Below are 144,179 nucleotides of genomic sequence, written 5' to 3' on the forward strand. Positions count from 1 at the left end.
ACAGTAGTTGATCTGACGAGTGGGAACAGCCATAAATTAATCTAAATTCAGCCGATCCCTGCTGAACCTGCCGAATTTTGATCCATCTGTGGCCACTTAAAGACTTCTAATTGGGGCACCTGTTTTGGTGATAACTGTTAAAGTTGGAATTTCCCTCATTTGGAAAGATCTCCTCTTACTACCAGGATATGAAATAAAGGGAAATTTCCCAAGCGGACAAACATGGCAAACATAGGCTGACAGGGCTTTTACCTATTCCCCACTCTATACAGAAAAGGTTTTGGTTTTAAATATACAGTAAAGCTTCTTTGGGACTGATTCCAGTTTAGCAGGTGGCAGAGGCACTCTCATTAGTCACAAGGAAAACAACACCACCTATTTATTTCCTAAAATTATATCATTTGTTTTTCATCAGTCTTTATATATTGGCGGTACATGGAAAGAAAAGGGTTCTGATGAAAGCTTCTTGATAATCTAGAATCTGTAAACACACCCTGATTTTAAATTCCATTCTAGTTATTCTCTCAGCAGGTTTCTTCAAAGTTGTTCTTCAGCTTCCCTTGCCAATGGTTTCACAGCATGGAAACAGCTGCCTGCTTTTAGCTCCATGTTCACGTGTTTAGCCCTGAAAGTGGACCTTTATTCTCCCACCCACTTTCTTACATTCTATCCCTACCCCCTTCTTTATCACTACCTGATTTTTTAAATTTTTACTTCTTTTGGAGAACACATCCCTGCACTTCGATGTATTCAGCTTCCCATAGCCTCCTAGGATAATTAAGCCATGCATCCCAGAAGATCTTTGGGTACCCCACAATCCATGAACCGTGTTGCATCATCTGGAGGTTGACTGTCTCTTCCTGACTTTTGCAAACAGCCCATTGATGGTGTGCCACTGTGCTTGCTTGTCATCAGGGGGCTGGCCAGAAGAGACAGCCAACTCTCAATGTTGTCAGAGAGCAAGATGGCAGCAGTTGGCAGAGTGAGCAGCACAGGAGCAGTGGATTCCTACAGAACACAGTTGGAATAGATGCACATGTGAGTGTTTTTTGTGAATAACCCATCAAAAAAGCTAAAAGTCAACAGGCATGCAGGACAGGAGTGCAAACCTTTTTATTTCTAACAAAAAAAACAGGAGTACATGCTTGTTCCAGATCAGTGACTTACTAAGAAATAAATAGAGGATCAATATGACAGCCCTTGTGCCACAACTTTGAAAACCAAGTCAGCAATGGCATCCTTAAAATTTCTTCCTATAAAACCTTTTACTTTAAAGAGATCAGCTTGATGTAAATAAACTAATCAATATGTACTCATGTTTTAATAACCTTGTTTCCATATACAGTTTGTAATTATATACGACTTGCAGCGCTACACAATAGTTGCGCTTTATTACTCATTCTTACCAGCCAAGTACATTAGTCGGCCATCCAATTGAAAGCAATGCACTCCCTGTGACTGATATCTAAAACAGGGAGGTTAAATCACACAGACCTTTCTCTAATGGTAATTTAAAAAAAATCTATATTTAATACAATAACAAAAATATGGAAAAAAAGGAATTCAAAGGAAAACTTTAATGAATATGTCCTTTAACCTTTTCTCTTCAGGCTGTCTGCTTTCTTGTAGAAGTTATTCAAGCCCTCCTGGGACCATTATGGCAGGTGCCAGGACTGAGTGCGGTGGTAGATGAGTGAACATTTATTCGCCGATCTTCCCTGACAAGAATTACCATGGAAACAATTAGCTCTGATCACTCCAGAATTCATAGCTGTTAATCTCTGGTCTCCCAGATCCGTAAAGAAAGTTGATTGAGTACGATCTGTGCTAAGTCATCTTCAAAAGATTGCAGAGGTGGTCTATATAGGGGTCTATTGTCTCCTTAAAGAGAACTTGTCATCTGCACTATGCTATCATTTAGGAAGTTTATTGTGATAGCAATAAAGTTCAGTAGGTATAAAAAAGAAAAAAAGTGGAAAAAAATGTTTAATAAAATACAAAAAAAAAAATTAAAGCCCCCATGTACAGGCACATACAAATGAAAACATGCACGTTGAGGTCACACAAAAACAGCAATTGCGCTACACTTACTGGATATGGGTGTAAGAAAAATTTTTAGGACCATTATTTATTAAAAGCTGATGACCTGTTAAGGCCTATAAAGTGTAATTTATGGACGATTTTGGGTACTGTAATGTTTGCCATTTCACGGGTGCACTCAAATTTTAGGCTTGACATTTTGACAAAAGTTTGGTTTATGTTTACTGAACGCAACCATGTCTTTTATATTTTACAAAAAATGGATTTTATATTGTGTCTGTGTGCACTAAAATGAATGTGTATTTTTTTTTTTTTACTGAAAGTATGGTTTTTTGAACGCAGTAGTAAACCATTATGCAAGACAATGGCATATAGTGCTAATATGCATAGCATACTAGCATATTATGAAATGCCTATCTTAGAATGAAGCCCTCCAGCGGCACTGACAGGGCTTCCATCTAAACCCGTACATGTAAACAAAGATAAGAAATCCACCGCAGCGTTACCTAGACTATGAGTGAATTAGGGGTAACCAGTACATAGAACACCCCTTGACAGCTATATTCATCATCACCCCATGCAATCACATGCAAATACACGTGCACAGTGTTAATTTGAAGAGATCAAAATTGCATTTGGGGGGGGGGGGGCTACAATTTATTTTATGCATGTACGTGTGTATGCGCAAATACATGCAAAATAAACATAACATAGATCTATACTCAGATAAAAAAGTTAACGAAAAAAAAAAAAGGGGAGACTCGATGGACTACTACTTTTATTGTCATCACTTTTCTATGTTTCTATGAACGTAAGAAATTTCTGCCAGGAATACTGATGTTCAAACATCAGTCCTGTGTGCAAGTACTCTTAAAGTAATTATCATAATATAACGATAGTCTGCATAAATCACACCAATATGATGTAACGGTTCTTTATTTTAGAGTATAATATAGAATGGACATCAAAGATACAATGACATATATCAACATTCACAGCTAATGTATAAATGCTTAGAGAAAATACAGGGAAGAGTCATAAGGAAACAGAAATTCATAAATAAATATAATAAACAGACTAAATCCACATTGAAAAGACCATCTTCACTTATGTTATGAAGGCGCTTTTAGTGCTGTGGCAGACAAATTTGGGAGCATTGTATTTAATTCATGTATTGCTATTTTTGGTACAGGGTAATCCATCACCACTATGACTTTGCCAACTGGTTACATAACTCTCAATAAAGACACCAACACTTAGCCAATACACCTCATAATTTTAATGAGATCAAATGGCAGAGGCCAAATACAAAAAGCAGAGTCAATAATAAATATCACCAACATTTTGGGGTACAAAGGACCCCTTTCTTAAGGTGGCAGAGACACACTTCCTTGCTAGTCCGCCCATAAATTCAGCTATAGGAGGAGTCTGACTGGCTGCTTGAACCATTGCTTTATTACATCTTTTGTGGGCTTGAGTGTTGATCTCTTTATATACCATACTTGTACTCCCTGTATCCTTAACACTAACCCTCAAACTAGCATTCCCTGTAACCCAACTCTTTATTATGAGAGTAAACCTTTGTTGGCATATTCATCTCCTCTGTGCTGAAGTTGTAGCACAGGAATCTACCGCTTTAAAATGTTTCACTTTGAAGTACTTGGTTAAAATGTGTGCAGTGGAACCTTACAAAAATGACTCCATTACACTTGATTGGATGACTTAAAAGAATACAGCTTCAATGAGTTAAACAGAGGATGTAACCCTTTAGTAAATCAAAAAAATGTTTAAAGAAAAAGAGCCTATTTATTTGGATGAGCTCCACATTGCTTTCATCTTTCAACAATACCTTTCTTTCATTGACCATTATCTCCTTTACACCTTCATGTATTCAATCTATTTAGTCTACCTTTTGCAACTTTCTAACGATTTCACCTACCAAACACTGATCAATTTAATTGACTGGTATTGACAAATATATTGGGACTCTTGTATGAAAACTGCAGGAAATTCAGCCTTGTTGGGGATACGTAGGATGTGTGAGATTGAGAGACCAAGAATAGTTTAAAAAAATGATGTGGCTGTACCAAAAGTCAAAAGTGGGCATAATGTTTGTATTAACTTACATAGGTCATTCAAATTTCACATGTTGGTGGAGTAACTCTTCTTCTATAGTAAATCTTCTTCTTTTTCTTTTTCATTGCAGGTAAATAATGGATTCCAAGCAGAAGCAACGTGCTATCATTGAGTTCTTGACCAAGGAGGGGGTGCAGGCTGTCCTAAACTGATGGTCTCCCACTGCAAGGTTTGTCTTCAGTGCTGAGTAAACTTCTTCATCCATCTGCACATTGCTCCTGTCAATGTGTCATCTCCATAAACATTCTGTAACCTTCTGTGGATGTCAGACAGCCTGCACCCTTCCTTTGTCAAGACCTCAATGATGGCACATTGCTTCTGATTGGAATCCATCATTTATAGTCAGCGAAAAAGAAGAAGAGTTATTATAGAGGAACGGTTACTCTATCAACATGTGAAATTTAAACAACCCGTGCAAGTTAATAAAAAAAAAATGATCTTCACATTACTTTTATTATGTTAAATTTACATTTGCCTTACTTTCGGTACAGCCCTCATAATAAAATTCTGGTAACATTGGTGGCTCAGATCTTCTTCAAGCCTCAGACTAGAATGGGGAGGATAATTCTGCAGCCAGGGCAGTGAAAGTTCCTATTTATCTAATTAATCGAATAGCTAGTTGTAGCTAGCTACATTCAACTAGTCTTGGTTGTAATGTCAACAAAGATAACTGAGTTACCTGTGTGGATATAATTTCTGGGGAATATTCCTGACTCTCATTAGAGCTGAAGGAACTGCTTAGATATGCTACAAAACTTCTTCAACATTATAGAAAAAGTCCATTTGAATGTAACTATCTGCTTTAGATGGGGTTTTAGGATTTGGCACCAGGATAGAAAAATTAACTTGAGCTAATTTATGAAAAATGGATCAAAGAAACATGCTGCAGAAGTGGAACAGATGTTTATATCAACCAATAAAATTCCATCTTTAAAAGAAAAAGATGTTTGGTTGGTTGAGCAGTAGCCCCCTGTCCAGCTTTCATAATGTTTTTTTTAAACTGGTCCTTGGAGCCCAGTAATAGATTAGGTTTTCTGGGCTTCCATGTAGGACCAAGAGTTCTTCTCTTTTTTTTTTTTTTGTTTTCATGCTACTAAGGGTATGTTTAAAAATTGTTAACTGGGGAAAGTTAAGTACTGAATGGACGTTTCCATGTTCTTATCTGTCCTATCAGCAGGAAATGAAGAAATACAGGTACTTCATACTTAAAATCAATTTTTGTTCTTTGAACAGTGCAGCCATAGACAGTGCTTACATATTTATGATCAAATATTGTTTTTTCTTTCTGCACTGTTTTAATCTGTATCATTCAAAAAGAAGAACCAAATTGAATCTGTGATTCTATTAAGAGAGCTTGAAAAGATTCTCATGGGGTTTTTTAGGACCAGAGTTTGAAAATATGATTTTAACAAATTCTATACTCTTATAATATTTAGTTTAACATCTGTCCGTTAATCATATGCTCTCTTTATATAAGCTTAATGTATATTGGATAAAAATATGAACCTTGCCATTACTTTATTCATGTATTTTTTTGCTGGTTGCTGTGTATATTTAGTTGCTGGCTCTAATAATTGCTGCTTCTAATAATTCAATACTATTTGGACGAAGCAGTATATCAGAACAATGCACAACGGAAAATGTAACTCAAATAAATATTTTGAAGTTACAAATTTGTAGGTGTTTCTTCATTACATGCATTGCATGATACATTTAAAGCAATTGTATGCAAATGCTAAGTAGAAAAGTACTGGAAATAAGGGAAATCATGTAGAAAAATTACCACATATGATTTGAATCAAAACAAAATATAAATAAGCAGAAAATAACAAAAACAACTTCACAAGTATAACAATGTAACTACACTATGTGAGTCATTTGTAATACATTAAAATATCACAAAGTAATTGTAACACAGGGAGACTTTAAAGCCAAATTTAAGTTTATATAAAATAAAAATTGCATCAATAGCTTCTAGATAAGCAAAATGGTTATGTGTGTGCTATCTTGTTTATTACTGAGGCAGCCACAACCAGAATTCGAAAAAGTCGCTCCCCTCTAATATATTGCAGAAATGGGCATCTGTATGTAAGCAGTAGTCTGATGCGCACTCGGCTCAGTCAGAACTCTCCAATGAACAGGGGGCATGATATGTGCCTGTTATGACTGGCAAGCTCCAGCTCTAACACAGCCAAGGATTTCAGACCACTATAGAGAGACAATTGCTTCAATACAGATAACAGATGTCTTGCTCTGTGGTATATTGGCAGGGCACAGGATTTTATACTCTGGTATGTATAGTTTGATACACTAAATTCTGAAATTACTATAATGGGGATTTAACCAAAATATGATTTAAAAAATTGATCTTAAAGGATAATTCACCTTAAGTTGACATGTCAGATGCTAAAGATGCTGCCTAGGTAAAATATGTAAAATACAACAATAGGAGCGGAAACACTGCGAGGAGAATGGTACACCTAGAGCTAAAAGCACACTTAACTGGTAGGCACACTTGATGATTAGATTTTCTGAGAAACAAAATAAACCAGGGTGACTTCACCTCTTGTACTGCACCTAATTTTAATTAAATTGTTTTTGATGGAGTGCTTCAAAAGGAAATCTGTCTTTTGCCTATTTAGGACCCTATCTGCTGGTACTGGTACTGTTGGTTCCATTGCTCCTTTGTCACCTTTTTCGCTCTTCAAATTTGGTCTAAGTCCTTGGTTGGATGAGTTTCAGATAACATGGGGATATTGGCTCTACGCGGGGCTTTTGGCCCTCTATTCACCTCACACACAACATAAAGGCCTGGCCATTAGCTACTCAAGTGCTATTTGCTGTGGGGGGAATAGGAGATAGTCATGTTCCCCTCTACCAGTGGGTACATACTTTTTGAGGGTCTTCAAATGGTGATCAGAGTGGGTGGAGAGCAGAAGAAAGGTAATTTCCTGCAGTGGGGAGCTTCTGCTATGCAGCATATTTGTTACCTTGCCATGGATAAGTAAAGTACAGGTTGACTTTAAGGCTAAATTGTATTTAATGAGTTTTCCTTTTTGTGCACTTAGTATACTCCTCTATGTCAAAATTACATCACAAAAAACAAGAAAAGAAAATATAATGTAACATATTCCATTCATTCATACCTCCAATGTCAAAAACTATAATGCCTAAACAATGTTTAAACAAAAATAACACTCCCATTGAATATGTTGGAGTATTTACAGTAGCAGACTCTAGGCTGTATATAAATAAATATTAATAAACACCACCTTCTTCGAAGTATTGATAAATTAATTGCCTGTATATGTATGCTATATTAATTGAACTATACTTAAGTTACTTTTCGTAGTCATGAATAACAAAATTTATTTTCCAGCCTATGACAAATATACTAGCAGTGACATGTACTAAGCTCCCTAATGTCCCTGGGGTGTTATCTTCAGATAAAAAGAGCCTAGCACTAGGTTCACATTTTTTCAGGAAAGTACAGTAAAAGGTAACCCTTGCAGGGAAACAAACTAGGTATTGATGTATGCTTGGCCAAATTAGCATTTTTGTTTTTCTTGAACATCTATTGAATTTATGCTGGCAGTAATATACAGTAGAGATTTTCTACACTCTTGTTTTTTCCCTCTGTACATTTACGATACATATTGGCACATGTAAACTGGGTATAATCGTCTGCTTGAGATGTGAAGCTTGTTATGCCTCAGATTTCAAGTTTTCATGTCTTCACAGTTTTTGGGGGATCTCAGAAATTCTGGAGTTTACCACTCTTCCATTGACCATGTCTTGGACTATAGTCTTGACCTTTCGATATGTATCTGAAAGAAGAGAAGTTTAAATTATTTAGTAGCTCAGTTACATGTGCTAAATGCATTAAAAATTATTTCCAAGGGTCAAGTCATTAAAAAGTTATAAGTAGACTGTGACAAAGTGGGACACCAACTGTTATCTTATATTTCTGGGGGACTACAGTAGTGATATTTTGCCACTATGAGTGCCTTTGGGTTTTACCATTTATTCAATTGTTATTATACAATTTGAGACTGACACTGTATCTCCTCCCCTGGACCTTTTGGTGTCCAGTCAAAATTGCATTACCCTTGAAATGACTAAGGCCATTGACAGGAAAATTAGGAGTCTATGACTATTTTTTTTATTGATTTCATAACTGAACTTGTTCAAGTGTCAAAACTACAATTTCTATTCATTAACATTCTGCTACGATTTCACATCATAGACTGGTTTAATGTGTGCTGCATAGCAGTACTAAACCATGTAATAAAAAAATAAATCATTAACCTGTACAAACTGTATTTTATAATTATTAAACATAACTCTTTGATAGTTCTCATGTCTTACTTAACAAATCCATCAATCACAGCATTAGGCATAAAATTCATTATTCAATAAAACAGTAAATTGCATTACCTTTTGAGTCGGTAGATGTTTCACTGAAAAAACAAAAAACAAATATATGTCAAAAACAATAAAAACCAAAAAGTTTAACCAGATAAAATTGGATCTTTTAGCCAGCTTATAGATATTCAAGTATATGTACATTCTTAACAAGTAGTAAATGAGCTTTTCAACAAGTCATTGCTGATTTCTGTAGCTACAGGCACTGTGGAGTAAGGCATGCTCACAGTTTACAGTAGAAGCTCAAAAGTTGTTCAAGTTCTTCCCTCTGCAGCGCAGCTCAGCTCACTCTGCTACATCTCCCAGAGCTCTTGCTCTGTGTTTGCATTAGAAATTAGAAGTTGAAAGACTGCTATGTCACAGCTGGGATGTGGGAGCAGGGTGAGCTGAGCTGCTGAATCTCTGCTGCAAGGGGGAGCAGGGGGAGCTAAGCTGCTGAGAGAATTGCTTAAAAGACTAGAATTTTGCTGTGAAATGAGAGGATGAATTGTTCTAAATGGCACAAAGCACAATATCTCCTGCGCTTGGGAGTGGGCTCAGAAGTATCTTTATACTATAATTCCATCCTGGTTTTCATGGATAAGTCTCACCTTGCTGCCCTCATAAGACCGAGGGATTCTGGAACCACTGAAAATACAAAACAAAACAGAGGGCACATGACCTAGTGCATTATCCTAAAAACATAACTTTATTATTATAAAAGGTGATAAGTATTATTCTCACAAAATTACAGTTGTATTAAATCTCCTCACAAAGAACAGCAACATTCAGCCAGACTGATGGGGTTAGCCCTCAAAATGCATTAGCCGATTAGATCTTCAACTATCCTGCCACACGCTATGATGCACATTGGACCTCATGGTGCTGTTCTTTGTGATGAGCTTTGATACAACTGTAATTTTGTGAGTATAATACTTACCACCTTTTATAATAATAAAGCTATGGTTTTTAGTATGTTTTTAGTATAGCTCACTAGGTCGGTTCACTCTCTTTTTTGTTTTGTGGTTTTCGATGAATTGTTCTACAATGCCCACAGCTACAATGATCAGAGATTTTTTTTTTAAATATGCACATACTGTAATGTCCAAAGCTTGACACTTCCTGTGTGGTAAGGACAACACCCCCACTTTCAAACTATAAATCCCCCAAAAAAAGAACAGTTTGTAGGTGGTAGAGCAGGTCCCCTTTAAGGTGCCTCCTCCCCCTGGTAGAAGGTGCAGAGTTTAGGCCAGACAAGGAGGGAGGCAGGAGAGACTGGAGAGGAAGAAGAAGAGGCAATGTTTAGCAGCTGTGCACCTGTTCTTTCCCCTCCAAAGGAAAGGCAATGTACCCTGGGGGTTCCCACTATAGCCTTGAGAGAGAAGGAAAGCTTCAGAGGGTCAGTTCAGGTCCAGAGGAAGACCTTGGGATTGGTCTACCATTTGGTCCTCCCCTTCTAGCCCAAGCAAAGAGGATTAGAAGAGCTACAGGGAGTGAGTGCCCTTTTGCAGAAGATGCAAGCAGCCTCTGGCAGGGCCTAATATCAACTATTCCCAACATTGTACTTATAGAACTGTGTTGGGGTCTTCAACCCAGGAGGAGCAATGTATTGAGTGAGGCTTTTCAGTAAAAGAACAATACCTTCATTCAACCTTCTGATGGCTTTATTTGGTTGTCACGCTGCTCAGAAGAGAGTGGGAGAATGCTGCTGGTGTCCCCTGGCTGTCAGGCCAGGAAAATGTAGGCCAGTGACTGCAAAACCCTAGGAGTGAAGTGCCCACACATTGGTAAAAGTCATGGGCAAAGGTATCATATTGCCATGAAATTCACTTTACATTAGGGATCAGCTTGGCTGCTTGCTATAGCCACGCACAAGGAATTCCGCCACCTGCTAACAAGCTTTCTGCACCATTTGAACAGTTTCTATTAAAGGGCATCTTCCATAGGGACAAATAGAGGAACATATGAAACATGCCCAATATGCATCAAAAAATGCATGGCACTTCTCACAGAAAGGTTTGAATGAAACATCAGTATTATGGGAGTACCACACATGTCATTATACCTGCTGTTGTTTCCATCAATCAATCTTCTGTAGGTGGCGATTTCATTCTCTAGACGACTCTTGATGTCCAGAAGGATCTTATACTCATTGCTCTGTCGTGATAGATCATTCCTAACTCTGCTTAACTCGGCCTCCATCTGACAGATCAGTTCCTGGATCTTCTGAAGCTGTGTGGCAGCGTTACACTGGGTCTCATCCAATGTGTTCTCCAGTCCCTGTTTCTAAAAGAGGAAAACAGATTCTTGTCAATACCATGTGGTTTCCTAAACCCTTGGTGTGAGATATAAATTCATTTCCTTTCACATCTGTGGTCTTTAAATTCAAGAATATGTTACAGTTGCTAAAGCCTATTTGGCTGAAAAAGTTTGAATTTCAGTAAACAGAAGAACTTAAAATAGTTTTATTTCTAGCTTTAACCCAAATCCAGGTTTAATGGAAATGGAATTCTGTTATTTCCTTAATGGAGCTACTTGGTAGAGGCTCATTTCCACTGTTTAGAGTAAGCACTCCAATAGCCTTGTTCCTCAGTGGCCTTTCCCTTTTAAGTCCAAAGAGGTGTGCTTGGGGCCTTTTCTTTTTTTACTTCAAACACTTTTTTATGGAACTATTCACAAATACAAAAAAAAGCTCACAGTGTGATGCATAGATATAAGACTTAGCAATAGATTGACATACTATGCTTCATAGGCTGGCTGGGGCCTTTTCTTTAAAATAATATACTAATATAACTTTACGGAATTTGCCCAGGTAGCTCTTACACCGATGGCAGCTCTGGATGGCCCAGAATCCTTATTTCTACCAGGTTGCAGTTTGATGGGCTGGAAATACAACGTTTCCATTTGGGCACAGAGCAAAACAGAGTGAGGCAATACTAGGAAGCCATACTGACTAGGTTCTGGTATGGGTAATACCACTGGATTAGCAGAGATTCTGCCGAGAACTTTTTAAAAATACTGCTAGAGCCTGGGATATGCTGAAAGGGAATATCTTATCCTGGAGAGTATTGCTGTGTATAGATAATAATAATTCTATTAGGTTGCCATTGATTGATGCCCATTGTTGGGCACTGTACTTACCTACTGCTTCACTAGAGACATTACTGAAAAAAGGAAACATGTACTGAGAGAATAGGTGTCTTCAATTGTGATTCAAATCATGGAGTCTATTTATAAAAAATTGCTTTATGAATGTCAATGTATTCATATAGCCATTGCAAATAAGCCCCGTCACGTGTCTAATATTATTTTATATAGTCGTCAGCTCCATCGACTGGCCATAATGTGGTTTTATCATGAAATACCTCGTTCAGGAAAATATCACATTATGGTCAATAGATGGAGCTGCCGATCATAGAAAATAATATTAGACTCATTACAGGGAATATCCACAGTGCAAATGCTTTTATAAGTAGACCGCTAAGTTGTCTCTGATCTGAGAACAATCAAGCGGTAAGTGCAGACAAAGTAAAGCTTGAGTCCGGGGTCTGCACACCTGCTGTGTCTATAGGATGTGTGTAAAAACATAGTCAATATCAGTTCTTGTGTATGCTGCCAGCTTGTTTAATATATATTGTGTGTCAAATAAAATCACACCTAATAAATAAACAGTTCTTACCCTGCTGAGTTCAGCTTGCATTTCAATCTCCAGATTTTGCAATGTGCGTTTCAACTCTCTGATCTGGGTTTTGCTGCTTTGCAGAGCTTCTGTGTTTGTGCTAACCTCCTGCTGTACTGTTGTAGCCTGCAAGATACAAAATGTGGCGTTTAATATATTAAAACTCTACACAGATAATCAGAAATTTTAAAAAAAACCTTTTATTTGTAATTTGAAATGCAATTCATGTTGGACTACCATCCCTTAGCTTATGGGGTGTTTTGTGACTCAGTAAGTATGTCTATGTTCTTAAAGAGAGAGATACCTGTGCTAAGATTTGTAGCTTCAATTTATGTTACTTCTTATTTGTCAACCATTTGTATACTATTATACATATGATAAAAGGAACTTATTTAGCCCTGGTTCACAAGAGCAGAAGGGGAGGTAAAGGAAGGTAGCTGATCCATGTTTAGAGGGTAAGACATAATGGAGAGAGAAGGAAGCCCTATACATTTTAGCATTGATCAGAGGCATTGCTAGCATTGGGCTCCCAGAGCACGCCTCTGCATCTCTTGCAGGATGCCCTCGGTCCCCAACGCCATGATCTGGCCCTACCACCGCTGCAGTAAGCATAATCTTCACCCCACCAGCTGCAGCTACCTGACCCAAAGCCGTGGGAAGCTCCCCTAGGTTCCTCCTCAGCTCTGACATGCCATATGACACACACAAGGAGGACCCTGGGTGAAAGGAAATCTCCCATGCTGTGCTGTAACTGGTCTGATTTCGGGGGAGGTCTGACTTATGGGGGAGATGATTTGTGCTAGGATAAGGAATTTAGTGGTAGAGGGAAGGATTTTGCGCTAGGAGGCAGGATTTGCACTAGGAGGGTGATGGGGGAGGATTTGGGCTAAGAGGAGGAATTTGAGGGAGAGGATTTGTGCTGGAAGAGTGAAATTGGGGGTGTAGATCTGTGCTTAGTGGGGGGGATTTGGGGGTGGGATAAGGAGAATCAGTGCTAGGAGGGGGATAGGGGGGAGGTGAGAGGATTTGTGTTTGCAGGTTTATGCTGGGAGGAGGTGGGTGGAACAGGATTAGTGCTAGGAGGTGGACTGGGGGGCAGGATGTGCTGGGGAGGCAGCAGTTATGCAGCCCCAGACCATGACACTCCAATCACTATGGTTGACTGTAGGCAAGACACACTTGTCTTTGTACTCCTCACCTGGTTGCCGCCACACACACTTATTTATCTTGGTCTCATCAGACCACAGGATATTGTTCTAGTAATCCATGTCCTTAGTCTGCTTGTCTTCAGCAAACTGTTTGCGAGCTTTCTTATGCATCCTCTTTAGAAGAGGCTTCCTTCTGGGATGACAGCCATGCAGACCAACTTGATGCAGCGTGCGGCATATGGTCTGAGCACTGACAGGCTGACTCCCCCACCCTTTCAACCTCTGTAGCAATGTTGGAAGCACTCATACGTCTATTTCGCAAAGACAATCTCTGGATAAGGTGCTGTGCACGTGCTCTCAACTTCTTTGGTCAACCATGGAGAGGCCTGTCTGAGTGGAACCTGTCCTGTTAAACCACTGTATGGTCTTGGCCACCGTGCTGCAGCTCAGTTTCAGGGTCTTGGCAATCTTCTTATAGCCTAGGCCATCTTTATGTAGAGCAAAAATTATTTTTTTACGATCCTCAGAGAGTTCTTTGCCATGAGGTGCCATGTTGAACTTCCAGTGACCAGTATAAGAGAGTAAGAGTGATAACACCAAATTTAACACATCTGCTCCCCATTCACACCTGAGACCTTGTAACATTAACGAGTCACATGACACCAGGGAGGGAATATGGCTAATTGTGTCCAATTTGGACTTTTTTACTTAGGGGTGTACTCACTTTGTTTAAAACTAACAAACTTGTTATACTTACCTGCTCTGTGTAGTGGTTTTGCACAGAGCAGCCCAGATCCTCCTCTTCTCGGGTCCCTTGCTGGCGCTCCTGGCCCCTCCCTTCTGCCAAAGCCCCCCCATCAATAAGCAGCTTGTTATGGGAGCCGAGCTGCTTCTCTGTGTGCCTATTCAGACAGCCAGGCCCTGCCTTCTCTTTCTCCTGATTGGTTTGCTGACTTTTATTGCCAATGAATAGAGAGAGTCCTGTCCTGTCCTCTTGTGCAACATTGCTGGATAGAGAGGGGGCTCAGGTAAATATTAGGGGGGCTGCTGCACACAGAATGATTTTTTATCTTAATGCATAGGATGCATTAAATAAAAAAAATCTTCTGCCTTTAGAACCACTTTTATGTCTGACTGGAATTTAGATTTAAATACACAAATGATGCAGCTCTGTAATTATTAAAAAAATCATAAAATTTATTTTATAATACAAGCACTGTAAGCACCTAACTTTGACCTGGTATCAGACTATTGCGGTCTCTGTACAGCAAGGCTGCAGCATAAGAGGAAGAAGCAGTGCAAGGAGCCAGTCAGTTCATGGCAAGGAGCATGTTGATAGGAGGAGAGGGCAGAGTGACAGAGCGATGAGCTCATCCATGTACTGCTTCTCTTTTCACTGTTCCATTACAGGATGGGGTGGGTCCAAGATGTCCTGGGTTTAGAGTAAGTGGTTTGAATAATGCTGAGGACATCCAGTGGCAAAGAAAAGTACTGCATAGGAAATCTCATTGAAAAATATTGCAGGAAAAGCTGGTTTTGCCTATTTAATCTTTTAATGGACAATTCATTTTAATCTTGTTATGGCAAATGTTCTGCTTTAATTGACCAAAAGGGAGCAATTAAAAGGTAATTGTTAGGCTGGCCATCCAAGGTTCAAAAGTCAGCCGGTTCAGCAGGAATTCAAACCGCTAATGGGCAGGCTGAATGTACCAAGTTGATTGATCAATCAACTTGGGTACAACCAGCCTGCCAGATTCGCTTGAAATTAGCAGCCGCTAGCGATAATCACTGTCTTCTCCCAGAGGGGGCAGGGAAGCCGCCTTGTCTGTCTGTGTTGATGGGGGAAATAGCAAATTCCCTCCGTGTATGGCCGGCCTAAGGGTTTACATACACATTAAGCAATACAGCCTGTCCCCAGCTTACAGATAGCAGCAGCTCATGATAAGTTACCCTTCAATTCACTGTCTACTCCAATAACAATATCCCTTACCAGCTCATATGCACTGTAATGCATTTGACTGGCCCCTAGAGGTGCCCTTCCCTCTTACAATCTAAAAGCCATTATATAGGGAATTGATTATAAGAGGCTAATACCAAATCATTCTAGACACTTACACTAGTTACATTTTTTAAATAAATACAAATCCACTTACATTTCAGTTTAAAGTTCGGCTTAAAGGCATGCTAAAACGCCATAAAATAATTCCACCTTAGCATGCTTTGAGTGCACTTGTTTGCAGATATTTTTAATGCCTTGAGTGCAGTTTTAGAACAATGGGCATGGTATTTTCCCATTAATAATCTACTGTGCAGTCTTATATTTATTTTTGCTTTGCGGAATTTTCTGCTTTAGTGCCTTAATGTCTGAGAAAAACACATTTAATTGCATTAATTATACTCATAACAGCCCATCAGTCATTTGCAGGAAATGAGGGGCATGGTTGTATATGTAATGTGATAGAGGTTGTCTGTCAATGCATGTTTTTCCTTTTCTTTACAATTACACCTTTAATGTTTGTATTGGGCCTGAGGTTAATTTATCACAAATGAAGCGATTCCAGTTTGACCACCAGCCAAAATTAACGCAAGCCAAAATAAAATTGGATTAACATAAATTGTTGAACAAATGAAACATTTTTTCCATTTAGTCTAATCTAAAGGGACATGTGTTGGCATGAGGCATGTGCCAGGGTTAAGCAGTCTACATTGGTACACATGCACATTAGCTAAGAGAGTAACGTGTGTTCAATGAGCAAGTCTTGGCTTGTTCTTAGACAACATTCAAGAGCTGTTCTTGGCTTTAAAACCCAACTCGAACCCAAACATTTTTTTTTCCATTTTGGATAGTGTAGAAGGTAGAGACTCAACTTTTTGTTCTGCTTCCTAATTTGGGAGATTTTTCCTATTTTTATTCTATTTCTATTCTATTCCTATGCTGTGGACTGTTTTGGGGGTCCATAGATATCTTCTGGCTGTGCTGCTTTTGAACTATCCAGGTGTATGCACTTATTGGCACTACAGAAAAGCTCTTCGGCTGTCTAAAAGTGTCCAGTACAAGGATAGAAACATACCAGACAAATAAATATCAAGGCTTATAATCCATATTGGCGACCCATACGGTAACAGCTAAATGGATCTATTGGGCATGTTCACTCTGTCTCTGGAATCCTTTGTCTGATGATCGAAAGGGCAATGGTGTATTAACCTCTCTCTGTCCTCCTGAGGAAGTTTTACTGTGAAATGCATTGAGGAAAAAACTACTCCACTCTCTTTATTATATGAATGTGATATTGGAGCAATGGACAGGCAAACTGTATGCCTAATACATAAATGTAACATATCATAAGGGGTTTAGTTATATGGAGAAGTTTGACGTATGCAGTGTCCTTAAAACCGTATGTATGTTGAAAAAAGCATGTCCTTCATTATATAAAAGGATTTTATGTTATTCATGCTATTTCGTTTTTTGAATATAAAAATTGCATTTTTACTACTATGTTAAAGTGACTGTAAAGGAAACCCAAAAAAAAAACCAAACAAAAAAAAAAAAACAAACATGTTATATATACCTGCTCAGTGGAATTACACAAAAAAGCCCCAAACCTTCTCTTCTTGGTTCCCCCATTGGCGCTCTGGGCTCCTCCTCCTCTCGTTGTTCCACCTATGGGCTTGATCCCTGTGTTTATAGACATCAAAAGATTTGACTGGCAGCAGCAAGAGCCAATCGCTCTCGTTGCCTCAGTAAAGCCTTTTAGAGTGGATAGAGAAGACAGAGCCACTGCAGATGGGCACATTGCTGAATCAAGTGAGGACTAAGGTAAGTATAGGGGGGGGGGGGGAGGGGACGATATTGATACCTACACATTTTTTTTACCTTATTGAAAGGAATGCATTAAGGTAAAAAATTGTTAGGCTTTAGAACCACTTTAAGTTGACTCTTTGGCACCTCAAAAATCCCTGATATTGTAATACAACCCAAGTAACTTTTCTGGAAACTATCCCTGCTGCCTGTTTATTTGATAAGAGTCAGATCATTTTAGTCTTGAGATTATGCACGTGATCACAGACAGTAGTGCAATACCTTAAAACAGTCATGTGGCAGGTAGTCATATAATTTTTTTCCTAATTGTTTGAATGAATGTTTGTGTATTCATTAAACATTCAGCCTAAATATTGCAAACATTTACATAACTAGCTTTCAGATTTGAAGTTAATAATTTGCTTTCCACTTTGTACATACACACTTTGTACAAACACTGTAAACTCTCTCTCTCTCTCTCTCTCTCTATATATATATATATATATATTTTTTTTTTTTTTTTTAGCAGATCTTGGAGTGAACAACACATAAATAAGGATCCAGAGACATTAAAAAAGCTGAACTCCAAGGGAAGAAAAAAATGATCCCTTGCAGTGGGACTGCCCTTGCTCTGATAGGTCTAGGGCAGTGTTTCTCAGCTTAACAGGCCAGGTTTGCAAGAAAACTGAAATACATCACAGGTGATATAATTTGCTGCTCAGTGATTGCAGTATTCTAGTCTACATCTCCCCAAGGTAATACTTAAAATCTGGCCTGTTAGTGTGCCCTGAGGACCAGAGTTGAGAAACACTGGTCTAGGGGACCGCAAGAAAACAAGTTTACTTCCCTGATCCTCTGTCCAGGGAAGCTCCCTTTAGATCAGAGGTCTCCAAATTACAACCCATAGGTCACATTTTCTTTTTTTTTTGTGGCCAGCAACTAGGGTCAGTGGCATATCCTCAGACTCAGTGCACAGACTGCGAATTTAGATCAGTTGGTCCGCACTTCTGATGGGGTCCCTGAAGCAAGAGGGACTCTGATGGGGACTCTGATATGAAAGAGGGGCTCTAATTGAGACCCTGAAGTAAGGGGGGATCATTATATGAAAAGGGAGCTCTGAAGGGATAGAGGGGCTTCTGATGTAAAAGGGGAATTCTGATGTGATGGGGCAATGATGTGAAGGAGGGACTTCTAATGTAGTGTTAGTTCTTGGAGCAGGTTTATTCATTCATTTTTGTAAAATATATGTGGGGCCCTTGGATTAAAAAGTTTTGAGAGGTTGTGACTAAGTAAGTTTGCTCAGATGGTTCTGAGGCCCATGTAGCTGGGGACATACTTTCCTGCTTCCATGACTTTTACAGAAATATGTATACTTCCACTCTTGCCTACACTAGCCAAGAAATTGATAATTACCTATCAGACCTGTTGTTTCCCACTCTGACCCAGGAGCAGAGAGGGACTGGAGGCAGACATAATGGAGGAGGAGGCCAGGGAGGCGATAGCATCTATGGGTAAAGGGAAGGCACCTGGTCCAGATGGTTTGCCTCTGGAGATATATTGTAGGTATTTGGATATTATTGCCCCTATCCTGGCACAGATATACTCTATTGCTTTCGGGGAGGGGAGGCTGCCTTCATTGATGTACTCTACCACAGTGGTTCTCGTGCCTAAACCGGATAGGGACCTAACGGATTGTGCTTTGTATCACCTAATCTCCCTATTAAACTTAGACTATAAAATTTTAGCAAAAATCCTGGCCAAGCGACTTAATCAAGTGATTCTCACTATTATTCATCCAGACCAAACCGGCTTTATGCCAGGTAAGTCCACCTCTATTAATATCTGGAGGACACAAATGATTTTACAACTTAAAGAGTTTTTCCCGGAGTCCTGCGCCCTGGCTTCCTTGGATACTGCCAAGGAAGGAATGGCCGTTTCTTATGGCCGCACTACTTTCTTTTGGCTTTGGGACTAAATTTCAAAAACGTGTTTCTATCGTTTATAAAGACCCCACTTCCCACATCTTGGTCAATGGTTTACTGTCCCAATCTATACAACTCCATAGGGGTACTAGACGAGGGTGTCCTATATCCCCATTATTATTTGCGGTGGCTATTGAGACCCTGGCACTGAGATTTCAGCAGTCTCCTCTCCTAAAAAGCATTACCATGGATGACAGAACTGATATTATCAGTCTTTATGCAGATGATCTTATTCTGTTTTTGCAGGACACCTCCACTTCACTACAGGCAGCGATGCAAATAATTGATGGTTTTGGCACCTACTCTGGTCTGAAAATTAATTGGCAGATGTCAACACTGATGCCTTTTGATCCACGGTCCCTGATCTCGGGGGACCCCCCAAGCCCTCTCTGTATAGTGTCCTTATTTAAATACCTGGGGATCATTATTACCCTGTCCTCGTCTGATGCTCTATAGACAAATTTAGACCCATTGATACAGATGATCAAGCACAAGGTTGGAGTGTGGACTAGACTCCCTCCGTTAGTGGCAGGCAAGATCAATCTTATTAAGATGATTCTACTACCTAAGTGTCTATATGTGACCTCCCATGTCCCTATATCAGTTCCTAAATTGTTTTTTAAATCCCTGGATCCCTCATTGTCTCTTTTGCTTGGACCAATACTAGACATAAACTTAAGCTTTCAATTTTACAGTGCCCCAAAGTGGAGGCAGGTATGACACTGCCCAATTTGTACTACTATTATTTAGTGGGACAGTTGCGCCACCTGATGGACTGGTTGCTTTCGACCACCCCATCTGGGGTTAAGTCATACCTTACACAGGTGCTCGGGCTGGGGAACTTGCTGGTGGCTTTAGAGGCCCCGGCCAGGACTCTGGGGGGGGCGCCTCATTCTGATGCTTACCATGGCTAGAGCGGTGTGGTGGGAGGCTAAGAAGATTGCTGACTTTGGTGACATTGACTCAGCTCTGCCTCTTTGGCATAACCCAATGTTTCCTGGTCTTCAATCGTTTGTGGATTTTTGGTTCTGGGAAAGTAAGGGAGTTATTACCTTGGGGGATGTATACGAGGGGCATGTTTTAATCTCCTTTCAAGTGCTGCAGGGTAAGTGTGATCTTCTCCGCACTGCCTTCTATAGATACCTCCAGCTTCGCCATGCACTTCACTCCCAGTTTAGGGCTAATGACGTTGGCCTCACTGATTACCCACTGATAGGAATTTTGCAGGCCCAGGAGGCTTATCTCCACAATTTACCTGCACTTGATATCCACTATAATTAATAAAACCCTACTGACAGTCTGCACTAAATGGCAGCAAGTTATCCCTGATTTGTCTAATGAGGATTGGGAGGAGGCATGCTCCTCTCATCTTTCAGTGTCTCCAGTGGTTAACAATAAATTGATCCATCTATATATACTGCATCAATCCTATTTGACCCCGGTCAGGCTGCACGCCATGCATCGATTGCCAGCTCATACATGTATTAGATGTACTTGCCCGCGAGCAGACTTCGCCCATGTCACGTGGCTGTGTTCGGTCATAGCTAGATTTTGAAAACGGGTGACTGATGTGCTGTCTGAGGTCTTGTCTGTCCCAGTCCCATGCACCCCACTGATTTGTTTGTTGGGGGTATTGGATGAGGAACAGTGGCCGCGACAAACTAGAACTATGCTAATGGAGACATTATTCTTGGCCCGCAAGGCAGTTGCTCTTAAATGGATTCAACCCACTCCTCCCTCGGTGCGTATGTGATTGCAGTTGGTGAATCAGGTGTTACCATATGAAAAACTTGTATTTGAACATAGAGGATGCCCAGCTAAATTTGATAAAGTGCAGGGCGCTTGGTGCTCTTCTGCTCTCACTATCTCCTGCTTAAGGTTATCGTTGAGAGTGCTGGTCATCTTACTGTGGAGTGTTTTGAACTTGACGGTTTCCTTTGTTTTTTTTTTTTTATTTTGGGGCTGCTGGCTTCGACACTCTCTGATTATAGTACTGTTTTTTCTTGTTACTTGACATGCTTTGGGACCTTATGTGATGGAATGCTGCATACTGGATGTTTTGAAATTCACTGTAATATGCTGTACCGAACTATGTTTTTGGTGCTCCTGCTGAGTGCCTTTTTTATTGCACCACATGTTTTATAAAGAAAAAAACAGTCTTGGACTCTAAAGCCAAGAATGTGGTGCTTGTCTTTTCCAAACTCCTCGTTATTGCTCAAGGCACTTTTAGGGACACTTTCATGTTTAAGAGCCTCCTAACAAGAACAATTGGGCTATACAATATTTGTTCTAGTCTTCACTGTGCAATGGAACTATCTGTGGATTCAATGAAGTCCATCTATACCTAGAATGAAGGTACCACTGCCCACTGTCCCATCACCAACGCAAATCTGGATCAAATGTAGGCCACAGCTATTCAGGCTTCATGTGAAATAAAAAACCTGAATATTTACTTTGGCCAACTCAATTACTTTTTGTTCTAGTTTACTGAGCTCCAGTTGTATTAAACCAGTCCCTTCATGATTTATGCACATACACTGTTTATGTATATATACACCCACTTACTTTATTTCATAGTCATCAGATTACAAATAGTTTTTTGTTACACCAGGAGCCTAAGGATATCTGCTACACCAGTGCTTTAATGTGTAAGTTGACTCCAAAGTTTATTACCTTTCTATGGGAAAGTATAACCCGACAAGTTATATTTCACACACTGCACTGATTATGGCTAACAAGCCTGAAATGCTGTATACAGTTTGTAATAAATGGTTTTGTAATATTAGACTGTATCTGTGACATACATTATCAATTCTGGTTTCACAGTTAGCCAATGGGTATAAAAGAAACATTTGCATGTCTCTGCTTGAAGGACAAACTAGGGGCTAGGTTGTTTAGCCTGTTCTTGGTCCAGGAACCTAAACTACAGGTTTGCAATGATAGAGTGGAGAGACCCATCTACATCACATACAGGTTTCAGCACATCTCTGGCCAATAGACCTAATCAGGAGTACACTTTACATGAGAGGTTGTAAGGCCATGCTGTGTGGTCCATGAGGACTGCATGACGGTAGCCCAGATATACCTGTGGGACCTATCTGGCCACTCTGACAGGCCCACCATCAGCAGAATATCATCCACTCTGGACTTGAACTGGCTGCTACAACAGTACCAGGTGCAGCTTGTGACCTCTACCCTCCTGAGACCTTCTCCAGCAACCACACGTTTGTGACATGATAATGAGGCATTGGGGTTGATTTTACTAAAACTGGTGCAGTGCAAAATCTGGTGCAGCAGTGCATGTGAGCCAATCAGCTTCTAACTTCAGCTTGTTCAATTAAGCTTTGACAAAAAAAAAAAAAATGGAAGCTGATTGGTTTCTATGCAGACATATTTTGCAATTTCCAGTTTTAGTAATTCTCCCCCATTGTCTTTTTTAACTTCTTTACTGAAAATTATTCAAATATTGGTAAGATAGAAGTCCGTATCACTTGAATCCACATCATTGGTGTATGTACATAAACAGTTTAAGCATCAACAATAGTAATTTCCAATCTTCACATTGCAGTCCTTCTGCTACACAAGCTATAAAGGAGAGGGTTTCTGCAATGCTACATACTGTTGTCCCAAATGCATGACACTCATCCCTAATCAGCTGCAGTGTCTGATCCAGGGTTTCCCAACCATGGTTTCAATGGAACCTTAGGGTTCCTCCAGAGATTGCTAGGGGTTCCTTGGGAAGTGAGCAATTTCTGCCTCTCACATAAGTTCCCACTGACACCATTGATCTTTTTTAGCTATCTGTAAGGAGATAATTCTTCCCAATGACCACAGGTGTAAGGAGCATTCTTCCCCCTGACCATTACACTAATGTATTATGAGTTGTAGAGATTTTTAGCAGTAATTCCCTGAGACTGGAAAATTATTTCAAAGGTTCCTCTCTGTTGAATAAGTTGAGAAAGCTGGCCTGATCTATCATTGTTATCCAGATTTCTAGTCCAGTTACCTGTTACAGAGAGCCAACAAAGAGGAAACTACATCCTCTCTTCCATCCCAAATATACAATCTGAACCCTCCTGCACAAGAGAAGTGCAAATCAACCCAAATCACTGGGAACATGGCAGGGGTTATTACAAACAAGCCCAGCAAGGAGTGTTGTCTCCAAGGGTTAGAGAGGCTGGATTCATCCTTTTTTATGGATAGTGTAGGACCCACTGACAATGGGGTTCTTTGACGAAGTGGTGGGCTTGAGCACGATATGGCCATATGGTGGGACCAAATCCCCATTTTTATTTATGGATTGTTTTCATATTTGATAGTCATTTCTTTTGCATGTGTGCGCTATTCTTTTTTAAAAGGCTATACAAAATGACTATAAAGGAGATGTGATAGAAGGAAACATGTAAATACCTTCTGTTTTGCTAAGGCTCTAACGTACTCAGCTTTCTTTTATGAGCTTTAGATAAATTCGCTTTTTAGTTGAAAAATAAGGAAGATTCCATCAAATACTATATTACCATTCTCTAAATATGTATAGACTTTTCTTACCTGTTGTCTGTACAATTCTTCAGCGTCTTTTCTGTTCTTCTCTATAATGGCTTCATACTCCTTTCTCACTTCAGCAATATATTTGGCTAAATCTGCACCTTTGGGGGCATCAACTTCCACGTTGACAGTTGAACCTTGCTTCTGTGCTTGAGCAAGCTTCATGTCCTGTATGAGTAAGTAAGATATTTAGATAATCATTGCATCCCAAGGTTAAAATATATTTTTAGTATTAGTTTTGTAAAAAGTTTACAAGAAACTTCAGCTCAAAATTTCTGTGCTAGTTTTGGATAGTACAGGGAAGGCTTTGAATCTGCCAATAGTCAAAATTTGGATTTCCATTACTTTTGATAGACTGCCTTTACTCCTAGTCATGTCTCTGGCACAGGTAATGAGGGGTATTCTCCTCAACAGAGACACAGACAAAAAAAAAAAAAAAAAAACAACTCACAGAGGTTCTTATCTTTCCCCATGCTCTATTATGTTCTGGGTCAGTGACTCAAGATATTGAAGTGTGAGGGTCAGCATGACAACCAGGCAGCTGGCATTTGCAGAAGAATTGGTCATCAACGTCTTTATGTTTATCCCATGACAGATTTCCTTTTAAAGGTCAGGCCACCTGCAAGTATACCCATTTTTGGTACATTCAGGTACCCTCTGACAATTTCACATGGCTCTGTCAGAGAGTTCCTGGACCTGCACACCTGTTGTGCCCATTACGAGGGCTCCCACTTTCCACACTGTTTTTTTTTAATTTGTTTTATGTTATCGAGAATAGTGGACAGGAAAAAGAGTTGGAAATGATTGCAGGGGGATTCCATATAATGAGTATTTAAGACATATAAGAGTCCAATGGTTGACTTAGCCCACCAAGGTCATTCCTTTACGTTTATGTGGCCTTACTCTTTAAAGCATTCACACTTTGTGTCACTAGTCATTGGGGAGTGCTTATCAGGTATGCACAGTGAGTTTATATGTGATACTTCTATGTTGTACAACATAGTTGTACAGAGGTGAATAGACTATACAGAGAAAAATAAAGTGAAGTACCGGTACTGTATGTATGTACAAACCAACAATTACCATTATAACATCTACAATATTGTAACAATGTCTAGTTCAAGGTTATTATCAGTGGCCTTTTAATATGGCTAAGTTACTGATACACACTCGTTCTTTCTGTATTCACATGTCCATTATTCTCGTTGACAGTACTGTGAAAGGTACGTTTTGTTATTTGGGTGTGGATATTTGCTTATACCTTCATTGTTCTTCAAAACAGACATTGTTATCTATACATTTGTCAAAGCTCGTTGTTTCGATTCCTTTTTTTTCTGGGTCAAATGACTGTTAGTATCCCTGAGTTATCTAGACTTATGATGCAGATTGAATTTCTAGTTTCCCAGAATAAGGCAGGATATCCACAGGGCAAATTTTTTCCCTGAAACCACGGGTTGTGTTGACAGGGGGATCCCTGACGAGGGAAGCCGCCCCCGCCTTAAAGAGGAGTTCCACCCTGGGAACGTTTTTTTTAATAAAAATACCCCCGGGACAGTCAGGGCTAGTACATTCCACAATGGCTAGCCTCTGATCTGTCCTGGGTTGCACTTACCTTTTAGAAGAAATACTTACCTTGAAAATGTCTTGTCCAGCGCTGCCATCTCTGGTGTGGGCAGCTTGAAGCCAGCGCGATCCTCTTCTGTGTCCTCTTCCGTCTTCTTCGGTCCCACGATGCACTGCGCCGGCCCCGCCGTCACTTCCGGTGCCGCAGCGTCATCCCTGCACAGCTTCTAGGCATGCCCAGAAGCTGTTTAGCAAGGTATGACGGCGCCTGCACCGGAACTGACGTCGGGGCCGGTGCAGGCGCATTGATTCCTGGGAGCGATGATGTTCAGCTCCCAGGAATCATTGCAGGCCAGGAAGTGACGAATCGCCGTGGCCGCCAAGGGGAGGAAGAGGAAATAAGGTAAGTATATTTTCTTCTAGACGAAGAAAGTAAAAAAAAAAAAAATTGCGATTATCCGTTTGTTTTTCAGGTGACCCGGAGCAAGAAGATGGAGGTAAGTATAATTTTAGGGTGGAACTCCACTCTAAGATAGCAAAACAGTGATTATTGTTAGCAGGTATAGCCGCTAGCAATAATTGTATGTAAAATCCAGCAGGCTGGTTGTACCCAAGTTGGTCGATCGAACTTGGGTACATTCAGCCTGCCCATACATGGTTCGAATCTCAACCGGTTCCGGCTGAGATTCGAACTGTCTATGGCCAGGTTAAGCATAATAGAACTATAGATAATTCATTTAGATCCGTATGCAGGAATTTAATCAACGAATCCTTTTTATAATAAGCCAATACATGGCTAACTATTCAAGTGATGACCAGCAACCTATAAATATGCATGAGGCCACTTTTGTTCAATAGAAAAATGAATAATCCCTGAACCATACATGTCACATTCAGACTGGGACCAAATGGGAATTTAATGTCCACATGAAGAAAAAGGGGAAGATCACTACAAGATAAATCAACATGGTTGAGTTGACCTGTTTTCTGTTATACTTTATGCTTTGTTAAGGAGTGCTCTTTGACAAAGCTTTAGGTACAGTTACACATGCGTGTTGCTGATTTTGAATAAAGGACAAAGGAATCCCCCTCCCCCCCTTTTTTTTACTAGGATGTTGTCAAGGCTAGGATTAAATTTGGATATGAACCACAAGTTCTGCTAGGCTGGCTATATATGAACCAATCCTGAGAAGATCCTATATCATACACATATCGTTGAGGAATGAAATTGTTGACATGTTCATTGGGTTCAGCCATCTACTGGGCAGATCTCGATGGCAAGTATGTCTGTGTGCAGACCAAACTCCAGTCAAAACATTTTTTGTTTTATAGTTAAATTGAAAAGGGTTAGTACATCTGTCAGGTTTTAAAGCTAAATTTCAGGTATGTTTTTTCTTAAACAGTTCTATTGGTCGTTCTCTGATTGGACAAGGTAGAGATCTTGACCTCACCCCCCCATCTCTCCACCTCATCTAATCAAAGAAAGCTTTGCATTAATTGAGAAAAATGCAAGGTGTTTTCTGAATGGTGCCCATGCCAAGCAAGCGCCCCTCCCCCCCTGGTTACTATGCAACAGGGCAGCCGCTTGATATGGGACCCAGAAGACAGTGTTGATCACTGTAGTAGCAACAGCTGCTATGGTGATTCTTTGCATTATTGGGCATCAGCCAGGTATGGAAAATGCTTGGACCTATGTAACGATGCAAAAAAAAAAAAATATATATATTATTGCCTGAAATTCATCTTTAAATGTTTCATATGTCCTATACAGGAGCAATGAAAACTGTACAACATGTACCATAAAATGTGTTTATTTTTGTTGCCTGTGTCACTGTTATATTTGACCTTATTTCCTGATCTAACCCAAATGAAAAACTGTATAAAGGAGTGGGGAGATTTTTCTTCATTACCTGTAAAGTCAAGGACAGAATGTACACTCCCTAATGGGTACATACAGTACACAGCAATAAAAGCTCACAGGCGTTCCAATATTTTCACACATTATCTAAAACTGGAAAAAACATTTTAAAAGGATTTGGAGTTGATGATAAGCACAGACTTTAGATGATGCTCAACCACTAAGAAATATTTTGATTGCCAAATCCTTTCCTTTGACATCTACCTAAAAATGTTCCTCAATTTATACAATCTTAACACTAACTACAACTGTTTCATCTTAGTAGTTTTGATGAAAAAAATAAACTTTCAAAATTGTTCCTCCTACCTAAGGAACTTACAAAGAGTATGGTCATGTGTAACTCTGGTTGACAGATTATTATCTTACTCACCCAAGATTTCAGGTGCCTGATGACTAGTTGGCATTTTAATCCAGTTACACAATTGAAGTATTTGAAGTATTTGAACTCCCATCTTACTAGAATGGAACTGTAGAGAGCCTTAGAACTGGACTTCAGGGGATCATAGAACTGGACTGCAGAGAATCATACAACTAAACTGCAGGGGGCCATACAACTGAACTGCAGAGAACCATGCAACTGAACTGCAGGGAACCATGCAACTGAACTGCAGGGGACCATACAACTGAACTGCAGAGAACCATGCAACTGAACTGCAGGGAACCATACAACTGAACTGCAGAGAACCATGTAACTGAACTGCAGGGGACCATACAACTGAACTGCAGAGAACCATGCAACTGAACTGCAGGGAACCATACAACTGAACTGCAGAGAACCATGCAACTGAACTGCAGGGGGCCATACAACTGAACTGCAGAGAACCATGCAACTGAACTGCAGGGGGCCATACAACTGAACTGCAGAGAACCATGCAACTGAACGGCAGGGAACCATGCAACTGAACTGCAGGGGACCATACAACTGAACTGCAGAGAACCATGCAACTGAACTGCAGGGAACCCTACAACCGAACTGCAGGGAACCCTACAACCGAACTGCAGGGAACCATACGATTGGGCTGCATGAAACTGAACTGCCGAAGATCACAGAACAGAACTGCAGGGGACCATGGAACTGGACTGCAGAGGGACATTAAAATGTATGACAGAGGAACATAGAACTGGTTTCATGTAAAAATGCAGCCACTGATTCAACCACCTTATTCACACATTACCCAAGTAAAAGTAATAATCGCCTATGTAGCACCTAATTATTGTCTTATCTTGTAATTAGGTCTATAATCTGCCCAACAACCAGACCAGGTATTGGCATCTAGGTGCATATTATGCCAGGCAATTTACTGTGAGATACAGAAGCATGACCAGTGCTTTAAGTGGGCCGGTATGCACTGGTACTCAGTACCGCCACTTCCAAATATGGCTCTTGAGCATACCGCCAACTCTCCGTGCGCCTTAGCGTACCAGTACGCTCATTTTGGACATCTGCACCCTCAATTGCCCCCCACAAGAATATTTCCCACTCCAGAGTCAGACCAGTCACCACCAGTGAGTCCCCCTGCCCTGGAGTCCCAGCCCAGGCCAGGGGGCGGGCTCTGTGGGGACCCTGATGTGGGGTGGGGGGGGGGGGAATTTATAGGCTATAATATAGTACCGACACATCTTTTGGGCCACTTAAAGCACTGAGCGTGACCAAGTAGTGATGCATGTGTGTCATGGATCCTGGGGGCAAAATCATAGGGTCCCCAGGTTTGGTAAACTCTACCTTAAAACCAACATTTGTATTAATATCTGAACAATTCTATAACAATAACAACAATTCAGCACAGTTACTGCTTTCCTAGAAAAACGAAGTCCTGAAACCTTCCAGCCTTAGTCCTCTCAGTTAACCAATATAAAATATAATTTTGTCTCTACATTTTCTTGTATATTCCATTTACTTTATCTACAGTGATGTGGTTATGGTTTATGCCCTGACAGATCCCTATACATTCCAAAGCACTAGTTTTCTGGGTCACAAAGGCATCACATGATCTGGTATGGCTCTTTGTATGAAGGCTTGGTTCCCTTGCTCATATTTTAAGAAACCACTTCATTCTTTTTCGGTATCATTGTGTCTGCGATGTACAATTAATCTATTGTTAGTTGGTATGCCTGGTTCTCTGCCCATATCCAGTTAAACATGACAGCTAGTAAAACCAGACATATTGTATGCAGAACAATTATTTTAGTATATGGCTTAATAGTCTAAGTTATTCTTCAGACTAGGGAACCAAACTGATACATTGTTTGTTCTGTCCTGTTTTGTATAATTGAGAAGTCCCTACTGGTACAATGCTAGACTGGGAGCTGTTCATGTCTTCTGGATAGTACAAAGCTTATGCAGTGAATAGACATAACAGTACCTCCTCATGGCTCTTCCTCATGTAGATCAACTGTTTCCTGATTCCTTCTACCTCCATCTCCAGGTCTGTCCGGACAATAGTGAGGTTATCCATCACTTTGCGCAGGCCCTCCACATCCGTCTCCAATGCTGCACGAAACGCTTTCTCTGTGTCATATCTGAAACCACAAGACAACTATTTTTCAACTGCACAACAGGGTCATTTTAAACTTGCATATGGCGGAAATACTCAATAAAAAAAGAATAAGAAACTCATGAAGGTGAGAAAACAAATAATAACATTAAAGAAAACACTTTTTTCTGCTGTCTGTGACCCCATTGAAGAGCTTTCCCATTACTTCCAGTTCCAGTGGCACAACAATTGAGAGGAAATCTTTTCAAAGTGAGAGTGCATCCAGTTGTCAGCAGAATGGGTGTCCCCATTGGAAAACTTCCTCTGATCTTTTTTTCTGATGACATCTGTCAAATTTTGGGTTTCTTGTGACTTTCTGGTGGTCACCAGGAGAACCAAAGAGGTTGAATCTCTCTAGCAGGGACACAGACAGTGGCGGCCCGTGCATAGGGGCGCCAGGGCGCCACCCCCCCCCCCTAAAAAAAAGGAAAAAAAAAATGACAAAAAGAACAATAAAGTTATGAAAAAAAAGGTCGGTTTGCCGGCCTATGTGGTGGCTAAAGGGGGGGTGGGGTTTACGACCCAGAAGAGGCGCCGATTGGCTGCCTTCTGGGGGCGTAACCTGGGCGCAGGAAAGAGCGCTTGGCCACCCCCACCTTCGTGATATCCTGTCTGTGATTGCTCCAGTCTCCAGCCTGGACCAATCATCATCCATGACATCCGATCGCTGACGTCGCAATGGGGGCGGTGCCGGTGCGTGCGTCAGTCACGCACCGTCACCGCTTCCCGCCGCCCGGACCGATCGGAAGACAGAAGATTGAAGATGACGAGACGAGCAGCGCCGTGGACGGTTCCCAGAATCCCGCCATCCCGCCGCCGTCAGAAGGTAAGTGATTGAAGCTGACCTGTGCCATCACCCGTGCCATCACCTGTGCCATGCCTATACCATCACATGTGCCATGCCTATGCTATCACCTGTGCCATGCCTATGCAATCACCTGTGCCATGCCTATACCATCACCTGTGCCATGCCTATACCATCACCTGTGCCATCACCTGTGCCATGCCTGTACCATCACCTGTGCCATGCCTATACCATCACCTGTGCCATGCCTATACCATCACCTGTGCCATGCCTGTACCATCACCTGTGCCATGCCTGTACCATCACCTGTGCCATGCCTATACCATCACCTGTGCCATGCCTGTGCCATGCCTGTACCATCACTTGTGCCATGCCTATACCATCACCTGTGCCATCACCTGTGCCATGCCTGTACCATGCCTGTACCATCACCTGTGCCATGCCTGTACCATCACCTGTGCCATGCCTATACCATCACCTGTGCCATGCCTATACCATTACCTGTGCCATGCCTGTGCCATGCCTATACCATCACCTGTGCCATGCCTGTACCATCACCTGTGCCATGCCTATACCATCACCTGTGCCATGCCTGTGCCATGCCTATACCATCACCTGTGCCATGCCTATACCATCACCTGTGCCATGCCTGTACCATGACCTCAAAGTCACGCAATTTTTTTACTGCGTTTTTTGCCGCAAAGCAATACCTATTACATTTTTCTTTTTGCGCCCCCCCCCCCCCCAAAAAAATTTTGAGCACCAGCCGCCACTGGACACAGACACCAATAACAGGGATATCCAGGCAGCTCTGTTAGTGTAAAAAACAAAAGGTCCCAGAGCTGAACTTTGTGGCGCCCACACTGTGTATTGTCACAAACCAATCCGGTGTGGCCATCAAAAGCAGTGCAAAATGTCCATCCAACAGGCAACCAGGAGAAACAGCGCTATCCGGATGTTGGTACAATCATGGCAGTTCTCAGGTAATGAACAAACCGGTGGATATGATAAACAGTTTATTGACAACCAGGAAAGACAGAAGTGGATAAACATCAATTAAATTGCTGATACAGTACCAGGCTGTCCTAGTGCAATGGGGATCAGGGGATGGCTGCTGGGTCCACTGGATGGAGCAGGGAGGGCTACTGATGGATGGTGTTGCTGCTCAGAAAAGCTGTGGACAGACAGGAGCCAAACCGGGCCCGCCAGCGCTCCTGCGTGACATCACGAGACTCGGAACCACAGGTTGGAAGTTTCGTACCCGGAAGCAGGAAGGGCCAGCCTGAAATGCATGGGGGAAGCGTTGCCATGACGACGCGTTTCGCATGCATGTGCTTTATTAAGTCACAGAAGAGAAGGCAACGGTGTAGTTTAAAGACCAGAAATGAGGTGGGTGTGGAGTGCGCAGAGCTAATGAGTGTCCCCAGCAGACGTTACCCATCACTACCTACTTGGCCAGATATAACAACAATAAACTCATCATGTAGAATATTATATAAACGTGATACAAATTAGTAATTAATTTAAGTAAATAGCAACTTCATTCGTTAAAATATTAGATTAAGACACATGTGTATACTTAAAACCAGATATTAATATGAATATTAAGTGTTAAAATATTTGTCACGGCAACGCACCCCCATGAGTTCCAGGCTGGCCCTTCCTGCGTCCGGGTACGACACTTCCGCCCTGTTGTTCCGAGTTGCGGTGACGTCACACAGGAGCACCAGCGGGTCCGGCTTGGCTCTCGTCTGTCTGTGGCTTTTCTGAGCAGCAACACCATCTGTCAGTGGCCCTCCCTGCTCCATCCAGTGGACACAGCAGCCATCCACTGATCCCCATCGGACTAGGCCAGCCTGGTACTGTATCAGCAATTTTAATTGACGTTTATCCACTTCTAACTTTCCAGATTGTCAATAAACTGTTTATCGTATCCACCAGCTTGTTCATTACCTGAGAACTGCCATGATAGTACCAACATCTGGATAGCGCTGTTTCTCCTGGTTGTGTGTTAGTGTTAATGTATACTTTTAACTTTTACTTTTAGTATATAGTATAAAAAAAACATGTATTTCTGCAACTGCTAGGCATAGGTGCAGTGTAAAGCCCGCTGAAAGCAGCCCTATCAAGATCAATGACTGGCTGAATCACACGGCAACTATCATTAGGAACAGCATACAAAGTTCAGACATCCTATATTTCACACTGTCATTTATTTTGGCAGGACTGATGGCACCTGTGCCTCCCGGGTGCTGGAATATGCCCAGTTTTTATGCTCTATGGGAAAAATGCCTGAGCATGAGTCCTTTTAAGGGCTGGAACACCACTAAAGAAACAAAATCCAGTCTGTCTTTTGATTTATCTCTAAAAGCAGGGCCAGAGTGTAGAAAAAAATTAAAAATGGTATGCCTATGTGCACACAACTAAAAATTGTTAAATAAGAGCTGGTGCCACTAACTGACCAATGCAACAAAAAAATGTGATGCAAAGAAATGTTGTCACCTACTTCTGTGTCAAATTATAGGACCTGAAAAACCCATACCAATATTTCTGCATCAGAATAAAATGATCCACCACAGATGCCTATCATTATTATTTTGTTAACAACATGCTTTATTGGGTTTTAAGAAAGAACAGTACAAGTAATATAGTCATTGCATATACATGCAGATTAGTAAATCTTGATCTGTACAAGTTAAGATAAAGGATTCCATATTTTACAGCTCATCTATGCTCGATATTTCATGGGGGGGCACATAAAGGTAGGGAAGTAAGGAGAAGAGAAGGAGGAGAAAAATTTGCAGGGTGACATCTCTGTTCGAGAGGTTGAATATAGAAAGGGAGGGAAAGAAGCTGACAGTATATAATTTGTAGAGAGAAATAGCCGCACTCCAACTTGAAGGTGAAAAATATAAAATCTGTTTTATTCGTATCCAAAAGATAAAGTCAATTCAAAGTCCATAATATCCATAATATAGTCAGAGACAAGAGATGAACGCATAGTAGTTGACGCGTTTCACGGATAAACGTCTGCTTAGTCGTAACCAGTATATAATTTGACCCAGGCTGTTGCAACGGCAAAGTGAGGCCCTTGTGTCCGTCGCCCCCCTCCAGAGGAGGAGAAAGCACAAGAGTCAACGTCCTAAATATTAGCTAATATTCATAATCATTTTTAACCACTGACTCCACTGAAGGATCTCGAAAGAAGCACACCAACCAAAAACTCAACCTTTTGAGAAAACAGTCAAGGAGTCATCTATCGGCAGCTTTGTCCTTGTCTGAGATAGTGTTGCAGTAATTTACTATGAATGTCTTCTATTCGGCTTCTATTCATGTCATTCCACTCACTACAATTAATTGTTGGGGAAAAACAAAAAGTCTTATTCATCTCTGTACTTTATTAATCATGTAATTAAAGTGTTATTTCCATTGCCAACACTTTTATTAATTATTTGTCATTTCTCTACCATATTTTCTACTTATTACTAGTATGTTTAGGCCCCCATTCACACTTGTACATGCAATTTTGGGAGGTTTTCATGTATTTTCATTTTTGTTTTAGTCAATGGAAAGCTAGTTATTAAGTGGAAGAGAGAAAAGAATTTGTGCGAAAAACAAGAAAAACAAGTATGTGACAAGTATGTGAATTTACAAGTACTTCCATTGACATCTACAGGGGCCAAAAAAGTGAGACTCTGCCCCAAAGAAGCTCATGTCTTTTAAGCTTTGAGCATCAAGATTCAAGGAACACAATGCTTAGGTGTGAATGGATAGCACTCAATATAATGAGAATCTTGATGTTGAGCGTTGAAGCGCTTTGGGAAACACAATTCAAATCACTTTGTAAAATGCCATCAAGTAGAATAGAAACCCCTTAAAATGGGCACAGCAAGAGGGCCAAGCCAGGAACCCAGCCCAGATACCTCACCAATAGGGTCCCCAAGAAATGGAACACACTCTCAGGTGTTTCAACTCTCCAGCAGCAACTCAAAAATGGAAAATTGTATCAAATACTTACCGTAATTTTCCATCCCTGAGGCCAATCTATGGCAAAATACATGTGATATTGCTCCGTCCTTATGTCCACACACAGAACCTGTTTAAATCATAAAAGGAATGCTAGTGCAGCCTTCCCCATTCTCCATAAAAACAACAAGATCAAAAAAGGGAGGGTTCATATGTTGCTATGGATTGGAGTCAGGAAAAAAAAATTATGATAAGTATTTGATAGAATTTTCTGTTTTCCTGATGCCAACATAGTAGCATACATATGATAAATAACTAGCTAAACAGGGAGGATTAAAATGTATAATCAAACATTATTACAATGTACATAGAAGCCTGGACTGTCATTATGTCGAAGTCCAATGACATACGAGCCCCTGGATCTTACCAGCTTGCTGCTTTGCAGATGTCTCCATAGACAGTTTGCATGTGTGGCTACAAACGAAGAAGTAAAAATGGACCTATTAGCCTCTATCACTGGTAAAGCCACAGGTGAAAGGAAAAAAACTGCAGACAAAAGAAAAAAAAAAACGAATTGCTCACACAAAGGAAAAATAACGAAGCCTAATGAAGGTAGAGGCAAGTGAGGAAAAACAAAAAGGGATAGCGCAAACCTGTGGGAGAAAAGAAAAGGCAGCACTAACTCCAGCACCAGGATTCAGCTGTGCAGGTGTGCAGAGAAACAAATGCAGCATGGGCTCCAGCAACCAAACACCAGCTCAGGTGTGCAGAGAAACACATGCAGCATGGGCTCCAGCAACCAAACACCAGCTCAGGTGTGCAGAGAAACACATGCAGCATGGGCTCCAGCAACCAAACACCAGCTCAGGTGTGCAGAGAAACACATGCAGCATGGGCTCCAGCAACCAAACACCAGCTCAGGTGTGCAGAGAAACACATGCAGCATGGGCTCCAGCAACCAAACACCAGCGCAGGTGTGCAGAGAAACACATGCAGCATGGGCTCCAGCAACCAAACACCAGCTCAGGTGTGCAGAGAAACACATGCAGCATGGGCTCCAGCAACCAAACACCAGCTCAGGTGTGCAGAGAAACACATGCAGCATGGGCTCCAGCAACCAAACACCAGCTCAGGTGTGCAGAGAAACACATGCAGCATGGGCTCCAGCAACCAAACACCAGCTGTGCAGGTGTGCAGAGAAACACATGCAGCATGGGCTCCAGCAACCAAACACCAGCTCAGGTGTGCAGAGAAACACATGCCGCATGGGCTCCAGCAACCAAACACCAGCTCAGGTGCGCCACATGAGGTTCTGACATCTCTACCACCAGAAGGGGCTCTCTACCTTTTGTTGGTGCATTTAGCAATCTAAGATGTGGGACTGCACCTGGGAGAGGCTGAACCCAGACGGACTCGGACTCATTCGGTAGGTAGGGACTTATCGCAACATCACGGTCTTGCGGGTGTAGATCTTGAAGCCAAAAGATGAGAACGGGGGAGGTTGCTCTAACTTTCCTTTCATAGATTTAAACAGGTCATGTGGGTCGATATAGGGGCAGAGCTATATCACATGTATGCTGCCATGTTGCCATCAGGAAACTGGAATATCAGTTCTGGGTGCACAGACCCTTTAAGAAAACACATGATGCCACTAGATGGTGAGAAGTATAATAGGATTATAATTTTTTTATGATACTTAGCGCAATGTAGTGGCCAAATGTAGCATTTTCCGCTTTACCGTACAGAAAATAGCCTAATAAAATTAGTTTTTTGCCTCATTTGCAAAGAATGAATGTTTGTGTACTTTCACTGGCTGTAGAATCGGCCTTGCTGCATTCTAATTCAGAAAATTCTAGCTGGCTGTCATGCTGATCTTCATGCTTCAGTACTTCAAGTCACTAACCCAGAACAAAAAATGCAGACTTATTCTATATGACTATATTAATTAGACTTTTTATTTATCATCGTGTATACTATAATACACTGTTCAAAAAAAAATTAAGGAAACATCATGATTGATATCTATACTGATATGGACTGTGTAATGTGTTAGGAATGAAAGGATGCCATATCGTTTGATGGAAATGAAAATGATCAACCTACAGAAGGCTGAATTCAAAAACACCCTGAAAAATCGAAGTGAAAAAATTATGCAGTAGGCTAGAAAATGGTACTCAGTAGTTTGTATGGCCCCCACGTGCTTGTATGCATGCCTGACGATGTCAGGGCATGCTCCTAATGAGATGACATATGATGTCTGGGGTTTTTGCTCCTAGATCCGGACCAGGGGATTACTGAGCTCCTGAACAGACTGGTAGTGTCGGATCGTCCGAAACATAATGTCCCAGAGGTGTTCTATTGGATTTAGGTCAGGCGAGTGTGGGGGCCATTCAATGGTATCAATTCCTTCATCCTCCAGGAACTGGCTGCATACTCTCGCCACATGAGGCCAGGCATTGTCGTGCTCCAGGAGGAACCCAGTACTCACTGCACCAGTGTAGGGTCTGACAATGGGTCCAAGGATTTCATCCCGATACCTAATGGCAGTCAGGATGCCATTTTCTAGCCCGGTAGGGGTCTGTATGTCCCTTCATGGATGTGCCTCCCCAGACCATCACTGACTCACCACCAAATCCGTCATGCTGAACGATGTTACAAGCAGCATAACCTTCTCCATGGCTTCTCCAGTCCCTTTCACGCGTGTCACATGTGCTTAGGGTGAGGATGTCTTCAGGCCACGCCCCATGAAGTCTGTTTCTGATCGTTTGGTCAGAGACATTCACACCAGTGGTCTGCTGGAGGTCATTTTGTAGGATTCTAGCAGTGTGTTAATCCTGTTCCTCCTTGCACAAAGGAGAAGATACCAATCCTACTGATGGGTTAAGGACCTTCTACAGGTCTTTCCAGCTCTCCTAGAGTAACTGCCTGTCTCCTGGAATCTCCTCCATGCTCTTGAGACTGTGCTGGGAGACACAGAAAACCTTCTGGCAATGACACGTATTGATGTGCCATCTTGGAGGAGCTGGACTACCTGTGCAACCTCTATAGGGTCCAGGTATCGCCTCATGCTACTAGTGGTGACACTGACCCTATGCAAAACTAGTGAAAAACAGTCAGAAAAGATAAGCAGGGGAAAAATGTGAGTGGCTTCCACCTGTAAAACCATTCCTGTTTTGGAGGTTGTCTCATTGTTGCCCATCTAGTGCACCTGTTGTTAATTTCATTAACACCAAAAGCAGCTGAAACTGATTAACAGCCCCCTCTGCTACTTAACTGACCATATCAATATCCCAGGATTTAAGGATATGTTCACATCTAGGCACAGCGTTTTTGTGCAGAACGCTCAGATCTGAACAGGGGCCATTGAAATGAATGAGAATTGTCTTGTTGAGCATTTTTAGAGCTAAGGCTTAGAGCAGAAAATCACCCAAATACGCCTAGATGTGAACAGAGCCTAATTGACTTGATGCCATACTCTGATTAAAAAGTGTTCCTTTAATTTTTTAAACAGTTTAATGTGTAGTGAGGATATTTTCTGCTTCTTTTTCTGCTTCTTCTTTTTCTTCTTCTGCTTCTTCAAGAATCCACAGCTTGCCTCCTGAAGCTGCTATGAGCTACACTTTCTATAATGCCCCATACACACGTGCAGATTATCTGAAGACTTTTGTCTGCAGACTTACCTTTTCTATGTAGTGCAAGGGCCTGCCGGATTGCATACAAATTGAAAGTGTTTAGGTTTGACCTCATATTATATGGTTTTGGTAAGTCTGCAGACAAAAGTCTGCAGATAATCTGCACGTGTGTATGGGGCATAAGTGTTACAGGATGCTTCCAAGAAGCCATTTTGTTTTGTACATGTAGCAGGATTCCCAGCCGTTTTGCTGGATATTGGTCCGCCTGGGTTATCGCTAGCAACAACAGCACATTTGTGCATGTTCTCCACGTGTGAGCACTGAGACAATGACCAGTCCACTATCTTTGGGTTTTTGTATTTATTGAGAATTTGGATGGGAGAAAAGAATGAGTAGGATATTTCTTTGGCTCAACTATGCACAAATTGCTAGGGACAACTGAGAAATGCTGATTGGCGCTGACTTGACGCTGGCTAAATGCCGGTCAACGCCGGTTGACGCTGGTTAACGCAGGCTTGCTGCCTGTTAACTCCAAACTGACTTTGGACTGCTTTCTTGCATAAAGAAGTCCCCTTTGAGCTCCCTTAAAGTGGAGTTCCACCCATTTTTAATAAGTTGGATTACATAGATGTATGTAATTCCCTTTAAAACAACTTTTACCAATGGAAACTTTTTTTTTCTTTTTGCTAGTAAATACCTTATTTTCTGTTTTATTCATCCTCTCCTCACTTCCGGGTCCGGTCGGCGATTACGACATTCGGCGATTCGCAGGGTGTGCTGGGATGTATCTCAGGGCAGGAAATCTCACATTATTACACAGGGGATGAGCTGTACTGCGTGCTCTGCCCCGCCTCCGCCCTGCCTCCTCTCAGTGAGCTGTACTGTATGTATTGTATTGAGGCCGTGCTCCGCCCCGCCTCCGCCCCGCCTCCTCTCAGTGAGCGAGGACTGAAAGCATTATATCCTCACTGAGCTCACTGAGAGGAGGCAGGGCGGAGGCGGAGCAGAGCACGGAGTACAGCTCTTCTCCTGTGTAATAATGCAAGATTTCATGCCCTGAGATACATCCCAGCACACCCTGCGAATCGCCGAATGACGTAATCGCCGACCAGACCCGGAAGTGTGGAGAGGATGAATAAAGCAGAAAATAAGGTATTTACTAGCAAAAAAAAAAAAAAAAAAGTTTCCATTGGTAAAAGTCGTTTTAAAGGGGATTACATACATCTAAAGTTACTAAAATGGGTGGAACTCCACTTTAAGCACTCCTTGCTGAGGTAGCTACTTGTATGACTGCTGCGCTGCTGAACACTTCAGGGTCCACACCGGCGCTCCTTTTTACTCACTTATCTTAGGGGCTTAGACACTGGCACCCTCTTTCTAAGCCTTCTCTACTGGTTAGCTGGCTCCCGGATCCCTCTGACCTTCTGGAGTGGTCCCCTCTTCCAGGCAGACCCCTGGGCAGTTTCGAGTACAATACTTTTTTCTGGAAACTTCTGCCTCGCAGCTCCACTCGGTCCACAGCACTTTGGATCCCTCTCTGCAGCTCAGCTCAACCTTCGTCCTCTAGGCCGACTGCCCAGGACACCCTCACTAGCGCTGACAGGAGGAGAGACAGCCCTCACCCTCCTCCTGGGACTCTGCTTCCTGCCAAAGACACTCTGTCACATGCTCCCCTCAGACTTATAACTCATCCCAGGGTGCATTGCTGCAAACTCTGCCCACTGAGATAGGCATTAGCCCTGGTGTGCTATTGGCCAGGTTTCCTCCACTGTCCAATAAGAGCCCTCATTGGAAACAGTGGGTAGACTCCCTAGGCACAACAGGTCACACCTGAAACATGTGACAGCCTAACTCAATGATCAGCCCCCCCCCCGATATGCAGACAGGGCCACCTATATGCTTTTTCACAGCACCTACCTAGGAGGGTGCTACATACACATTGTAGTCTTTAATACACAAATCTACTATGGTAACCAGTAAAATAAATACTGTATGGGTGGGTCTAGAAGGACATAGGAAGGAGAAGCAGCATGAAATAAATAACAGGCTATGACTCTTATATATCCACACAATAACATATCATTTCCAGGAATTGGTGTCCCCTCTAAAAATGAGATCATTTATGAGAACTGTGCTACATTCGTTATGGAAGTGCAACATTCCTTATTGTGGAACTGGGCTGGAGACGAGGATTCCCCAAGGTTCCACATTCTAAGCTTATTAATTTAGAAAATCTGTGTCCCTTTTTTTTACCTCCTTAAATGCACATGGCCGTAGTTAATTTATTGATGTCATCTTTGCAGGACCCGGCTGGATTTTGCATTAAAAACCCATCTTATGGTCAGTAAATGCTTCCATTTACCATGTTTAATCATCACCGAAATTCTTCTTAAATTCACTGAAGATCAAATTCAAATTGAGGCACACACGCATGTATGCGTGTACATGCATTTGTAAGTGTTTAGATGCCTACAAGCGTAAATCACTGATGAAGATGTTTCTATTTTGATTCTTTGGATCCTTATGCAGCACAACTTATTCATGGAATGCAACTGTGTGAATGAGCCCATAGCAATTAATACTGCTGCGTTCAGGTCTATAAAAAACTATAGTGAAAATAGAAATCCTGAGTCGGCTAACCCGGTCGGAGCTAGTGGTTTGAAAGGCATGACAACCCATAGGAGGGGACTGAGCTCTGGTGAATGTGGGACCGTAAGGGGAGCACGGATTTTGGAGCACCACCATTGTCACAGATTTTCACTCAAAGCACCTTCACTTAATATTCAATTTATTTTTAGAGGATCTTCAGAGGACTCTCTCTTTTTTGCATAGGATATTGTTTACATTTTGATACGGACTCTTGGAGTTCTATGGAGCATTTTAAATATAGCACTTGTCACTTTTATTTTTATATTTCTATTTGTATATGGTACTGCTTGCCATATAGTCACAGTTTCGCTTTTTGGAGTTTATGCACTTTTACCAGCACCTGTCACTTAACCACTTTACCACTGATCACTGTGCTGCTACTGCAGCAAGGTGGCTCGTTAAGGTCTGGCGACGTAGACCTTCGTCACCAGACTCTCCCCTCTCTCGGCGGCGCGCACGCAGCGGGAGTTGGGCCAGGGGAGGAGATGCCGCTCTTCCCCGATCATCAGGGATCGAGTGAGGAAATCCGCCCGCTTGTGTAAACAAAGCGGGCGGATCTCCTATGTGACAGGCAGGGACAGATCACAGGATTCAGCATAGCTGAACCTGCGATCTGTGTCTGTGTCACACAATCCCCTCCCCCCACACACATCAGTAAGCATGAGGCATACATTTAACCCCTTGATCACCAATAAAGTTAACCCCTTCCCTGCCAGTGTCATTACAGTAACAGTGCATATTTATAACACTGATTACTGTAGTAATGTCACTGGTACCCCCAAAAGTGTAAAAAATGTCAGTTAGGGGTCCGATCTGTCCGCCGCAATGTCGCAGTCCCGCTAAAAATCGCAGATTGCCGCCATTACTAGTAAAAAAAAAAATAAACAATAAAAATGACAAATCTTTCCTGTAGTTAGTAAACGCAATAACTTTTGCGCAAACCAATCAAAATACGCTTATTGTGATTTTTTTTACGAAAAATATGTAGCAGAAAACATATTGGCCTAAAATATTATAAATCAATTTTTTTTGGGAATGTTATATAGCAGAATGTAAAAAATATATTTTTTTTTTTTTAAAATTGTCGCTCTTTTTTTCAAAAAATAAAAATCGCAGAGGTGATCAAATACCACCAATACCAGCCAATACTTCAGTTACAAATGAACACAGTGAGTGATCCATACTGATCACTCAGGAAAGGAAAGGGTTGGTAAATATGACATATTTTCGGGACCCTTTCCCCACTCTCAATCTTGAAGGATCCTATTGCGTTCTTGCAGCTTCTGGCGGGAAGTAGAGGATGGAAGCCATGAGCACTGCGGAGGTGGGGGGGGGGGTCACTCAGGGGGGCCTGGGCAGCAGGGGGAAACGTATGGTGCACAGGGAGGATGATCAGTGGAGGGGCAAAACTGGAACAGATCCTTTTTATGGCTCTCTCTGCAGCAGCTGAAAGCCAATAGGAGGGAGAGGTGAAATAGCCAGCTTTCAGCTGCTGCAGAGACAGCATTACAGGGGATTTGTTCCATTATTTGCCCCCCTGCCGCACAGATCACCCTCCCTGCCCACATCTGATTCACCCTGCTGCCTGGGCCCCCCTGCTGGCCCAGGTCCCCTACAACAGGACAAGTGCTACCCCATTATCTACGGCCCTGGGGATGCATCTTCAAACACTGCATAGAATACAATGTACAGAGGTGAAAATGCAGCCTCAAGCTTGTCTTCCAGGATTTCTGAGTATATCATTATTTCAATGCATTCTGATTAATAATTATGATTAGAATTATTTTATTTAAAGTGTTACTAAACCCAGGCCCCTGTATTCAATATATGTGGTCTCCCACAGTACACAGAACATGGAAATCAAATTATTTTAGTTAATATAAACTGCTACATGCCTTTTCTCATCAGCAGTATATAGCAGTCTTGTGACTTCTATTAGTGTCTGGTTGAAGCTTGTAGGAGGAGTTTTATTTCTCCTCTGACTGTCCTATGAGACTGCATGACCCCTGACTTTCTGTGTGGACAGTGTGGAATGGCCCTGTGCTGATCACACGCACCCTCCCAAAATAAATAAATAAATAAAACTTTTTAGCAATACACACCAAACTGAGCATGTGCAGAGTGCCTCCTAGGGCTTTGTGCTATTAGCAGATGGATTAGGAACAGTAAAAGAAGAGGAGGATCAGAGAAGACAGGATCAAACAGCCTTTTTTATGCAATGCAGAGGATTAACCCCTTAGGTTCCACAGTGAGTATAACAAGCATGCTTTACTGCATATACAGACTGATTTTAAAAAGCTATGTTTTAGAAAGGTAGCCCAGAAGGCAACTAAAGGTAAGAGATGGACATACTTGCGTTTGAAGTCATCTAAGGCCAGCTTGGCATTTTCCATCTGAAGTGTTAGCTTAGCATCGTTTGCATGTCCATTGAGAAGCTGTAAACAGAGAGAGAAAGCAAGAATTAATTCAATCTAATAAAAAAAATAATAATAAATAAATAAATCCAAAATAACAAGAGATAGCAGTCAATAAGTTACTGCAATCTAGACAGTTTTTAACCACTTAAGCCCCGGAAGATTTTACCCCCTTCCTGACCAGGTCCTATTTTGCGATTCGGCACTGCGTGACTTTAACGGACAATTGCGCAGTCGTGCGATGCTGTACCTAAACTAATTTGACATCCTTTTTTTCCCACAAACAGAGCTTTCTTTTGGTGGTATTTGATCACCTGTGCGATTTTTTGATCATGCGCTATAAACAAAAAAAGAGCAACAATTTTGCCAAAATAACAATATTTTTCACATTTTTTTATATGAAATTCCCCCCCCAAAAAAATGTAAAAATCAAAAATTTTTAACATTTTCGGTCAACTTGTTTTATGCTACATATGCTTGGTAAAAAAAAATCACAAAAAGCGTATTTGGATTGGTTTGCGCAAAAGTTATTGCGTTTACTAACAAAGGGAAAGATTTTTGTCATTTTTGTTGTTTTTTTTGTTTAACGCGTAATGGCGGCGATCTGCGATGTTTTTTGCGGTACTGCGACATTTCGGCGGACAGATCGGACCCTTGACTGACATTTTTGACACTTTTGGGGTTACCAGTGACATTTCTACAGTAATCAGTGCTATACATATGCACTGTTACTGTAAAATTACACTGGCAGTGAAGGGGTTAACTTTCTTTGAGAGGGAGAGGCTATGTGTGTCCCTAGGGGGCGTGATTCTAACTGTGATTGGCTGTGGCTTGAGGTGTAGGAACAGTGATCAACGGTTCTACATAGTAGAACCGTATAATCACCATTCATACACAGGGGAGAATGACAGGCGGCTTGTTTACATTAGCCGCCTGCCTTTCTCCCTCTCCACCGACGATCGCGAGTGACAAAATCAATGGGCTCAAATCACACTGCAAAAGATCGCATTAGAGTTGAACAGGAATGTGGTGCGATTTCTGTCTGAATTGCATGAGATTTCCCGCACCGCTCCTGTGTGGTTACCTTAGGCTGAAATCACTAGGCATGTGCGGTTCGTTCCATTCCGAATAAATATTTTATGTCCGAATATCCGAATTACTGTATAATTCAAGTTTACCGAATGCTCCGAATAGCGAAACGAAGTTCGTCCAAATTTCCGACATGCGGAATGAAATTAGAATTTAATTTTACATCGAATTCCATTTGAATTTGGATTGTAAACATATTTCTGAAATCAGTGTTATTAAAGTACTATTTAGAAAAAATGCTGTTTTTGTAAAGCCAAAGAGTCATTATAATCATTTGATGAAGATTTTTCTTTTGTTTGTTCACTTTGCCACATTCGAATCGCAAAAAATAAATAAAACATTTTCGAATTCTAAATTTATCAATTCGACCGTTTCTAATAAAAAAAAAAACGGTAAATTCAATGAAAATTCAAAAAGATAAAAAAAATTCTGAATACGAATCCTAGCTGAATTTAACAAAACAAAATAACCTAGATTAACGAATAGAACCAAAGCAAACCCAATTTTTTCGTCATGCACATGACTTGGAAATCACTATGACAAGCCTGGGTTCACACAGGAGACAGAATGCGATTCAGATAGGAATCATACAACATTCCTGTTCAAATTGCATGCGATTCTTTTGCAGTGCAATTCAAGCTTTCCATTAATTTTATATGGGCTCAAATCACACTACAAATGTATTGGTTTTGGTTATCGGAGCATTTTCACAAGAACTCATGAATATACTCGGTATCGGTATTGGTGCAACCCTAATAAAAACCCTTTTTGCTTATGATCTTTACCTTGATACAGCAGTTAAATCTATCAAATCTATCTATTAAAGGATTTGTATTTCTGTCTAATCAGTCCTGAGATTCAGTGCCAGTTCACACAAATGTGATGCGGGAATCCTGCGAATCCACTGCGGGTTCACGCATCGCACTTGACTCGCAGACCAGTTCACACTGCCATATGCAAATCGCTGGGGGTATCAATACAAGTTAACAACACCCCCAGATCAGTTCGCATATCGCAGTGTGAAATCTCTATTTGGACATGAATCCGATCGCATAGGTGTGAAGGTGTGAACACCCATGCGATCCGATTCTGGTACGGACCAAAAAAGGGGTCCTGTGCGACTTTGGTCCGAATGCCAAGCGTATTTAGCCATACATTCTGTATGGCTGAATTCACAACTCAGACATTGCATGTGATTTGCAGAGCAGTGCGCTCCGAGTCACATGCGATGTCTGACATCGCATATGTGTGAACCGGCACTTACACAGCTCTTGCAACCAGCACAGCCAGCAATTTCTCTGTTTCAGCTAAAGAATACAACCCCTAGCCTGCTGAATGGATGGTTGGAGAGCAGAAGATGACTTATTAGGTAATCTCTCTGCTCATTGCTCTTTCCTCTTATCAATGTGTTCCCTGGCATCTTAAAAAAAAAAAAAGCTGTGCCTTTATAGAAACCCTCACTGCATCATGCAGAATGACAGCAGAACATACATGAAGTAAAACAGGAGTTATTTCTTTCTAGGTTCAGACCTGTTCGGTTGTTGTTTACTGAAAAGAAAGTGTGGCCACACACACAGGGCCGGATTAAGAGCATCATGGGCCTGGTGCTGAGGATTTTGGTGGGCCTTTTTATGAAAAAAAATAAAATGAAAACGCAAACATTTTTTTGTCAAAATAAATTAAAGAGAGTGAGAGATGCAGGGCCATCTTACCGAATGGGCACGCTGGGCAGTTGCCCAGGGGCCCCACTTGCCCGGGGGGCCCCACCTGCCCAGCGACCCAGCCCCAGCCAAGCATTAGTCCTGATTCCCACGTGCATCTCGCCGCCAAACTTAGCAGGTGGCAAGCGCCTTTCGGCCCTGCGCTGCTGTCAGGCCACTTGGGCCATGGAGGGGGAGCCCACAACTGCAGGAATGTCTGTCCACCTCCACGGGAACAGGCGCACACAGTCGAGTCCGATTCTCATCCTAGCTGTTATTAGCCTGGCACTGCTGTACCAATAAATATTGCCTTATCGATAATTTGCATTTTTATTCTCGTGGGCAATTGTGTAGGCAGGGCCCCAGTGTACTGCATTGCCCGGGGGCCTACAATGCTCTTAAGATGGCACTGGAGAGATGGGTTGAGAGAGAGAGAGAGAGGGGGCTGAAAGCGAGGGGATGAGAGAGAGAGAGGGGTGAAAGTGAGAGCGAGAGAAAGAAAGAGAGAAAGAGGTGGTGAGAAAAATGGGGATAGAGAGAGGGTGAGAGAGAGAGTGGGTGGTAGGAAAGAGGGGGTGAGAGAGAGAGTGGTAAGAGAGAGGGTGGGAGGAGAGAGGGGGTTAAGGGGGCGAGAGAGAAAGGGTAGAGGGGAGGTGAATCTGTGGGGGGGGCACAGTATAGTACAATACATGGGGGTAATAGCAAAGTACATTACATGGTGGGCACAGCACACTAAATGGTGGATACATGGATACAGCACATTACATGGTGGGCACAACACATGACATAGTGGGCACTGCACAGCACATTACATGGTGGGCACAACACAGCACATGGTGGGCACATCACCTTATATGGTGGGCACAGCACATGACATACTGGCACAGCTGAGCACATTACATGTTGGGCACTGCACATCATATGGTGGGCACAGTACAATATATGGTGGGTACTGCACATGGCATGGTGGGCACTGGACAGCAGATTACCTGGGGCACTCCACTGCACCACATTACATTGTGGGTGCAGCACATTTCATGGTGAGCACTGCACATGACATGGTGGGCACTGCACAACACAGCACATGACATGGTGGGCACTGCACAACACAGCACATTACATGGTGGGCAAAGCACATGACATGGTGAGCACTGCACGCCACAGCATATTTTATAGTGGGTACTGCACGGCACACGACATGGTGGGCAATACACAGCACATTACATAGTGGGTGCAGCACATTACATGGTAGGCATTGCATGGTGCAGCACATGACAAGATAGGCATAACACAGCACATGACATCGTGGGCACTGAACAGCAATTGACATGGGAGGCCTTCATGGCATAGCACATTACAAGGTGGGCAATACACATGACATGGTGGGCAGTGCACAGCACATTACATGGTGGGAACTGTATATGACATGGTAGGCACTGCTGCATAGCACATTACAGGGTGGGTACAACGCATTACATGTTGGGCACAGCACATTACATGGTGGGCACTGCATGTGACATGGTGGGCACTGCACAGCACACGACATGGTGGGCACTGCTGCATAGCACATTACACAGTGGGCAAAACACATTGCATGCTGGGCACAGCACATGACATGGTGGGCACTGCACGGCACAGCACATGTCATGGTGGGAACTGCACATGACATGGTGGCCACTGCATGGCACAGCAAATTACATGGTGGACACTGCATGGTACATCATATGGCATAGTGGGCACTGCTCATAACATAGAGGACACTGCATGGCACAGTACATTACATGGTGGGCACTGCATATTACACTGCAAGCACTGCATGGCACAGCATTTGACATGGTGGGCACTGTATGGCATAACACATTACATTGTGGGCAATAGGGAACACATTACATGGGGGAAAGCAGCAGTCTCTCCAACAATCATCACAGCCCCCAGGAGAGTTTTTGCACAATCCTCTCTCCCTATTTACTAACCTCATTTCAGCAGCATGAAATATTTCCTTTCTCCCGGGCTTCTGCTGATTAGGATGACATCAGCACCCCTCCCCCAGACAGCTATCTGCATCTCCTTTACACTGAGGATCTGTGTGAGTGTAACAGATCCTGTGATAGGACCCAAGCATCGGCAGGAACAGGACTCAGCTGCAGCAGCTGAGACTTCTCTCCTTCACGTTTGCAGGGACTTCTTCTTCAAGACAGCACACATAGCTATCGATAAGCCACTGGCATAGGCCTATATTCAGGGAGGGGCCTGGAGCTGCAGCTCCAATAGCCCCTATGTTAATCCGGCCCTGCACACACAGAAGCTAAAATTCAAAGCTTTGCATGCGTAGGTCGCAGTTACAGGTACACGGACACCATAAAACACAAGAATTTTAGGATTTCTGAAAGGAAAACATGGTAATGCTACGTGTCCATTCTACAAATGGATAGGCGTTCTTTCATCTTAGCCTTTGTTTTTCTCCTCTCAGGTTTCAGTAGTATTTCCTGCAGGAGTAGCCCAATATTGTGCTGGTTTGTGTCAGTGACAAGGCGTGGGCTTCATGTTTGAAGTTCCAGCAATAACTTGCTAATGTAAATGTGTTAATCCATGTGTGGAATATTAGAACAAGGGTGGGACCCATGCAAGCCTGCCATGTGAACAGCCGTCAAACAAAACATCTATTTCAATTATTACAAATGATAAAAGTAGTCTGACCTCAATAATGACTAAACCCTAACAGATACCCAATCGCTTGAGTATAAAGGATACAAAGTACACAAACCGCGTCATTCTATAGGTGGGAGGGAAGAGAAGCTTTCCCACAGCAGCCAATCCAATTCCATGGGTCATCTTTGTAGAGTAGGATTAACCACTTAAGCCCCAGCCCTATTTCAGACACTTTTTGTTCACGCGTTAAAACCAGTATTTTTTCCTAGAAAACTACTTAGAACCCCCAAACATCATATATATATTTTTTAGCAAAGACTCTGGAGAATAAAATGTCGGTCATTGCAATATTTTTTGTCACGCGGTATTTGCGCAGCGGTCTTTAAAGCGCCATTTTTTTGGAAAAATTTTGAAAAATCACATTTCACTGCATTTAAAAAAATACTAAACAGTAAAGTTAGCCCATTTTTTTTGTATAATGTGAAAGAACATGTCAGGCCGAGTAAATAGATACCCAACATGTTACGGTTTAAAATTGCGCCCCCCCCCCGCCCTGTGGGATGGCGACAACCTACGGTCAATAGAGATCTCAATCTGCGACGCTTTAAATTTATTTAACTGTTACCAGTTTAGAGTTAGAGTGTAGCTCTTTTTTTTAAATTATTGCTCACGCTCTGGCGATCGCGGCGATACCTCACAGGTGTGGTTTGAACAGCGATTTCATTTGCGGCTCGACTTCCGTATATGTTTTTTTTTTTTTTGCGCGAGCTAACGGTGACGGGGGCGGCTAAATTTATTTTTTTTCCCATTTATTTTATTTATTTTTTTAACTTTATTAAAGTTTTTTTTTTAAAAACAAAAATCTGATCACTTTTATTGCTGTCACAAGCAACATCCCTTGTGACACCAATATGTAGTGACAGGTACACTTTATGGAGGGATCGAGGGTCTAAAAGACCCTAGACCCCTCTACTACACTTCCATGTATGCAAAACGCCGAAAACGGCATTTTTGCATACAGCCGTTTTTCAAATTTGCCGCCTTTTGCAGCACAGTAACCCGGAAGTGACATCATGGACGCCGCCTCCGGGTTACGTCATCGGAGACCCGATCGAAGCCATTTCCGGCATTCATCGGGACTCCATCCAGCCGGCGGTAACAGCCATGGAAGGCGGCGGGAGGGGGGGTACCGATCGAGCGGCTCCCGAGCCGCATCGGTTGGTACCGACGGAAAGCCAACCGTCGGCTCTAAACCACGGTACCGGGATGGTGCCTCTAGCTAGAGGCATCATCCCGGTATAACACCGCAAAGTTTACCGACGTAAGTCTACGTCAGTATGCGGTAAGTGGTTAAAGAATGTAAGGAAGATTCTAATTGGTTGGCATGTAAGATGAATTTAGTTTTCTGCATCTGAACTTTAAAAGTATACTAAGGCTCCTTTCACACAGTAAGTCCGTCAAACGGACTCCGCTTTTCTCAGCGGGGGATCGATCCGCCGATCCCCCGCTGAGCAGGAGAATGACAGCTGTTCTCCGCACTGTGTGCGGAGACACAGCTGTCACAGCCCCATAGATCTCTATGGGGGAATTGGATGAGAACGGACCGTCGGTCCGTTCTCATCCGATCCCATCCGATCCGATCCGCTGGACGGATGGAAAATAAGGTTTCCATCCGTCCAGATTTGACGGATCGGATCGGGTGTCAGCAGACATGTCTCCGCTGTCATCCGATGCCCCATAGAGATGCATGGGGGGACCGTTCAGATCCGCCAAGAAATAAGGACAGGCGGATCTGAACGGTCCACCTGTGTGAAAGGGGCCTTAACCACTTCTGGGCCGGACGGATTTGCCCCCTTAATGACCAGGCCATTTTTTTGTGATTCGGCACTGCGTTAGTTTAACGAAAAATTGCGCGTTCGTGCGACGCTGTACCAAAATAAAATTGGTGTCCTTTTTTCCCCACAAATACTGTAGAGCTTTCTTTGATCACCTGTGGGATTTTTATTTTTTGCGCTATATACAAAAATGAGCGACAATTCTGAAAAGAAAAACAATATTTTTCACATTCTGCTATATAACACCCCCCCCTCCCCCCCCCAAATTTAAAAATCCAAATTTCTCATAATTTTTTCCCACAAATGGAGCTTTCTATTTGGTGGTATTTGATCACCTGTGTGATTTTTATTTATTGCACTATAAACAAAAAAGAGCGACAATTCTGAAAAAAAATATATATTTTTCACATTCTGCTATATTACACCCCCCCCCCCCCCCAAAAAAAAAATAAAAATCTAATTTTTTCATCCTTTTAGGCCAATTTGTAGTCTGCTACATGTTTTTGTTAAAAAAAATTCCCAATAAGCGTATTTTCATTGGTTTGCACAAAAGTTATTGCGTCTACAAACTAGGGGAAAGATTTATGTCATTTTTATTTATTTATTTATTTATTTTACTAGTAATGGCGGCGATCTGCAATTTGTAGCGGGACTGCGACATTGCGGCGGACAGATCAAACACCTAACTGACATTTTTGACACTTTTGGGGGGACCAATGACATTTGTACAGTAATCAGTGCTAAAGATATGCACTGTTACTGTAATAATGACACTGGCAGGGAAGGGGTTAACATAGGGGCGATCAAAGGGTTAGGTGTGAGCTTTGGGGAGTGATTTCTAGCTGTATGGGGGAGGGACTTGTGAAACGAACACAGAGACCTTGGATCCTAAATAGGAGGAACGCAGGCTCTCTGTGTTCATTTCAGAGATAGCAACAGTCTGCCTATTATAGTGGTAAGGGATGTTTACATTCCTTGTGACAGCGATAAAAGTGATCAGATTTTATTTTTTTTTAAACAGTGCCAAAAATTAAAAATTAAATAAAATAAATAGGATAAAAATAAATAAATAAATTAAAGCAGCCCCTTCGCCCCGTCCAGGCTCAAGGTACAAAAAGGAAAATCGGTAGTAAACAAGCACGCTGCGTCCGTGTGAAACGCGTCTACATTTTCCTTTTTGTACCTTGAGCTGGACATGTGCCAATAAGTAAGAATTTACTTTATTCAAGCTCCGTTGTAGTGTGCGGCCGTTCTTCTCTTCTTGTCTGGAGTTCCACTGTCAAACAATAGGGATTGTTTTCTGTTTTTTTACAAATTTCCATTTTTTATACTTTACTTGCAAATTTTTTTTATTTTCAAATTAGGAACAGAAAAACAATCAAGAACAGGTAACACATTCCAAACAAAATGATATAGTAATAAACTCCAAGCACCCCCTTCCAGAGATGTATAGTAACTAAGTAGAACTACTTCACTACTGTACTTAAGTACCGAAAGGCGGTATCTGTACTTTCCTGGAGTAGATTTTTTTCTCCTACTTCCACTTTTACTTCACTAAATTTTTTTGATGATTTCAATACTTCTACTCCGATATTTTTTTTTGTGCTGCATAGTTACTCGTTACAATTATAAAAATTACCACTGCCAGAACAGTAGATGGCAGGTTTCATGAAGCTCAAAACATGTGTATTATCAGCGCATACGAAAATAAATGCTACTGTATGTATAAATAAAAGCTGCATTTGAAATAATAAAAAACAATATGATGTTCAAACTTTTGACTTCTTTCTTTAATAACTACATAACACAGTACTTGTACTTTTACTATCAGTACTTGAGTAGCAAAATTTTTTAAAAAACTACTTGCAATACTTAAGTACAAAAAATGTTGAATACCTTAGTACTTCTACTCAAGTCACTTTTTAATCGAGCACTTGTACTTTTACTCAAGTATGGGTTTTGAGTACTTTATACAACTCTGCCCCCTTCCGAAAAGAAAACAAAATGGGCACACAGACGTTACAGAAAAAGAAATATGTCTCAATGAAGAATAAACCTAGAAAGCCTAACAACAACAGTGAGTGAAAAATCTTCATTGCCCGCTGTAATTACATAAGGGTAGCAACCCGCCCTCCAACACTAACTGGTTGGATCGGGCGCCATAGGACTGGGCATAGGTGATACCTGTGAGATAGAAGAATAACACGCATTTTTTATACTTAATACTTTATTTAAATGTTTAATTTTGTTTAATTTCAACATGTCCAACGTGTCCAATGCCCAACAATCTCTGAAACAGGATAAATGGTCACAAATCTGACATGAAAGCCAAACGCTGGTCCAGACCCAGCCATTTTTACACCTGTCCTCACTATTTTTTAAAGACTTTTTTTTTCTCATAAGGTTGTCCCTGCCCTGGTCAAGCACACATGGGCAGGGGCAACAAGGCAGTAACTAAAATGCTTACAAGAAATCTTATCTAGAGACTACTGGGTGTCAATGTACCACTGGTTGAAGGTTGCCAGAGCCGGTGCTAGACTATTTTGCACCCTAGGCAAGACCAGCTCCTTGCACCCCCCCAAAAAAAAAAACTGTACACGTTGCCCCCCTTCCTGTACATAATGCCCCCCTTTTAACCCCACTCTCCCCTTCCTGTATACACTGCCCCCTTTGATCCTACACACCCCCCTTCCTGCGCACACTGCCCTTCTTTAATGCTACACCCCCCCCTTCCTGCACACACTACCCCCCTTTAACCCTACACCCCCTTCATATACACACTGCCCCCCTTTAACCCTACACCCCCTTCATTTACACACTTCCCCCCCTTTTAACCCTACACCCCCTTCATATAAACACTGCCCTCCTTTAACCCTACACATCCCTTCATATACAAAGTGCCCCCCCTTTACCCTACACACCCCTTCTTGTCCACACTGCCCCTTCCCCCTTCCTTCACACACTGCCCTTCTTTAATGCTTCACCCCCTTCCTATACACACTGCCCCCCTTTAACCCTGCACACCCCTTCATATACAAAGTGCCCCCCTCTCTAGAGGTGACCTTCCCTGGGGATGAGGAGGTGACAGGAGAGGAATGGGGCACAGGCCATGGCTGCGCCCTAGGGGTGGCAGTGCGCCCTAGGCGGCCGCCTAGTTTGCCTAGTGGTAGCACCGGCCCTGAAGGTTGCCCAATATGTATTATATTAGACCCTAGTACACCTCTCATGTCAGAGAGGGACTTCAATGCAGGGTAAATTTGTGACAAAGAAGCTGACTTTAAAAAACCTGGGGTGTGGTTATTAGTGCCTGTTGGGTACTAACAATCACCCCAAGCTAGTTCTAATCTAAAAAAAATTGTCCAGCAATGGAGGAGTTTAAAGAGGGAGAATTGTCTGAAATGTGCTAGCGGCAAAGAGTACAGGCAGGTGATTTTCAATAGGAATGAGACCACAGAATTCACACCAGTGTAAAATTAGCCAGCACCTGGACAATTTAAAAATTGCAAGGCTGGGCCCAAAATACTAGAGTGAAATAGCACAGGCTGGGGCTTTACTACAAGGACTAAGATACTGCAGAGGATACAGCAGTGCAAAAGTGGCTAATAACTGGACAGTTTTAATTAGGTATACGAACCTATATTATATTGCTGGTTAGCAGGAGGAAAAGAAGGCCAGTCTGTGATCAATGGGAGAAAGAAATGAGTGGTCAAAGGAAGAAAAAATTGTCCTACGAGGATGGCTAGGGGGGAGGAAAATTGTCTGACATCAGTGGTAAGGAAAAAATGTTCAGTGTTGGTGGTCAGGAGGAAAAAAATATCCTAGTAATGGAAATTATTTGTTATGTGAATAAAGCCGGCACACGGAAAGTCTTCTTCCAATTAAAATACTTTATTCCAACATGGATAGAGGTGACAACATGACAAATGCTGACGCCTTTCGGCTTTACGCCTTCCTCATAGCATTGCATAGCATTGCTATGAGGAAGGCATAAAGCCGAAACGCGTCAGCATTTGTCATGTTGTCACCGCTATCCATGTTGGAATAAAGTTTTTTTCTTGGAAGAAGACTTTTCGTGTGCCGGCTTTATTCACATAACATTTGGTTTGGACGTTCAGCCTGAGCACCGACACTTAGCTCTTTATCTTCCCACAGTGCAGTGGAGCTAGGGTGAGTTACTGTTAATGGAAATTATTGGGAGGTATTAATGCCTAAAGTCGGTGGTCAGTGGGAGGAAAAAAAAATTGGTGTCGGTGGTCACCAGGAAAAAAAAATCCCTAGCTCAGGGTGGGGACTGGTACTCAGTGGGGAAAAGGGGACATTGGTGCTCCATGGGACGAGAGGAGTGATATTGGTGCTCTTTGGGGGGATGGGGGGGACCTGGTACTCAGTGGGGAAAAGGGGACATTGGTGCTCAGTGGGAGGAGAGGGGCGATATTGGTGCTCTTTGGGGGGATGGGGGGGACCTGGTACTCAGTGGGGAAAAGGGGACATTGGTGCTCCATGGGACGAGAGGGGTGATATTGGTGCTCTTTGGGGGGATGGGGGGGACCTGGTACTCAGTGGGGAAAAGGGGACATTGGTGCTCAGTGGGAGGAGAGGGGTGACATATGTGCTCTTTTGGGGGAAGAGGAGACCTAGTACTCTCTGCAAATCATTTCCTACAAGCCCCACCCAAACCAGTCCCTGTACACGTTTTTAATACCGCTTGCTATTCTTTCCCTATCACAGCTAAGCACATTGTCAATATGGCTGCTGGGAAATCAACCTTTTATAGCCCCACTATTGGCTCTCCTAAGCCGCCAGGCCTAACTTCAGATGCCACTAAGTGGGTTACAGCATATGTAGTTGGTTACTATGGAGGTGAACACGATCAAATTAAGGACAGGACTCCGTGCAGGCCAATCAAGTTCCTTCCACCCCAAACGCTCTCATCGTCTTTAGGGAACTTGCTTTGTGCACTGGTACAAATCATTTGGTGGGGGGGGTGGGATCATTTGGAGGATTACGGTGTAGGGTTGTTTTTCAGGGGTTGGGCTTGGTCCCTTAGTTCCTGTGAAGGGAACATAAGGTGTCAGCATACCAAGACATTTTGGACAATTTCAAACTCACAACTTTGTGGGAACAGTTTGGGGATGGCCCCTTCCTGTTCCAACATGACTGCACATCAGTGCACAAAGCAAGAGCCATAAAGACATGAATGAGCTAGTTTTGGGGTGGAGGAACTTGACTGGCCTGTACAGAGTCCTGACTTCCACCTGATAGAACACCTTTGGGATGAATTAGAGCGCAGACTGCGAGCCAGGCCTTCTCGCGCCTGAACCTTACAAATGCACTTCTGGAAGAATAGACAAGCATTCCCATAGACACACTCCTAAACCTTGTGGACAGCCTTTCCGGAAGAGTTGAAGCTGTTATAGCTGCAAAGGGTTGGCCAACTCAATATTGAACCCTACGGACTAAGACTGGGATGCCATTAAAGTTAATGTGCGTGTAAAGGCAGATGTCCCAATAATTTTGACAATATAGTTTAGTTTTGGCTTTAAATATTCTTTTAGGGTGGCCTTTTTTTTTTTTCATCTGATTTGTAGCTCCAATTTTACATATCATTTTTAAAGCCTTTTAGTATGTGCATGATAATAAGTTTATCATATGCAAGATTCAGTAGTGGCTCATATTATGTTGAAGGTGATATTATGGTTGAGTAAGCTGGAAATTGGATATTAGGACATTTACTAGATGTAAACATTGAAGCCAACAATAAGGATGTCAGGAATCACAGTATGCGCCTAAATTGTCTCCAAGTCAAGTCTTAGTAATCCACTATGCAGTTTATTGGGTCTAGACGCTTAGCATTTGTCTTCCTTGTTGAGAAAGAGGTGCACAATATTAATCCTTCTGATGTAACAAGTATAACACCGTTGACAGCAAGGTTAATCTCATCTTAATGTTAAAAATAACAGTTTCAAGGTAAGCAAAAAAATATGCTGAGTGGCAACCCAGTGTGCATAAAAAAGGGTGAGTTCCATTTCTTATCTTAGCCATTAAAAAACTTCACTGGTAGATTATGAAGGCCAGACGTCCTACATTCAGAATCTGAAAACAGCTCAGCTCTTCGTCTCTCTCTAACAGTCTACCCAGAAAGACTAAAAACAATAGAATTTCCATTTGTACAATTATTTTTTTCTCAGCAGCTGTTCTGCTGCATCACCTGTAAGAGGGGCTCTGTGATGGTCTAGAATTGGTGCCAAGTGCTCAAGTCCCTACCCCTGCTCCTGTCCCGCTAGAACACTGTCCTTCTTGCTGAGGCCTAACCCTCCACCATAGTGTGCCCCAATCCATGTCAGAGACCTTCACATGACCATCCTAGCCATTGACCATTATATACAGTATCAAGGAACGAATGTCCTCATATAAATATAGTTTGCTACACTTTACTGATGATATTCAGAAAATGGCATAGCAGTCACATCACATCGACATACAGTCCGGAGATACTTGACATTGCACAGTAAATCACATTTAGTGGATGGTCCCCAGTAGTCACACGTGAAAGCATTTGCAGCACTTTCGGCAGCCATCTCCCCCTAACAGTCTCTCCTCCACCATTAGCACTCACAGGACTGGACTCTCTGTAGTCATCTCCTCCTTGGGTACACCTCTACAGGGACCCTACAAGGAAGCAGCCTCATTCAGGAAACTCTTAGCCTGGCCTAAAACAAGGTCTTTTGCAACACACCCTAGCCCCTTCTAGGGGGGTCACATAGTAAATAGGAAGTGCCGTTGATCTGCTTTCCTCAGTTCGTGCCTGACAGGCACGAGTAGAGGAGAGACGATTTGCGGCTCTCCTGACGGGGGGGGGGGGGGGTCTGCACTGGTAATCAGAGCATTGATTACCAGTGCAGACCCTTGGGGGGGTGACACTAGAACCACTAGGGATGCCCACCCATGACCCCAGGGATGCCCACCATGGCCACCAGGGATGGCAATCAGGCCTCAGGGAGCCCACCAGTGCCCTCCCCATCAGTGCTGCCCACCATAGCCCTCCCCAACAGTGCTGCCCACCAGTGCCCATCATTGCCATCTATCAGTGCTGCCCACCAGTGCTCATTATTGCCCACCAGTGCCACCTACCAGTGCCCATCAGTGCCGCATATAATTGCCATCTATCAGTGCCCATCAATGCCGCCTATCAGTGCCCAGCAGTGCCGCCTATCAGTGCCCACCAATGCTGCATATCAGTGCTACCTATCAGTGCCACATATCAGTGCCCATCAGTGCTGCCTATCAGTGCTGCATATTAGTGCCACCCCATCAGTGCCTCCCCATCAGTGCCTGTCAGTGCGGCCTCATCAGTGCTCATCAGTGCAGAAAAAAAACGTATCTATTTACAAAATTAACATAAACAAAAAAACTTTTTTTTTCGAACTTTTCGGTCTTTTTTTATTTGTTTAGCAAAAAATAAAAAACCTTGCGGTGATCAAATACCCCCAAAAGAAAGCTCTATTTGTGGGAAAAAAAATGACATAAATTTGGTTTAGGTACAGTGTTGCATGACCGCGCAATAGTCATTCAAAATGCAACAGCGCTAAAAGCTAAAAATTGGCCTGGGCGGGAAGGGGGAAAAGTGCCCAGTATTGAAGTGGTTAAGTAACATTTTGATTGGTAAAGCCAGATTGAAACATAGATGTATTTATTTTACAAACATGTAGGTAGAAAGACATGTATGGAGAGCAATACAGTAACATAAGTGTTGGTTTCAAAACAATTGCTCTAACTGGCTAAGGATTTGTAATACAATTTATATGTTTTACAAAGGGTGGGACCTATCGATCTAAAGTTTCTTTGAAGTCAAACCTTGATTGAAATGCAGAATAGTTGTTCACATATTCTTGTAGTTGTTTAGCTGAACAGGTCTTCAAAGGCCAAGATAGCAATAGTGCAAATGAAGAGGTGGGAAATGAATGTTCTCATTTTGACCATCTGCTTCATTACCAATACATTTTTATATTAAAAATATTTGGAAGGATTGGGAAACAGAGATTTCGGGCACAGGAGTTTTGTTAAAAAGATTTCTTTTATTTAACACAGAACTAAATATTTTAAAATCATAGAAAAATACAGGCAAATAATTGTGTATTAAGGACACAGTGAGACCACACAACAATGGTCTATGTTGTACAATATCTCAGTGCATAGAACTTATAACAGTCAGTTTACATACAGTTCAAAGTACAAGATCATTAGTAGTCATATAATCCTTGGAAACGTATTGCTTGTTATCAGAAGAACCGCCGACGGACACCCAAGCAGTATGGTGCCGGTCAGCAGGGTCGACTGAAAATATAAGTTAACATTCACCATGTAATATATGACCTTTGCTCGACATGTTTCGCTTTCTTAGACAAAAAAGCTTCATCTGGAGCATATCATTTCTTTTGTCTGTGTGAGAAATAACAGTATTTAGATAGATTACATATATGTGTTACCTTATTTTCAGTATGTTATAATTACAATTGCATATCATTTATCTTTCCTTTTAATTACATATAATCGTCTTACACATCTCAGATAAGTCCTTCTATTTTTGCAATATCAACACAATATAACATTGGGTCTTAAGTTGCATTCAGACACTAGAGGAGTTTAGGGGAAAGAACGGAGATTGCCAATAGTGAGTATATGTGGGGATCCATGCTGTAATTATAGTATAAGCATATATATCCTATTTATATACCTGGAAAATGGACAGAAAAATGTATACATACCTGTACATATAGTAATCAGGCACATATCTCAATTTCCATAGAGAATTCTTTAACGAGGAGGACTGTGCGTTTTGGGAAACTCAAAAAGGCAATGTATAGTGACATAGTAGTGAGGGTAGTCACTCCATGTCTCATATCTGGGTGGATGAAAGCAGAAAAACAATGTTTCTCAGAGTAGTAAGCGTTTTAATACTATGATATCACTTTAAGGGAAAGCCCATAGGAATGCCAAACCATAAGCTCAAGTGTTCTAAAGTGGTAAAGTCTGTATGCCTCATACTTGTTATAAGAGTGTGTAAGTACCTATAGAGCCCATAGAACATCTGCCCTAAAAGGGGGGGGGGGGGGAGGGGACAACAGAAAAGACACATAGTCATTCTGGACCGTAAGAGAAGACAGGTGCCATGCGTTCATAAACGATTATACACCAACATACAGAGTTTACCCATTCGTATATGGGCTACCCCTATAGTAAAATATATATCATATATACTGATTTGCTTTCACACACATATGTGTATAATATATTAAAAATATATTTTATTTATAACTAAAATGGCTGTTCCCTCTTCCCCTTCAGTTTCACAGTTTTCAAACGATCTTAAAGCGGAGTTCCGGACTCAAAATCGATAAAATCAATTTTGGGCCATCCGCTTGCTGAGGGCAACCTGAAAAAGAAATGGATACTGGCGATTTCTTTTTTTTTTTGGTCACTTACCTTATTATAGAAGAAAATATACTCACCTTCCTTCCACTTCCTCCCTCTGCGGCCGCGGCCCGCGCCGTCACTTCCGGTTTGCGATGATTCCTGGGAGCTGAACCTCATCGCTCCCAGGAATTCACTGCTAAACAGCTTCTGGGAAGCTGTGCAGGGATGCCGCGCCTGCACCGGAAGTGACGAGCTGGGCCGGTGCAGTGCATTGTGGGACTCCGAGGACACGAAGAGGGATGCTGCGGCGTCAGCTGCCCACACCTGAGATGGCAGCTCTGGAGAAGAAATTTTCAAGGTAAGTATTTCTTCTTACAGGTAAGTGCGACCCAGGACAGTTCAGAGGCTATCCATTATGGAATGTACTAGCCCTGACTGTCCCGAGGGTATTTTTAGCTCAAATTGACCCCCGAGGCCGTAACTCTGCAATAAGGTTGCATAGAAAAGGCAGCAGCCCAATCCCCAAGAGGGCCTATCGCTACCATCCATCACTGGGCACTATCCACCAGAAGGTATTCCTTCCTTTTTGCTCACACGAATAACCACTCAGGACCAGTGACCAATCCAGTCATTCCTGCACGGTCTCCAACATAAGCTATCCACATGGTTGATGGACTTAATAAATCTGAAAAGGTCTAGGAGAACTGTGACTGCCAATAGCTATTAGAAATGCACAATAGGCAAGGTACCAAGGGCACTCTTTAGGTGGAGTTTGTAGTATTTTCCCTTTGTCCACAAACAAGGACTGTATAGGCAAAAGTTTGTGAATACCAGACCATCACACCTACAGTATATGAGCTTGTTGGGCATCCTATTCAAAAACCATTGAAAAAACATGGAGTTGGTCCCCCTTTGCAGCTAAAACAGCCTCCACTTTTAATGGAAGGCTTTCCACACAATCATTTGAAGGGTATTTGTGGGAATTTGTGTCCATTTAACCAAAACCCATTTGTAGGGTCAAGTACCCCTGTGCTTCACTAAGCATTACTAATATTTTTGTGATAGTGAAAATTCTTCCTCATTTTGTGGGCTTATTATTGAGATCCTGTAGCTATACCCAATGTGGGGCTGCTTTCTGGATAAACAGGATGCAAGCTCTGATGTAAAAACATTTAAATTCCAGGTGGTAGGATGTACTGACCCCCATTAAAATACATGTATTGAATTTTAGACCTTACTTTATGATAGTATGTTTGGGGTAGTACACTCCCAATCCACACTCCACAAAACAAAAGAGCAGCTGCATTAATAGAAGTAATATATCTTTTTACAATTGACCCTACATTCTGTTGTGCATGTCATAGCTTTGCTTAATCCATGTGAGTGTATATACAATTAAACCACACATTTCACACACTCGTAAAAATATCATTACGACTAATCTTCTCTTTGGGCCTGTTCGAAGCGGATACAATTATCGTAATTACAAGGTACGGTCACCCTCTATATATATATGCGGTAATAGCACAAAAAATGCTGAATGTTTAACAGTGTTTAACAACATTGGGTGCTGGGCTGGATCATACCATTCATATCACTCATACACTCAGTCTGCTATTAGAATGAATAGAATGCCTAATTACTTAATTAGATAAGTTTAAGCATTCATCCAAGAAATGCTAACTCAGCTATTGCAACCTACCCTACATCAACCAGCATTAACCAGTTAAGCCCTGGAAGATTTTACCCCCTTCCTGACCAGGGTTTTTTTTTCAATTTTCTACTGCGTGACTTTAACGGACAATTGCGGGGTCGTGCGACACTGTACCTAAATGAATTTGACATCCTTTTCCCCCCCCACAAACAGAGCTTTCTTTTGGTGGTATTTGATCACCTGTGCGATTTTTTGATCATGCGCTATAAACCAAAAAAGAGTGTAAATTTTGCAATAATAGCAATATTTTTTTATATGAAATTCCCCCCAAAAAAATGTACAAATCAAATTTTTTTTAACATTTTCGGCCAATTTGTTTTATGCTACATAAAAGATTTTTGTCATTTTTGGTGGGTTTTTTTAACGAGTAATGGCGGGGATCTGCGATTTTTTTTGCGGGACTGCGACATTGTGGCGGAAGGGGTTAACTGTATTGGAGAGGGAGGGGCTAAGTGTGTCCTAGGGGCTTGTTTCTAACTGTGAATGGACATGGCTACTACTGTAAAAACAGAGATCAACGGTCCTACATAGTAGAACCGTCTGATCTCCATTTTTACACAGGGGAGAATGACAGGCGGCTTGTTTACATTAGCCGCCTGCCTTTCTCCCTTCCCGGCGAACGATCGCGAGTGACCGGCGGACATCGGGTCCGCCGGTCACACGCACTGACTTGTTAGGGAACGAGCCGGGGCGCTCGCTCGCTATTGGCTCACAAGCCAGTGACAGGCTAGTGACGTACCTGTACGTCACTTTGCCTGGCCGGGGCTGACAGTATATGTACTTGCGGCGGTCGGCAAGTGGTTAAAGATTAGTAAAGAATATATTGCATTTCAATGATATCCCAAAAGAAGTAGAGCAAAGTTCAAACTCACAGCAGTCGGGGGCCATTAGGTAGAGAGCAACAAGAGGCAGTGATGTTCGAGCAGCTGAAGCTCACTGTGAAGTGGGCTCCAGCGATAAAGAGGGGTGTATGATGGTGTGACAGACCATTTGTGCCACCAATGGTAGGACATTTCTGAGAAGGGGGCCGAAAAAAATCAAGAAAGGAATTTGTCCACAAGCAAAGGCTTGAAACTCTTAAAAATGTATCCTATACCTACCGAGCCATCTATAATAGTATCCTTCCCATTGCAGGAGTTTCTTCCAGAGCCACTGGAATGAAAGAAAAAAAAAAAAGGGCCCCAAATCATTTCCATGACCTGGTTCTCCATGCCAACTTGGAAAAATTGCTTGCTTTGCAGCTGCTTGTATTCTATCTTGTGGAATCCTTCCCCTTCTGATAGTATATGGCCTGTTCTACACAATAGTCACGGTGACTCAGAGGCAGCTTTTGGAGCACTAGTGGGCACAGCCATGTAGCACTGCCTTTACAAGTACGGGTCACTGCTATACTCAGTGCTGGTCCTGCTGTGTGGGACTTTCTATTATATATCTGCTGCTGACAGTTCCATTCTGGTCTGCAGCCTCTGTTTGCTATAGTAAGGTAAAAGTGAGAGCCATTTAGTACAAATGCATGAGGAAACACATGACCCTGCGCCACAGAGCTTGGTGAGGGCAGAACCACAAGGAGACAATTCAGCAAGAAATAGACTCCCACTCCTCCTCATCATTCCTCACTTTTCGCATCGCCTCCCCTCCACAATATTCTTCTGCTGCATCCACCATAACACCTTAGTGATAAGGATGGAAGTCTCACAAGGGGTTTCAGAGGCTTGGAGTACACCACATCAGATGGGGAAGAGGGTCTTGGAACTACGCTGTGGAGGGTCAAGGAAAGGCTTGAACCTCTGCAAAATTTTCCTACACCTGCCCTACTGTCCCCAGTAATCTCCTTCCCTAGGCAGGAGTCTCTTCCACATCTGCTGGAATGGAAAAAAGGGCCCAAACCCCATGGTCTTTTCCATGGTCCTAATACCAATTTAGTACAAAGAAAGCCACCAATATTTTGCGCAGAAGGCCATTCCTGGTTTCTACCAGCATTTGGAATGTAATGTGCCTGGGATTTTTTATTTAGCTCATCATTTAGGATGCCCACATCATTTTGACCCATTTGAAAGGCGACTAAAATGGTAAACTGAGATGAGACAGAAATTAGTAACACTTTCTTGTTGTGTTTTATCTAGAGCACACAATGTGTGGCCTAATAGATGGCATCACAAAAGGTAAAAACATTCAGTGCAACTCTTTCAATTTTTCCACAAAATTCCTACCCTGGGTTGTCCCCAATATTAACATATTCTCCACCTCATTTTTTTTTTTTTCAATATGTACATCTTTTTTTTAATTTCAGTTATTTTATTTCAATATGTATTTAATTTACCATGTAAGGCCCTCCCTACCCAGGGCAAGCAAGTACGGGCAGGGCCAGCAATTTAAAGATTCAATAAATATGTGTTTTGTTTGCGAGAGGTTGCAAATGCCCTCTGGCACAACATGCTAGGATAAGCAAAGGGAAGTGATCCTTGATAAAGCAGTGCGCATGCCCGGTTAGGGTGTTCGTGCATGCCCCCCGAAACACATAGTGAAGCCCTTCCACCCTTCTTCCGCTCCTAACGTCAGGCGCTGCCAGCCTCCGCCTTGCGGTCTCCACATCCCGCCCGCCCTGAAGACAACAGAGCCAGGCTCTCTCCCTTGTCTCCTATGACATCCCGGGCACAGCTGATCGCTATATTACCACAACTGAGCTACTGACATTCCAGGAAAATGCATTCCTTCTAACCTCGATGTGAGTTACTACATTTTAATTGCTGTATTAAAATTTCCATTGCACTCAGAGGAGCTCTCTCTTTCTCTTTTATTCACACAATGCAGAGTTGACTTCACTGTTCCGGAAAGCCTGCCCTGGGTAGCAACCATCTGCCCCTGGAACTATCTTGGACCCCACTGTTGGACTCTCAGACAGTTCCTTTATGCCCTCCATCCCCTGCGATATGCACACGGACTCTTAATCCCCCCTGTGCTTGGAATCTCCCCCGGTCCCTTTTACCATTATCATTATTTTTCTGTTGGTGTATATATATATATATATATATATATATATTACTTGCTGCTGTAGTATTATTGTCCTCACAGCCTCAAAGTGCCAACACCCCAATGTGTTTACCAAGTCAAGCAAACAGGGCAGGGGTGGCAACAAAATCTGGTAAAAATATTGGCAGCTGAGAAGGGGAACCCACTGCCTTTTTTAGGGTGGCCACATTTGGTAGGGGACTCATTTTATTCCCATTTTGTCCTTGTTAGCCTTTTTCTGTGAGTCTCAAGGGACAAAAGTGGAAGAGCAGGCAGCAGCGGCAAAGATTTAGCATACAATCTTAAGGCCGCCCTACCCTTCCCCAGAGTGAACCTTTGAAACTCGAAGAGGAACCCACAGTGCCACCTCTAGTAACTAGCTTCTCCATGCCAGATATTTGTTGGAACAGAAGAAAAGAATATCCCCAAACCCCCCCCCCCCCCACATACCCAGCATCTGTATGCCAGCTCAGCACTTTAATTGCTTCTATGCCAGCTTTTAAAAACACACCCCTTTTTCTAGTACATATTGTGGGCAGTCCCACATTAACATTCTGGGTTTATAGTGGAAGTAAACCCTCCTATCTATATTTTCAGCAAAGGAAGCTACCATCTTGGCATCTGGTTAATCTTCAACTGCCATGATGCATCATATGTGTTCAGTTTTGCCATCAGCCATTGGATGGTTTGACAGTTTGGTTGAGAGCACAACCAATCTGACAGTTAGCATTCCCAGCATGCTGCGAATGTAACTGTTTTTGAAACTGGTAAATTTATGGGTTTACTTCTACTTTAACACACAAACAGGGCACAAAAATGCACTGCAATTCAAAGAACTCAACCATAGTTTGGTAAAGTAGATATAAGCTCAGTCCCGAAAATCTCCTATATGCTTTAACATGATTTTATCAGTAGGAAAGCCTACTTTTATTTGAATTACTAGCTTTTATTAGCATTGTGATCGCAATACAAATGTTACTTTTTGACTATCCAGTGTAAGCTTACTTGAAAAATCTCCTTTCGTCTTCTGATCTGCTGGCCATCTACTTTCCACAACCTACTAGATTCCATGCATGCTTTATGGCTTCTCTTCTGTTCATTTCTTTGCTTTACTTCTAAGGACTACATATCCTATAGTACACTTCTGCCTGCAATCTGAGATTCCTGTATTGACTCTACCTCCAGAAACTCCTCTTCTCAGCACATCTGTGGTTCAGACAGGCTCTCTTAAATGTGTGTCACAGCAGTCCATATTCTGAAGGAATAATGAATTCATGAAACTGCATTCTAGGAAATAAATGTGTAAGTTTTCAAACTTCAAGGAGAAGGCTAAAAATAGTTAATTCAATTGTTAAAAAAAATAAATAAATAAATAAATAAGAAATAAATAAGAAAATAATTCAAAGTGGAAATTAATATATCATGCACTTTAAGATGTAGCAAAGGATTAAAAAGGTAAAAAAAAAAAAAAAACCTTTAAAGATGTGATGGATATACAGTATTCAGACTCATCATTGAACTAGGAATAGAAAGCAAATCTACAGGTGACATCTATATCTATCTTAGAAGGGATTTCCTGTTACTTGGACGAAAATTCCTCACATTTTCTTACTTTAAACAAATGGGATGCAGAAAATGCAGAAAAAAAATAAATAAAAAAATGAACAGGGTTTTTCAAATTCCCTACTACAGTAAAATTAGAACTAAAAAGCACACTCTAGATATACTTTAACCCACTTTCCAAGCAGCCACCGCAGATATACAGGAGCGATCCTGGGGGCGCGCGCACGCATGCCCATTCGCCAGCGGTGAAGCTGATCCACGGGGTCTGCGGCCGCGATCGCTCCCCGTAAAGAGAGAACACCGGTCTGCTGTTGTAAACACAGCAGACCGTCGTACTCTCAGCAATCAACACAGAGCTCCTGTGTTCCTCCTATTTAGGAACACAAGTCTCTGTGTTGATTTCATAAGCCCATCCTTCTCACAGTTAGAAAACACCCTCTAGGCTCACATTTAACCCTTTGATTGCCCCTGGGTTAACCCCTTCCCTGCCAGTGTCATTAGCACAGTAACAGTGCATATTTTCAGCACTGATTACTGTAGTAATATCACTGGTCCCCCCAAAGGTGTCAAAAATGCCAGTTATGTGTCCGTTCTGTCCGCCGCAATCCAGCTAAAAAAATCGCTGATCGCCGCCATTACAAAAAAAAAAAAAAAAAATGACATAAATCGTTCCCCTAGTTTGTAGACACAATTACTTTTGCACAAACCAATCAAAATACGCTTATTGGGATTTTTCTTTAACCAAAACTATGTAGCAGAATGACTAAAATTATGAAAATTTTTTATTTTATTTATTTATTTATTTTTTATTAGGAATGTTATATAGCAGAAAGTGAAAAATATATATATTTTTTCAGAATTGTCGCTCTTTTTTTGTTTATAGCGCAAAAAATAAAAATCGCAGAGGTGACCAAAAGAAAGCTCTATTTGTGGGAAAAAAAGGACATCAATTTTATTAGGGTACAGTGTTGCACAATTGTCAGTTAAAGTAACGCAGTGCCGAATCACAAACAAATGGCCTGGTCATTTAGGGGGAAAACCTTCCGGTCCAGAAGTGGTTAATGGGTCAGTATTAAATTTCATACAACTTTCAGCCACAATTCATACCTTTTCTAATTGATTTCAATTGGAAAAATATGTGAATCTTGTGTAAGGTCAGGTAAATTTTGGGGTAAAACATTCAGTAACAGACCCCTTGATGTCACCTGCACCCAAAAGGTGCCTACTGTCTTTATATATAGCACCTTTACTGCTTGAAGATTTTTTTGTAAGAATGATAAATGCTAAGGTAGGTACAAATTAACAAACCCATTCCAGCCCCCAAATGTTCTGTATATAGAAATGTATCCATAGTTCCCTCAATTCCTGGAACGTTTTATATTATTGACAGTGAAATGATGAACATAGGTAAGTAGTGTCAATTAAATACAAACTTTAGGGCCAGGCAGGGACTAAAATGTAGCCACGGCTTATAAAGCAAACCAGCCCCATTTTTATTATTGGCGTGCCAGTACATTTATTTTTGGCACTGAGAAACTGGCTGGTTCAGTAGTAAGCTTAGCACTTTCATTGCTGAAAGCAAATAAAAACAAATCATTCAGATTTACCAATTATATAACACACAAGATAATGCAAAAAAAAATGGCAGATACTGTAAAATTACATAGTTGGCTGTTTTCCTAATCTGCTTTATGATATTAAAAGAGAAGTGCAGGGTTAAAAAAAATATTCATAAATACTCTCCTAGGTGGATGCCTGAATACCGGATTCTCCCCCTCTCCCTCCCGACGACTTTCAGCTCCTAGAGGGAGACACAGTGCACTGTTCTGTAATTGTCCTCCCCCTCGGGCTGCCCACATCTGATTCCCCACTGTGTGCCCAGGCCCCCCTTGTTCCCCTCGCAGCGCCACCGGCTTCCCTCACCCGCCGTCTGCGGAGGCAGCTAGAGAGTGGGTGAAGGGGCCAATCCCCCCACAACAATATAACAAGAAAATAGTAAAATAAAATCATTAAAACATGGAAAAAATATTTAAAATATTTTTTTTTTTAAATTGTAAAAAAACTTTTTTTTTTTAATTAGAAAGATTATTTGAAAAAATTGTTGTTTTTGTAATTTAATGGGGGGGGGGGGGGGGTTAGGTGCTGTCAGGTAGGCTGTAAAGGGGGCCCCGTGATTTTTAACAGCAGCCCTGGGTGAGAAAAAGGCCATCTATGTAAAACTGAAACAACCATCCCTGATCAGGGGACCTTCACCACCTTCTGTCTTCTACATATAATGACATTTTTACCGTCTTTACCCAGTCGTTTTAAATGAAGGAAAACCAAATAAATAACATCTATGCAGACTTCATAACACGAATGATGTTATTATGTATCTAGGAAATGGTAGTTCAATAAATTTTAGACCTGCAATCCTGTTCTTGGAAAGTCAGTATCAACATGGGGTATCTTCCTGACATTCATTAGAACTGAAAAAGTGCATTGGAGAAGCTACGAAAAGTCCTTAACATTTCAGAACAAAACCAGTTGAATGTGACTAAATACTACTAACTATACCATACCTGGACAAATGAGAACCTTCAAAGACATACAGGTCAGCAATGAAAGGAATGATGATAGTCCAATAGGGGTCCATTATACGTAAGTAGTGGCTGCCAAAAGAATCTCAGAGGTGCCTGCGCAGTTAGCAGTTCTTCCCCTATGATGGAGTGCCATATATCTTCCTGAACCTTAGGTGCCTCCATAGGTCATCTAATGAATAACCTGTCCTGTCCTTCTAGTGGCAGGTAGTAGTAGCATCCATCTTTTGGGCAAAAAAGACTCCTATTCCTTTTTTACTTACTCAGGTTAACTTATTAACTGCAGGAAGGGGAGACCACAAAGCAGTACCACAGGGATCATGGGTGGAAACTTCTGTGTATAGTGAATACAACAGTATATGGCCCAAGAATTCAGGTTTAAAGTGCATGTATAGCCAAAACAATTTTCAGTTTGATTTACATAGGGGAGTTAAAACCCTTATCGGGCTATTTTTTTTTTTTTTTTTTTTGCTGTCTGTGTCTCACCTGAGATATTCCTTCACTTTCTGTCCAGGAGATGCCACAGGAAATGATAATCTCACCAAAGTGAAGGGAATTCCCATCTTAGAAAGTAATCACGGAAACATTTGGAAGATTTCCCCTCATCTCCTACTCTGGTGTCAACTTTAAAATGCGGCGGTTTTACTTACTTTCTGTCTCAGTGACAATGGTCACCAGGAAAAATAGAAGGGTGGACAAGGACAACCCTTCCCTACTCCATCCAAAGCAACCCCATGTTTTGCCTTTTCAACTCTTTAAGTATAGTATTAGAGATTTCCCTATTGGGTATGTAGTAGGTTTATTGTTATGAGCTCGTACTATTGATTATATCATTTTATTAACACAAATGTTTTTTTTTTGTGTTTATGGAGATAATTATTGTAATGATATGTTATTGTTTCTTGTGTTACCTTTGCCATGATGACTTCCTGGTCATGTCGTACTTTCAGTTGTGTACTTTGTAAGTGTTGGAATGAAATACGGTGTGGTGAAGTAGGAATCTACAGTGTGAAGGTGTCTACAACCACATATTCCTTCTATACCAGGCCACAGTGGAAGATTGGTCCAGTTAGGACAATGCAGATTTTTTTGTAATTTCTGAGCATACAAAGCTCTCAACTGTGTCATCAAGAAAGGCTGTTTCCGTGTCCCACTTTCCTCCTCATCTGTCCTCTTTTTGGTATATACATCTATAAAAATGTACTATTCAACTATCACTATGTGTTATAGTACACTAACTCCTTAATTCAACCTGTAAAGTATTACATAAGTTACTTTCAAAAGCCAGCATAAAAGTAAAAATAGTGGTGAACAAAGGCACTTCTAGGTTTAACCTATAATTTTTTTGCATATTAATTCTTCATGGTCTGTAAAATTGGGTGTGGAGAAGGAGTGTGTTCTTTGCCTACCTAGTTTGTGATAAAATGTGTCTCTCTTTCTCATCTCAATAAATTGGGAGGTATAAACACATACAAAAATGTGGAAATGTTTTTTTGGTTAGAAATATGGCTGCGTAGTTACCACTTAAGCTCTGGAAGATTTCCCCTCCTTCATAACCAGGACATTTTTTTGCGATACCGCACTGCTTTACTTTGACTTACAATTGCACCATGTGACACTGTACCCAAATAAAATGTTTGTCTTTTTTTCCCACAAGCTTTCTTTTGGTGGTATTTGATCAATTTTGAGAAGGGGTTTAAAAGGCGATGAGAAAACAAACAGTATATTACCACATCACCCCTTGTCTAGTATAGCCCAAAGCAAAAAATAAAAATAAAATAAAAATAAAGCATAGGGCTAGCATGACTGGGTAGACAGGGTAATCAGGGAGAGATAGGATTAACTAAGTTGTTTTTTGGTCTCTCACCCAATTAGTGTTTTTTTTTTTAGCAGGGAGGAGGGGCTGCAAAGGGGTCTTCAAGAAATTTTCAGATCTTCCCAGCATCCATTAAAACACGTGGGGGAAGATCGTTCCCGCCCGCCCCTACATTGGATTTTTTCATCTGAAAGTGGTCTTCACAATTCGGGGGTTGGGGTCTTTGGAGACGTTTAAAAAAACTTGCTGTGCTTATCAGTTTAGGGACCCATCTGAGGTATGGAGTCACCTGTGGAATGCCAGTTAATGGTGGGTTAACTGATATGTTAAAAATTGGTATCTGCAGAATCTTGAGGACGTCCCCGAGCTGGTGTGGTGCAGCTGGGGACCGTCTAAGTAGTTATGTAGAGACAAAGTGGATAATTGATACTTGGTGCCTCCAAAGATCAGCAACCTCATGTTTCTTGTTATTGCATTATTATTTTGGTTCCTGTTTTAAGGAATGTTTGTTATATTTTGTTAATGGTTTAATAAATGGCCGTTATGGCCAATTTTACTCCAACAATTGTGTTTTGGTAATTTTTCTGCAGGTAGTTGGGGTAAAAGGGGTTGGGTTGGCTAGAGGTTATGACGAGGTTGAGGATTACATCTGGGGTTTAGTCAAGCCCCTACAAGCCTGTACCACCAAGCCACAACCGTGTGCATTGTGATTAACTTGAACGGGCCATGTTCAGTGGGTTATACTGCCCACCAAATGCTTCAGGGGGGTCAATTTTGCTGTGGCATGAGGTTTGTGGAGCAGCAAAAATATAGCTCAACCACCTATTTTCACTACCCCCCCAACTGCAAGTGTAAACTGAGCCTTAGGATGAGAGCGCAAGAAACTTTGAGTAACAGTTAAAGTAACAGTTAAAGTGGTTGTAAAGCCTCAAGGCTTTTCACTTCTCTTTTTCTTACCTAAGCCTGATCCGATCCAGCGATGTACACAAGCACAGCCACTGTCTCTCTCCTTATTGGGCAGATTGATAGGAGCAAGAGGCATTGGCTCCCACTGCTGTCAATCAAATCCAGTGACACAAGTCCCGCTTTCTGTGTCAAACAACCCAGCAGCGGGACTCGGGAGCGAGCCCACATGGATGCCCCAGGGAAAGCGGCTTTCCATGGGGGCACCTGATGAAGAGAAGTGCCTAGAGTGCCAGCCAGGGGTCCCAGAATCAGAGGATCAGGGCTGCTCTGTGCAAAATCATTGCACAGAGCAGGTAAGTATAGGCATGTTTGTTATTTAAGAAAACATTTAAAAAAAAATAAAGAGTTTACAAACACTTTAAATCATTGGGTTGTGTTCTATTTTAGTTATTATCCTTTCAAGCAACATACTTACCTTCTTTACATACCTGACTCTTCCATTCAGTGAACAAATTAAAAAACAAAGCTGTACTTCATGATATGGGGAGTTTATGGGGATCCCTTTCTCCAATGTGACAGCAATGGTGTTTGGTGATTGGCCACTCGGGTACTTGGTAGTCTGAAGTGGGGGCAGCCAAGGGATTTTAGCCCTGTGTTGGTTTTTGTACACAGGGCTTCCTGTCTTTGCATCTGGTGCCTGAACAGCAAATGAGGTCCATGGCAGGATGGTTGACCATGAGATATGGACACGATTCAAGTCCTGTTGGGGGGTTACATTTTCAAACCAGTACTAGATAACCTCTAAACTTACAAACAGCCGTATAATGACACACTTCTTTTTTTCTGCATATTACTGTAAATTATTAGCATGGCAATAGCCTGTAGATCCTGTTTATCTGCTTTCTGCAGTCCTTTTTCCCTTGATAAACTCTGCCTGGCTCCCTGCCTGAAGCAGAAGTTATTGTCTATTTATGAAAATCAAGAAAGTCAATATGACACTTTGGTTTTAGAAGATTATATTTCTTGTGAGTATCTTTTTTTTGTATTTGCAACTGAAATTTCATCTTCTTTTTTAATATAGACTTACACAAAGGACCACAGGTTTATTTTCAAGCCTGGTTTTGGGAAGCACGTTTCACTGTAGACAGGGAACTGATGCTTATTCAGATAAACATATACTGTATACTGTATGTGTTGCAAGTTTTAGGTTAATTTGATTGGCACTGAACTTGGTTATTTTTTTTTTTTTTTTTGATGCTCAACCATAAACTCAAACAGGAGTGAAATTTGGAGCAAACAAATGTGCCTGATGATGATGGGCTAGCCCTTACCTTTGGTGGGAAAAGGGTTATCTAGTTGTTTGGCTTGGTAGGCACCAGAACCTAGGGAATGAATAATTTCTGTTCCAGTCACTGATGCACTACTACTGTGAACATTTACTCACCAGAGACTACAGGTCCACTTAGGTCCATTGCCCCGACATGCATAGCTCTTCCGCTCTTGACATAGGGCACATTGGATGCCTTCAGCTGCCATTGTCCAGTCATACATGCCCTTAATTTATCCACTGATATATACTATATTTCCAAAGGTATCGGGACGCCTGCCTTTATACACACGTGAACATCAATGGCATCCCAATCTTAGTCTGTAGGGTGGTTCAATATTGAGTTGGCCCACTATTTGCAGCTTTAACAGCTTCAACTCTTCGAGGAAGGTTGTCCACATGGTTTAGTAGTGTGTCTATGGGAATGTTTGACCATTCTTCCAGAAGTGCATCTGTGAGGTCAGGCACTGATGTTGGGCAAGAAGGCCTGGCTCGCAGTCTCCACTCCATTTCATCCCAAAAGTGTTCTGTCGGGTTGAGGTCAGGACTGGAAAAGGAAGGAGCCACCCCCAAACTGTTCTCACAAAGTTGGGAGCATGAAATTGTCCAAAATGTCTTGGAATACTGACACCTTAAGAGTTCCCTTCACTGGAACTAAGGGGCGCCCAACCCCTGAAAAACAACCCTACACCGTAATCCACCAAATGATTTGGACCAGTGAACAAAGCAAGGTCCATAAAGACATGGATGAGCGAGTTTGGGGTGGAGAAACTTGACTGGCTCGCGCAGAGTCCTGCCCTCAACCTGATAGGGTACTTTTGGGATGAGTTAAAGTAGAGACTGCGAACCAGGGCTTCTCGTCCAACATCAGTGTCTGACCTCACAAATGCGCTTCTGGAAGAATTGTCAAACATTCCTATAGACACACTCCTAAACCTTGTGGACAGCCTTCCCAAAATAGTTGAAGCTGTTATAGCTGCAAAGGTTGGGCCAACTCAATATTGAACCCTACGGACTGGGATGCCATTGAAATTCATGTGCATGTAAAGGCAGGTGTCCCAATACTTTTGGTAATATTGTGTAATTTTTTTTTTTTTTTTAAAGACCCAGAGGAGCTGTGGGTGAAGGGGTGTTCAAACATATCTGGAGTTCTTCCCTAGACGCTAATGTCAACCAAGGTCCTGCAAGCTGTAGAAACTAAAAGCTTCTCTGTGTACAACAGAGTTGAAGCTCTTATAATTGCAATGGGTGGGCCAACTCAAAATTGAATCCTACAGACTAAGACTGGGATTCTATTAAAGTTCATGTGCTTGTAAAAGCAGGCATCCCAATACTTATAAATTGTATGCATTTTCCAATATGGAGACTCTCAAATATAAGATCTGGGATCGCAGAGAGGCATTGACAAGGCAGTGTTGCATCCACATAAATTTTCAAATGTTGTGCAACTAAATGTACTTATTTTGCTGCCTAGCTGGTAAGTGTGCTGGTCAGAATGATGATCAGAATGATCAGAAAATCGTATGAAAAATACCGTTATCAAAGCGATCATACGATAATCTGATCGTTAGTACACAGTTTTTCGAGAGCCGATCATCCGATATTATGTGATGGGACAGGCACGAAAATTTTTCTTTCCGTGTAACAGTTCAATTGTTCCAAAATACAATACAAATACACAACAACACACTAAGACCCCGTTCACACTGGGGCGACCTGTCAGGCGACCTGGTCGCCTGACAGGTCGCCTGCCATAGAGAAGCTGTGGACCCGTTCTAATAGGAGCGACACAAGTCGCTCCGACTTAGAAAAAGGGTCCGGAGCTTCTTTGGGGCGACCTGGAGCGACCTGCATTGACTTCAATGATATGAAGTCCGTGCCGGCCGCTCCGAGTGTGAACGGGGTCTTAATCACTTCTAAATCATTATTCTGTGATAGGAGAATTTTCGTCACTTTAATAAACTCTTTATTTTCGATATGAGACTACCATGCAAAAAATAAATAAAAATTCATTGTGTGTACCAGGCATTAGGAAAATCAAAAAATTTGCCTTCTGGCTGATTTGCATGTTGCTTCACTCATCACTGATACCTGCGTTATCCCTCACTCTTTGGAATATTTTGAAAGCTAGTCATTTTGTGGATTAATGTGATCCCTTATGAATTAATATTCGCCCAAATCCAAAAATAATGGAAAGAATGCACTTCCATAAACTTAAAGTGTGTTTAAACCTAAAAAGAAAAATGTCATTGCAATACTATTACTATACTATATTGCAACTCATTTTCTTTTTTTTAGCCTTTTTTTTTCTTTATTTTCAGCTGTGATCCAGCCAATAACACACTTCCTATATTAGGGTAGCTCAGCTCTGTGGAGGAGCACCGGAGCCACCCTTGAACAGCAGCATTGTCTGTCTGGGTGGTGTTTGATGGACTAGCTAGACTTTAGATCAACTTTACAAATTGCATCTAAACTCCAGATAATATTTTTTTATTTGTTTTTTGTTCCTTTTAGGATAAAGGTTTTACATAAATTATTTTAAGGTTGACACCAATCACTAGCCCTGTCAGTGGTAAATGGTTTGTCCCAACCCACTAAATGCCACTGTAGACTTACTGGCTGGATCAATAGGTGGAACCAAAGGGAACAAAAGCTTCCAAATATTGAAGCCACCAAAATGAAGTACTAATAAGCTGAACTATATTACATTTTTGTTATTGGGTTTAGATACACTTTAACCCCCCTGGCGGTATGATTGTTTCTGATTTTAGGTGCTGAAAGCGGTACCATTATTTTGCTAGTAATTCTTAAGGACGAGCAGCCCAAACCAACTATTTACATATGATTTTTTTATACTGTGCGTTCTTCTTTATAACATCTCGGGTATGCTAAAGTTTGAAACCCAAAATCATAATTATAATATAATAAAACAACTATAAATAAGTTAAAGTGTATGTATATATATATATATATATATATACATATATAGATATATATATATATATATGTGTGTGTATATATATATATATATGTGTGTGTGTATATATATATATATATATATATATATACATGTATATATATATATATATATATATATATATATATATATATATATATATATATATATATATATATATGTGTATATATATATATATATATATATATATATTTATATACGTCCATATCTATATATAGATCCATATATATATATATATATATTTATATACGTCCATATCTATATATAGATCCATATATATATATATATATATATATATATATATATATATATATATATATATATATATAAAGTACAGTAAAACTGCAGGAAAGGGCACTGGGCGGCAAACTAATGTCAATTTATTTTATTTTGTAATGTAATCCAATAGGATTACAATACATCAGTGTGTTTGTGTGTTATACTATTTGAATTTGCAGCCGGTTCCACCCCCCTGCGAGCGTCACGTCGCAGGAGAGGGAAGCCGGGGCTTACAGCATTGAGCAGAAGATCCGGCCGCCGTATGCTGCAGGGACACATCGCGGTATCCCGGAGACAAGGTAAGTAACCTCTACCAGGATTCAGCGATGCTCCCTGGCGGTACCCCGAGTGTGGCTCCGGGCTACCGCTATTGGCACTAAAATCTCACCCCGAGCCACACTTGGGAATACCGCTAAGGAGGTTAAATTCATTCCTCTCACAGGCTCTGAAAATGCTCAAGAAAGGCTGTACGTATGTGGATATACAAGTTCAAATACTATAAAAAAACAGTGCTACATACTGTACACCTGTTCTCTCCAAGCTTTCTTATATTTATGTAATAATATGTTTCATGGCAGTGCCAAAACAAAACATCAGTAGCAACAATTAAGCTAAGACCTTGGGCAATGATGACCTGAAAACCAAGCTAGTAAAAAGATATCTTATGCAAATAATTATAACATATACAGATTAGCTATACCTAAAGTTGTACATCATTGTTAAAACATAAATATTATTATGAAAATTCTTCCGGATACAGTTTACACACGCATCCGCCAACCCTGACTGGTCTACACACAGCAGTCCTTGCAGCTGAAGCTGTCCATGTGCCAAATGATGACTTGATGGTAGATGGGATGAAAACATAGGAATAACCTAAGCTTACATTTGGATTGGAAAGGAACTTCCTACCACTGATAGCTAAACTCATCTACAGTGCATTGCGAAAGTATTCGGCCCCCTTGAACTTTTCGACCTTTTGCCACATTTCAGGCTTCAAACATAAAGATATAAAACTGTAATTTTTTTTTTTGAAGAATCAACAACAAGTGGGACACAATCATGAAGTGGAACGAAATTTCTTGGATATTTCAAACTTTTTTTAACAAATAAAAAACTGAAAAATTGGGCGTGCAAAATTATTCAGCCCACTTAAGTTAATACTTTGTAGCGCCACCTTTTGCTGCGATTACAGCTGTAAGTCGCTTGGGGAATGTCTCTATCAGTTTTGCACATCGAGAGACTGAAATTTTTGCCCATTCCTCCTTGCAAAACAGCTCGAGCTCAGAAAGGTTGGATGGAGAGCGTTTGTGAACAGCAGTTTTCAGTTCTTTCCACAGATTCTCGATTGGATTCAGGTCTGGACTTTGACTTGGCCATTCTAACACCTGGATATGTTTATTTGTGAACCATTCCATTGTAGATTTTGCTTTATGTTTTGGATCATTGTCTTGTAGGAAGACAAATCTCCGTCCCAGTCTCAGGTCTTTTGCAGACTCCATCAGGTTTTCTTCCAGAATGGTCCTGTATTTGGCTCTATCCATCTTCCCATCAATTTTAACCATCGTTCCTGTCCCTGCTGAAGAAAAGCAGGCCCAAACCATAATGCTGCCACCACCATGTTTGACAGTGGGGATGGTGTGTTCAGGGTGATGAGCTGTGTTGCTTTTACCCCAAACATAACGTTTTGCATTGTTGCCAAAAAGTTTGATTTTGGTTTCATCTGACCAGAGCACCTTCTTCCACATGTTTGGTGTGTCTCCCAGGTGGCTTGTGGCAAACTTTAAACAACACTTTTTATGGATATATTTAAAAAATGGCTTTCTTCTTGCCACTCTTCCATAAAGGCCAGATTTGTGCAGTAAACGACTGATTGTTGTCCTATGGACAGAGTCTCCCACCTCAGCTGTAGATCTCTGCAGTTCATCCAGAGTGATCATGGGCCTCTTGGCTGCATCTCTGATCAGTCTTCTCCTTGTATGAGCTGAAAGTTTAGAGGGACGGCCAGGTCTTCGTAGATTTGCAGTGGTCTGATACTCCTTCCATTTCAATATTATCGCTTGCACAGTGCTCCTTGGGATGTTTAAAGCTTGGGAAATCTTTTTGTATCCAAATCCGGCTTTAAACTTCTCCACAACAGTATCTCAGACCTGCCTGGTGTGTTCCTTGTTCTTCATGATGCTCTCTGCGCTTTTAACGGACCTCTGAGACTATCACAGTGCAGGTGCATTTATACGGAGACTTGATTACACACAGGTGGATTCTATTTATCATCATTTAGTCATTTAGGTCAACATTGGATCATTCAGAGATCCTCACTGAACTTCTGGAGAGAGTTTGCTGCACTGAAAGTAAAAGGGCTGAATAATTTTGCACGCCCAATTTTTCAGTTTTTTAATTGTTAAAAAAGTTTAAAATATCCAATACATTTCGTTCCACTTCATGATTGTGTCCCACTTGTTGTTGATTCTTCAAAAAAAAATTACAGTTTTATATCTTTATGTTTGAAGCCTGAAATGTGGCAAAAGGTTGAAAATGCACTGTAATTCATCCAAAGGGAATTACAAACAGCCTTGGGCTCCTGGGGACTGCAAGGTCAATTCTATATCTTTAGAGCAGCCTTTCCCAAACTTTTCTACCCCAAAAGAATCCCTAAAACTATTTTTAGGTTTCAGGCAACCTGTACTGAAACCATTTTATAAGAGGTTAATAGGAAAAACACCTCTTATGTTGGTGGTCAGCAGGAAGAATTCACCCCTTATAGTGGTGGTCACAATGCCACCCTTACAGACAGCTAAAATAGATAATTGGTGTCATGCTGCTGGCTATTGTTGTTGGCCCTGAAACTTTGCAGCATCATCAGATGTTGGGTCAATCAGCCACAGATCAGTGCCCTGATTACAGTAAAGCCCCAGCAGTGCCCATCAGTGACACCAATCAGTGCCATTAGTGATGCCAGTCAGTGCCCATCAGTACCTGCTCATCAGTGCTGCCCATCAGTGCCGCCTATCAGTGCCCACCAGTGCTGCCTATCAGTGCCCATCAGTGCCACCTATCAGTCCCCACCAGTGCAACCTATCGGTGCCCATCTGTGCAGTCTACCAGTGCCCATCAGTGCCACCTCATCAGTGCTCATCAGTGAAGGAGAAAAATTACTTATTTACAACATTTACTGACAGGAACAATAAAGAAAACCTTTTTTTTTTTCAAAATTTTCAGTTTTTTTTTCTTTTTTTTTTGTAAAAAATAAAAAATCCAGCAGTACCAAGAAAGCTCCATTTGAGTGATCCAAATGATAAAAATGTAATTTGGTTACAGTGTTGCATGACTGCGCAATTGTCATTTTTAAATGTGACAGCGCTGAAAGCTGAAAATTGGCCTGGGCAGGAAGGGGGTGAAATTGCCCTGTAGGCAAGTGGTTAAACTGTCCCTAGTATGTGTGTATGCATGTAACACAGGGAGCTTGGTTTGTAAGCTCCCTGTGGGGAGGTACTGATATTCAGTACAATATTCAGTACAATATTCAGCATTTAAATCACTGTGTAAATTGCTGATGCTAAATATATACCAGCCCTAAGATTTAAAGCAGAACCCCAGCCAAAATAAAACATAGTTCATTAAAAAATAAAAAATAATAATTGGTGCCTGCTGCATTACCCCTCTTCAATCCAGCACTGTCTCCCCTGAGGTGTTTTATTTCTGTAACCAGGAGTCTTCTGCCTTCCAGGTTAAATTATGACCCACGACATTAAAACTATTTCTTCTAAACCCAGGCTGCCATATACCTACTCCTAGCATGTGACTTGACAATGAAAGAAGAAGTACAGTGAGGAGCTCATGTGTCTATCACTCTGCTCTCTCCTCCTACTGGCATGATCCTTGTCAGTACAATACAATCCTTGTCAGAGCAATAGGAAAAAGATCAGCTTCAGGGATATCACTAGCAATGCTGATGACTAGTACTTTGCCCTCTGTCTGACTGTTTTTGGGTGTAGCTTCCACAGTTGAGTTCTCAATCTAATGCCTAAACTACCCACCTAACCCAAACCTTATAAAAAAGTATCATCACAACTTTAATACTGCCAATATCATTTTTTGCACACTTTTGCTCACTGAAAATCCAATCCTTATCAAGAACTAATCATTTTAATTGAAGATTTTAGGATTTTTTATAAAGTAAAAGTGAACCTGTACTGGGATTAGGCAAAACATAGCATAGGTTGCCCTTAATGTTCCCTACCCCAGCAGCATAAACTAACCTTTTCTTAATTCCCTTGCTGCACCTTTCTGCTGCTCTGATAGTCCTCCTTAAACTCTAAGTCAATCTTGCGGAGCTTACCTTCTTAGACTCTCCCTGCCCCATGTGACAGCGCGGGACCAACTATCACGCACCTGCCTTGTGTTCACAATTTTTTATTACAGCATGTTATTAATATATGTTACATCAACATTTTTCAACCAAGGTGTCTTATAAGTTCTTCAGGGGTTCCTTCAGCATCTTGTTTGCCTCTCCCCTGCCCCTCTCCATCAACACTGGAGTCACATTATCTTAGTAAGGAAAGAAACCAAGGGAGAAGAGAAATGTTGGTACACTAGTCAGTACCAGTGTGCAAAGGTGTGTTTGCTTTGGAAGAATAAATCACCTTGAATGCCATACGCATATATGCAGTCTCTCGGCGAGTGGCCCTGTGTACACAACTTACCATGCTAAGGGCATGCTCCCTGCATGATCCCAGCACGGCAGCTGGTAGGGATCAGTAAGCTCCTGATGCATGCTTACGTTCGGGAGTTCTCCGATCATGTGACCTCTGTGACAGCCAATTACAGTGGTCACATGACCCGAATGCCTGCCTCCCGGCTTTTAAAACTCTTATATATATATATATACTAATATTGGGTGTTCTACATGTGTGGGTATTGCTGTATTACACTTTAGAATGGAGGGTTTCAATATTGTTCATAATTGTTCATAATTTTGTAAGGTTCCTTGAGGTTAAGAAACACTGTCTAAAGCCCCGTACACACGCAACGATTATCGGGCGACCGATCGTCCGTCTTTTGTCCAGAGTGGTGTTTTGTTGGTTGGAATGTGCCTAGACTGCACACAAATTTTCTCGCCCAACAAAATTCTACTTCAGAAGTGATGTCATGTGTTGGTTTGCTTTCTTTGTGTTCTTTCTTCTCTGAGCATGCCCAGTCTTGCTCATTAGATTTTTCCCTGTCGAAATCTGTACTGACTGCACGAAAATCGGCCGTGTTTTGACGGCGGACAAAAAATTTATAGCCTGCACACCAGATTTTTATCGGCCGAAAAGTCGGAGTTGGTTGTCGGAAGCATCATACTAACAAGCCGAAAATTGGCAGATCGGTCGTTGGACGAAAATTCCCTGCCGATTTTCGATGCGTGAGTACGAGGCTTTACATTTCGCTACAATGCACATGATACTGAAAATAGAGGGTCATTGTGCCAAAAAGGGACATTTTAGTTGATAGTAGAGCTTGGGAAACCAAGATTTCTTGTCTTGGATACTCCACCAAAGAGAGTTCCTTATGATAATTCCTGTCTAACTTGAGATGTCTTCTGCCTACCGTCTACCACAACTCAGTGGCGGCCCGTGCATAGGGGGCGCCAGGGCGCCGCCCCCCCTACCCCTAAAAAAAAAAAAGAAAAAAAAAACGGAAAAAAAAAAAAAAAAAAACAAAACGAACAAATAAAGTTGTTAAAAAAAAAAATTGGGTTCGCCGGCCTGAACCCAAGGAACTGGTGGCTGGGGGGGGGGGGGGTGGGGTTACCTCCCAGAAGAGGCGCCGATTGGCTGCCTTCTGGGGAGGTAGGGGGGTATCCTGGGCGCAAGTCTTTGCGGTTGGACACCCCCACTTTCTGATATCCTGGCTGTGATTGGTCCAGTCTACAGCCTGGACCAATCATCATCCAGGATATCGCTGACGTCGCAATGGGGGCGGTGCCGGTGCGTGCGTCAATCACTCACCGTCACCGCCGCTCAGAGAAGAGGAGAGGCCGCCCGCCGGTTCCCGCCGCCGAGACGACGAGGGAGAAGGACCCGCCGCAGAAGAGGAGGAAGAAGCTGAGCCGCGCCGCCGCCAGGTAAGTTTGAACGGAGCACGCATGCTGACACTCTGCAATCATTGGGGGACAATGCTGGTGCTCTGCAATCATTGGGGGACAATGCTGGCGCTCTGCAATCATTGGGGTACAATGCTGTGGCGCTCTGCAATCATTGGGGTACAATGCTGTGGCGCTCTGCAATCATTGGGGGACAATGCTGGCACTCTGCAATCATTGGGGGACAATGCTGGCGCTCTGCAATCATTGGGGGACAATGCTGGCACTCTGCAATCATTGGGGGACAATGCTGGCACTCTGCAATCATTGGGGGACAATGCTGTGGCACTCTGCAATCATTGGGGGGCAATGCTGGCACTCTGCAATCATTGGGGGACAATGCTGGCACTCTGCAATCATTGGGGGACAATGCTGTGGCACCCTGCAATCATTGGGGGGCAATGCTGGCACTCTGCAATCATTGGGGGACAATGCTGTGGCGCTCTGCAATCATTGGGGGACAATGCTGTGGCACTCTTTAATCATTGGGGTACAATGCTGGCGCTCTGCAATCATTGGGGGACAATGCTGTGGCACTCTGCAATCATTGGGGTACAATGCTGGCGCTCTGCAATCATTGGGGGACAATGCTGTGGCACTCTGCAATCATTGGGGGGCAATGCTGGCACTCTGCAATCATTGGGGGACAATGCTGTGGCGCTCTGCAATCATTGGGGGACAATGATGTGGCGCTCTGCAATCATTGGGGGACAAAGCTGTGGCGCTCTGCAATCATTGGGGGACAATGCTGGCGCTCTGCAATCATTGGGGGACAATGCTGTGGCGCTCTGCAATCATTGGGGACAATGCTGTGGCGCTCTGCAGTGATTGGGGACAATGCTGTGGCGCTCTGCATTGAAAGGGGCTCGCACGCTGAACTCTGCATTGATGGGGGCACGCAACAGTTGCATTGAAGGGGGCATGCACGCTGAACTCTGCATTGTGGGGGCACAGCACAGTGTTTATTGCATTGAAGGGGGCACAGCACAGTGTTTATTGCATTGAAGGGGGCACAGCACAGTGTTTATTGCATTGAAGGGGGCACAGCACAGTGTTTATTGCATTGAAGGGGGCACAGCACAGTGTTGCATTGAAGGGGGCATGCACGCTGAACTCTGCATTGTTGGGGCACAGCACAGAGTTCATTGCATTGAAGGGGGCACAGTGTTTATTGCATTGAAGGGGGCACAGCGCAGTGTTTATTGCATTGAAGGGGGCACAGCACAGTGTTCATTGCATTGAAGGGGGCACAGCGCAGTGTTTATTGCATTGAAGGGGGCACAGCACAGTGTTCATTGCATTGAAGGGGGCACAGCACAGTGTTCATTGCATTGAAGGGGGCATAGCACAGTGTTTATTGCATTGAAGGGGGCACAGCACAGTGTTTATTGCATTGAAGGGGGCACAGCACATTGTTCATTGCATTGAAGGGGGCACAGCACAGTTGCATTGAAGGGGGCATGCACGCTGAACTCTGCATTGTGGGGGCACAGCACAGTGTTTATTGCATTGAAGGGGGCATAGCACAGTGTTTATTGCATTGAAGGGGGCACAGCACAGTGTTTATTGCATTGAAGGGGGCACAGCACAATGTTCATTGCATTGAAGGGGGCACGCACGCTGAACTCTGTATTGAAGGGGGCATGTACACTGGTCTCTGCATTGAAAGGGGGCATGTACGCTGGTCACTGCATTGAAAGGGGGCATATACCATCTCCTGTACCATGACCTGTGACATGCCTATACCATATCTGTGCCATGCCTGTACCATCACCTGTGCCATGCCTGTACCATCACCTATGCCATGCCTGTACCATCACCTGTGCCATGCCTGTACCATCACCTATGCCATGCCTGTACCATCACCTGTGCCATGCCTGTACCATCACCTATGCCATGCCTGTACCATGACTTCAAAGTCACGCAATTTTTTACTGCGTTTTTTGACGCGAAGCAATACCTATTACATTTTTCTTTTTGCGCCCCCCCAAAAATTTTGAGCACCAGCCGCCACTGCCACAACTTGTAATTTCAGTTTTGAGTGGACTGGACCTTTAAAACTGCCATGAAATAGTTCTTTCCATTATATAGATAATCATACCCTTTCATGTCTGAACTCATCTTCTAAATGATAGCATAAAATATGAGTTATCCCTAAGAGCTCAATGTAAGAAGGCACTTTATTTAAACAGTTCTGACCAGGCTAATTTTACTGCGATTGATCACAGGTAATTTAGAATCACAGTCATGCTTAAACACTGATTAATTACCTTAATAGTTACATTTTTCACATACACATTGAAGCTATGGATTATTATTACTCAGTGAAGCACATGCATATAAAAATCAAACAAATATTTTTATTCTTTACGTCATACCTTTTACTGCATATTATATACAGTATTGATATCACACTTATTCTTCACACCATACTATTTATTGCATGGTTGTAAACACAAATAGGGCAGGAAAGGCTTACTGATTTTGTAGGAAGCCTATACAGTAAGTGAGTAATAGACTTATATTTGTAGATAGGGAAGGGAATAGGAACATAAGGTATCATCATTCCTAGATGCAGAGCTGTAATAAAGTGCAATTGTGGCTTGGGCAGAGAAACATCTATTTTAGGAGTGCTCAGTGACGGAGCCTCTGCTAAGAGCAGGTAGCAGAAGGAAGATTCGAAGCAGACCCAAAGCACTAATTAGTCCTTGACAATCACATGTCTAAGGTGGCTAATTGTTTGGGCTGCAGAAATAGAACAAAAAAAGTATATTATTGATCAATATACGTTTAATGTAGAAGGGGCCCCATTCACATAGGGGCGATCCGACTTGGGGGTGACCTCCGAGGTCGCGGTGCGAGCAGCGCGCCGCGACCTCGGAGCGGCTGCCACGGACTTCATAACATTGAAGTCAATGGCGGTCGCCTCCGGGTCACCCCAAAGAAGCTCCGGACCCTTTTTCTAAGTCGGAGCGACTTGTGTCGCTCCTATTAGAACGGGTCCGCAGCTTCCCTATGGAAGGCGACCTACGGCGACCTGTGAGGCGACCAGGTCGCCTCACAGGTCGCCTTAGTGTGAACGGGGACTCACTCTCAGTGTTTTGTCTCCCATGGGTCAAGTACATGTGGTACATTTTCCTATGTAGGTTTTGAAGACCCCCTCCCCTAAGTCCCTGATATTGTAGCTTGAAAGGTGAAGGCTGCTTGATACCGGATACTTGTCTCAGCTCCAACCACTTGGTGGTAAGAGGAATGCAGAGGGAAGGGGCTGTCAGCTTTGCTATTATTCTGGCTCTGACCATATATGAAATAGTATCATGATGGGACTAGTGTATGGTAGTGTCCAGGTCTAAATTAATGTATATTTTGCAAATAGGCTTCTCATTATCTTACTTATAGCACAGGAGTAATAAAGGGAAGCATGGTCTGAGGACGTCCAGAATAGATATAAAAGATGATAAGTGAAGGCCTTAACACTTATCCATACCAATTTGAGACTGGTGTAGTAGATTGAATTTAATAGGAGCATCCTAGGGTCTACAATAGGAGTAAGAACCCTTTGCTGTCTTAACAGTAGTCCCTTGTTGAGGTAACTGTAGTGATTGGAATCCTCTCACCAAGCATTCAATAGATCAGGGATATGCAAACTGTGGCCCTTCAGCTGTTGCAGAACTACAAGTCCCATGAGGCATAGCAAGACTCTGGCAGCCACAAGCATGACACCCAGAGGCAGAGGCATGATGGGTAGTTTTGCAACAGCTGGAGGGCCACAGTTTGCATATCCCTGCAATAGATCATCAAGCAGATGTGTCATGGCTACTAAGACTTGAGCTTGTGGACAATATAATAACCTTGCAACAACACAGTATCTCTTTTAGTTTAGTGGTCTCCAAGCTGTGCCCCGTGGGCTGAATGCAGCCCTTTGATTTCCTTTATCCGGCCCTTGAGACACTATCCCTCCCACTGATATGAGGCACTGTTCCTCCCACTGACACCAAAGATGAGGCACTGTTCTTTCCATTGATACCAACAGTGAGGTATGCTTCCTCCCAATGACACCAATGACGGGGTACTATTCCTCCCACTGATACAAGGCCCTAATCCTCCCACTGACACAAATAGTGAGGCACCATTCTTTCCACTGACATCAACAGTGAGGCACCATTCTTTCCACTGGCACCAACTGTGAGGTACCATTCTTTCCACTGACACCAACTGTGGGCCATAATTCCTTCCATTGACAACGATGGGGCATTATTCCCCTCACGAGTACCAATGACTAATGTCAGTAATTGTTTTACTCCCACTGACCACCAAGCCTGAGATATTGTTTACTTTCAGTGACGCCAGGGAATTTTCTAACCACACTGGGCACAGCCCGGCCCCCCTTAAGTCTAAAAGACAGCAAACTGGCCCTTTGCTTTAAAAGTTTGGAGACTCCTGGTTTAAATTATTGTTGAGCTGATATTATTTTCTGATAAAGTATTTCTAGAACTATTGTGGTCTGTACCATATGGAAAAGTTATGGAGGGGAACTCATTTCAACCACAGAAATATATGATGACATGCCATTCTCTTCTTATTCAAAACTCTAAAGCATGTAATACTGAGATGCTAATCAGTAATACACCCATGTTTTATACAAAGAACCCTTTATTAAACCATTGACACGAGCACTTGATACTCTGAAGGCAAAAGTAGACATTTGGGTTCCCAAAGAATTTGCATTTCTGAAGAATTCGGGAAGGCTTTACTGTATCTCTCTGGCATGAAATAAAATGACTTATTTACAGTACTCGTGAGTTTCACCAAAACTGAAAGGTTTTTGCAGTCTTATAATCATTATCCTCTTTAATTGCCCATTGTGAATTTAATGAAGTCATGTTAACATCTGTCAATAATGATGTAATAATCCCGAGGAAATAATGAGATCACAAAATGATGTCACTAAAATAAGGATGAAAATTTGTAAAAAAAAAGATGTGCCTAGGGCTCTGGCCTATGCATTAGATTTTAAATAAATGTATGTGAACTGTCTTACCTGACAAATGACTTATTAATGTCTAGTGATTGTGATACACCTTCCAGACAGCAGACCCTTGTTCCTGACTTTTTGGAATGGACAAGAACATGGCTAATTTACAAAGCTGTTCTCCAATTGAAACACTTACCCAATTTTGGTCAACCACACTTATTTTCAGAATGAAATAATCAATTTGATTGGTTATTATGTGTAGCTGTTTCACTTTGCTTCCATTTCCTTTTTGCACTCTATAGGTACATTTGCGTTTATGGGATTCTGTACAGGGATTGAGTAACCTTCCAAGGGTGCTTTTCTCAATGACACTGAATATTAAAATCCGGCCCGTCTGTTGTACACAGAGAAGCTTTTAGTTTCTACAGCTTGCATGACCTTGCTTGACATTAGCGTCTAGGAAAGAACTCCAGATATGTTTGAACACCCCTTCACCCAGAGCTTCTCTGGGTCTTTAAAATAAAAAAAAAATACACAATTTTATCAAAAGTATTGGGACACCTGCCTTTACACGCACATGAACTTTAATGGGATCCCAGTCTTAGTCCATAGAGTTCAATATTGAGTTGGCCCACCCTTTGCAATTATAACAGCTTCAACTCTTCTGGGAAGGCTGTTCACAAGGTTTAGAAGTGTGTCTATGAGAACGTTTGACCATTTTTCCAGAAGCACATTTGTGAGGACAGACTCTGATATGGACAAAAAGGCCTGGCTCACGATCTACGCTCTACTTTATCCCAAATGTGTTCTATTAGGTTGAGGTCAGGTCTCTGTGCAGGCCAGTCAGGTTCCTCCACCCTCCACCCCAAACAAATTCATCCATGTCTTTATGGACCTTGCGTTGAGCACTGGTGCACAGTCATGTTGGAACAGGGAGGGGCCATTCCCAAACTGTTCCCACAATGTTGGGAGCAATAAATTGTCCAAAATGTCTTGGTATGCTGATGCCTTAAGAGTTCTCTTCACTGGAACTAAGGGGCCAAGACCAACCCCTGAAAAACAACCGCACACCTATAATCCCCCCTCCACCAAATGATTTGGACCAGTGCACAAAGCAAGGTCCATAAAGACATGGATGAGCGAGTTTGGGATGGAGGAACTTGACTGGCCTGCGCAGAGTCCTGCCCTTAACCCGATAGAACATCTTTAGGATAAATTAGAGTGGAGACTGCGAGCTAGGCCTTCTCATCTAATATCAGTGCCTGACCTCACTGCACTTCTGGAAGAATGGTCAAACCTTCCCATAGACACACTCCTAAACCTTGTGGACAGCCTTCCTAGAGGAGTTGAAGCTGTTATAGCTGCAAAGGGTAGGCCAACTCAATATTGAACCCTACGGACTAAGACTGGGATGCCATTAAAGTTAGTGTACATTCCTTTTTCCTGCAGTCTGATGACATCAAGAGAGCTTCCTCTTCTTTCTCCATGGCAGTTGCGGGGTGGAAATACTTCTTAGACTGAGCATACTCTGTCCTGGAGTACTGTGAGCTGAGCCTAAGGGACGGAGGGGGGTGTTATCAGCAGGCTGGGCTCACAGGAAATGGGCAGAATGGCACAACTATCACTCTACCCAAGAGGACTGGTGGTACTGGCCCAAGGAGCAAGCTGTGCACATCGCTAGAGCATGGGGAGGGTACGAAAAGCTTGGGAACTTTTTATTTAATATGGGAAGGGGAGGCTAAAAAGTAATTAAAAAGAAACTTATAGTTATACTTTAAACTAGACTGATACAGCTGTCAGCATTAACTCATAAGCATAATACTGTCTAATTATCCTAGTAATATAAACATCACTACATAGCTACAATAATTTTGGTAATTATTGAAGATGTCCAAAATGCTTTGAAGAAAAAAAGCACTAGAAATAAACCAACTGGATTGGACTGGATTTGAGCTGGATATTTGCACCTACAAAGCTGAAATGGAGCAATTTTTTGGTAGTTCACTCATATCTTGCTTCAGCATACCAAAATAAGAAATCAACAATCACGTAGTGGGGTTTGAGGTGGATTGTTTCAACTGGGGTTTGAGTTGATTGTTCCAGCTCCCCTGTTCATATTTTAGGCCATGGGTTAAGTTTTAAAAATGTGTTCATCCCTTCAGAACTAGATATAAAACACACAATAGCGAATATTTATTATAGGTTCAATATTCAGTACTTCTGATGCTAACAGCCACCAGTTGAGTTGTTACTCTCATGACCATTGGTATCTTTAGGTGACACCAAAATCTCACTGAAGACAGACTGCTCTCGCCTCTCTCCCAAGACAGGGAGGTCTAAAACACATGTGAACACAAAAGGACAGAACATCTTGTTCTTGTGAGTTCCATTTTATTAGCAAAAAGAAGATGTTAAAACGTACTCACAAGATGAACAAAACAATGTGCTTATCTATTATGTGCCGGATTCTGCCAGGAGTTATTGAGCACCTACTCCTTGTGCAAATCATAGTTTACAAAGACAAGGTGCTCTGTCCTTTTTTGTTCACATATTGTATGTATTATGGGTGGCTAAAGAACTATGCTGGTTGCAGGAGTTGTCACACAGAATTAGGGCAGATGTTATATCTGAATAGATTTGCTCCTTTTAATATAAAGTTGGTGTTTCCACAGATGAGTTGTATCTTAAATCCCAGCACTATCATTCATATAAGGCGAACGAGTAGAGCATTGACAGTGCGGATAGAGCACAAGCACTAAGGGATAAACTGGAGACACCAGGAACTCTCAGAAGAAGCAGAGGGCTGGAAGAGAGACACTTGGGGGTTGATTTACTAAAGGCAAATAGACTGTACACTTTACAATGTGCAGTTGCTCCAGAGCTTAGTAAAAGATGTAAAGCTTCACTTTGCAAAGAATACCCAATCAAATGAAAGGAAAAAAAAATCTTGAATTCTGCTTGCACATAATTTGGATGATGGAAGTCAGCAGAGCTTCAGCTCATTTGCTAAGCTCTGGAGCAACTGCTCTTGCACAGTGCAACTGCACTTTACAAAGTGCACAGTTCATTTGCCTTTAGTAAATCAACCCCACAATATCATCAGGGAAAACATGGGAGAAAAAAAGCGTAGTTCCAAAAAAAAGACAATGTAGGGAAAAGAAACAGAGGATGCAGAAGAGGGAGAAACTGATTACATTTGGTAGATGCGGGCCACCTCAAACCAGGGAAGAGCATGCCCATGCTCTGGGGTGGCGGGTTGGCAAGCCCAGATTAGGATCAATGGGTTGCCAACCTGCCATCTCAGAGTGCATGGAGCAAGCGCCAGCAGTGGATGAAGCAGGTGGCCGTGGAGGGAGTACCAGCCGCATAAGCAACTGCTTCCTCTGTAGTGCCAGCCAATGTCTTAGGCAGAGTGACTTTGCCTTGGTCCAAGTCTAGGTGCACTTCACCTGGGACCTTTCTGGCAGCTTGGAGAGTAATTCCAGCAGAAACTGGAAGAGAAAAAGGTCAGTGTATTAAACATCACATACACTGCACTTTTGCAATGGACATATTAGCACTAAGAAAAAAGAGTTATTAGGCTGCTTTCACACTGATCCACAGGTGCAGTGCAGTGCAGTGTAGTGCACTTGAGGCTTTCCTTCGTATTAGCTGCACTGAGCCATAGACTTCATATTATATCCAAAACTCCTAAATGCTGGGGTTTTGGTGTGCTTTCAAAAAGTGCACCACATCCGCAAAATGTAATAGAAGTCTATAGCCCAGTGCAGCTAACCTGCAGGAAAGCCGCAGGTGCACTGCACTGCACTCACAACCACATTACATCAGTGTGAAAGCAGCCTAATAGGGTGCTGAGGACAGTAATAAATCATTTACGTTTGCGGTTTGGTAAAAAACTCATTCACTCAAAGTTCATTGAGGCCTACAGTGGTCAAGACCTACCAAAAGTGATCGAAGGAAGGAAAACCAGGAAACTGGCGACAGGGTCAGGGACAGCCAAGGCTTAATGATGCAAGAGGGGAGTAAAGACTAGCCTATAAAGTCCGATTCAATATAAAATCTACTGTAGCTTAAATTGCTGAAAACTTTTGTGTTGGTTCCCATAGAAAGGTGTCCGAACACATGGGGCATTGCAGCTTGTTGCGTATAGGGCTGCGTAAACATTTGCATCTGATTTCCTCTGACTTTTACTGCTGAGAAGCTACTGTATGCCAACTTTTACCATTAAAATCAACCCGTGGGTGCTCCAACTGAGTGATGTTGCCAAGATGATGTCATAAGGCTGGGTTCACACATGTCAGGCAGCGGTTTGCAGTCTGGAGTCTGGTGCGTTTCTGTTCACTGTTTCAGGTGAGATTCAGGTGTGCATTTTTGCCTGAATTCACACTTGAGCGGACTAAAAAACGTACATGACCCTTTTAAAAGCTGCACCATGGTTGCCCTGGACATGTGTGACTGGTTCCCTTTTAAACGCATCCTATTGGCATATACTGTCTGTGACCCCAGCCTTAAGCTGGATACACACTATCCAACTTTTGTTGGTAGATTTCCTTCAGATTTACCTTTTCTATATAGTGCAAGGGCCTGCCAGATTGCATACAAATTGAAAGTGTTTAGGTTTGACCTCCTATTATATGGTTTTGGTAAGTCTAAAGGAAAAAGTCTTCAGAAAATCTTATAGTGTGTATGGCCCATTAGTCTGCTGCATGCAAGGAGATGTATTTACTCAGTTTCCTCTCCACTGGTGATTAGACTTGGACTTCGTAGCCACTAGCCAGTCACAAGGTGAGAGGCAGTAACAGATTGCTGACTTAAGCCTCGTACACACGCACCGATTGTTGGCCGTGAATTTTCGGCCAACGACCGATCGGCCGATTTGTCGATGCTTCCGACAACCGACTGCGACTTTTCGGCTGAACAAAATCTGGTGTGCATGCTATAAAATTTTTGTTGGCCGTCAACAGAGCGGCCGATTGTTCATCAGTCAGTACAGATTTCGGCAGACAAAAATCAGATGAGCAAGACTGGGCATGCTCAGAGAAGAAAAAACACATGAAAAGTAAACCAGAACATGACATCACTTCTGAAGTTGGTTGTTGTTGGCCGACAAAATTTGTCTAGAGCACATTTCAACCAACACAACAACACTGGACAAAAGACGTCCGATCGTTCGGCCGACAATTGGTACGTGTGTACGGGGCTTTATGTAAGACATTTGTAAACTGAAACAAGAAATGTGCAGATACCACAGTATTTTAGTCTAGGAAGTGGATGCTGACCCTGGATAATGTCTGAATAAAGATTGCTCTGATTGTCTACACTTATACACTTATTAACGAGCATGCACTTAACACGAAAAAAATAAATAAAATCTAATGGTAGGTCCACTTCATGCTGGCCCAGGTTACTTCTCATCGATGTCCTACACACTATGTTATTAAATTAATTATGTGTTGTGTTCTGACAGCTGGAACCTATGAATTATCAAGGGGGTTTTGCTTAGAAGAGATGAAAGGATTTTATTATAGCCAGCTAGGATACAAGGAGAGAGACAAGCATTAATAGACACTTTCGCATCATAAGGGATTAACTAAGGGAGTGAAAAATATTTCATTGTTACCTGAGAGAACTGGCAAAACAACACATCACGTAAGAAGCAGAACAATCAATCTTACTAGGAAGTTTCTGTGTCTCTGCCAAGGTGGTTGATTTTAAAAGGTCAGTCTACCCATACTTCAGTTACACGTAAAAGTGTAGTACATAGAGACACAAAGATATCACTGTTTCAAGTGCCCAGACTCGGATAACAGAAAAGACTGGACCAGTGCAGCCAGAGACCATCCAAGCTGCTGCACACAAATAGCAGGAGGAAAGGTCACACTTGGTCCTCAGTCCAACAGAACTTTAGGTAGTAATTGGTTAGAAATGTTCATAGGTATTTATATGACATGCATCAATGGTCTCTTTGGTGACTCCTGTATGCAACTATATTTTTGACAATAAAGCTTTGTTTAACTGAGGGCAATTTGTGACTTTTCCTCCGCCTACAATACATGGGTCTCATGGGATGAATTAACTGATTGATTGTTACATCTCTTGGGGCCACCAGCAGTGGGACACCAGCTGTAGCAGAACTCAAGGACCATGATGACCATGTCCATGAATGAACTTTGGCCATGAAACTGGGGGTTGAGTGTGGTTATTCCTCATTCTACAATATATGTAGGTGAAGTCTGGTGGGGTGAACCAATGGACTGTTTATTACATCTCTTGAGGATACCAGCAGTGGGACTCCAGATTTGGCAGATGAGTGGAGCTGGGAGCTCAAGGACAAGATTTTGTCACGATGGTCCATGAATAAACGTCTGCCATGAAACTGGCTATTCCTCATTCTACAATACATGGGTGAAGTCTTGTGAGGTGAACCAAATGACTGATTCTTACATCTCTTAGGGATCAGGGATTTTTGACACTCTAGTTAAAACCTAATTTTGCTGCCCCACATTGGCTCTGCTACTGACTCCATCCCCTGCCCATGTATACAGTGTAGATATATGCAACATCTCTCCACCTATATATAATATATAGACAGACGAGAGTAGTATATAGACAGGCTAGGGTAGTATATAGACAGGCTGGGGTAGTAAATAGACAGACTAGGGTAGTATAATGACAGGTAAGGGTAGTATATAGACAGGCAAGGGTAGTAAATGGACAGGCTAGGGTAGTATATGGACAGGCTAAGGTAGTACATGTACAGGCTAGGGTAGTAAATGTACAGGCTAGGGTAGTATAATGACAGGTAAGGGTAGTATATAGACAGGCAATGGTAGTAAATAGGCAGGCTAGGGTAGTAAATGGACAGGCTAGGGTAGTATATGGACAGGCTAGGGTAGTAAATGTACAGGCTAGGGTAGAAAATGGGCAGGCTGGGGTAGTATATGCAACTCACTTTATCTGTGGACCAGGCCTTGGTGTCTGCAGACACCTGTGCCAACATCAGGCCGATGGGGTCTCCTCCAGTCCCTCCCCCTTCACAGTCAGCTAACATCTAGTTCCCACCCCCTGGCTCTGATGGCCATGCAGTAAACTTTTTGGGTGGGTGGCCGGCTGGATGGCCGCGGAGAGGCTAGGTGAGCAGTGCCAAGCCAAGGAGCAGCCCAGCCCAGCTGGAGCAGCTGCTTTTGGCCCCAGAAATACATGTGGCAACCCCGAATAATGTGTGCTTTAGGCTGGCGCCTACCTGTTAGGGATACCAGCAGTGGGCTCAAGTTGTGGCAGATGGGTGGAGCTGGGAACTCGAGGACAAGATTATATCACTATGGTCAATGTGTGAAGTCTGGTCGGATGAACCAACAGGTTGCTTCTTCTATCATGGGTGGACACTAGCAAAGGGAGACCAGCTGTGGGAAATAAATATATGGAGCTGGGAACTCAAGATTTTGTCACCATCGTCCATAAATGAGCTCCCGTCCTGAGACTGAGGACAAGTTGTGACTATTCATTATTTTTCGGTCTATGTGTGAAGGCTGGTTGGGTGAACCAGTTGGTTGCTTCTTTCATGTGGGGAAACCCACAGTAGGAGACCAGCTGTGTTGGATGAATGGGCTGGGGACTCAAACATAAGATTTTGTCACTGTGGTCCATGAATAAATACCTTGCCTGAAGGTTTCAGTTTTGGAGGACTGTGCCTACATGTTGAGCTCTTGAGTTAACTGTGGCATGATCTAGAAACCTATACTCTACCCAGGAAGTAAATGTTTATCCCCCCAAAGTAAGAGTCAATCTCAATCTCTACTCCTGTTTTACTAGGAACCCTAAAACATTGGATTTCCCTCACTGTTTGTCCTTGTGACAGTAGTTACCATGACAAATACTGCGGGCCCATAGCTAGCAATAAAACAGGACAGAGGTCGTACCAACCTACTGTTCCCAAAACTGGCCATTGATGGTGAGATTTTTTACCAAGAATGAGAGGTGGTGAGACACTTACCCACACTTACCCATCCTTGAAAGACTCTCTCTGAATGGAACCTTCACAATCTTTGACCATACACAGATAAGGATTGGTAAAACCCCCTTAATTTTGTTTAAGTAAAAAATGCAAAAGGCTGGGTATTAGTCACAAACCCTAGATTGCTGCAAGTGCCTTCATGCAACAATAATAATTTCTCATTTGTAGTAACATTTGTATTCACACTTCTACATGGCCCAATAGTCACAAAGGAAGCTCAGTTTGGTTGTATTGGTTATGTATGTGTGGTGCTAAGCAACAGACCAAAGATTTGCAAGTTCATGATTTCACTTTCAATTCACTGGCCAAGGATCAAGGACAAATTATTCTGGCAGAAGGACTGGAGTGCATAGAAAAAGATATCCTGGAAAAAAAATCTATTTACTTCAAGTACCTTAAGTCCGACAATTCCTCAAACTTGCATGTACATTGACGTGATTTTTATGTCCCCAGACAGGTGCTCATCGAGCATTACGAACATGTTTTATGTGTTTTCTTAAAACCTCTGTCAGGTTTTTTTTTTTGGTGTCTGTGTTCCCACTGTGACCATCGTCTCTGGGATAGAAAGCGATGGGAAACGCAAAATTTTACAGTGGAGGATAAACCTGCCTATGGAGCAGGGCTGAGACAAGAGGGGGGCAGGAGGGAGTAAGTATTGTCCTAGGAGGAAAAATATGGGATGGGGATGGGATGCTAAGAGTGATGATTTAGAGGGGTTGGTGTGGGGAGGGAATAACGGAAGATGATTTTTGGTAGGAGGGGGGAATGGTAAGGAATTTTTTATTAGGAGGGAGATTTGGAGTGGGGTGGAGTAGATGGGAATTCAGAGAGGACATTTTTGGAGTAGAGGATTTGTGGTCATAATGGGTGTTTTTTTTTTTTTTGGGGGGGGGGGCATTTGTGCGGGGGGGATTTGGGAAATGGGGGCAGATTTTTACTGGGGGGGGATTGTATACTTAGCGGGTAAGCATGCAGGTTAATGCTCAGTTTTTTGTGGGGGGATTTTTGCTGACACGTAATGCTCATACATCGTCAGAGGGGACCCAGTTTGGCATGTTTGCCCTGGGCTTTAGATAACCTTGTCCCGGCACTGCTATGGAGACTTCTGTTATAGTGACAACAGTCTAACTTTCTGTTGCATTTCTGGGACAGGAAGTGAGGGGAAGTCTCCCCATTGAGACACAGACAACAAAAAAGTAAAATAAAATGTGAGAGCCCATTCACACTAGCACGACTTGTGAGGCGACTTGTGTAGCCCCAGGTCACTTGACATAACAAAAGCAATGTTAATCAATCAGTGCCGTCTTAATTGGCACTACTGAAGTCGCTCCGACTTCAGAAAAGGGTCCTGTACTACTTTGAGGCGACCTGTGATCCGACTGTCCCATATACTTCAATGGGAGTCGCCTCCTTATCTTAATTGAAGCGACTTGTTATCAGACTTTCCAGGAAGAAGAAAGAGATTAGCCAGGCATTCCCCACAGACAAAGTCGCCTGTCTCTTCAAAGTAGTGCACAAGTCTCTTCCAAGTCTCTTCCAAGTCTCTTCCAAGTCTCTAAACAAGTCTCTTCAAGTCACGGGGCAACTTTCTGGTCGTGGTAGTGTGAACCGGCTCTAAACCATTCACCACTCCGGCTAATTCTTAAAAAGTTTGGTTATACCCATTGTACACTTTAAGAGCATGGAACCCTAAGTTACTAATATAAATAAAGTACAGTGAATCATCCAATCACCTGCATGGGGAGTTCTCTATTCTTAGATTCCAGGGTACATGATTGGGAGTTGGAACACAGGTTCACTTCTCAATTTAGCAAATCAGGCCCTTCTATTCTTTACAGCATCTTTTCTGAACCAGGGTTCCATTGAACCTTAGGGTTTCTACTGAGGCTTAGCAATAAGCAATGGTGACTTGATATTCCATTTACACTAATCATCAATGTAACGGGGCAATTTTCTACTAACCGCCTATGTAAAGGTTCACATGTACACTGACCACTAACCTAAGGGGACATCCCATTTTTTACATTTCAAGATTATTGAATTTTTTTTTTTGTTGTATAGAGTAGGGGGGGGGGGGTAAAAAAAAACAACAACTTTGCTCTTGCTTTTTAATAAACTGGATAGGCCACATTAATGTATTATTTGATTTTAAAACTACAACTTATGGATATGATAATGTATCTTGAGCTGTAACTTTAATAACTTTTTAGCAGGGGTTCCCCAAAACCTGAAAATTATTTCAAGGATCCTTCCAAAGTGTTACTAAACCCAGGACACTGCATTCACTATATCTGGTCTCCCACAGAACATGGAAATTCAATTATTTTATTAAAGGTAACTACTAAACACCTTTTCTATTTAGCAGTATATAGCAGTCTAACAGTGTCTGGTTAAAGCGTAAGAGGAGTTTTCATTCTACTCTGACTGTCCTATGAGGCTGCATGACCCCTGAACCTCTGTCTGGACAGTGCTGATTGGCCCTGTGCCAATCACATGCACCCTCCCAAGAAAAAAACAAAAAACATTTTAGCAATACACACTAAACTGAGTATGTACCCCCAAGGATCTGTACTATCAGCAGATGGTTCGGGGACAGTGGAAGAAGGGGAGGATCAGAGAAGACAGGCAATGAGGAGGATTAACCCCTTAGGTTCCACAGTGAGTAGAACAAGCATGCTTTACTGCATATACACACTGATTTTACTGTTAGTAACACTTTAAAAAGATAAGAAAGGCTGCTTTACTGCTTTCTTTAATGGACTTGGAGGTATAAATAAAATATTGAATTTTTGAGTAGTTATCAAAAGCATTACAAATGTTAAAATTCAAAAAAAAAAATGGCAGTATTGAATTTTGCCCTTCAATGCTAGGACTTTGCATTCCAATATAAGAAAATGAAGCGCGCTTTTCAAAATGTTAGCATTGGGTACCTGTGCTTGCAGGTCCGCGATGGCCTTCTCGTAGCTGCTGTAGTCTTTCTTCTTATTCTGACCCTTCTTTTTGTGCCAGTCGTTGATCTTCTTCTCCAGCTCCGCATTGGCCTCCTCCAGCGATCGCACTTTCTCCAAGTACGAGGCGAGCCGGTCATTTAAATTCTGCATGGTGTACTTGCCATTACTAGACAGAAGGTTGTCCATGAGATAATCCTTGGTGAAGTCAAGTCCCCCCAAGGAAGAGGAAAGGGAAGTAGATCTGGACCTAGACATCTGACTTCCAGGACTCATGCTGTAGTTGGTGGAGCTAAAGGACTCCCCTAATCCTCCATTGATGGAGGTGAAGGATGACTTGCTAGAGTAGAGGCTCATGATCAGCTGTGAATCTTTACCAAACGTCAACTGTCATCAGCACGTTGCTGTATAGTAGATGCGTATCATTGCTAGTGTACTTTATGTCTTCCTCAGTGGGAGTAGCCGAGGCAGGCAAGTAGGGATTGTGTCATCTCATTAAGTACGTTGCTCAATCCTGAACCTCGGTGTTATTATTTTGAATAACAACCGAACCTCTCACTCCTTTTTTTTTTTTTTTAACCCTCATTCACATTATGCTACCAAGGTGTGTCTAAGGTGGAGGAAGCTTTTGCTAAGTTTCAAACTCTATTGTAATGGTATACAAGGGTAATGTCTGCTCAGCGTAGCTTTAGAAAGGAGCCGCAAAGAATTCTACGGCAACTCTCCAGATTCCGGAGTATAATTACACTGTCTGCAAGGTTAACCTCTTCCCACCCGATACCAAATAAATGACGGCATTGGCAAGTTGGGACTTTTTTTTTTAGAAGTTACAAAAAAGAGTAATGATGTAGTTACTAACAGGCAACCAATGGGATGCCAACTTTAGCAAGTGAAGGATGATTTCTGACTTCCAGTTGCTACGGGTTACTGCAGTTTGCACTAACTGACTTTTTTAACCACTTTAGGACCGGAGGATTTTCCTGCTTTACGTCCAGGCCACTTTTTGCGATTCGGCACTGTGCGACTTTAACTGACAATTGCGCGGTCATGCAACGCCATACCCAAACAAAATTTACGTCCTTTTTTTCCCACAAACAGAGCTTTCTTTTGGTGGTATTTGATCATCTCTGCGCTTTTCATTTTTTGCGATATTAATAAAAAAAAGCGACAATTTTGAAAAAATAACAATATTTTTCTACTTTGACAGTTAAAAAATATCCAATATATTCAATGTTTGTCATATATTTAGGCCAAAATGTATTTAGCTACATGTCTTTGACAAAAAAATTCTCAATTAGCATATTTTTAACCGCTTTAAGACCGGAAGATTTTACCCCCTTCCTGACCAGGCCATATTTTGCGATTCGGCACTGCGTTAATTTAACGGACAATTGCGCAGTCGTGCAATGATGTACCCAAATTAAATGTATGTCCTTTTTTTCCCTACAAATAGAGCTTTCTTTTGGTGGTATTTGATCACCTGTGTGATTTTTACTCTTTGCGCTATAAACAAAAAAATAGCAACAATTTTGAAAAAATAACAATATTTTTCACATTTTTTTACATGAAATTCCCCCCCCCCCCCAAAAAAAAAATGTAAAATCAAATTTTTTAACATTTTAGGCCAATTTGTTTTCTTCGACATATTTTTGGTAAAAAAAATCGCAATAAGCGTATTTTGATTGGTATGCGCAAAAGTTATCACAGCTACTAACTACGGGAAATTTATGTCATTTTTATTGTTTTTTTTTAACTAGTAATGGCGGCGATCTGCGATTTTTTTTTTGCGGGACTGCGACATTGCGGCGGACAGATCGCACCCTTGACTGACATTTTCGACACTTTTGGGGGGACCAGTGACATTACCTACAGTAATCAGTGCTATAAATATGCACTGTTACTGTAAAAATGACACTGGCAGGGAAGGGGTTAACTTTTATTGGTGGTCAAGGGGTCAATGTATGCCTGGTGCTTACTAACGTGTGTGGGGGGAGGTGACTGAGTGACACAGGGACAGATCGCAGGTTCAGCTATGCTGAATCCTGCAATCTGTCCCTGCCTGTCATTTAGGAGATCCGCCCGCTTGTGTTTACACAAGCGGGCGGATCTCCACACTCGATCCCCGACGATCGGGGAAGAGCGGAGGTGATCACCGCCTCTCCTCCCCTGGCCCGACTCCCGCTGTGTCTGAATACAGCGGGAGCGAGCCTCCGGCGGCGCGCACGCGCGCTGCCCACAAGGGGAGGAGTCCAGCGACGTAGACCTACTGACGATAACGAACCACTTTGCCGCAGTACGCTTAATGTGAGCGGTCGGCAAGTTGTTAAAGGTCCAGTAAACTTACATATAGCTACATAGTATTTGAGGTTGAATAAAGACAAAAGTCCATCCAGTTCAACCTGTGTAACTTCTTATTTAAAGGTCCATTAACCCCTTGCCGACCAGCCACCATAGTTTTACTGCGGCAGGTTGGCTCTGTTCTGCAAAAACGACATACCTGTACGTCCCTTCGCGGGACCGCTAGAGGCGTGTGTGCCCATTCGCCAAAGGTGAAGCTAATCAGCAGGTGCAGCGCCCGCGATTGCCACCGGGCTACCCGCTATCACTCCCGGTGGAGACAGAATGGCGCTCTGCCATTTTAAATACCACAGACCGCTGTTCTGTCAGGTATGAACACAGAGATCCTGTGTTCCTCTTAGGAACACAGGTCTTTGTGTTCATTCAGCAAGCCCATCCCCCCACACAGTTAGAAAGCACCCCCTAGGGAAGTGATGGCGAACCTTGGCACCCCAGATGTTTTGGAACTACGTTTCCCATTATGCTCATGCACTCTACAGTGTAGTTGAGCATGATGGGAAATGTAGTTCCAAAACATCTGGGGTGCCACCATCACTGCTAGGGACACATTTAACCCTTTGATCACCCCTGGTGTTAACCCCTTCTCTACCAGTGTCATTATTACAGTAACAGTGCATATTTTTAGCACTGATTACTGTAGTAATGTCACTGGTCCCCCCAAAAGTGTCAAAAATGTCAGTTAGGGGTCCAATCTGTCCACCGCAATGTCACAGTCCTGCTAAAAATTGCTGATCGACGCCATTACTAGTATAAAAAAAAAAAAGGAAAATTACATAAATCTTTCCCCTAGTTTGTAGACGCGATAACTTTTGCGCAAACCAATCAATATACACTTATTGGGATTTTTTTTTTACCAAAAATATGTAGCAGAACACAAATTGGCCCAAAATCATGAAAAAAAAAATAGATTTTTTTTAATTTTTTTATTGGGAATGTTATATAGCAGTTGTCGTTCTTTTTTTGTTTATAGCGCTAAAAATTAAAATCACACAGGTGATCAAATACCACCAAAAGTAAGCTCTATTTGTGGGGAAAAAAAGAACATCAATTTTATTAGGGTACAGCGTTGCACTACCACATAATTGTCAGTTAAAGTAACGCAGTGCCGTATCGCAAAAAATGGTCTGGTACATAAGGGGGTAAATCCTTCCGGTCCAGAAGTGGTTAGACTTCAAATGAAAAAAGTATCCAAGTATAGAAAATTGGGATATTTGCTTTTCAGGGATGTTTTTCTGGGCAGTGTATTGCTTTGTATTAGATGTCAAAAAGGTGGAATTAAGAAAAATAAAGTAAAAATAAAATAAAAAATAAGGTTTTTCTAAACAGTGTGTTTCTTTGCATTAGATAAAAAAGTGGAATAAGGTAAAATAAAGTAAAAATATAAGAAAATAAAAATAAAATAAATAAAGTTTTTCTGGGCAGTGTGTTGCTAGGTGGAATAAAGAAAAATAAAGTAAAAATTTAAAAAAAGAAAGTTTTTCTGGGCAGTGTGTTGCTTTGTATTAGATGGGAAAAAAGGTGGAATTAAGAAAAATAAAGTAAAAATAAAATAAAAAAATAATGTTTTTCTAAACAGTGTGTTTCTTTGTATTAGATGAAAAAAAAAAAGTGGAATAAGGTAAAATAAAGTAAAAGTATAAAAAAATAAAATAAATAAAGTTTTTCTGGGCAGTGTGATGCTAGGTGGAATAAAAAAAAATAAAGTTAAAAAAAAAAGAAAGTTTTTCTGGGCAACGTGTTGCTTTGTATTAGATGGCAAAAAGGTGGAATTAAGAAAAATAAAGTATAAAATAAATAAGTAAATAAAAATAAAGTTTTTCTTAACACTGTGTTTCTTTGTATTAGATGGAAAAAAGGTAGAATAAAGTAAAATAAAGTAAAAATTAAATAAAAAATAAAATACATTTTTTCTGGGCAGTGTGTTGCTTTGTATTAGATGGCAAAAAGGTGGAATTAAGAAAAATAAAGTAAAAATAAAATAAAAAATGATGTTTTTCTAAACAGTGTGTTTCTTTGTATTAGATGAAAAAAAAGTGAAATAAGGTAAAATAAAGTAAAAATATAAAATAATAAAAATAAGTTTTTTCTGGGCAGTGTGTTGCTAGGTGGAAAAAATAAAAATAAAGTGAAAATAAAAAAAGAAAGTTTTTCTGGGCAGTGTGTTGCTTTGTATTTGATAGCAAAAAGGTGGAATAAAGAAAAATAAATTAAAAATCAAATAAAAAAGAAAGTTTTTCTGGGTAGTGTGTTGCTTTGTATTAGATGGAAAAAAAGGTGGAATTAAGAAAAATAAAGTAAAAATAAAATCTTTTTTTTTTTTTTTTTTTTTTCTGGGCAGTATGTTACTTTGTATTAGATGGAAAAGGGGGGAATAAAGTAAAATAAAGTAAAAAAAAAACAAACAAAAAAAAAACAAATAAAATAAATATTTTTTTTTTCTGAGCATTGTGTTGCTTCGTATTAGGCTTGATTCAAGCGAATGTATTTTTCCATGCTTTTTTCAGAAATGCATGTTTTTTTTTAACATGGATTCCTATGGACATGTTTACATCAATGCATTTTTGCGCCTCTGCGATTTTCTAAAGGGTCTGGGACTTTTTTCCTGCAAAATGCAGTGTTTTGCATGTAATAGACGCCAACTGACCTGCTTTCAAAACTCAAGTAATAGTTTTTACCACTATTTTGTTGCGATTTGTGTTTTGCGTTTTTAAATCTGCCCAACAACAAATTTTCTCCCAAAAAGACCTTAAAAAAACTCAAATTGCAGTAAAATCGCAGCAAATCGCAGGTAAAAAAATGTGGAAAGCACAGCAAAAAGCACTACAGAAATGCTCAAAAGCAACATGCATAGGTGTGAATCGAGCCTCAGATAGAAAAAAGGGGGAATAAAGTAAAATAAAGTAAGAAAAAAAAATAAATAAATGCATTTTTACATAAAGCATCTAACGGCAATAGAATTATTTTGCATAACAGATATTTCGAAAAGCAGTGGAAAGAGCAAGGGTGATGTGCAAACACATTTCAGCTTTCACCCAGTTTATAATAGTCAGGACAACAAAGATTATTTTTAGTTGGTTTATCTGTTTAATTGGTCACCAAAGTTTTCATTCATGCGTTAAAGCCCGGTTTAACCCTTGCTATTTATTACTGCTAGGGCTTGTTTACACCTGCTTTGCTCTCTGAAGAACAATCAGTGTTCAGATCACTGTTCAGGGAGCATTTGACAGTTGATGAGGAGGCGATACAACCCCCTTAAATGCTGGACTTCTATGCCGCAACCACGTGCATTGTGCGTGTTTGCAGGCGGTTGCAGTGCAGCCGCATTCTTTTGAATGGGTCATGCTTGGCGGGCAGTAGTGTGTATCCAGTAGGGTAGCTCCCAAACACTTCCATTTATGTCAATGCAAACCTGCTGCAAACGCACCACAAATGGCGCACAAACTCCCTTATAGCATTAAGGCTCCTTTTACACTGACATCCGCCGCTCCATAGAGAGCAATGGGTGGTCTATTCGGGTCCGTCTGAAAACTGACAGACAGACCAGATCGGATCATTCGTTGCTCTCTATGAAGCAGCAGATGTCAATGAACATGCGTCCACCAACATCCGATCTGATCCTGTCTAATAGAACAGACGGGTAGGGATCCGTTACCCATCCGTCTGGCAGGTCGGATGACAGTCGGATGTTAGTGGACAGGCGGTCCATTTCCATCCGACAGCCCATAGGGGGCAGCGGACTGTGTCTGTGTCCACTCTGCCTTAGCAGGGCAGACACAGACCTGTCACCTGCCTTCTCAGTGGGGATCAGCAGAGAGATCTCCTGCTCAGCGGGCGGATCCACTGGGGGACTCTACCAGTGTGAAAGGGGCTTTAGCGCCGTCACATATATGCGATGACAGACATCGCATGTGATTCGGAGTGCACTGCTCTGGAAATCACATGCGATGTCTGTGCGATGCGAATTCAGTCATACAGATTGTATGGCTGAATTTGCATCGTATTTGGACACGACTCGCACAGGACCCTTTTTTGGGTCCGCACCAGAATCAGATCACATAAATGTTCACACCTATGCGATCTGATTCATGTCCGAACTGACAGTTCACACTGCTTCTCCCCCCCCCCCCCCCCCACTGCCTTCTGGGAGGCACACAGGTCCCAGAAGACAGTAGGACCATTCAGAAAGCGCAGTGCGCCTCGCGCATGTGCAGTAGGAAACCGACTGTGAAGCATACCAATTCCCAGTATCGGTGCAATCCTAATTCAAATTATTGGTACTGGCCTCCCTCTGATCATAGGTGTTCTTTCTGCACCTTTGTGGGGGAACCGAAAGCTTCACACAGTAGCCTGCATTTTATAAATGTAACATGCGCCACCAGTATTAAATGAGCCCCTAGGAGTTCATCCATTGTTTCAATCACAAAAAAAATGGTGGAACATTCCATCAGGGAGATTCCCCCATGTACAGTTCTATTAGAATCCATCCATAACCTAAATATCAGTTTTGGATGGACTAACACTATTGAGCTCTGGCTGTTGTGGGTGGGTACAGTGTGGTGCAGCGGTAGTAACACACACTCAGTCCAAATGCAAATAAAATAACTTGTATTGAAGAAAAACATATCACAGCACACCTGGTGGAAGAAGGAAACCCAGCCAGGAACACCCATGGATGACAGCAGCGTGTAGCGGAGCAGGTTTCAGCTGAGCTGACAGCATCTATCTTGATGGGCAGAATGTGGCCGAGGGGGTTTCCAGGGAGAATGATGGATCCCTTTACATTCCCTACTCGTCTGGAACCTTTCCCTAGCACTTATACTGTCCCTAACAGAGGTGTAGCTTGTCCGTACATTATCCACACTCTAAATGCAGTGCTGTATTTTGGCCTAGGCCGACAAGGCCCAGGCCTAGGGCAGCACTTTGCAGGGGGGCAGCAAAAAAGCCGCCCCCCTCCACCTGAGACTCTATTGGCCACTGATTGCTAGAGCCGCATCTCTCACCCCCCTCTCTCTCTCTCACCCTCATCCCCCCCTCCTCTCTCTCTCACTCACCTCTCTCTCTCTCTCTCTCTCTCGCATACCTCCCTCTCTCTTTCTCACTCCTTCACCCCCTCTCTCTCTCTCTCACCCCCTCTCTCTCTATCACCCCCTCTCTCTTTCTTTCTCACCCCCCTCTCTCTCTCTCTCTCATCGCCCTCTCTCTCTCTCTCATCTCTCTCTCTCTCCCTCTCTCTCTATCAACCCCTCCTCTCTCATCCCACCTCTCTCTCTTTCATCCCCCTCTCTCTCTTCCTCTCTCTCTTTCTCTCTCTCTCTCATTCCCCATCTATCTCATCCCCCCTCTCTCTCTCTCACCCCCCCCCTCTCTCTCTCTCATTCCCCCCTTCTCTCTCTAACCCCCCTCTCTCTCTCTCTCACCTCCCCCTCCCTCTCTCTCTTTCTTTCTCTCATCTCCCCTCTCTATCTTTCTCTCTCTCTCTCTCTCTCTTCCTTTCTCTCTCTCACCCCCCTCTGTCTCTCTCATCCCCCCTCTCTCTCTCACTCTCATCCCCCCTCTCTCTCTCACCCTCTCACCCCCTCCCTTGTGAGATCTCAGGGGTTCATGCTGGGACTTGTAGACCTTAATTTTTTGGAGTCACATCCCTTAAAGAGGAAGGAGTGGGGAAAATTTACCAAGGAGGGGGAGGCGCCCAATTTTAGTCTTGCCTAGGGCAACACAAAACCAAAATACACCATTGTCTAAATGCATGCCAAACCCAAGAGCCAGGGTCTTAAATAGACTATGCCTGATCCAAGATGGCCACCAGAGACACATGGGCTGTCAGCATCCAACTGGATTGGTTCCCCTAGTGACCCAGGAAACCATAGAGGAACCCTGTTCCTCCTGACTTCCTCTCCCTGTGCAATGCCGCTGCAGTGGCAAAAATAGACTGCACCTGTCTACAACAAATGCAAAGTGCTGTGTGTTTGGAGAAGGGGGTGGATGAATGTCACAATCTCCCCTCCTCCAATCACAGAGTGCCTCGAGCTGAAGTGAGAGCGACTCTCTGTGATCTGAGTACTCCAGCCAGAACTGTAACATTTAGAACATTGTTGGACATTTGATACTGACTGCACTGTATGTTGGAGGACCTAGCAAATGAAGACAAGCCTGCCATAGGGCCTCCAGGGTTTTTGTTTCAAAGCGAATATCAGTTATACATAATGCTGCAGCCTGGACACATGGGACACAGTGTGGATTTATTGGCCATAGTTCAACTTTAAAGCTGAACTCCAGGTAACCTGAAAATACTCCCCTGCGGTGGGACCAAGCCCGCATTACAAGAGTTACCTGCTCAGTAGGTCTATAGGGCATCGAAAATCAGATTTACTTACCCAATCGTTGACTCCTACAGGTTCCTCTGCACTGCTAGACCACTTACCTTAGCTTTTCCACCCCCTGTGCTCCAGTGGTCCTCTGACATGATCAAAACTGATGCAGGGTCAATAGTCCTGCATTGGACTTGAGGCTTGAGGATGCCGAGGGAAAGAGCATAGGGGAGCGTCATTTGCCAGAGGAGCGATGGATTGGGCAAGTAAAAAATGCTTTTATCATCCCCTCTGGGAGATCTATGTGCATTACAATGATTTTAACAAATGATGTAGCAGATTCCAACCTGTTTCTGCTCTGAAGTAATAGTTTTTTGTCTCATCATGTCCTTTGCAAATTTATTCTGAATGGGAAGGTCTGGTTCATTATAAACACCTGGTGCACTTTCAGTGTTCTAATGAGGAAAGTTGCGTTGTGTCTGCATGATCTTTTTGGAAACATTCTGTACACAGTGTACAGAGCACCTCCAGGTTTCCATATTGTTCTGAATTTTACATACAACTACAGAGCTGTAGATGGAAAAGGAAAGGAAATATTTAATACCCTTCAATTACAATATGGCTTGTGTGGCATTTCTATATGCTAAATATATTTTTTATTTGCTATAGTTTTTCCATGAAAAGTAAAGTTATTTTGTAGGCATTGTGAAAGCAAACAGTCCACTGAGTGCAGTACAGTATGTGTCTCTCAGTGACTTAGAAAGTACTGAAACCAGTGGGACCATATAACAGCCAAGTAACTGGCATTTTCAGAAGCAGCAGTAGCAGCCACCACATTTTAGTCATGACAGATTCACTTTAACATACTTGTAAAACTGTAGTTACTGTTTATACATCATTACTAATAGTGTTTTACAATAACACATAATAAATATATTAGTCAATGGGTTTACAATAACAATGTGCACATAGATGTGAATAAAATTCTCTCTTTCATTTTATAGAAACGCATCTGAATCGCACATGTCATCAGTTATGAACATTAATTTGATCTGCAAAAAAAATGACGTGCGGTCCCCCCCCAAATCCATACCATACCCTTGGATCTGGTATGTATTTTGAGTGGAACCCCAATTTTTTTTAAAAAAAATGGCGTAACCCCCCCAAAATCCATACCAGACCCTTATCTGAGCATGCAGCCTGGCAGGCAAGAAAATGGAGGGGGGGGGGGGGGGGTTGTATGGTCCCTCCTGGACCATACTAGGCCTAATGCCCTCAACATGGGGTGGTACTTCAGAGCAGGACAGGTGTCTTGGATCTTAATATACGCTTGATGTTCAAGTAACTCTGTTGCGCTAATAAGTGCATTTTTTGGATGCAATTAATCCCGTTGTGCTAAAAAGCACAGTTCTCAGCTCTTTTGTATAAGATAATGGAGCGCGCTCAGCAGTACCCAGTAATACAGACACACAGGCTGTTATCACATTGGATCCTCGATAGAATGTCCTGCCTAAAGCATTGAGATTTGTTTATTTATGGGTCAACAAAGGGATAAAAGCAGGAAGTGATGGCTATTCAACATCAGCCAATCAGTTCCAAATGTACAGTCACATGACACAAATTACTCACATAGAATCACCCAATGACACACCTGTATACATTCAAATATACAATAGAGAGGGGGAGTACACGATCGTGAACAAGCAGAACAGTGTGCACGACTTCCAGCCGTTGGTGTGTGGAAATCCGCACACTGTAGGTAACAATGAAACCCACGAGTAGCGGAAATCGCGCCTAAAGTCCCGTACACACGTACCGAATGTCGGCCGAACGATCGGCCGTCTTTTGTCCGGTGCTGTCCTGTCGGCTGAAAAGTGCTAAAGACTGCACACGAATTTTGTCGGCCAACAACAGCCGACTGCAGAAGTGATGTCATGTGATGGTTAACTTTCCGTGTCTTTTTTTTTCTCAGAGCATGCCCAGTCTTGCTAATCTGCTGTTTGTCGGCCGAATTTTGTACTGACTTGTGAACAATCGGCCGTTCTGGTGACGGCCAACAAAAATTTTATAGCCTGCACACCGATTCTGTTCGGCCGAAAAGTCGCTGTCGGTTGTCGGAAGCATCATACTAACAAGCCGACAATCGGCCGATCGTCCGGCGGCCGAATATTTACGGCCGACAATCGCTACGTGTGTACGGGCCTTTACACTACACAATGAAACCAGCGTGTAGAACCCTGAACGCTGCTCTGATCAAACTTGTGCATGTATTCGCGCCACTACTACTGGCGTGAATCCCTCTCAGCAAGGCTCAGAGAACAATGCCTAATAGGATTATACTACTGTTCCCATAGACGTGAGGGAAAGAGCCATGCTGTTTCCACTATGATGATCAGGCACAGTAGAAAGACATGAGCACGTATCTCTTCATAAAGGCAGATAGATATCAAAATGATATTGACTTCACAGAGCAAACATATCCCCACCGAGCGAACAAATCTGCACATTATACAGGGGCCCCCGCTGGTGATCATATCCTTGCTGCTTGATCTTTGAACTCCACACCCTGCAATACACATAGATCTCTATGGGCAAACAGACCCGTGTATAGCGCATGGAGTGTTCACCGGTAGAGATGTCTATGTAGAGCAAAAGCGTCTACACATCTAAGGGAAGGTTTTCACTGCTAGTAGTCTTTCCTCAATGCCGATTCACCCATACACGCTCTGAGCGTATTGCAACAGGAGCCATAATGACAAGCTAAATAAAACACACTCAGAAAAATGTCCACACTAGTCCTAATAAAATTTCCACAACAACTCTGCCTCCACACCCCAAAGCACCATGTCCCCATGTTGATGGGAACAAGGGCCTCTTCCCCACAACTCTGGCTGGTGATTGTGGGGGGCCCCAGATCCGTACCACCCCCATGTAAATGAGTATGGGGTACATTGTACTAGGGATCGGCCGATTATCGGCAAGGCCGATATATCGAGGGCCGATATGCACTTTCCCTGATATATCGGTATCGGCCCGGGAGCTGGCCGATATTGCAGATATTTTCGTGACGTCATTCTGCCTTCTCAGGCCGCCTCCCTCGCCTTGGACAGCCTCGTCTGGAGTCAGGACTAGTCTCGCAGGAGTTTATCACAGCCATACACCCACACGCAGCAGCCCGGTGCCAGCCAGCAACCCATACCCACAGGATCTGTACCAGTCAGCCAGCCAGCCACAGGCACTGTACCAGCGAGCCAGCCAGCCACCCACCGGCCCTGTACCAGCCAGCCAGCCACCCACAGGCCCTGTACCAGCCAGCCACCGGCACTGTACCAGCCAGCCAGCCACCCACAGGTCCTGTATCAGCCAGCCACCCACATCCCCTGTGCCAGCCACATGAAGCCAGCCAGCCACCCACCACAGGGTGCCAGCCACCCACCCATCACAGGGTGCCAGCCACCCACCACAGGGTGCCAGCCAGCCAGCCACCCAACACCACAGGGTGCCAGCCAGCCAGCCACCCACCACAGGGTGCCAGCCAGCCAGCCACCACAGGTTGCCAGATAGCCAGCCACCCACCACAGCATGCCAGACAGCCAGTCACCCACCACAGGGTGCCAGCAAGCCAGCAATTAAGCATTAAACAAAAATGAACATATTCAGTACCAGATTTGTGTCAAAATTGTCTTTATTTTTCAAAACTTTAAATGTACAAAATATTGGCCCATATTGGCAACGAAAAACCGATATCGGTCGATCCCTCCATTGCTCTGCTGTCTGACAGTTCTTAAATAGCTAAGGGGTGGGGCCACCCGGCGATGTCAACTGGTGGCACTGCCCCCATGTGACATGATCGCTGATCTATGCACACTAAAAATCCCATAGTCCTACATCTATCTCAGGAGTGTGCAAGAAAGGGTGGCAATGTTCATACGTACATACAGTAGCACCATGGAAAACAAATGCAGCCACCCTCTAACAAAATGTCACATCACAGCAGCAAAAAAAAATAATAATTTGGAGATTTGGAGAAGTGAGAGCAATAGAAAGGACTTTTTGTAATTAAGAATACATACTTAAAGAGAATTTTTATTTTAGGCTGGTTTACACCACGATTTGTATTAAAAAAAATTCAAATAGTTTATTGGCTACATAGTAAAATACAACTTTGACAACCTAACACATTTCGGCTGTAGCAGCCTTCCTCATAGGTGTCACAGCTGTGTTTTACTATGTAGCTAATAAAGGTCCACATTTTATGGATGATGACACAGAGTAGCCAGCTTGATTATATTACTACTAATGCAGCCATCCGAGTGTGGAGACACATCAGCCAGAGCTCCGACATGCCCACAGAAAGCTGTATTATCACACAACAATTTCTGTGTTCCGGATGTGTTTCTGCATGCGCGGTACCATTTGTTATTGATCGGAATGTGGACAACATTTTCGTTATTAGGAGATTCGGATGTATACAAATATCTGAATTAAAAAAGTAACAAATTTCAAAAAATCAGAAATAAATTATAATGAAACAATGAAATCAATTTGTTTTATCTGGATGTTTGAAGCATCTGAAGTAACAAATGATCTCAATTGAATTGTGAATAGCTGGTTGTTAAGGGGTGGGTGGCCGCCACATCCTTAACAACTATGACTCATTTTCTTCTCCGCTGACAGTAGTATGTAAACAAAACAGTGTGGAATAGCTGGTTGGTAAGGAGCAGACAACCACTGCATCCTTAACAACCATGACTCAACCCCATGCCAAATGTAAAAAAAAAATGGCATAAGGGTCCCCACAAAATCCATACCATGTGCATTCATTTTGATGCATTCTGGTGCGTTTTTTATGCATCTTGTTGCATTTCAGATGTGTTTCATCAAACAAAATGCAGCATGTTCTAATTTTGTTGACTGCACTATAACACATTGCACTGGTGTGAACTAGGGCCTTTAGAATACATGGAAAACACCGTGCATGCGTTTTTGATGTAGAATAAAAACGCACTGGACTGTATCTGGGGTCAACCAGCCCTTAATCCAGAGTTTAGTTTCACTTTAAGAATTGCACTTTACATAAAATAATTCATCATCGATTTATAGCATTATCTTTATCATCCCTTAAGGATGTTCCACTGAATTGTGACATATAATAAAAATATGCAAACATTTACAGTGGGTACGGAAAGTATTCAGACCCCCTTAAATTTTTCACTCTTTGTTATATTGCAGCAATTTGCTAAAATCATTTAAGTTCATTCTTCTTCCTCATGAATGTACACATAGCACCCCATACTGACAGAAAAACACAGAATTGTTGACATTGTTGCAGATTTATTAAAAAAGAAAAACTGAAATATCACATGGTCCTAAGAATTCAGACCCTTTGCTGTGACACTCATATATTTAACTCAGGTGCTTTCCATTTCTTCTGATCATCCTTGAGATGGTTCTACACCTTCATTTGAGTCCAGCTGTGTTTGATTATACTGATTGGACTTGATTAGGAAAGCCACACACCTGTCTATATAAGACCTTCCAGATCACAATGCATGTCAGAGCAAATGAGAATCATGAGGTTAAAGGAACTGCCTGAAGAGCTCAGAGACAGAATTGTGGCAAGGCACAGATCTGGCCAAGGTTACAAAAAGATTTCTGCTGCACTTAAGGTTCCTAAGAGCACAGTGGCCTCCATAATCCTCAAATGGAAGACGTTTGGGACGACCAGAACCCTTCCTAGAGCTGGCCGTCTGGCCAAACTGAGCTATCGGGGCAGAAGAGCCTTGGTGAGAGAGGTAAAGAAGAACCCAAAGATCACTGTGGCTGAGCTCCAGAGATGCAGTCAGGAGATGGGAGAAAGTTGTAGAAAGTCAACCATCACTGCAGCCCTCCACCAGTCGGGGCTTTATGGCAGAGTGGCCCGACGGAAGCCTCTCCTCAGTGTAAGACACATGAAAGCCCGCATGGAGTTTGCTAAAAAACACCTGAAGGACTCCAAGATGGTGAGAAATAAGATTCTCTGGTCTGATGAGACCAAAATAGAACTTTTTGGCCTTAATTCTAAGCGGTATGTGTGGAGAAAACCAGGCACTGCTCATCACCTGTCCAATACAGTCCCAACAGTGAAGCATGGTGGTGGCAGCATCATGCTGTGGGGGTGTTTTTCAGCTGCAGGGACAGGACGACTGGTTGCAATCGAGGGAAAGATGAATGCAGCAAAGTACAGGGATATCCTGGACAAAAACCTTCTCCAGAGTGCTCTGGACCTCAGACTGGGCCGAAGGTTTATGTCAGAGAAACGGCCATGCTGCAAATGGCAACTCCGCCAGAACTTCCAATGGCCACAACAGACTCAGGCCATAGACTCATTATCAGTGAAATGGCTGTGCTGCAACTGGCAACTTTGCCAGTACTTCCCATGGCTGCAATGGACTCAGGCCATAGACTAATTCACTGGCCTATAAAAGGACTCTGCTCAGCCCATCAGATTGCTGGATTGTCTTCAGCTCTTCCTGTTTCCTGTGCATTGTTACTTCCCTGATTCCAGTTTGACCCGGCTCGTTCCTGACCTGTCTGCTCTCTCTCCTGGCTTTGACCCACGGCTTCGTCTGACCCTTCGATCCTGCTCCAGTGTTTGACCCTCGGCTTGTGTGACCATCCTTGCTCTTTTGTCCTCTGCCTGACTTCTAGTGTACCGATCCTGGCTTGCTCAACGGACTTGCTTCTGCTCAATCCCCTTGTCTTGGCGACCTGTTTGGACTGATACCTGTGTATGACCCTCGGCCTGGCTTTTACCTGCACATTGCTTGATTCCCTGGAGGCCCTGCAAGTTGTTCCGGATACCCTTGTGAACCTTTACCTGCACTCCACAAGCATCCAGTGCTCCTTGGGACGCGTCACCTCCTGTCCCACTTCCAGGGGTGATTCGCACCGAGCTGCAAGGGAAGCCCTCTCAGCATTTCGGCCTCTACCAAGAAGTGATCTGACAGTACAATCCAGCCATGTCAGAGGCCGACAGAGGTGCTTCCCAGCTCGAGGCTCTTTGTCAGCAAGTCTCCTCTTTAACACAGGCAGTCCAGAGACTGCAGGATGGTTATTTTCAATTAGAGGGTCGAGTGTTGAACCTAGCTGGCGCACCCTCTCCTTCCGACCCCAATGAACCGCCCGCCAGCTCCTGGGGGCACCTCCACTCAGCAAGGACCAGCCAGCCCTGCTCAGGCAGCCATGGTTTTCCCACCTGAACCCAGGGTACCTACACCCAAACGCTTCCGTGGGGAACGGAGAAGGTTCAGATCCTTTAAGAATGCATGTCTCTTGTATTTAGCCCTTCAGCCCAGAACCTTCTCTTCAGAGACTGTCAAAGTGGGATTCATAATTTCTCTGTTGTCAGAAGAACCCCAGACCTGGGCCCATAACCTCCTTGAGCAAAAGAGCCCCTCATTGAACTCTGTAGACTCCTTCTTCCAGGCCATGGCCCAGTTATATGAGGACCCCCAACAGACTGTTACGGCTGAATCAGCCCTACATGCCTTACAACAAAATAAACGTCCTGTAGAGGACTATACCATTGACTTCCGCAGATGGGCCGCGGATACAGACTGGAATGAGGCAGCACTCAAGTACCAGTACCGTCACGGATTGTCTGAAGCCCTTAAGGACGAGTTCGCTCAGGTAGAAACCCCTACGTCTTTGGAAGGTCTAATCTCACTGGCAATCCAACTGGACAGGCGCCTGCGGGAGAGACGCTCAGAGCGCCTTCAAGGGGCCCGACCTACCTGGGTATTCCCGAAAGTCCCACTTGCTGCTTCACCCCATCCTGGGCCTTCTGTCTCCGGGGGATCAGAAGGAGAACCCATGCAGATTGGTCTAATCCGTTCTGCCTTGACCCCCGAGGAAAGACAACGTCGCCGGCAAGCTAACCTCTGCCTTTATTGTGGGGAATCTGGCCACTTCCCACGCAATTGTCCTGTGAGACCCAGTAAGTCCTATTCACGGCCTCTGCTGAACTGTGAAGTTGCCGGGTCATCCCCTACTCATCTTATTCTCCCTGTCTCCCTACAGGTAGCAGAAAAGAAGATTCGGCTTCTGGCGATTGTTGATTCCGGGGCATGTAGTTGCTTTCTGGACCGTTCTTTAGCTCAAAGACTGTGTGTCCCCATGCAAGCTAAGGAACAGCGACTCCATATTCTTCTGGCTGATGGTTCTTTGTCCAGTTCCGGGCCTGTTACTGAAGAGACGTGCCCCATCTTCACCACGACAGATTCTCTTCACCAGGAATTCCTCCGATTCGACGTCCTTTCCTCACCAATGTTTCCCATTATTTTAGGACTTCCCTGGCTACAGGCCCACAACCCACAGATTGACTGGGTTAAGAGAAGGATCTCCTTCACGTCTAATTACTGCCTGAACCATTGTTTCCTACCCGGATCGGATACTTCTGCTGCTTGCCTGGCCGTCCAACCAGTACACGATCTCCCGGAAAATGTCCCCGCAGTTTATGAGGAATTCATGGACGTATTTGATAAAAAAAAGGCAGAAGCTCTGCCTCCTCACAGGCCTTATGATTGCCCTGTAGAACTTCTGCCCGGAGCCGAGATTCCTTTCGGAAGGATATTCCTGTTATCTGAGAAGGAGCTGGAAACCCTACGGATTTATATTAACGAAAATTTGGAAAAGGGTTTTATCCGCCCCTCCTCCTCACCAGCAGGGGCCGGGATATTCTTTGTCGAAAAAAAGGATGGCACACTAAGACCTTGTGTAGATTACCGGGAGCTTAATAAAATTACTATTAAAAACCGGTATCCTCTACCTCTTATCCCAGAACTATTTCAAAATTTCCGGGCAGCTCGGATCTTTACCAAATTGGATCTCCGTGGAGCTTACAACCTTGTTCGCATTAGGAAAGGAGATGAGTGGAAGACGGCGTTCAGAACGAGGTTTGGCCATTTTGAATACCTGGTCATGCCTTTCGGGCTGTGTAACGCCCCTGCTACCTTTCAACATCTAGTTAATGACATTTTTCGGGACTTCCTGGATCTCTTTCTGATTGTCTATCTAGATGACATACTCATTTTTTCCTCCACTCTGGAACTCCACCGGACCCATGTTAAAAAGGTACTATTTACTTTAAGGAAACACGGACTTTATGTGAAACCAGAGAAATGCGAATTCGAGAAAGACTCCATTCAATTCCTGGGTCTCATTATCTCAACAAACGGCATTTCCATGGATCCACAGAAAGTGCAGTCAATTCTCGATTGGCCAGCCCCCTGTGATAAGAAGGGAGTTTAACGCTTCGTGGGGTTTGCTAACTTCTATCGGAGGTTCGTGAAGGGGTTCTCTATGATTATCTCCCCCATTACCCAATTGACCCGCCAACAGGTCCGTTTCCATTGGTCACAGGAAGCTCAAACGGCCTTTGACAAACTGAAGACGTTGTTCACCTCAGCACCTATTCTCCAGCATCCTGATCCAACCCTACCTTATGTGCTTGAAGTGGATGCTTCAGAAATAGCCACTGGAGCAATGTTATCTCAAAGACAAGGCCCAAAGACTCTTCTGCACCCTGTGGCTTTCTTTTCCCGGAAGATGACACCTCCGGAGAGAAACTATGACGTAGGGGATCGGGAACTCTTGGCCATCAAATGTACCTTGGAATAGTGGAGATACTTGCTTGAAGGGGCTACTCATCCCATTTTGATATTTACAGACCACAAAAACCTGGAATACCTCAGGACAGCAAGACGCCTGAGACCCCGTCAAGCTCGATGGGCCTTGTTCTTTTCCCGGTTTAACTTTCATCTGACTTACAGGCCAGGGTCCAAGAACGGGAAAGCAGACGCCTTGTCCAGAATGTTTCCAGATACCCCAAACACAGCCGAGCCTAACACCATCCTCTCGGCTCAAAATTTTTTACTTATTAAAACAGATCTGCAATCAGCAATTAAGCAAGCCTCAGTTCAATGTCTCGAGCCTGGGACCTCTTCCTTGGAAAAACGCGGGGGATTCTTGTGGTTCCAAAAAAGGATTTTTGTTCCTTCACAAATCAGACTACAGGTCCTAAAGACTTTGCATGATCACAATCTTGCCGGGCACTTCGGGGTCAGGAAGACATGTGAACTCATTCAGCGCAACTTTTGGTGGCCCAATTTAGTTCGGGACTGTAAATCCTATGTGGGTTCTTGTATTACATGTCAGCGTAACAAGGGGGCTAAGACCAAGTCCTGGGGCCTGTTAAGGCCATTGCCCATCCCAGAACAGCCCTGGAAGCAACTATCCATGGATTTTATAGTGGAATTACCACCTTCAGAAGGTTTCACTACTGTCCTAGTGGTGGTGGACCGTCTCTCGAAGATGGCGCACTTTTTGCCTATGATTGGCACACCTTCTGCTGTGGAAACAGCTAACATGTTTATTAAAGAAGTGGTCAGGCTACACGGTCTCCCGGACAGTATAGTATCGGACAGAGGTGTCCAGTTCACTTCCAAATTCTGGAAAGAGCTTTTCAAATCCTTGTCCATTAAGATATGCCTATCATCAGCCTACCACCTGCAGAGTAATGGTCAAATGGAAAGGACCAACCAGACCCTTGAACAATACCTACATTGCTTTTGCACTTGCTCCCAGGATAACTTGGTCTCTTTACTTCCGTGCGCAGAATTCGCGTATAATAATGCCCTGCATTCTGCAACCAACCAGACCCCGTTCTGGGTGAATTACGGGTTCCACCCTTCTTTTTTGCCCAGTGCTTTCACAGAAACTTCGGTTCCTGCAGTGCAAGACCGGATAATGGCTATCAGGGATAACTACCGGGTGCTACAGGACTCCATATCCAAAGCCCAACAGGAGTACAAGAGATTCTATGACCGCAAGAAAAAGGAAAATCCTATGTATAAGGTCGGGGATAAGGTGTGGCTCTCCTCAAACAACCTACGACTATCTTGCCCTTCTAAAAAATTGGGACCAAGGTTTATTGGGCCTTTTAGAATCAAAAGGATGATAAACCCTGTGGCTTTCGAACTAACTTTACCTAATTCATACAAAATCCATCCTGTATTCCATGTTTCCCTGCTTAAGCCTGCAATTTCTAGCCCCTTCCCAGGGAGAGAAGAATTGCCTCCACCTCCAGTTTCAGTGGAGGGTGAACCTGAATATGAAGTGGAAACCATTCTGGATTGTCGAAAAAGGGGTGAGCTCATACAGTATCTTGTTAAATGGAAAGGTTACCCCCCTGAAGACAATTCCTGTGAACCCGCTAGTAACCTGCATGCCCCCAGGCTGGTACAGGAATTCCACAGGAGATTCCCAGAAAGATTGGCCCGGTTGGGCATCCGGAGGCTGCCCCTTGGGGGGGGGCACTGTCAGAGAAACGGCCATGCTGCAACTGGCAACTCCGCCAGAACTTCCAATGGCCGCAACAGACTCAGGCCATAGACTCATTATCAGTGAAATGGCTGTGCTGCAACTGGCAACTTTGCCAGTACTTCCCATGGCTGCAATGGACTCAGGCCATAGACTAATTCACTGACCTATAAAAGGACTCTGCTCAGCCCATCAGATTGCTGGATTGTCTTCAGCTCTTCCTGTTTCCTGTGCATTGTTACTTCCTGGATTCCAGTTTGACCCGGCTCGTTCCTGACCTGTCTGCTCTCTCTCCTGGCTTTGACCCACGGCTTTGTCTGACCCTTCGATCCTGCTCCAGTGTTTGACCCTCGGCTTGTGTGACCATCCTTGCTCTTTTGTCCTCTGCCTGACTTCTAGTGTACCGATCCCGGCTTGCTCAACGGACTTGATTCTGCTCAATCCCCTTGTCTTGGCGACCTGTTTGGACTGATACCTGTGTATGACCCTCGGCCTGGCTTTTACCTGCACATTGCTTGATTCCCTGGAGGCCCTGCAAGTTGTTCCGGATACCCTTGTGAACCTTTACCTGCACTCCACAAGCATCCAGTGCTCCTTGGGACGCGTCACCTCCTGTCCCACTTCCAGGGGTGATTCGCACCGAGCTGCAAGGGAAGCCCTCTCAGCATTTCGGCCTCTACCAAGAAGTGATCTGACAGTTTACCTTCCAACAAGACAATGACCCTAAGCACACAGCTAAAATAACGAAGGAGTGGCTTCACAACAACTCCGTAACTGTTCTTGAATGGCCCAGCCAGAGCCCTGACTTAAACCCAATTGAGCATCTATGGAGAGACCTAAAAATGGCTGTCCACCAACGTTTACCATCCAACCTGACAGAACTGGAGAGGATCTGCAAGGAGGAATGGCAGAGGATCCCCAAATCCAGGTGTGAAAGACTTGTTGCATCTTTCCCAAAAAGACTCCTGGCTGTATTAGATCAAAAGGGGGCTTCTACTAAATACTGAGCAAAGGGTCTGAATACTTAGGACCATGTGATATTTCAGTTTTTCTTTTTTAATAAATCTGCAACAATGTCAACAATTCTGTGTTTTTCTGTCAGTATGGGGTGCTATGTGTACATTCATGAGGAAGAAGAATGAACTTAAATGATTTTAGCAAATGGCTGCAATATAACAAAGAGTGAAAAATTTAAGGGGGTCTGAATACTTTCCGTACCCACTGTAAGTACAGCATGTTCAGTTATGAAATATAGAGGGACAGCTATCACGAATATTGTACAGGCTGTACTTACAGAGGACCTTCACCCTACCCACCCACCTAACAGGATTGCACTTTACACCCTCCTCTCACAATTGAATATATACAACATATTACATTTTTCCCCAATACTTTCTTTTAAGGGACATCTGGCACTTTTGGAATTTTGCCTAGGCAAAAATAATGACCCACTTACCCTTGGCTTGCTGGGATACTTATGGAAAGGCAGGAGGCCTACAGAACATGTACATTCCTGGTTCTTGAACATCATCAGGGGGCCAGCGGCAAGAATCCAAAAAAGAGAAGGACCTTTTGTGTAGTGGTAGATTTGCTGAACATAGTATGAGTATGTATTTTGAGGAAAACCCAGGGAACCAGGTAAAAGGAGATTTTTTAAAAATACATGGGTGGGGGAGGGGTGTTTGTGAAGTTCTTCACCAAAAGATAAATGCACTTAAAAAAATATATACCTTTATTCTTTTTGCTCCCTTCATCTTACCTGGGCTAACCTAACCCACCCTTCCCCTCCACAGATGCCTACTTACCACAAATGGCCACAGTTTCGTTGTTTGTTATACCCAACAGTGAAAGTCTTCACTGTCCTGGCCTCACCTTATGCCCCAAGGTCGAAGATGATCAGAGAGGGTCCCATAGAAGTCTATGGGGCTGAAATCCGTAGAGGTGACCTAGTCGTGACATTGAATATAAAAAAACAGGGCAATCACATCTGTCTGATCAAGGGGGGGGGGGGGGGCAAAAGGATAGCTGTTCTGATCTGTAAAGGCTTCCAAGGAATATTGAGATAGCACCTCATGCATAGGGAAACATTAAAGTTGTATCAAAAATTTGTGCTGTGCTTTATGCACTATGCTGTGTGTCCTTCCAACCTTAAAGTGCTATCAATACCTTTATATCAATGAAGTGCAATAAGCAAACTTCAATAAACCCAAGTACTGTAATATCCATACATTAAATATATATTCTCCAAATCAGTCCTTCAAAGTCCATTTCCAAATTCAGAATCATCTGTGAATTCATCCAGGAACCTAAAGTGTTTGCAGTGCTGTCTTAAGATGCTCTCTTCCTTTTTCTCCCCTTAATAGGTAAATAGACTCCTAGTCTCTACATCCCTAGGGTAATTAAACAATATAGGACGCTTTAAGGATATACCCTTCTTGTAGCAACTGTTTACTGGCTTCATCATTACTCCTAACTCTTCCTTAGCTCCTACTCTGGTCATGTTTTTTTCAGTTTATGTTGCATTTTTTTCTCACCGACCAGTTGCTTAGCGAAGGGAATCTTCTTAATGGGAAGTAAGTGGTGCTGTCTCCCTTCCCCCTTTAGGCACTAGGGATGATCGAACTTTTCAAAATTCAGAACCCCATTGAAATCAATGGGACCCGAACTTCGGTAATCAAAAAACACAATTTTGAAGCCCTAAAACACAATAAATGCCCCTAAAAAGTGCCTAGGGTTCTGGGTCATGCCCCAGGGACTATCAATCACACAAAAAAAAGTTCTTAAAAATTGTCATTTTTGATAGAGAGCCAATTATTGAAAATAAAAAAGTGTACCTGTGAAGTTTCAGCTCTGTAGCATGTCCAGAACCAGAGAAAAAAAGTTTGTTTGTATTAGAATTGCAGTAGAGCAGGATAGTGGCTTCGCTATTTTCACACCTGGCTTTTTGTTGCAGGCGTTTATAGGGCTTTTTTGTGGACGTGTTTGGAGGCAGGCATGACATCTGAACTTCTGTGTAGGGGTATATATACACACACACATGTATGTATATATACACATACACATATATAGGTATGAAAGTAGCAGAACACTATGCCTGCGCTAATGAAATAATTAACAGGCATAGGACTTCGCTCCTATCACACCTATATGTGTGTATGTGTATAAATACATATAAGTGTGTGTGTATATATACCCCTACACAGAAGTTCAGATGTCATGTCTGCCTCCAAACACGTCCACAAAAAAGCCCTATAAACGCCTGCAACAAAAAGCCAGGTGTGAAAGTAGCAGAACCCTATGCCTGCGCTAATGAAATAATTAAAAGGCATAGGACTTCGCTCCTATCACACCTATATGTGTGTATGTGTATAAATACATATAAGTGTGTGTGTATATATACCCCTATACAGAAGTTCAGATGTTATGCCTGCCTCCAAAGACGCCCAAAAAATGCCCAAAAAAACACCTGCAACAACACACCTGGGCGTTTTTGTAGCAGCCTCAAGAGCTTTCATCTTCTGTACCCTCTGTGGGTACGGGAGAAGTTCTGAGACTTTCCCCTTGTAACGGTGGTCAAAGAGTGTTGCCAACCAATAGTGATCCTTGATGCCACGTATTCTTGGGTCCTTTTGCAGGCATGACGAAGCCCATGCACCGCAAGTTTGTGGAGGCATGAGAAGCAGGCTCCTCGGGGTCACTGAGGATTACAGTATCTGGAACTGCCCCCTCCCATCCACATACTACTCCCAAGGGTTCTGGGGATGGAAAACCATCTGTTGAGGGTTGAAGTACCATCTGTTGAGGGAACCAGTGCAGGGGAGACAAGGACCAGACTGAGACCGAGGGACGTAAGTTGGAAACAATCTGATCTGATCTCCTGGTAGGGGGGCGGGCTGGTGGGGGGGACTACAAGTACAAACTACATACAAGTACAAACACTACAAGCAATACAGGTTACTAAGGGGTTACTATAGGCTGAGAGGTGCTCTGCGACTTGCGACTGGTGAGTATCTTGCGACTGGTGTGGATCTTTGTGACTGGTAAGTATCTTGCGACTGGTGGCGAGCATCTTTGCGACTGGTGAGCATCTTTGCGACTGGTAAGTATCTTTGCGACTGGTGAGTATCTTTGCGACTGGTGAGTATCTTGCGACTGGTAAGTATCTTTGCGACTGGTGAGTATCTTTGCGACTGGTGAGCATCTTTGCGACTGGTAAGTATCTTTGTGACTGGTGAGTATCTTTGCGACTGGTGAGTATCTTGCGACTGGTGAGTATCTTGCGACTGGTAAGTATCTTTGCGACTGGTAAGTATCTTTGCGACTGGTGAGTATCTTGCGACTGGTGAGTATCTTTGCGACTGGTGAGTATCTTGCGACTGGTGAGTATCTTTGCGACTGGTGAGTATCCTTGCGACTGGTGAGTATCCTTGCGACTGGTGAGTATCTTTGCGACTGGTGAGTATCTTTGTGACTGGTGAGTATCTTTGTGACTGGTGAGTATCTTTGCGTCTGTTGGATCTTTGCGACTGGTGAGTATCTTACCGTCTGTTGGATCTTTGCGACTGGTGAGTATCTTAGCGACTGGTGAGGACCCCAGGTTTAGTACCAGGGGAGACAGAGGTAGTGTAGGTAAGGAAGAGCAGGTCGTTAATATTATCCCCATAGAGTAGAGGGTAATAATGTCCGACAGGATTGCGGATGCCACTCAGTGCACTTCTTGCTGCATGTATGCGTTCCTTGATGAACCAATCGAGGGCGAATACTGCTGTGCAAGATGTGAGCGACTTGTTGCTCTGGTAGACCAGATCCTGGACCTACAGAACACAGTGGCAACACTGCGTGGCATCAACAACCTGGAAAGGAGCTTGGACATTGCCTATCAGGCGCTGGTAGGGGCCAGCATAGAGGAGGGAGGAACAGAGGAGACGCAAGCAGCAGAGGTACGCAGCTGGGTGACTGTTAGGAAGGGTAGAGGGAGGAGTGCCAGGGAGGCCAATCCTGAGTTGATAGACCCTAACAAATCTGCCGAGTTGCAGGTTGAGGGGGATATCAGCTCAGGGGTGGCAGAGCTGGAGCATGCACCCTCCCCCAGCTGCCAGGGGAGGGACGGCTCCAGGAAGAAGGGGGGCTGTAACTCAGGAAAGGTTAGAAAGGTTGTGGTAGTTGGGGACTCAATTATCAAGAGGACAGAGAGGGCAATCTGTAAAAAAGATCTCGTGAACCGAACAGTATGTTGTTTACCGGGCGCCCGAGTTCGGCACATTGCAGATCTGGCAGACAGATTGATGTGGGGGGCTGGGGATGACCCAGCGGTCATGGTGCATGTGGGCACTAATGACAAAGTTAAAGGTAGGTGGAGGATCCTTAAGAACGATTTCAGGGACTTAGGTAATAGATTGAGGAAAAGGACCTCCAAGGTGGTTTTCTCTGAAATACTGCCTGTACCTCGAGCCACACAGGAGAGGCAGAAGGAGATTAGGGAACTTAACAAGTGGCTGAGGAATTGGTGTAGGAAGGAGGGGTTTGGGTTCCTGGAGAACTGGGCTGACTTCTCAGTCGGCTACCGGTAGCCTTAGTAAGGATGGGCTGCACCTTAATGGGGACGGTACAGCCCTTTTGGGGAGAAAGATGGCCACCAAGTTGGAGGGGCTTTTAAACTAGGAGACGGGGGGGAGGGCTCAGAAGTAGAATCAGTCAGGAGGGAGCAGAGGACTGAAGGCAGTTGTAGGGTCAGCAGCAACAGTAGGTCCACAACGCCAATCGGTAGGTCTGTGCGGGAAAACCTCAGACCAAACAGGAATAAACATAACCACCAATTGCGCTCAACTTCCGTAAAACTAAGAGGGGTATATGCTAATGCCAGGAGCCTAGCTAATAAAATGGATGAGTTGGAAATGTTAGTACATGAGGAGGACATAGACCTTGTGGGGATAACAGAGACTTGGTTCGACCCCTCACATGACAGGCTGGCCAATATCCAAGGGTATTCGGTGTACCGGAAGGACAGGGTAGGAAAAAGAGGGGGAGGGGTATGTCTCTATGTCAAGAACAATATAAAGGTGATAGAGAGGAGTGACATTACGGATGGGATGAACATGGATTTAGAATCTGTGTGGGTTGAACTCCATAGGGAAGGAGAAAAGGGGAAAGTAATTGTGGGGGTTTGCTATAGGCCACCTAACCAAGGGGAGGAGGTAGAGCTGGAATCCTTAGCACTAATGAGTAGAGTGGCAAAATTGGGATCAGTCATCATATTGGGGGACTTCAATTATCCCGACATTGACTGGGAAGAGGGGACTGCACACTCACAGAAGGCCCGTCTATTCACAGAAACCTTACTGGATAATTACATGTCACAGTTGGTGGATTCTCCGACTAGAGAAAATGCAGTCCTGGATCTATTGATCACTAATGACCCAGACATAATCTCGGAGGTAGTAGTTCAGGACAACCTGGGCTCTAGCGATCACAGGATGATCACATTTAGTATAAATAACAATATAACAAGGCAAGTGGGGAACATAAGAACCCTAAACTTCAGAAGGGCAAACTTTCCAAAATTGTACTCATTGATGGAAAGGGTAAACTGGGACCAAACCCTGGGATCCCTGACCACAGAGGAAAAATGGGAATGCTTTAGGAACATATTAGGCAAAGGCATCTTGCAGTGCATTCCTATGGGAAATAAATTTAGAAGAGACAAAGCCAAACCTGGCTGGCTAAACCGTAACGTTAAAAAACGTATTAGGGAAAAAAAAATGGCCTTCAAGAAATATAAATCAGAGGGCACTGTATTGGCTTGACCAATGTAGAATAGATGTCACCCCCAAACTCTTAGGCTGCTTAAAGCCAAAGGCTCCACCCCCATGCCATAAACCTTTCCCTTTACCTAAATAATTGAGACCACACCGTGCTTGGAGTTAATTGGCCACAGCAGCCATTTTATTAACCCTTTTACCTTAAAATTAACATAAGGAGAAAAAACATTCCTTACAAACATAAAACAATCAGTCATTAGGCCTGTTGGTCTTTGAGGCTCCTCCAAATAATTCCAAATCCTGCACTGCGGGACCTGTGCCCTGATAGGCCTCCAGCCGCGTCACCGGCTCGGAGACAAACCACTCCCCGCAGTGCCACCATTTTGAATTCCATTTAAACTGACATTAAATGGAATGCACCATAGGGACCCATACCAACGATGAGTCCCAACCATACCCTTATCCTAAACTGTTCACCTCCCCCGCCAGCAAAGACCAACAAAACGCCCAGCTGCCATGACAATATAAAATTCCCCCAGAAAGGACAGAAAGCACAAAAGACATGAATCAAAATCAACCATAACAGTCCCAGAAATTAGGGAGGGCGGGTGGGAAGCTTCTTCTTCCTTCGTTCGTTGAACTTCCACTGACCTCCAATCTGAGGGGCCACCCCTCCTAACTGTACCTCAACCCCTCCCAAACCTGATACAACAATCCCTGAATACCCCCCAACTCAAAACAATTTAATTTAACTCACACCTGCCCTGTCTCCCCTCTTCACATGGTCATGTCTGCCCTGCGCTATTTTTTTTTTTTTTTTTTTTTTTCCGCTTCGGGCCTTGCTTGACCAATGTAGAATAGATGTCACCCCCAAACTCTTAGGCTGCTTAAAGCCAAAGGCTCCACCCCCATGCCATAAACCTTTCCCTTTACCTAAATAATTGAGACCACACCGTGCTTGGAGTTAATTGGCCACAGCAGCCATTTTATTAACCCTTTTACCTTAAAATTAACATAAGGAGAAAAAACATTCCTTACAAACATAAAACAATCAGTCATTAGGCCTGTTGGTCTTTGAGGCTCCTCCAAATAATTCCAAATCCTGCACTGCGGGACCTGTGCCCTGATAGGCCTCCAGCCGCGTCACCGGCTCGGAGACAAACCACTCCCCGCAGTGCCACCATTTTGAATTCCATTTAAACTGACATTAAATGGAATGCACCATAGGGACCCATACCAACGATGAGTCCCAACCATACCCTTATCCTAAACTGTTCACCTCCCCCGCCAGCAAAGACCAACAAAACGCCACCAGCACCCAAGGGTGACACCTTACCCTTGCGTGCCCCTCCAAACCCTCAAGGCTCGCTGGATCCCATCCTGTAATCCCAGGGCCCATAAATCTATACCCACCGCATTGAGGTGGACTCCATCATCCCGCAGATACCGCCATGTGTCCACTTCCAACTCCAGGTGGCGAACCACCAACCCCCCATTCCGACACACAAAGCGCCCCACTTCCTTGTTCAACTTAATCCGAGCTTTATTAAGGCGCGCGACCGACCTGGCCATGCGCCAGGACGTGCGGGCCACCATATCCGACCAAACTACAAGCAGCGCCGGAAAAGCCGTGCGCAGCCGAAGGAAATCCAACTTGATGTCCCTGATCAAGGCCCGCGCGGACCTGGCCCCCAAATCGTTGCCCCCGGCATGCAGCACCAAAACATCTGGCTGCCTGTCCAACCGGGCGAAACGATGCACTTCGGGAAGGACCCTGCCCCAAGTAAGCCCCGGCACCCCCAGCCACCTGACACAAGCCTCGTGCCGAGAAAAACCAAGTTGTCTACCATTAGGACGCACATCAGCTCTCCGGGCCCCCCAGAAAACATACGAGTGTCCCACGATCCAAACAAGGCAGGGTTCCAAACCTACAAGAAAAGGGGACAAAAGGAAAAGAAAACCAACCAATAATCAGATAACCAGCCGGGCCCACACCCCCCCAGCGACAAAACCACCCCCCGCACATACCCTACACCAACAGCTGTGGACGAACGTACAACAAGAACCTCCTAGACTCCCAGCGCCCAATGCGTTTGACCGCATCGTCGTTCAATCCCCAGCGTGCAGCCTCAGTGGCCGCCCCGATCCGAAAGGAATGAGATGCAAACCTACTGGCATCCAAACCCAAAGAGCCCACACACCTTCTGAACACTGATACAAATTGAAAACGAGATAACGACGACCCGTCCGCATGCATCAAAAATGAACCGGGCCGCGAAGGGCGGATTGCCCAGTAATCCCGAACCGCCCCTACCGGGCACAGCGGCGAAGACGGCACCGCGAACAACCGGACACGGACCCCCTTGCCACTCTGGTCCGTTTTGGACCGTCGAAGGAGGATAGTAACCCCCTCCCGACCGACAGAGACATCCTGACCCAATAGGCCCCCCGGCACCGTCCGGGAGGAGCTGACCAATTCCCCAATCCGGAAAGCCCCGAAAAAAGCGAGAGAAAAGGCCGCCTTAAACAACACCACCTCGTAACTCGAGGCGCAGTGCTCCCCCAATTGCCGGCAGACGTCCTGCAAAAGAGCGAAGGACATCGGGCGCCTAGTGTCCCTCCTCCGATAAGCCCTGGAATAGCCCCGTAACGCTTGTCTCACCACGAAGTCCTTCGTGTAATCCTGACAACCCAGAAATTTAAACAGAAAGGCCAAGCCGGACAACTTGCGAGCCACAGCGGAAGCCGACGCGCCCCTCTCAAAATGATCAGAGACAAAAGAAAGTAACACCCACCTGACCTCCGGACCCAGAGGATCCACCGATGCCACCCGCAACACCTCCAGCCACTCCAACCATACCTTGCAATAAGCCGACCACGTGGACTCGCTCACCGACTTCCTGATCCATCCAGCGAGGACCCCAAGGCAATCCCCCATAGCCACTCCGGACACGTGACTCCGCGTTGCTCCGCTGCCGGTGCCAACTCCCGGAACCTGTCCCACTGAAAACGAGACAGCGCGTCAGCAATATCATTCTTAACCCCCGGAATGTGCACAGCGTACAGGAAAACATTCAACCGTAGACACCGCAAAACCAAATACCTGAGGAGGCGCACCACCGGCTGAGACGAAGCCGACGCGCGGTTGAGCACCTGAACCACCCCGAGATTGTCGCAATGGAGGCGAACCTTCAGGTTCCTGAACTCCGCCCCCCAAATCTCCAGGGCCACCACCACCGGGAACAGTTCTAGCAACACCAAGTTGCTGACCAGCCCCGCTACCTGCCATGCCCCCGGCCAAGGGGCGGCGCTCCACGCCCCCCGGTGAAAAGCCCCGTACCCCGCCGAACCAGCAGCATCGGTAAACAGTTCCAAATCAAAGTTGCTGATCGGCCCGGCCATCCACAAGGATCTACCATTGTACGTGGCCAAAAAACCGTGCCACAGACGCAAGTCATCCCTGTGTTCCCTGTTGAGCCTGACGAAGTGAGTGGGCAACTTCACCCCCGAAGTCGCCGCCGACAGCCGTCGGCAGAAAACCCGGCCCATGGGCATAATGCGGCAGGCAAAATTCAATTTACCCAGCAACGACTGCAAGCTGCGCAACTGAATCTTGCGCAAACCCAGCACCCCTTCAATTTCAGCTCTCAAAGCCCCCAATTTATCCTCCGGTAGGCGACACTCCATGGCCTCCGAATCCACGACAATGCCCAGGAAGCTGAGCACCGTGGTCGGGCCTTCCGTCTTGTCTGGGGCCAACGGAATGCCGAAGCTCCCGGCCACATGCTGCAACGTGGCAAGCAGGATCGCGCACCCGTTGGAAGAGGGCGGGCCCACACACAGAAAGTCGTCCAAATAGTGGATCACCGAATTCACACCGGAAACCTCCCGAACCACCCACTCCACAAAGGAACTGAAGGTCTCAAACAGCGCGCACGATATGGAGCAGCCCATAGGAAGGCAGCGATCCACATAATACGCCCCTTGCCACCGGCAGCCCAGCAATCGAAAACTGTCCGGGTGAACCGGGAGCAACCTGAACGCCGCCTCAATGTCCGATTTGGCCATCAAGGCCCCCCGCCCATAATGTCGCACCCAGGCCACCGCGGCGTCAAAGGAAATGTAAGACACCGTACAGGCATCCGGGTCGATGGCGTCATTCACAGACCCACCCTTTGGGAAGGAGAGGTGGTGAATGAGGCGAAACTTGTTGGGTTCCTTCTTGGGAACCACCCCCAACGGCGAAACCACCAAGTCACGCACCGGCACCTCCGAGAACGGGCCCGCCATGCGACCGAGAGCCACTTCCTTGTGCAACTTATCCGACACCACCAAAGGGTGGCGCAATGCCGAACGCAAATTCCTCGCCACCGGCGGCACCGAGGCCAAAGAGCAAGGGATACGAAAACCCACCGCAAAACCCTCCCCCAGAAGTCGGGCAGCCGCCCTATCGGGGTACCTATCTAGAAAAGGCCGCAGCCTTTCCACCCTCACCGGCGTCGTCCCCTTTGTGCGAAGGCTCTCCGGACCGCCCTTTTCCGGACTTAAAACACCGAGCCAAGGAATGGGAACCTCCGCAACCGGAGCATTCATGTTTGAAGCGACATGTGCCACCGAACTTACAGGAACCCTCATTAAATTGCCAGCAGAAACCCCTCCTCTTTGCGGCCGGCTGTCCCGGGGTCGCAGAACCACCGGCCCCCCCTGGAAAAAACTGATTCGGAGCCTTCGCAGACGACATGAGCCGCATCCACAGGCTGATGTCCTTGTGGTCCCACCGCAAGGACGGCCTAACCGCCTTCCGCTGCCGGAACTGTTCGTCGTACCGCAGCCAGGCCGACCCCCCGTAAACCCGATAGGCTTCCCCTACAGCGTCCATGTAGCAGAACAGGGCCGAGCAGTTTTCCGGCGCCTTTTCCCCTATGACGCCCGCCAGAATGGCAAAGGCCTGCAGCCAATTGGCGAAGGTCCGAGGGATAAGCCGATAGCGTCGCGCCTCCTCGTCCTCCTTCTTGCGCTCCTCCGGTTTAACCCTGTCCAGGTGGAACTTCTCGAGGGGCAACAGCGTGAAGATTTCCATGTACTCACCCTTCCAGATCTTCTCCCGGACTTCCTGCTCCAAATGTGCCCCCAACGGGCCCTCAAAACAAACATATACCTCACCTTTCGCTGAATCGTCCAGGCGAACAGCGTCCGCCTTCCCCTCCTTCGCCGTCCCGGTCTTGTCCCCCGCCGCCCCGGCCGTCACCGCCACCACTGCCGGCGCACCCACAACCTGGGGAGGGGCCCCAGCCCCCCCCGCAACTAGCCCCGTGGAAGACGGCCCCGCCAGCCCCGGGGCCCCCCCCGGCTCCGTGCCCGAGCCCCCCGCCGGAGGCACCCAAGCCGCCGCTGGAGACAAGCGGCCCCCGTCCCCCGGGGGCAAACGCCCCAAGAGGTCCCGTAGACCCAGGAGGAAGCCCCTCAAACCCCCATCATCACCCCCTTCCGGGGTCCCCGCCCCCACTGGCCGGGACACCCCCACCCCCCGAGCCCCTCCAGCACTCCCACCCCCCACATCAAACAAGCCCCGCAAATCAGACAAAGCCAGAGAAGGAATTGTGACCTCACCTGTCTGCCCAGGGGGGGCGCCCCCAGCCGCCGATCCAGCCTCCCTCGTCGCCGACCGACCACCGACATCCTCTTCCACATCCGATCCGGACACCTCGCCTTCCGAACGATCGTCCCCGGGCACCGCCGACATCCGTCCACCAGGTGTCGCACTCCCGCCATCTGCAGAGCCGAGCGACAGGCGTCCACGCCCCCGTACTCCAGCTCCGCCCGACGGAGACCTCTGTGAACCAGCCGAACTTCCGATGACCCGGCCACGTGACTTGCCCCGCCGCGTCATCTCTCTGCGCCCAGCCGAGGCCGACTCCGAGTCCCGCCGATCACTGCTGCCACCGGCCGCCATGAAGCCGCTCCCACGCCGAGGCACCCCTCCGACCGGAGCATCGCCAGTAGGGGAGCCCGCCAGTCCAGTAGCACCCCGGCGAGAGGGACGGGGAGAGACCGAAGGCCGCCTCCCCCCACTACCCCCAGAGCTCCGTCCATGCAGAGGATTCCTCCCAGAGGCGCGCACGGCCGCAGCAGGAGTACGCTTAGCCGGCGGCCCTGAAGGGTCCCTGTCGGGGCTCCTAGGATGACGCTGAGCTCGAGGGGAAGGGTCCGGTGAAAAACGCTCCGGCGGCCGTGACCGCCGAGCCCGCGGGACCGCAAGCCCCTCCGAATCCTGTGCAGAGTCCTGAACCCCCATCAACGTGGAGACCTGGGACCGGAGCCACTCAGTCCCCTTCACCGCGGCAGCGGCCTTAATTTGCTCCAGCAAAACGTCCAAATCCGCCATCACAGACCAGGGAAGCTGAGGTGAGATGCTCTGCAGTGAAAAAGGTGGGTGACCAAGCTTCTTCTTCCTTCGTCCGTTGAACTTCCACTGACCTCCAATCTGAGGGGCCACCCCTCCTAACTGTACCTCAACCCCTCCCAAACCTGATACACCAATCCCTGAATACCCCCCAACTCAAAACAATTTAATTTAACTCACACCTGCCCTGTTTCCCCTCTTCACATGGTCATGTCTGCCCTGCGCTATTTTTTTTTTTTTTTTTTCCGCTTCGGGCCTTGCTTTCGAGCAATACAAGGAGGCAAATAAGAAAAGTAAACACGAAATCAAAATGGCTAAAATCAACTTTGAGAGACAAATAGCGGAGGATAGTAAAAAAAACCCAAAGAAATTCTTTAAATATATCAACAGCAAAAAAACTAGGGCAGAGCATATTGCACACATAATTAGCGATGATGGGGGGATGGTTACAGAGGACACTGAAAAAGCAACCGTGCTGAATGCTTTTTTCTCGTCAGTCTTTACACAGGAAACGGAGGGGTACACTGACCATGACTGTATGGTTAGTAGTAATACACAGGATTTGCCACTATGGCTAACAGAGGGTGAAATCAGGGAAAGGCTGGATAAACTTAACACAAACAAATCACCAGGCCCGGATGGCGTACATCCGAGAGTACTCAAGGAACTCAGTAAGGTTATATCCAGACCACTGTTCCTGATCTTTGCTGACAGTATTAGGACAGGAGATGTACCAGGGGATTGGAAGAAAGCTAACGTGATTCCGATATTCAAAAAGGGCCAGAGGCATATCCCGGGAAATTATAGGCCTGTCAGTTTGACATCAATAGTATGTAAACTTCTGGAGGGGATGATAAGGGACTATATCGTAGAGTTTGCTAAAGACAACAACATCATCAGCAGTAATCAGCACGGGTTTACAAATGGGCATTCTTGTCAAACCAATCTCTTAGCATTCTACGAGGAGGTAAGCTGTGAGCTAGATAGGGGGAGACCAGTGGATGTGGTGTACTTGGATTTCGCTAAGGCGTTTGATACAGTTCCCCACAAGCGCTTAATTTATAAAATAAGGTCTGCAGGTATCGAAAGCAGGGTTTGCTCTTGGATACGGAATTGGCTTAAAGGGCGTGTCCAAAGGGTGGTAATAAACAGCGCATACTCAGACTGGTCTGAGGTTGTAAGCGGGGTGCCCCAGGGCTCAGTACTGGGACCAACCTTGTTCAATTTATTCATAAACAGCATTGAGGACGGGGTCAGGAGTTCGATATCAGTTTTTGCAGATGACACAAAATTGGCCAGGGCAATAACTGCACAGCATGAAGCAGATATCCTACAGAATGACCTGGACAAAATTACAGAGTGGGCAACGACATGGCAAATGAGGTTTAACGTGGAGAAGTGTAAGGTTTTGCACTTGGGGACTAAAAACATAAAAACACAATACACGTTAGGAGGGGAACCCTTGGGGGAATCAAAAATGGAGAAGGATCTGGGAGTCTTGGTTGATGATAGATTAGGCAACAGCATGCAATGTCAAGCGGCAGCTGCCAAAGCCAGCAGAATATTAGCATGCATAAAGAAAGGGATGTATTCCAGAGATAAGACTATAATCCTTCCACTTTATAAAACTCTGGTCCGACCGCATCTGGAGTATTCTGTCCAGTTCTGGTCGCCAGTCCTCAGGAGGGATGTGTTGGAGCTGGAGAGAGTCCAGAGAAGGGCAACTAAACTAATTAGGGGATTGGAGGACCATGACTATGAAGAGCGTCTACAATCGCTTGATTTATTCTCCCTGAAGAAGAGACGTCTGAGGGGGGACATGATAGCAATTTATAAATATCTTAATGGGGATCCCAGCTTAGAAAAAAAGCTGTTCATTCGAAGGGATTGCATGAGGACTCGAGGGCATACAATGCGATTAGAGGAGAAGCGTTTTAACCACAGGCAACGTGGGGGGTTCTTTACTGTTAGGGCTACAAGATTGTGGAATTCTCTACCACAAGAGGTGGTTTCTGCGGGTAGTATGGTGGCTTTCAAAAGACTCTTAGACTTACATCTCAAGGATCAGAACATTCAGGGGTATGTGAGATGAGTACAGCCACACACACCTACACAGGTTGAACTGGATGGACTATTGTCTTTATTCAACCTCACCTACTATGTAACTATGTAACTATGTAACTATAAGTATGTCTTCCTCTGCTTCAATGCCTCCAAGACTGCCAGAATCCTCCTCCTCCTCCCTCTCCTCTTGTGCGTTCTGTGGCCTAGGAAGAAGGGTGTCTGCATTAAGCGAGCCTTGAGAGGAAAGGAAGTCCTCCTCTTCTTCCCATTGCTCTGCCTCGAGAACCCTGTCCATAGTGCCACGCAGAGTCTGCTCCAGCAGGAACACAACAGGGATTGTGTCACTGATGTATGCATTGTCATGGCTCACCATCCTTGTGGCCTCCTCAAATGGTGACTTTACAGTGCATACAGTGCCTTGCGAAAGTATTCGGCCCCCTTGAACTTTTTGACCTTTTGCCACATTTCAGGCTTCAAACATAAAGATATAAAACTGTAATTTTTTGTGAAGAATCAACAACAAGTGGGACACAATCATGAAGTCAAACAAAATTTATTGGATATTTCAAACTTTTTTAACAAATAAAAAACTGAAAAATTGGGCGTACAAAATTATTAAGCCCCCTTAAGTTAATACTTTGTAGCGCCACCTTTTGCTGCGATTACAGCTGTAAGTCGCTTGTGGTATGTCTCTATCAGTTTTGCACATCGAGAGACTGAAATTTTTGACATTTGGTGTCCATGTCTGTGGATACCATGCGCTATATCAGAGTTGTATAAAGTACTCGAAACCCATACTTGAGTAAAAGTACAAGTGCTTGATCAAAAAGTGACTTGAGTAGAAGTGGAAGTGCTCGATCAAAAAGTGACTTGAGTAGAAGTACTAAAGTATTCAACATTTTTTGTACTTAAGTATTGCAAGTAGTTTTTTAAAAAATTTTGCTACTCAAGTACTGAAAGTAAAAGTACCAGTAGTTTTGAAGAAAAATTGCTACTCAAGTACTGAAAGTAAAAGTACAAGTACTGTGTTATGTAGTTATTAAAGAAAGAAGTCAAAAGTTTGAACATCATATTGTTTTTTATTATTTCAAATGCAGCTTTTATTTATACATACAGTAGCATTTATTTTTGTATGCCCTGATAATACACATGTTTTGAGCTTCATGAAACCTGCCATCTACTGTTCTGGCAGTGGTAATTTTTATACTTGTAACTAGTAACTATGCAGCACAAAAAAAAAAATACTGGAGTAGAAGTATTGAAATCATTGAAAAAATGTAGTGAAGTAAAAGTGGAAGTAGGAGAAAAAAATTCTACTCTAGGAAAGTACAGATACCGCCTTTCGGTACTTAAGTACAGTAGTGCAGTAGTTCTACTTAGTTACTATACATCTCTGACCATTATCTCTGTCAGTGGAGGCTGCTGAGAGTTTATGAGGTATATTGGGGGTAGACTGAGGTGAGTAAGGAGGAGCAACATAATTGCACCCCTTTTGTATGGCTTCCAGGTGCTCTTTCCAATGGGCTGAGTGGTGGGAGGTTAAATGCCTTGTCAAGCACGCGGTACCCAAATGGTTGGTGTTTTTACCATGCTTGATGTGCTTGAGAGAAAGTTTGCAAATTGCAACAGTGCGATCGGCTGCACATGTGCTAAAAAAGGCCCACACAGCTGAGCTGTGGGAAGGGTTCCTGGAAGATAACAGCTCCACAATCTGATGGAATAGGGTGGCTGCTCTCTACCCTTCCATGATGGCTGCCTCGTTTGAGTTTTGCCTCACCCTCACTTTCCTCATCTGCTCTATCCGGCACCCAAGTCATGTCAGTGATCCCATCATCATCTCCTTCATTCGCATTACCACTGGAGACAACTTGGCAATACGCTGCGGCTATGGGAACATGACTGCCAATTTTTGCACCAGTGTTCTCCCCTCTCTGTAGGCTCATGTTCCTACCTTCCTCAACCTCAGAAACAACATCTGAATCAAGTAATGGCTGTGCATCATCAAGGAGCAAGGGGCTGACGCTGTGTTCAAATAACTCAGCTGACTCTTCCATGCCTAATGCTGGGGCTATGGCAGGAATAGCTGTGGACAAGGAGGCAGATTTAGCCACCCTGGCAGCTGCAGTGGACTGCACACTAGTCTCTGCTTGGGTGACACAGACACACTCCACCGACACACTACAATACAATACAATATACTGCAGTAAAACTGCACTAACACACAGAAATATACTGCTTTAAACATGCACTAATGCACAGAAATATACTGTGTTAAAGTGCAGAAAGGCACAGAAATATACTGCCCTAAACAAGCACTAACGCACAGAAATTTACTGCCGTAAACGTGCAGAAACGCACAAAAATATACTGCGCTAAACATGCAGTAACGCACAGAAATATATTGCGTTAAACGGCAAGTAAAGCATTGAAATATACTATGTAAACGTGCAGTAAATAGCAGCAATATTATAGCTCTCCTAGTGTGGACAGAGCTGCAGGTATAAAATTGGACAACTGTTGGGGGTAGGGTAGATAGCAGGTAGATAGCGGGGGAGTCCAAGGTAGTATTCAAATGTCAATGATGATAGTAGTCCAAATAAGCGAGACTGTACTCAGTGGCTGCTGGCTGGAGCAAGGAGAGGCTCTACGTGATAAGAAGAAACAAGAAAGCAGCGCCTGCTGAGTGTAACATATACAATTTAATAGGGGCAAAAATAAATTATACACTCACAGAAGTAAATGGTATACCAGCATGGTGAACAGAATGGGTCATCTGCAGAGTCTCTGGTGATGGATAGATGCTGCTGTGACAAGTTTGCTGATGACTGTCAGCGTCTTACGGTCGGCATAGATGTTTCCAGGGCGCCCGTGGTCTGTGCAGAGGCACGGGTGACGTCACATCCGGCAGCTGGGAAGGCAGGAGAAGCATGCGTTCGTAGCATGAGATGTCACTAGAGACTCTGCAGATGACCCATTCTATTCACTATGCTGGCATACCATTTACTTCTGTGAGTGCATCATTTATTTTTACCCCTATTAAACTTTGTATGCTACACTCAGCAGGCACTGCTTTCTTGTTTCTTCAACGCACATACTGTGTTAAACGTGCACTAACGCACTGAAATATACTGCAGTAAATGGCACGTAATGCAGTGAAATATACTGCATTAAACGTGCAATAACGCACAGAGATAAACTGCGTTAAACGGCACGTAACGTACTGAAATATACTGCGTTGAAAGTGCAGTAATGCACAGAAGTATACTGTGTTAAATGTGCACAGCTGCACTAAAATATACTGCGGTAAATGGCACATAACGCACTTAAATATACTGCATTAAACATGCAATAACGCACAGAAATATACTGCGTTAAACGTGCAGTAACGCACTGCAATATACTGCATTAAACATGCACTAAGGCACAGAAATATACTGCTTTAAACGGCAGGTAATGCACTGAAACATACTACGTTAAACGGCACGTAATGCGCAGAAATATACTTTGTTAAACGTGCAATAACGCACTGAACTATAATGCAGCAAACCTGCCCTGACAAAACAAACAGATACTAAAGTAAAAATAAATGGTCACTCAATACACTCACAGAACTATCACTAGATTCACACTAAACTGATACTACACTGACAATAGAATCAGAATAGCACACTATAGCACACTAACTCTCTAGCAGCACTGAACAGAGCCCTGTTCTATTTCTCCACGCCGATATCACACTACAAATGGCCGCCATTGAAAGAATACTTTTGTAGTGTGGGGTGGGACTAAGAGCAATAAGCCATGATTGGATAGAGTCATCATTACTTTTTCCAATCCTGGCTCTGTTAGTGCTCTGTGCCCTGATTGGGCAAAGCTTTAATTGCTTCAGCCAATCAGGGATTTCAATGCATTGTGCGGTGGCGCAGTGCATTGTGGTCATTCTGCGGGCCGAATAAACGGTCAAACGCCCCAATAATTGGGGTGTTCGTCGAACAGGCGAACAGCCTATGTTCAGCCCAAACTCATGCTCGGGCGGAACTGTTCGTCCATCCGTAGTGCTTAGTAACTTTATCATAATATAGGAGAGCATCCACAGGCGCAGAAACATTGCAATACCCTTTCCACTTAGCAACTAATGCCCCGTACACACGTGCAGATTGTCCGCCGAAAAGATACGGCCTACGACCGATCGCCCGATTGTAGGCTTGTTAGTATGATGCTTCCGACAGCCAACAGCGCACTTTCGGCCGATCAGAATCTGTCATGCAAGCATTAAAATTTTTGTATGCCGACACCAGAACGGCCGATTGTTCGCCAGTCAGTACAGAATTCGGCCGACAGACAGCAGATTTGCAAGACTGGGCATGCTCAGAAAAGAAAAAAGGCAAGGAAAGTTAACCATCACATGACATCACTTCTGCAGTCGGCTGTTGTTGGCCGACAATATTCGTGTGCAGTCTTTTGCAGTTTTCAACAGACACGACAGACCTTGGACAAAAGACGGCCGATCTTTCGGCCAACAATCTGCACATGTGTACGAGGCATTAGAGCCTGTGATCCCCCTTCACAAGCCTCCGCATATGCTTGATTTAATTACAGACTAGACACTTTGCTCAGTGCTCAGCCAAGCCAGGAATGAGCAGTGTTTACATGCAGTGATGGTCTAGGAGTCCTGTAAAATGTTTAGCATGAAAATGATGGCTTGTTAGGGCATATGTTCTGAGCTAGAGATGGTGGAGAGTTGCAGATGCAACAAAGACTGGGCTGATAGAAAAGGAATGAACTACCCAACAAGTGCCATCATCCCGGTAATTGTATCAAAGAAAAAAAAAAAAAAAAAGGAAATGTTTAGTTGGAAAACCAATCAATTATACCAAAAAAAGGGTTGGACTTTCAGAGGTAAACAAAGAGATGAATCTACACGACTCAAAATATATATAAAAATTGTTAAACTTTATTGTACGTAGAATTTAAAATAGTGAGAGGTAAAAAAAGACTGGGCTTAATTAGTATATCCAGAAAATCCATGATCTAAAGCTTTCTCAACCTTTTTCCCTGGAGGAAATCTTGAAATAACTTTTACCGAAACCAATTTATTGGGGGTCAAGGGAAAATGCCCCTTACATTGGCAGCTAGTGGGAAGAATGCCCCTTTTGCAGTGGTGGTCAGAATGGGACCCTTACAGGCAACCATAATGGTTATTGGTGTCACGATGCTAGCTTTGACAAGTGATATTGGCCCTAAAACTATAAATGCACCATCAAATAGGAGGTCAATCAGCCACAGTTAATGTAACATCTACCACCCTCTGGAGAAAACCCTGGTTGAGAGTTGCTGATCTAGGCTATTGATTAGATATTTTTTGTACTGCATAGTCATGTTTGACTTTTTAGATTTTCTTTGCCTTGTTTTATTTTACATAATGTAACCATCTGTGCATAATCTAAAAATCTGTCCAGATGTGACCATCTGTCTATTGATGAGGTAGAATACTCACATTCCTCTGGGCTTTAGAGATGAAAGTACAGTCTTGGCTAGAGTGCAGTTGTACCATTGGCTCAATGCTTCCAGTTCATACACTTTCTATTTCTGGTCCTTGCTATTTTCTGAATGGATTTGTTTGGTGCAATGGTGGTCCCCTGGACTCCAATTATAGTCATTAATTATACTTACCTGCTATTCAACGGTCCAAAACCTGTGAGGGGTTCCTTGCTGGCACTGGCATCGGCATCTTCTCCCCAGTTCCTCCAAGGTGCCAGACTTCAGCAGTCTTGGTTGGCCAGTGCTTGATAACCTATATCCTGTAAATGTACATGAGTCAGTCATTCTGGTTCACAGGCATCAATGTAAACTGAGCTGTGCACGAGGGTAGGTTTAGTTTTAATTTCAGAAGTGACATTTCATGTCATGTGTCTTCTTCTTGTAGCCTGCTAGCCATAACTTTTTTAAGTTCTGCTTTAAAAAAACTTCTGGGACCAAAAGAAAAGAGGGCACAGATTAGGAACACTATGGTAATGGTACAGATGTGCACTTTTTAGGACCAATTTCCATTATTGGAACCCAAAGTAACAAAATTGGGGAAAGTTTAGCACCCCAAATGGGTTTCAGCTGCTATTTTGGGCTCTATTAGAGAGATTTCTCCTCACTTACTGTCATGATGACAGGAAGTGAGGGAATATTGCAACAGAGACAGAAACAAAAATGTTTTGTCTAGCTTGGACCAATGTATGTATGTATGTGCCAAACCTGTGGGCTCCCAATGAAAGCTGGAAATCACTGTTGTAGGCACCGCTGCTACAGAGATCTCCACCAGCTTCTAGGTCCCGTGCTGAGCAATCACCTTTCTACTTACTTACAAGGTTGTTAACTAGGCACGGGTGCCAATAGGAGAACATGAATGCAAAGTGTTCCCTGATTGGATGAGGTGGAGATTGTGACATCGCCTCCCAACCTTTCCACCTCTTCAAATCAACGAAAGCCTTGCAATCTTTGAGAAAATGCAAAGTGTTCCCTGTAAGGCATTGGTGCTGAGCACAAGACTCCTTTGTTCTCAATGCTATAGGGTAGCCTCTTGGCACAGGACCTCAAAGCTAATGGAGATTGCTGTAGTAATGGTGCCTACTACAGTAGTTTCCAGCTTTCACAGGGATCTGTAACTATGAAAAAATTACCATACCTGGAATGCAGCTTGGTTCAAACTGCTGGGACCTGAAAGTCACGGGACTTACAGTGCAACTTTGCCAGGAGACTTTGGCGTGACTTTGATGCAACTTCGGCATGACTTTGAAGCAACTTCAGGGAATGCTTGTGTAATCTTCCTGTAATGTCGGATCCAAATCACATCAATTAAGATGAAGATCTGACTTGGAGGCGACTTCCATTAAAGTCTATGGGCACAAGTCAGATAGAAGGCGCCTTGAAGTATTACAGGAACCTTTTCTAAAGTCGGAACGACTTCAGTAGTGCTGATTAGGACAGCTCTCATTGACTAAAATAGGATTTCACATGTCAAGCGACTTAGGGGTCTCATCATAAGTCACAGCAGTGTGAGCCGAGTCTCAGACATACAGTAAATCTTTGTCAGTAACCACCAGAAATTTACAAAGAACCAGCATAAATTTGAGCCAATTATTGGTTCATCAATCTCTATCTGAGACCCAATATCACTTCACAGCTAATTTTTTAATGCATATTTGCTTTTTATTTAAATAAGTACTATGTCTCTGCATATTTAATGATCTATAACATTTCAAAAATGAATTTTTTTCTCCTACTAAGCCAACCTATAAATAAAATATGAACACTTTTAGAAGCTCCAGGGAAAACCATACTGGTGTTCAATTGGGGAAGTAGCTTGTTATCTGTCTGTTATAAATGGCACTTTGAGGCTCAGATTCTCTTTGATAACAACTGTTAAAAGTATTTTGAAGGTGAGCTCTAAGTTAGCTACCACATGTCTGCATCCCATTGTACTTAAATAGTCAGTCCACCCGAATGTATCATTTAGGGTTTGGTAGATGCGTTTTATTTGATCTTTTAGGGACACTGATGATGAGAAATATGCATAGGTCTCCAGTTATTATGCACACTTGCTGTACTGCATATGAAGAAGTCTCACTGTGACTGCTGGATTCTTCATTTATTTCATATTGCAAGAAGGCATTTAGAAAAGGAACACCCCAGTGAAGACCGTGCAGTGCTCACTGGTTTCTCCTACTGACCCCAACATTATGACTGTGTCCTGTAGGGATGCTCAGGTTAGCAGAAGGAACCAGTGAGGGGACACAGAAGATCAACATCATCAGAAGTCTCAGTTTCCCAGCTGAACATAGGGGACAATTCATTAGTAATGGAGTGCCTTTTAGCATTTAACCTTTCTTACTTTTCTCTGCTTTCCCAGGGAATTTTAGTACCGTGACAGCCGTTACACATGCTTTATGGCTTCTGAAGAAGCAGAAAAGCTAGACATGTGGAGCAACAGGCGTTGTGATTGACATTGTATCTATATTATGTATGCATGCTTGTGTAGGGAAAAAACTATTTTATGTCATTTCTTATTGGATAGCAACTGTATGCCCCGTATCTTTTTAATTTTTGATCCAAATAAAATTGTTTTTATGATAATCTGTGTTTTGTGGCACCATTAAAATACCTTCTTCATTATTCCTTCAAAAATTCTAGATTTTAACAGTCCGTCCTAACAGTGGGTTAATGGTGTAGACTGTAGAGGCTGGGCTTCTTGCATTGTATGTTAATAAGGACAGACTTGGGACAGACTCACTTGAAAATTGTGCAAAAAAAACTTGCAATCAGCCATGACACCTCCTCCTGAGAAACATTTAAAAGTTAAGAAATATATTATTTATTTATTTATGTATGCTGTGTAAATAGGGACACATAAAAAACATATACAGGCATACCCCGCTTTAAGTACACTCACTTTAAGTACACTCGCGAATAAGGACACAGCTTGTTCATCTTGGCATGACACTACTCCCGGTTTTTAACATTGGCGTCTATAGGAAATCTTGGTCAGCTTGACATGGCACTACTCCCAAACCATAAGTGACAGGGATACCAAACTTAGGGAGCACCGAGAGGGGACCCAGGACTACAACATACCCTGTTTGTGGCTGGCCAGCTTGCCTAGGTAATCTATTATGTCATAGTCCTGGATCCCCTTAACATGCTCCCCAAGCTTGGTGTCCTTGTCACATGGTTTGGGAGCAGTGCCATGTCAAGCTGACCAAGATTTCCTATAGAGTTAGTGTATTTACATGCATTGAGAAATGAAAAAAGGTATTGCTTCACTTTAAGTACATTTTCGTTTTACGTACATGCTCTGGTCCCATTGTGTACAAGTGGGGTATGCCTGTAGTAAGGGTTTCTCAGATTTGACTGCAAAGGTGGTAAAATACATTAAGCATTATTTTGGTTTTAACATTGAAATTATTTTATCAGTCCCTACATGCAGTATTCCTCATATCTGACTAATCATCTCAGACTTGTGCTGAACCTACCCTAAGGACGTGTGGCTTTCATTTTCCAGGAACATCTCTTGCACCGTAGTGTTTATGGCATCACATGTACAAAGCAGTGATTTTTTTACGGATTATGAGAATCTGCACATCTGTCATACTATACTATCTTTACACGTTGTCACAATAAATTAGTACACTACTATTACAGGAAGGTACTCCTTATGAGAAACAGAAAGCACTTTAAGGGAAGATTCCTTCACATTTGCCTGTGAATGGTAATGTATAAAGTATGCATTATAATATCATTCTTCTTTTTCACTTGTGGATGACTACCACTAATGAATTCTATAAAACATGGCTTAGTAAGGGCATTTTAATTGTGCTTGAAGATGACTTCTTTACTAAAGTGTTTACAATACAATAGAAAACCCTTAGGGACCATTTACACATGTGCTGTGCTTTAATATACACATTACGATAAGACAGCCTATTATTTTGAATGGGTTGGCATGTGAGGAGTCACATCTGTGCATCACAGTACACTGTTGTAGAAGTGTGTTTTTCTTTACTGTACATGTGTTTTAATGGTACCCATGTGTTAACATGCGTTGCAATAATGCACAGTAAAACATGCATTTCACCGCATTCTTCCAAAGTCTTCAGGCTGGTTATGTGGCGCTCTAGATCCTCTTTATCCTTAGTCTTCTCCCAGTGATAAGAAATCCTTCAGATGGAAGAGAGTCTATGAGGTGACAGTACTGCTCATAGCATTACATACTATGTGTAGTGCCCTCCTAGTTCAATTCAAATGTCCAGTCTGAATATTAAGCAGGGAGTAGCCAATCCATGGGGAGGTGTGCCCAGATGGTGGCTGGACTGCTGTTAAATAGTGTGGAGCCCTAAGAAGATGGTCTTTTTCCCCCTGTGGGGATGGATCTGCGAACTGTAAGGGGGGGGGGGGGCTGCTTGCCCCTGGGTCCCTATGGATTGAATGCTGGACTACATTGCAAAAGGCTGCACCAATGGACTGGACCATTTGCTTTCACACTTAACAAGCTGTCCGTCTGAAACTGTTCCTTGAAGCGCAGGTGACTGATGTCATCACATGCACCGCCACTGTCTTCACCCAGCCGCCTCGTAGATGCACATTGCATCGTTCCATCTCCCTGTATGTACTGCACATCCACCACTTGGAACACCATTCGAGCTGGAGCACGGTTGTCTGCTCTCCACAAGGTCACGGCTATGTAAAATCTGGAAACAGTGGGGCAAGTACACCCTCACTAATGTCTTTTTAACACAACATTATCATTGTTTTATTGATGTTTTATTGCCTTATTAATAAACTGGATCAATTTGGATTTTCCTGGAGTGGAGCTTTACTTATGACCACCCCACTTGCAATTGCATTTACAACAACCTTATTTATTTGTGACTTCACAAGATAGCCTCAACCAGAAACGCTCCCTTTTTTCTCCCTGTTGTTATACTAACAAGAATCTTATCCCAGGAGTCCTTAAAAGAGCAGCTGAGGTTCCAACACAGGCATCCTTATATACTGGATCACACTGGGCGCTAAGTTCCTCCTTTTTGTTGCACCTATGAACTGACTACCAGGATCCAGTGAATAGAGCCTCTTTTCTGCATTAAAACTACTTCCCGGTCCCCAGCACTGAACACTAGAATGTTGCAGTCTACCTCAACCTGTGCTCATACTACTTCATGGTCCCCAGCCATGAACCGTGGACTATTCTAATCAGCCTCTACCTGTGCTAATCAGGGGCGTAACTAGAACTTTCAGGGCCCAGGGGCAA

The 144,179-nt window shown here is 43.3% G+C and overlaps 1 protein-coding gene across 1 annotated transcript; it reads right to left on the reverse strand.

Moving 5' to 3' along the window:
- Nucleotides 1-7,229: 7,229 nt before the first annotated feature.
- LOC309566834 (keratin, type I cytoskeletal 19-like) lies at nt 7,230-98,581 on the reverse strand. The gene is made up of 7 exons (XM_082272151.1): nt 98,115-98,581; nt 43,153-43,235; nt 29,578-29,734; nt 23,737-23,901; nt 12,260-12,385; nt 10,629-10,866; nt 7,230-8,003 (listed from the first exon to the last, which is right to left on the reverse strand). Exons 1-7 carry the CDS (start codon nt 98,487-98,489, stop codon nt 7,912-7,914), a joined length of 1,236 nt encoding a protein of 411 aa, XP_082128277.1. The 5' UTR covers nt 98,490-98,581; the 3' UTR covers nt 7,230-7,911.
- Nucleotides 98,582-144,179: the final 45,598 nt, after the last annotated feature.

This window comes from Pelophylax lessonae, assembly GCF_965119305.1.
Source record: "Pelophylax lessonae genome assembly, chromosome: 11".
NCBI classification, from domain to species: domain Eukaryota; kingdom Metazoa; phylum Chordata; class Amphibia; order Anura; family Ranidae; genus Pelophylax; species Pelophylax lessonae.

Bases quoted from the DNA above. Each gene is read 5' to 3' on its own strand.
- LOC309566834 (XM_082272151.1), bottom strand. From the start codon at position 98,489: ATGAGCCTCTACTCTAGCAAGTCATCCTTCACCTCCATCAATGGAGGA. The intron at 43,236-98,114 runs GTACCCAATGCT...CTCTGTTTACAG, and splicing joins TCGCGGACCTGCAAGCACAG to CTTCTCAATGGACATGCAAA. The intron at 23,902-29,577 runs GTACTGTTATGT...TTACTCATACAG, and splicing joins TGAGGAAGAGCCATGAGGAG to GACATGAAGCTTGCTCAAGC.